We start from the raw sequence: 144,179 nt of genomic DNA, 5'->3' as shown, positions 1-144,179 counted from the left end.
TGTGTTTGTCATCACTCAGCATCCTTTCCATCTGATTGTCCATAAGCCCTGGAACCACAGGATCCTTTCTCTCTCATCTTCCGCTCTGGGTAACTGGAGTGGAATTCAGAGTATTCCATTTCATAGTTTTCCAAAACAAAGCAAGCCAGTGATTGCTACCTCTTGGCCCCTGGCTCTTTCTCCTCTGCAAATGGCTCACTCCTCCCATCAAATTGCTTTCATCCTCTGACTCCCACTGCCTTTAAGGGCCGCACACTTGGTCTGTGGATCCCCTCTGTTCTCCATCAGTTCCAGGAACCATTGGCTTTGATGATTCTCTCAAACCTTAGTTTCATACTTCAGTGCCCTCCAATGACATTGAACTGCAACTTTCTCCAGTGCTCACCCATGTAGTCCACCTACAGCCTCATGACTGCTGGACACTGTTCTGAAGTCTTAGATGCAGAAATTCTTCCTGTATTACAACCCTCTGCTCTCTCACTCACTGGAAGACTCCTCTTTGCTCTGTGTGACCTTGATTGATCCTCAGTCCTCGCCCACACAAGTGCTTGAATCCCTCTTTTGAAAGCCCCAGAAAGACAGGAAGTACAGCAAAGCCATATGTTTTCATGAAGGTGGCCAGCTGCTGGTACAACCCGACAGCAGTGTTTTCTCCCAATCCTGTGTCCTGTGGCTTGGGGGGAGGGCATCTCTCTTGCTACATCACTACAAGAATTTGCCATGTGCAAATGTGGCCATACACAACTTCTGCCTCCCATTGACCTAGTCTCTGAGCATTGAATGATATTCTTCTCTATTGTCCCATCCAGCACAGGAATGGGAGTGGGAGGCAGAAAGCTGTCAACCATGTTTTCCTGACTTCACATCACCTGAACTGTCATCATGATGCTTGTAACCACTTCCTATTCAGAAATCCATATCTTCTGCCTTTCCCAGCCCTGGATTCCACTAGCGTCACTTCTGTGATGAGCCAGAAATTGCATCTTTCTTCAACAAGAAAGCACAGGACATTAAACTCCTTGACTTCCTTCCAGTCTGCCTCAAGAAGACACTCCATTGGGTTCATTCTTTACTTTCTGTTTCAGCATCTGTCTGCTCTTCCCAGGCTGACCAGCCCTCCTCGTACTTTTTTGTTTAAACTTTTTAATGTGCTGAAATATACACAATATCAAAGCAGCCTTTTTAAATATATCTAAGGGTACCATTCGGTGACATAATTCACCGTGTTGGCCAACCATCACCAACTTCCATCTCCAGAGCATTTTCATCTTTGCAAATAGAATCTCTGTTCCAACTTTACTCCCAATGCATCTGTAATATCTTGACTTCCTCTCCCCACTGCTGTATTTTCCTTGGTCTATAAACATTTTGACGTTTTCATTCTGGGTGTGCTTTTCTTCCTTTGCCTTGAAAATTCTAGCTGGGTTTTCTTTTCCACTTATCACATAGAACTCCTCCCTATTCCTCCCCCTCCTCCGGACCGATAGGGCCCAGAGGGTCAGAGCCTGCCTTCTTGTCCTTGGCCCCTCGGGGCTGGGTGTGACATGTGCCACAAGGGAGGCTGTAAATACTTCGCACCTCACCACAGCCCTAGAGTTCTTGCTGACTGCTCGGCTGAGACTAAGACAAAGAACAAAAACCAATCTGGTGTTGCCCATTAAAAAGCTGAGACTTAGGCCCCTCAACCACAGCTAGGAAGGCTACAGGTTGTCCTCTTAGCATACTCACTCCAAAACCCGGCCCCCCTCCGCCCCACCTCTTTTTTCCTTTCTAATTCCCTGCAGTTAATGGTATAAATTAGCCCACTCTCCAATCTCCAAAGACTTTTGCAAGAAAGTCATGGAATCAACCCCTCCCCCCCCACCCCCAGTGCTAGTACTTCATTATTCTTATGTTCACTATTAAATGTAAGAAATATTTGATGTACTTGCTCCTAAACTAATATCAGAAGCAGAACAGCAACACGGAGGTGTGGAGCAGAGGTAGAAGAAAGGAAGCTACCATTTTCTCGCATATGCTACAGGGTAGACATATAGGAGGATCGAGGTCCAAGGCTGGCCCTAGACAAAAAGTGAGACACCTTATCTAAAGAATAAGTAAAGAAAAGAAAAGAGCTGGGGGCCGGCTCAAGTAGAGAACATCTACCTAGAAAATATGTGCACTGTAGGAAAATGTTATATTGTATTGTGCATTGTATTGTATTTGTATTGTGTTGCTGCAATAAATGAAATAGTGCATGTTGTACCTTTTCCTCAAGCATTCACTTGAAATATGTTTGGGATTTATGCTTTTTCTGTAAATAAAATAGAACCTTGATGCTGATCCCCCTCGAACTCTACCAAGGAGGGGTCTCATTCTTTCTGGATCATGTGTTATATGCGAAAAACACACAGTCCTTATAAAATGTTTTTAAAACTTGGGTGAATACCTCTGAGAATTGGCCGCGCTTCTCCGGCATTATGTTTTAAAGGTCTATAAATCTGTCTGTGGTCTACCTTTCCCTTCTCAAGGCTGGTCCATGTGGAGGCTGACTCGTAAATGAGATGCTATGTTTGATTTGAAGAGCACTCAAGACCCAACACCAGCTGTCCTTTGGTTTGTCCCAGGCTGACCCTCGGGGACTAGCTGTGTAATATTAAAAGTATTGCACACTTAAACTAGTGAAGTCAGACAGGCAGAAGCATCGATCCTTTTTTATTAGCCAAAGTAGATTTTAGTGTATCAGATTAGCTGAGATCTGCAAAGGATGATGGTAATTGGTTCCCCAGGTGGAAAGGTGGAAAAGGTATTAAAATGCTTCAGTGTCTCCCCAGAGCTTCAAGAAAAAGCACAACTTCTTAGCAAGGCAGACCCAAGCACTCTGAGATCTGGCTTCTGATTTCCTCTCCAGACTCCTCTGTCTGACTCAGCCACTCTGAGTTGTTTGGAGAGGACGTTTTTCTATTCCCTTTCTCTGGATAGCTCTACACTTTCCTTATTTACCACATTGCCTGTATTTTGAGGAGGATAATTAATGCTAGCTGTGGCAACTGAAAAGCCTTGAAACTCCAAACAGTCTCAGAGAAAGGACCAATTCTTGCTTGTGAGGAACCTAGAGTGGGTCCTCCCCCTCTTTTCTGTTGGTGGTCACATGGCAGAACAAAGGCCTGCACCCAGGTGGCCCTGTAAAGGAAAAATGGGAAGAAGGAGGCAGCAGCCATATCATCCCATCCCTCAGACAACCCATTGGCTGTAAACAGCCACACAATCCACTGGCTGTAAACAGTCCCACCTGCCCATAGTGCTTCAAGGAAGTTTGGGGAAGAACAGGTGGACGCAGGCTAAACGGCCAATGCCTCCTTCTCAGTCCATGCTTTGTGTCAAGGCCATTGGACCTGCTACACTGTATTGTCAACCCCTGGGGCGGGGATCCCTCCTCCAGAGAATGGGGAGTACTAGAAGCTTGGTTCTTCAGTTGTAAAGTTGTACTAAGAGCTTCCAGCAGGTTCCCTGTCACACTGCTGGTGCTCAATAAATACTTGTTAAAATAAAGAAGATGTGGGTGGATTGACCAATGGACAGGGTGCATAGATGGATGGATGGATGGATGGATGGATTATTGAGCCTAGGGTGAGACTTCATTTTACATGGAGATAATTGTTAGTCCTCTTACTTTGAAAAATCGTGCTATGATCTGGAAATCTTCAACCATGCAGACCCTGACTCCAAAACTAGGGAGGAGATGGGGTTTTCTCCAGTCTTTAGGCCACCAGAATGCAGGTAAGCTTCGCACACGCAGCCTGAACACGTGTGGCAACGGGTTCTGCCTCTCTTTGTCAGGGAGGAGGTGACATAAAGCCTCTGCTGAGCTAGCACTCCGAGACTGCTTGAGAGAGACAGCGGTCTCACGACGCAATCACACAGGGGTAAGGACAGTATGGGCTGGAAAGCAGGGAATGGGCATCACTGTGCAAAGGACCGTGGCATGTGGTCTGAGAAATGCTAATAAAAAACATGTGTGTGCTTTTCTATAAAATATTTATTTCCAGTAAAAGTATGAAAAGTACCCAAAGTTTGTTCTCGATTTTCTTTCTTTGTTTCCTTCTTTCTCCGTCTTCCCTCTTTCTCCACCCCATTTTCTCTTTCTTTGTTTCCTTGTCATTATTGTGAGGTGAGCTCAAAGCTCCTTAAATTCTCCTTGGACTTTTTTGTTTGAGGCTAGGGTTTTGCCACTTGAGCCACACCTCTAGTTCCAACTTTTGGGGTGAGGGGGTGCGGTGGGGGGGGTAATTGTATACAACAATCTTTCAGATATGTCTGCTTGAGTTGGCTTCAAACCACAATCTTCAGATCTCAGCCTCCTGAGTAGTTAAGTTTACAGGCAACCCCCCCCCCCCCCCCCCCGCCCAGCACCTGTCTTGTTCTCCTTTTTACAGGAAACTTTTTGTTTATTCCAACCAATGAGCCACACATTGCTGCTGTTAATGAAAACTGCCTTCTCTGCATTCAAATAATGTTTTGAAATGTTTCAATTTAGGCTTTTTTTTCGAGCTGGCTCCTTCAGCAAAGGGAAGATGGCATACCTCAGGGATAATTGACTTTCACCTGCAATTATGCTCCTGTTTACAGAAGCGTAATTGTGGCTGACAGGACTGCTTCTCCGGATTTTCCAGGTACTGAAAAGGCAGACTGGAAATGGAGGGTTGAGCCTGTGTGAAAACCTGAATAACCATCATGGCCCCAGCACAGCTCTTCTTTGAAAACAAGTCCACTTTTCAAGCTGTGGTTGGCATTGCTGCAGATCCTAGAGGCCTGGCAGAAAAGCAGTCCACAGCAGAGTGGCAGGAGGTCTTCTTAGCTCTCCCAGCAACCGAGCTGCCCCGGGAGCTGGGACCCAGTCCTGCTTAGAAGCCTAACTGCTCTTAAACCTCCGCGGTAGAAAGAAGTCTGGGTGTTTTTAGGTTTGCTTCTTTAGGGTGGGGTGTGGGGTTGGAGGCTATGACCCTAGATGGAGTAGGCAGAAAAGATATAATTAAAACTATTCATTTGGAAGAAAAGAAGGGAAAAAAGCCCTGGCCCTATCATGCCCGAGGACCTTGAGCTCTTTGTTACTCTGTTTATGGAAAATTCCCTGGAAATGTCATCTAGGAAGTGCCACTCCAGCCTGCAAAATAACGAGAAAGAACGGAGAGCGAAAGACAATGACAAAATAAAAGCATGCATTAAAAAAAGAATAGTTAATTAGGAGGGTTGTAGTTAGCACTTACTCCATTAAAAAAAAAAAAAACTTTCAGCTGGATTGTCACCAAATTATCTCTCTTAAATGAAGCAATACTTAAAAAATTGCTATGTTTTCCTAAAAGTACATATGATCTTTCTCCTCCACTCGTATGTTAAAAATAAGATTGCAAGATGAATAGAGACGAGAAGGGCGGAGAATATAGTCAAGAATCCAATGTACATCCTACAAAATGAAGATGAGCGAGAGGGGAAGAGGGAGAGAGGCGGGTGGGGAGAGGGAGGGGTGAGCACGTTCACAGGGTGAACACGATGCCTTGTATTCATAAGTTACTTGGTTGAATGGCAGCTCCTCTGAGAAAGGATCTGTCCCAGCCATCTCAGGAGACCACGCGGAGATAGTCAGGGACAGGAGAAGAAGGTTCATACGGAGGTTTATGAGTGGGGCCATATTTCCCATGGGAGAGGGAGCAACATGGCGGCTGCACTTTATCCAGGGGGCAGCTTCTCTCTGGGGCTGAACAGGAAGTAGGTAGGTCTTATTGGTGAGTGGGAGGGGCTCGTTATAGTTCTAGGGCAGGGAGTTTAGGTCTGGGTGGATCTGGGGGCTAATGGGAGGCGCTGAGGACCTGAGGCAGGGGAAATGCTAACACTCTGTACAACTACTTAAAGATAATAATAAGGAAGATCGCATCAGAAGTAGGCTGACTTGTACCTAAAACCGAGATAAAGAATACCAATAAATTAATAATAATAAATATTGGAAATACATGCAGATATGCATCTGCCTGTATTGAAGTAATGAAGGTATAATGAATCCATAGGAAGTAAATTCTGATTTTGTTCTTAGGTAATGGGATGTTTTTCCTTTCCTTTCCTTTCCTTTCCTTTCTGCTGGTCCTAGGGCTTGAACTCTCGATCTGGGTGCTCTCTGAGCCATTCTGTGCTCAAGGCTAGCACTCTACCCCTGGAGCCACAGTGCCACTTCCAGAGCTAAGAGTCTCGTGGACTTTCCTGCCCAGGCTGCCTTTGAACTGTAATCCTCAGATCTCGGCCTCATTAGTAGCTGGATGGCAGGCGTGAGCTACAGGTGCCTGGCTGGAATACACCTTTCATTTAGTTATTTTTATCATAACACTTTCCATTTGATTTTGTTATTCTTTTTTGTCCCATCTTGAATCACCTCCTCTGTGCCCAGAGACATCAAAAGTACAGAAGAAGTTCTAGAGTAGGCCAAGGTAGTCGGACTCCAACCTTGGAGGTAATTTTTAAGGAATTCACACACGGGGCAAAGACATGTTTAAGGTAAATACATAATGATCGGAGCAACATTGCAGCCATCCCACCCTTCGTCCTTAAAAGTTAGATCTACAAATTTCAAGTATTTCAAGAGTATACAAGGAATATTAGCATGTAATCATTTTAAGATTGTGAATTGTTGTTATTCTCTTAAATCATCAATGCCAACCAAAAGCAATTCTGACAACTCAAAATCATCAGTAATGAAGGATAATACAATGAGCTGCTGTCTTTACTCAAACCTGTTAAACAGGGGAACGGGGGGAGTGTAAGGGTGATAATCTTTTTATGAATTTGAAGTTGACTTTGCAGAGTTTCTATGTCTTTTCTACGCTTGTTGAAATATGGATTCAGACTCAGAAGTGAGATAAGTAACATTGTAATTCTCTCACCTTGTTTCTCAATTATAACTATAATTAGATACTAAAATAAATCAAATATCTTACCTAGAGTTCCCCTGTGTCCCACAGAAAAAAATAAAATTTCTTTTTTTTCAAAATAATATGTTGTCACATAACCAATGCCTTTAATAAATGACTAAATTGGAATCATTTCCTTCCCTAATATCAATAAGGTTATTCATCTGATTCTAATAAATATATTAAAGAAAATTTTATTGATCACTAGACCAAAAAAATGAGAAAGATCGCTTTCATGCTGCCAAAAAATAAAAAAAATAGAAATAAATTTGAACACAGCACATTTTAATTTTTGTAAGACTGTTTTGTTATTAGAAAATAGGTAGATTTTTACATTTTTAAATGATGTAAAAATTTTATAGTTGACTCCTGATCTGAAAAGTTTTCAAATATGTTTATAGAATTACTTACCCTGTTTGGGAGTACATGCAACTACGCATGTACACACAGACACAAATGAAATGTATATCTATTTCAACTTGGTTTTATATTCTTAAAATAATTTATCATTTAATTTAAATTATACTTATATATTTGTATTATCTAAGCACCATGTTTATATTTATAATTAAAATTTATTTATAAGTTAATAAAAGTTATTATTGAATTTATTTTTTAAGTTACTTTGCCACTTGCCAGTGGCTCACAACTTTAATCCTAGCTATTGAAAAGGCTGAGATCTGAGGATTTCATACACACGCACACACACATACACACACAGAAAACACACACACACACACACACACACACACACACACACACTAGTTAACATTACATGGCCACATTCTGCAGTAGCTTTTTCAAATACCCTGAAATCTTGAGAAACGTAAAATCTCTTTATATTAACAGACAATATTTTTTAATGTGAGCATGAAGTGTCACACCACTGGTATTAAAATTTTTAAGCAACTATTTTCTGGAATAAGTCAGCATAGTAATTTTTAACTTAGTAAGTAAAATTCAATAAGAAGTGTCAAGAGAGGAATGCCATGTTGTCTGGCCCAAAGACAGTCTTGATGTGTAATCTGAGGGCTTTAGCAAAGCGAAAATCAAGTGGCATAATCCCCGCATTATATTCATAAATGGCTTTTTTGGATGGCAACTCCTTATACAATGACTTATAGATAATAAACACACTTTAGAAAGCTAAAATGGCAGTTCTGAAATTTATTGTAAACCCATGACATCAAAGACTTTCTTTGCAGCATTATTCTTTAGAAAGGAGGCACCAAACACATGTGTAAAAATAAATTTTGCAATGAAGCATCAAAAGATTTCCACCATCAGGCTGTGAATCATTTGACGAGGCAGTGTCTAGAATACTAACTTCATCTCCCATATTCCCAAGATGTGTGCAATTACCTTGGAGAGAAAAGCTGGAATTGGAAGGTCTCAGAGGGCTCAGATAATGACATAAAAGAAATTGCAACGATTACCCGTGTGCTTTTCCAGGGGACAAATTATTTAAAACCTATTGAGGGACTTCAAGAATGAAAGACAGAGGAACGTCCATTTTATGAAATTGCTATTAAAACGTGACCTAACCTTGGAGACAAGGTTAATTATTGGTTTTTAACCAGAGTATCATTCCACTTTAATATCAGTGTCCAGGTCTTAAATATTGAAGCAAGTCCCATTTTTCAGGGACAATTGCCTTTGAATGAAGAATGACAGGGGTCTAGTCTTCGCTGACCCTCATGGCTCCTGCAGAGCGATCCATGGCTACTCCGTTACTAAGACAACCAGGGAGCATGCACAAGAACAGGATAAGACCGTGAAATCTGATGTCATACTTTCATCAGCTATAAATTGCAAATTATTTTCTAAAGTAGATTTGTTAAGTGTGTGATCTAAATTATAAATGAGTTGGAAGTGAATAGGAGCCTTTTTATTAGGACTTGGAGTTCATGTGCTCTGTAAACTTGTTGGTGCCTACTAAGTGTGGTGCATGAAGATGAATAACACATTGTCTCTCCGCCTCTTTTCTTCCCCAATCCTCCCCATGGTTAGTAGAGACTCAGAGGGTTCAGTTGTCTCTCTTGGGGTGGATGGGAGCCCAAAACTAAGTTGGAACTTTGAAATGGCTCCATTAGTTTGGTCATATAAAGTGTAGAAATTAGACAGAGATTTGCCAAATTTCCGGCTATCTTCCACTAACAGAAGTTAGAGTTCCCTTTTTCTTTTCCATCTTGGAAAACTGACTTGGGTATCCTTTCAGGACCACTCACTCTCCTGAAAACCAAGACTCCTACTGGGCTGGTTGTGCATGGTAATACATGTCTGTAATCTCAGCACTCAGGAGGCAGACAGGAGGATTATGAGTTGGAGGCCTGTGAATGCAGAGGTCAGCTGCAGGGTCACAATGGCCCCTGGATCTGGGGGGCTATGTAGCCAAATAAGGTATTCACCAAGCCATCCTGGTCTATTCTGGCTGACATCACAACGTACCATATGCTTGGCACCTTACAGAGAACAGAAGTGGGTTTCTCACTGTTCTGGAGGCTGAGACATCCACCATCACCAGAATGGAAGACGGAAGATGGGGTGCCTGACTACCCTAGCTCTCAGCCAGCTGCGTTCTCACAGGAGTGCACGTCCCGGCCCAGGGAGGGCTCTGGAATGCCACCCTTGGGAGCACAGCGCCCAGTCACCAGGACCTGACCGCCTCCCCCAGCCCCGTGGCAACTCCACCATTGGTGGTAAGGATCACACACAGCGGGCTTGTTTCCCCTCCCCAGGCCTCCGGAGCTTCACACGCTGTTTCCCAAGCCTGGAGCAGCAGACATGGCCTGGGCCAGTTCCTAGACATCGCAGCTGCTTGAAGGGATGCGCTTCCAAAGGAGTTCTGAACGAATGGTGGGCCAGGCAGGAAGGGTCTTGTCCAGGCTGCAGGGAGCCCCACATGAGGCACGCGGCCCACCCTGTGCCTGGAGGGTCTGACAGGTGCTATGCACCCATGTGTCCCTCCTCCTGGGGTGGCGGGCTCCAGGGCCTGCCCTGACTGGGGTGATTGGGGACGGTCAGGAGGCGCAGGGGGGAGCCTCAGCTTTGTCTTTGGAGCATGCTCTGCTTCCATCCCAGGACTGTCCAAGGGTGAACTTCCATCCAAACACCACAGGCCGATGCTACAGAAGCCCTTGGATCCCCATGGGTCCTCGCTGCCCCGAGACCCCAGCACACCCACCCAGCCCTTTGTGCTTCGTTTCCTCAGCTTCTCCATACTCCTGAAAGTTTCCTTTAACACCGCAGGACAGCTAAGAAAAATAACAGAAGGCGAAGGCGCCGACATTCCTTCCAAGTGTAAAACCATTTTATAGTGCCTAATAATTTCAATCGTCATTAGGATTTTCTTTTTTCTTTTTGGAGTTCACTTAGGAAGTGGTGTTGTACCGAAAATTCTGAACTCGGGATAATTAAAGAATAATTAAACACTTTTGCTCAGGGCATCTGAACATCAAGGCGAAGCACACTCTGGGCAAGGTTGAATGGAAGCGCTCATTGACTCGGAGACTGACAGGCTTGTTTTGCAAGGTGTAATCATTTTGTTACCCCAGACTGCAGAACTGAACTCTGCCCTGATGAAACAGCAATTCACGTCCTTCATCGGCTGGGCAATTTCTCTTTCATGCTGGACGGTTGTTAAAACCAAAGTCTGTAATGGCCCAGGAATGTTTAATTCTTCTCCTGTGTGTATTGTTATTTTTACGCTTTTGATTATTTTCTTAATCTGCTTTCCTGGCTTACTTATTTTATCAGCTGAAAAGCTGGAAAATATCCTTGTGACTAAATACCTTGCTGTTTATTATCTTACTTATTTTTTTAGCCAAACCCTAGGATAACATTCTAATTTGATACTGTTCCATTAAACACATTAATAGGAGATGGAAAATGTAACAATGAGGAATAATTTAGTAACTTTTAGTAAAATGCGAACTTCTAGCATAAAAGCATTATGGCAGCTTTTCATTACACCCTGGACAATTACTTTATATATTCATAAGCTATCACTACATCTACATACATATTTTGAGAAGAAAATCTAGCTCCTATACGTCACCTTTGTAATAACAATATTAAAAATTAAAACAAAAAATAACCCTAAAAGAAATATCACTTGAATGCTGCTCTGGAGTAGCATTATGAAAATTAAGACACAATTCTAACATGTTCCTTATGACCAGCAAATTATTAAACTTGCTTTAGTTTCTCCCTAAAAGGAGAAACGGTGACATTAATAATGATGTCTGTGATGGTTATGACTCAGTGTGGTTGTCATCGCGATTGCACTGAGAACCACCTAGATTAGTAAGCACGTCTCTGGGTGTTTCCGTGGGAATGAATCTGCCCTGAATGTGAGTGGCACCATCCCCTGGGCTGGTGGCCCTGACGAAATGCAAGGGAGATAAACCAGAAAGTGGCTCCTACAGGCTCTCTCTGTCTCTGCTTCCTGCCCACCATGATGTGAGCGGCTCTGCTCAGACACCCCTCTTGCCATGACGGACTAAAGCCACCGAAACAATGAGCCAACATGAATCCTTGGCGTTGCATTGTGTCTCTCAGGTACTGGGGCCCAGCAACGAAGCCCGAGGCCACAGTGACTGCACCGATTGCATTATGAAGAACAGCAATGGCTTCCTCTAGGGACCATCCAGTCAGTGCTCAGCTATGCCTCTGATTTCAAATGCATTTCTTCTAAAAACAAAGTTAATTTAAATGTCATGTCATATCCGCGTACCAGTATAAAACTAGCAATCAAATGAGATCTCATTATATACACAGGATATAATAAAGTTCTCCCCCAAGAAAGGGAATATAACTGTCAGGTTGCAGGCTACTGCCCTTCCTAAGGCAATGAAGAAAATAAAGAAATGTGTAAGACTTGTTTGTTCGGGATATGTATCCACTTAGAAAGTTTGCTATGAAGATAGCCATGCTAAGCCATCTTTAACAAGAACTTTAACTTGACCTCCTTTCTAACTGATGAAACTCAAGTTTTAAATGTAATTTCTGGAAGTAGCCACAGAAGCAATGAACATCTGTGTTGCTATCTGAAAACAAATCCTGAGCAAACCCCCCAAACAATAAGCTTAAGCAATGTTTACACGAATCTAACATAACCACAAGGTCAAATGTCTTGAATGAAAGCAGCAAAAGCTTGAAACTAGATTTTCAGATGCTTTAGAAAACTGCACGTTTCTTTGTCTGAGACATCCTTTGCCTAACATGTTTATTCAAAATAATTAGAAAAAGAAGCAAGCCCTTACTGAGCACATATTTCGGTACCTATCTATTCTGAAATCTATGTTTCGTATGGCTGGATCACACTGTTACATTCCGTGACGGAAACTTGCTACGAGCAGAGGTGGACGCACGATGCTCGCTCGGTACAATATCAGATGTGAGGACGTTGTGTGCAAGGGATGTGAACGGACAGTTGGAAACCTGTTTCTCCTTGCCTTTCCAGCTCTCTACGGAATGACTCCGGATACTTCTTTTTCTTAGCGTCAAATAGCTTCAAATACAGCATTTTTGAGTGCTGCTTTCGCATGGACCAAATATCCCTCGCTGGTGGTAAAGCGGAGGCCATTCTCAACCACGGAAGCTCATCACTGGCTTCTCGCTCCACGTGTACACCGTTCTTCAGCTTGTCTTCGTTCTTCTCCACCCTCACTTACGTTTCTAAAAGCGAGTTGAGCGCAGAGGAGCCCAGCAAGGGGGCCATGGCCGGCAGGCACCGAGCCGCTCCTGCGGCTGGGCCCGTGCCCCCGGGTCTCCCTGAGTGTCTTCATCTGGCCCTGTCAGGGGTCATCTCCATCCCCTCACGACGACCATCCATAGCCACCTTGCTTCCAAGCAAGGGCACGTTCACGGCTATCGGAGTCATGACCGGAGCCTACTTTTGTCCAGGACACAGTTCAACGCAGAACAAAGCCTTGTCCTTACTGGAAGAGCCCAAGATCCCAACCGGTCTCTAAACCAGTGAGGTTAGAGTGGTAACACCACAACGCATGCAAACAAGCGAGTGCCTCCAGGATCAGAGCAGCTGCGTACTACAGAGGTCCTCGCTCGGAAAGAGAAGTCAACCTACACATGCGGACTTCACTAACGTCCACAAATTGTATTTCTCCTGTAAGTTTACAAGCTGAGCACTTAAGCTATTCATTCCAGGCAGAATAATGTGATATCCGTTCGTTTAAAACTTTGGAAAGTTAATGGTTTACCACAGCAATGGGAACCTTGGAGTCCAATGACCCGCATTACAGCAGGAAGTTGGGCGGGTATGGCGGGGATACGGCAGACCTATGCATTCTGCCAGAGAGACTACCGTTCTCGCTCTGGTAGTGGAGCTCAGCTTTTGAAGCTAGTGTTAGCCACTGGCACCCAAGCAAAGCTGAGCCCCAGTTCCTCTCACGACAGCCTCACACGCAATGCCTCCACGGGGGCCACACATAGTAGGGCATGTGGACTTGGAGTTGGGGGAGAAGTAAATAGCTAGGAGCTCTTTCCAAGTTGATAAGACTGTGTCTCTGACAGACCTAACCACAAATACCAGTAGTTCCTGAAGTTTTGCTTCATATTGCTTTTATCTGTTTTCAGTGTCCAGTGAGATCCCAGGCCAGTTAATATGTGAAAGAACCATGGTCCTCCCAGATTTCAGCCATGTAGTAATATACAAGTCTACAAGTCTCGAATGGCTACTAGAGGTCCAGATGGCAAAGCCCAAGGCAGAGAGGATGTGAGTGGTCCCTCTGTGGGGTGCCAAACGGGAATGGATTGGCAGGACACATGGCTAGAAGAAGAGACACAGAAGGGTCTCCCCTAGTGTCCTGCAAGGAGGATGTACCTCCTCTCAGGACTCAAGCAGCAGCAAAGAGGAAGACCAGAATGTGGGTTTCGGGTTTGATTTATGGAGGGAGAGCTGCAGAGCTTGGTGATGGACCTAAGTAATATTCATCCCCCAAGAAGTGTCAATTCTGAGAGCAAAGGGGTGCTGTAGCTAAATATCCTGGACCAGTGAACCTGCTGATGAGCCCTGTCAGATCTAGACACTGGGCAGAGGGCAGGATCAGAGGGATGAAGAACTATTCCCTGCTTTGGCTAGACAACTAGTACTGTACTGGAAGAGGAATAGGCTGGGCGTGAGTCTGACCTGGTTGTGAGGCAGCAAGATGGATCAATCAGGACTCTACATAAAACCACACATGTAGAAAGGGGAAATGACCAAGTGACACAGATGAATGGAGAGTTGGATGGATGGACAGATGGACGGATGGATGGATGGATGGATGGTCTGATGGACAGATGGATTGACAGATGAATGGCTGAATAGATGATGGATGGCTAGACAGATAGATGGACAGATGAATGGGGGGGGGGACAAACAGATGAATAGCTAGACAGATAGAAAGGCAGATGATTTATTTCACGGACATGAATCTATAGCCCAGAAAGTTGGAAACTCCGGAAGAGTTCATTCCTGTCCTAAAAATCTTAATTTTTGCTCTTAAGGTTTTCAGTTGATTGAATGAGGCCACCAACAGTATTACAAGTCAGTTTGAAGTCAACTGGTTGCAGGTGTTAACCAAATCAACAGAACATGCAGTAGCAATGCCTACAGAAGCATTTCCTTAACTAGGCACCAGTGGCCTAGCCACACAGATGCATAAACCAACCAAAATGTCCAAAAAAGACATGAGAGAGACGGAAGTGACACAAGGAGCCAGCTCACAGGGAGGTGTTGGGTGAACGTCTGTACACCATCTCTCCTTTTAAGCCAGAGGAGGAAATGGGACCCTGCAGCGAGAGACAGAATAAACAAGGAAGAAGAACCATGATGGAACTATGGTCCTCCTCCACACTTACTGTTCCAGCCGAGATTCACAAGCCAGAAAATAACTATGAAAATTGAAGAAGGGGATGGGTGGATGACTCAGCTGTATAATGCTGTATGGTTGGGTTGGAGAGGAATTACCGTGATCATGATACATTGTACTCATAAATTGATACATTGAATTGAAACCCCTTTGTACAACTATTTAAAGATAGACTGATGGATCGATAGATAGATAAGGAAAATGATACAGTGCTAGCTAGCCTAGCAAGTACAAGTCCTTGGATTCCATTCTCAACAATCAAAAAGAGCAACAATACAGCTGATGTGGACAAAATCCAAGAAGTAGGGCTGGCTGGGTCTAGGGTAGGAGCTGTTTCAAGTAGAATAGACTCGATCCCTTCCTAGGAGGTGCTGGGAATTTACTACCAGGGAGATACAGCATTGATCTTCAGATTTAGCAACGGAGACAACTGAGAATGTTTCAGCAATCACTTGGTTGGTAGGAGGACAAAGAAAACGTGATCATGGGAAGGAAGCTTAAGAGTGGAAAAAGGGGCACCCGTACCCGGTTCTCAGCCAGCAGGTAGGTGGAGGCTTTCTAAACAAGATGATTGTCTTAAAAAAAAAAAAAAAGTAAAATCCAATAGTCCTTCTCAAGACATGCCAAGAGCATGCAGTTTAGCCTCTAGCCAGGGGGGAATCTTAGGAAGAAAATGTGCTGTGGACAGCGGTGATTTTAATTAAATCACCATGGTTACCAGAGGAGCGTGGTTGGGGGGTGGAGTGAGTCTGTTTCATAAGTGGTTAAGACAAGAGGGGAAGACAGCTCAAAGTGCACAGGGTAGAGCCCTATTTTAGGAAGTAAAACTCATGTCTTCTCAAATGTAGGAGTTCAGGAGGAGGGGGGAAAAAAAAACGTTGAATTTTGAGACTGACCAGGAAGAAAGAAGGGGAAATAAAGTCAAGCTAATTGTTTTAAATTTCACTTGACTTTTTGTTGCTGGGTGGGGGGATTTAAATTTCACTTGACTTTTTGTTGCTGGGTGGGGGGTGTGTACTAAGCTGCTGGGATACGGTCTGGCCCTCCGGAGCCGGAGAGGTTGTCTATGGAGCAGCGAGGCGGGAGATGCGTTGGCAAGCTAGACACCGACATCTGAAGCCCTCAGCTTACACGTGCCGCTTGGCATCCTGGGAGTCCATGGCACAGCTCGGAAGAGCCATGTGGTGTCCCTGGAGACCTTCACAGTCTCCCCAGGGAGTTCAGGGTTGTCAAGACTCTGCTGTGCCGAGGGAAGGCTTGGCGAAGGCAGACGCATTTGCCTGTAGACAGGAGAGGGAACGAGAGCGCGGGGAGGGGGGATGATTTGGAGGGGGCCCCCAGGTCTCATTTCGTATTCCTTTCCCCACCAGTGAGCCAGCAAGAAGAGGAAATATCCAGAAAACCTTCTTTTTCCCCTGCTCTAGATTTCTTGCGATGAGCCCTAAGCGACAAGCGGAGGGTGGCCGTAGTAATGTCAAAGCCAAAAAGGTTGAGCGCTGACACGCAGGGGTTGATTCCCCGCTAAGAAAAACGGGTCATCGGGCGATTCACTCCTCGCAGGAATGAGAGCAGCCGAAAGATGGCAAGCACAACTCCAGAGATGGATCCGCCAGACTGCCAAACCTCAGCACGCTGGGCGATGTTGATTTCAAGACATGAGGGACACAGAAGGCCTCGTTCCTATCCTACCTCACCCATCAGGCTACCGGGGAGAGCACCGGGAGGGAGCTTCAGCTCTCCAGCTGGGTTGGGGGAGGCAAGGGTGTTCTCTCGGCCTGAGTCCCAGGATGTTCCTGGAACAAAAGTTGAGGATGTGGTGTCGCTTACCCATTTGTGTAAGTGTGGTAGGTGGAAAAAGGGAATGCAATCATTTGTTCATTTGGCCATGGGCAATATACCTGACAACCCTAGACGTAGGACGCTTCTGTCTCATGGGGGGGGGGGGGTGGTGACCACCATGCAATTTGAGAAAGATATACCGAATGGGGAGATGAGGTAACCCTGGATGTTTACCGGTCCTGACCGTGGGTTGGAGCTAAAGTTTCAAGCCAGGGAAAAGGAGGCCGGTGATCTATTCTGCATAACGGATATGAACAAGTTCATGAATGTCACCCCACTGAGTAGCTAGGTCCACTTTGACAAACTTTAGGAGGAAGAAGCAACACAAGAGGAGAACAACTATCACAGAACCACGTGAACACCTGCAAATATAATGTCTTGCTTTGTATACTGATTTTTTTTTAAATAGGAAAATCCAAAAAGCACCCCCCCAAAAAAATCACTTGTAAGGTTAACTATTATTGAGAATCACAAATGCAAATTTTTTTCCTGCTTTATTTTTTATTCTCAATGTTTTATTGTTAATTTTCTGTTGTTCATGTTTTAATGCTTATTTTTAAAAGAAAAATAATAGAATATCTTTTGAGAAAAAGTGAACCCCTCTTCCGTTTTTCCCTAGTTTTATTTCCTTCTACTCGTAGACAACCATCCTGAGAATCTGCTGAATTCTCTGACAGATTACACACACACACACACACACACACACACACACACACACACACGAAATTCTGCATCGTGTTGTTTTTGAGATCCAGTAGTGTGCTTTTGTTAGGTTTTGGTTGATATTCACCCATCTCAATTACTTTGTATTTGTAAGGTCCACCCCCGGGAAGGCTCCATGCAGATCCACCCCACCCCATTTAAGTCTCTTACCTGCGTTACCTAACTGGCATACCTGGAGGCAGTTACCTCCCCCTTTTCTGAGGCCACATCCTAATCCACCTGACCACACCTCCCCCACGCCTGCCCTAGGTAGGCCATGGTGGGGGGGGGGTTCAGCCCTACCCCCTGTCATCTTGGCAACTAATCTAGGGCAAGGGTGGCGAGGTGTGTCCAAGTGGATTAGGTTGTTACCTCAGAGAAGGGGTAACTGCCTCCAGGTGTGCCAGTTACCTAGGTAATGCAGGCACTGGGTGGAGTTTTCAATGGAAGGCATCTGCCCAGAGCCCTCCCAGGGGTGGACCTTACAATACTCTTTTCAATTTCACTTTATGAGTGAATATCTAGTTCCTGCATTTCGGTTGCTGCGCGACATTCTAGTCTGGGATACGGATTCATGACATTTCTCATCCAGCCATTGTGGCCACCAGTCCGCACCTTTGAGCGCAGGTCCTGTTGCGCTTCAGCCTGAGTTTCTGTAGGATCTCTGCCGAGAATCGCACATCTGGAAAGTCATAATGATCCGTTTCCTCCCTAACTATACTGAGCCAATCTGTAACTCCTAACGAAGTGCATCAATATTTTTGGAAATACCTACCAGAAAGAGAGTTGGTTATGTTTTTGGACAAAAACCTTATGGTCATCTGACAATTTAGACTAGCGATTCTATGAATGAGGAGTCAGCACTAGGGCAGCCTCCCAGAGCACGCAGCAGCGGTAGCTGATCACATTGACTTTCTTGCAGTAACCATCACTGAAGAAAACTTTTAGATCTCATATACTGAGGAAGAATTAACCAAAAGGGAAGTAGAAATTGAAGAGACAATGTATGGCAAGCCATGCCAGTGAGTGATTTTCCAGGAAGAGGACAATTTGGTGCAGGTTTCAGAGTGAAGGCAACCAGGAGCAGATTCAACGCAAAAATAAATAAATAAAATTACAGGAAAAAAAAGAAAAAAATAATAAAATGCAAAACTTTGTTGTTGGACTGCACTTAAATCATGTGCAAATTGGTCCTTAGAGCCTGATCTTGCTTATCCTAATGAAGAGAATGAAGAGAAGCAGCAATGACAGCAGCTGTAGTGGAATTGAGGGAAGGAAATGAGAAACATCTATGTTCACTTAGGAGGAAATGTTTACAGGGGAATGCTGTTGTTTGCTCAAGTTACAGAAATGATACATTGTATCAGTGTTTAACTCCTTGATATAGAAACACTATACAGTCCCAATGCTTAGATTCATCAGATGCGCAGTGAATTGCTTCTGTGATTTCTACAATCACCATATGTAAGAAATAAAAGCAGAAGAACCAACATTCCAAATAAGAAGAAAAATAAATAATGTACAGGCTTGAACAACTTAAAATTCTTTGTCGACAACCTGGGAGTTCTGGTCTCCAAGGATGTTTAATGATCCGAATGTCACAGTGCATTTGTGTCCCTTTCCTTTCCCATTCAAAAACGAAGACGGGGAGGCAGAATCCAGATGGGGGAGGAGGGACGGATTTCCCCAGCTCCTCCTGCCGCAGGGCCAGACACACCCAGCAAGCCGCACAGGAACCAAGGAGGTGCGCATTGGAGTACCCACAAGAGAGAAGCGACTCCAGGAGTTCACCGCGCAGCCTGGGGCCCAACTCCGAGGGTCCCCTACACCTGGGCGGACCTCCTGGGCCTTGAGGACGGGGTCTTATTATGTAGCATTTCATTTACGATCGTTTGCAAAAGAATTGCAAATCCTGGGAACGTTTGAAAGCTGTAGATCCTCACTCTTACATTCACATCTCTGAAGGTTCCGTCCGGAAGCTGAATCCATAAGCAAGGACCTGGGCTGCGGAGTTCACCCACCTGCACGCCCCCCCCCATCTGTCACCCTAATCCTCCCACGCGTGCTTCATTCTCGAACGCCACGTTATTCTTAGTTTTAATTTTTACTGTGAAATGCCCTTCCTTTCTAAAACAATAGAAATAGTCAATGGTAACAGTGGAAGGGTTTTTGTTTATTTGTTCATTTGCTTCTTTTAGGCTAATAGTTGGCGAAATGCACAATGGAAACACGAAAAGCACCAATAAGAAGGACCAGGGTGCGCAGGTTGGAGTTATTTAATACAATATCCTTGTGAGAACATGAGAAATTCGAAACATGGTAAAACGGCTTAGGACATTTGTTCAAAATGTTCTGGTGGTCTACCGGGGATAGAAATAAATTACAAAGAACATGAGAGTGACTATAAGGTGAGCCCCTCTGTGCATCTAAATAGTTTGCCATAAGATTTACTTAATATTGTAGTTATAGTGGTGTATGAAACGAAAAACTGAAAAAATACAAAGCACGGTATTGTCTTTCCAGACTTTAGCACACTTGGGCAAGGTGAATGGAAGCCTGCAGAAAAGTACCTAAAATCCGTGCAAGCTGTGACCCGTAGGTCTGACTACAGCGCACAGACGCGTTTTCTGCCCTACCTTTTGGATCTACATGCTTTCCTAAATTGGAGGGTGAATGCCGTACGTTGGAATGCTTGTGTTTCTGACAACTCGGAGCTCCCTTCCCCGGGAAGGGAAGCCGGCTGATGTTAGCCAATGTTTCCAGGAGAGATGACATGCATGCCTGCCCGGTCCATACCTAGAAATCACCTGCAACCCCTCCAGCCCCTCACTGAGCCCTTCCACAACCCTAGCAGGCCCCGCTCCTCCACAGGTCATGATAAGGATACCCTGAGGCTGAGAGATCCATTAAGACACTACACACACACACACACACACACACACACACACACACACACACACACACACACACACACACTTGCCCCTGGTACCCAGAAAATCAACTATGGTTGCTGAATACCTCCCATGAAAACATTTCGTTTCTCCTCCGTGGTGAAATGTCACCACGGGGCACCCGAGTCCTCGCTCCATTCCTTCCGTCTTCTCTGCTACTGTTCGCCTGGTCTTATCTCTGTTTGGACATGTCCTTGCCACTCCAGGCTGATGCATGGTCGACTACCTCTTGGAGCACGGCCCCGGCTCCTTGCTAGCCTCTGGCTTTCATCACTCCCCTGTCTCTTTGATAAATCAACCTCCCTGCCCGCATCCGATCTTGTCCCCCGGCCCCTGTGACCTGCCTTTGCACGTCGAGCCTCCAGCAGGAACCCCTCAGGCCCAGCCTACCATGCCCACTCTGCAGCTCACCTCCCTTTTTTTTTTTTTTTTTTTACTAGATAGTTGTCTTATGTATCAGTCCACTTTGCCTGCTTCCAACTGGTTCCTGGCTCACCTATTCAGAAGAAATGTACAGATCGATTAAAATGGTTAAATGGTGAAAATCAAAGTATAAAACCAACTCCCGAAGAGAGGGTTAATAACTGCCCCCCCCTACAAAGAAAGGGGGCAGCGAGTAAAAATATAGTCATGCCAATGGTCTGTCTAACAGTTCTAAGCTTCACAGGAACCACGAGAGAAATCACCCCGCTGAGAAGGGCGCATTGATCACAAGTGATTGCAAGTTGGATGACTTCATTTTCCAATCAAAATAGCATCTCTATCCCCTTGGGGGAGGGGGGGTGGAATTCTGCTAATAAATGCTAAGCAAATAGATGAACGAGAATTCCCCCCCCCCCCGCCCCAATAATGAGCTTTTCCTCTGAGGACCCTTCTGTCAAAGGAGAATTCGGGTTCAACATAAAACACGCGCTGTCCCGGTCCCAACCCCGACAACGAGCACTAACGCTGACCGCTCTGTTGTCCTTGACAATCTCTAATTTCACTCACTGCTGCTATCGCTTGCTAACTATAATTACCACTTAGCACCTGAAAATTGATACTTTGAAGGCCAAGAAGAAGAGCCTTCCAAGGGTCCTCCGTGGCGACACTGTTTTTCTTGACAGCCCCATTGTGCGAAATGGACGAGTGGCTGCCGTAGCCCTGGGCATCAGAGGGCTGCGAGGAGCCGCGGCTCTCTCCCTCCCGGCGAGTCGGGGCCTGACAGCTTCCCTCCCAGGTCTGAGAGATTCCATTATCTCCAGCAGCCCCCCTGACCTGCCCTTTGCTTTGGCTGCCATCTCCCCCTCGGCAGGGGGGGCCGCCTTAAGCCCTTCCCATTCAGAAGCCTTTGAAAGTTGTTCTTTTAGAAGTCAGAGAGATGGCCAGCCCACGAGGACTTCTTTCAACTTGCCCCTAAATTATCTAAGTGGACAAACCCCGCCGCCTTCTTCAATAGCACCGCCGGGGGCTGGGCTTCCGTGACCCCGAAAAGCCATTCCAATGGGGTCTCAAGCGCTGGTCCACCTCCGGGGTTTGCAGGAACACCCCCCCCCTTGCCCAGGGGGCGCTGGGGTATTGCATGGCCAGGTTTGGCAAGCGGGGGGGCGGGGGGAGGGCAGCGATGGCTGGTAATGTGTGGGAGACGCAGTTGGCAGCCCGGGGAAGGCAGTGGGCGGTGGCGGGCACCGCGGGCACCCTTCAATCAACGCCCCACAGATCTGGGGGGCCTGCCGGGCGGCACAGGCGCCGCCTCAGCTCTCTGGTGACACTGCCAACTATGTAGAAGCGAGGAACACAAGCACCACGCAGGGACTGGGATTCAGACTGGGGGTGGCGTGGGGGGTTTGGGGGGGGGATGTGGCAGAATCACCTGAGAGATGTCCACACCTGATGCCACCCACGAGGCCCCCACGCGGCCCCCGGACCTTCCCACGGGGTGTGTCCTTCATGTCCTTGGAGTGTGGGACTCCAGACAAGGTGTCTGGCACACACCAGGAGAAAGTGTCCAAAGGCGATGCAACGACCATGGCCGTTCTCCTCTCCCGACTCTCCTCCCTCTGGGCCGTCTGGTTCCCGCTGTCCCTGTCCTGGAGAAGCCGGAGCCCGTGCTCCCTGCTGCCGCCGACCGTGGCTAGAGACACAGCAGTCTCCTGCAGGGGCAGCGGATGCACGGGGCACTGGGATTTGCCCCGGTGGGCACCTGATGCGTGTCAACTCCTTCCCTGAAGTCCGCCCATGGTGACAGGCACAGGATTCCTGACTGACAGGGAATCCCCTTGGGGGCCAAGCCAGCCCCTGGGGAAAACGAGGAGAATCCCACTGTCCCCATGGTGGCACCAAAGAACTTTGGAGACCTGTACCCACGGATCCAGTCTGCCTCAAAGACCCAGGGGCAGAGAGGAAGCCATTGGCTAGTGGCTGGTCCATGAAAGGCGGGGGACAGCAAGCAGATAGTGGAGGTGTCAGTGGCCAGCGTGGGCCCAGCACTGACCACGTCACCCTGGGGCTGCTCGGGTCTTCACTCACTGCTAATGGACGGAAGGAGTCAAAGCTGAAAAACTACAACCCCAGCCATAAGGACTGCAAATTAACCTTGATGTCCTTCCTTGATGTCCCCAGGAAGCCTGGGGTCATCTCTTCACGTTTGGGACATTCGTAATGTGGCCAGATAGTCACACTCCTGGGGGTGATTTTTCACATGACGAAGTAGCGTGTTTGATCGCAGGAAGGACATTAACAAGGAATTGCTTCTTCTGCATAAAACACCAGCCCCTGCCAGGGCCGGCCTAGTCTGTGAGAGGCAAACCACTCTTTCTCTCAAGAATGCATAACAGAAAATGTCTCTTGGTCCCCAACAGAAAATATGGATATTTGGGCAACATATTGAAGTGTGGACCAGACATTACCACAGGCTGCCGGGCGAGGCTCGGAAGCATGCCTTGGGCATTGACAAGGTCTTGGAGTCCAGCTCCGACACCAAAAAAGAACAACCCTCGCCCCCACACTGCCAGCTAACAAATCACAAGCGGATCATGTGGCTTGATGAGTAAAGAGGAAGCCTGGATCTTATTCTAGCACCAAACATCAATATTTTGATAACTGTATGTTAAGACAGTTGGATTCCTTCGATCATGATTCTGACATAGTCGGTTTTGTGGTGTCTTGGTGTATTGAATGGGATGGATTTTAACAGGTTATATTTACAAGGTGTCTGTGGTTACGCGTCCTTCCGCGTCTCTAGAGAGGAGGGCGGGGCGCTCCCGCTGGCCCTGAGCCTTGCGTCGACTTTCCCAGAGGACCACGAATCTGTGGCTCCCTTGCACTGATCCTTGGTCAAGTTGTCCTGACCCTGTCTCTCTCCTTGCCCTCCAGTGTTCCGATATGGCAGAGGAAGCGCCGGAGTGAACTCCCTTCTGCCCAGACAAGGCGACGTGAACCAGGGTGGAATCCCACAAGAAGGCTGCCACATTACATCCACAAGGGGAGGGACCAACCCTCTATGTGCTGAATGAGGACCAGAAAATGGGGGAGCTGTCTTGGTTTTGCTTGCCTTTTCACAGATCCCCTAAATAGCAGTCACAAACCTGGGCGTGCGTCAGTGGATAAAGGTAGGACAACCCTCTGTCCTGGAGCCAAGGAATCCGGTGTGGTAGGGTAGGTCCAGACACGAGAGTAGAGAAGCCACCCCGGAAAAGGTGGACATTGGAGTCTTTGTTGGAGCGCTAGTGGGCTGCAGGGGAATCCAGTCCCAAAGCCCTGAATCCCCTGGCGACATCTAACACAGTTTACACACCCAAACCACACCAGGTGCATGAAATTAATCTTAGCAAAGTAGGAAGCAAATCATATGTGAACACAAAGTAAATTAAAAAAACAAACCAGTGAACAGCACTCAAATGTAACCAAGATGTTAAATAGAGGCCCAAACACATCCACAGGGGACGCAACCAAGAGAAACCAAGAACCGTTCATGGAAGAAGAGTGAGACTTGTCTGGAACTCACCAACTCAAAACACATCTGCACGTCCAAGGACGCCGTCCACCGTCGAGGCCAATTGCCCAGACCCAGTCCCCTGACTTCCGAGGGAGCCAAAGGCACCCTAGATAGATTCCATACAGGACGCACCTGCACCCCCCATTCTAAGGACCCTCTCTTCAGCCCTTCTGTCAGGTAGGGGGTTGTGGCACAGTTGCCAGTGCTCTGCCGACTCCGTGACAAACCACAGGGCTCGTTTCTGTGGCTACAGCCACCCGAGTTGTAGCCAGCTATGGCCGGGGGGGGGGTCCCTAGGACCCCTCCACCCCCCGCACCGAGGGCCGGGCTGGTATGGCGGCCGCCCCACGGTGCTGCCAAGATTCTTCTCATGGGCTTCTTGTAACAATAATCAACTGCGAGGAAGCGTCGGCTGGAGCTTGATCAAGATTATTATTATTAACACAACCCCCACGGGGCTGCTCGTTTGCTTTTATGCATTGCACTTGCCATATTCCAGTGGCTTCCCCGAAGCAGGGAGCGAGAGGAAGCAAGCACGTTCATCCTCACTGAGGGGCGCTGGAACATTCACTCAGTAAAAGTACTGCAGCTAAGTGCCACCACAACCACGGCCGGAGAAAGCTCTGCCAAGTGTCTCATGAACACTGCTGTCCGTGCCTGAACCCACCTACCCCTTCGGGCTTCCCCCCCCCCCCCCCGCCGTGGGATGGTAGCTGTGCGTGTCCACTGTGTGTGTGCGCAGGGAATCGGAGGCGTGACTCACAGGCAAGGTGGTTGCGTTCTGTGTGTCAGTCCTGGGACTTGAACTCAGGGCGTTGGTGCTATCCTTGAGGTTTTTCGCCCAAGGCTGTTGCTCTACCCCTTGCATCACAGCTCTCTACTTCTGGCTTTTTTTTTTTTTTTTGGGTGGTGGTGGTTAATTACAGATAATAATCTCATGGAATTATTTTCCCCAAGCTTCAAACTGCAATCCTCCGATCTCAGCCTCCTAAGCAGCTGGAATTACAGGCCAGAGCCACCAGCGCCTGGCTAGATAGTTTTACTAATGCGAGCTACCAGCTCAAAATGCTTTTGCATAAAACAGAAATTAAGTAAAAAGCCGTGCAAACTATATAATTATAAATTGTATCACGTATGTAGGGATAAATGTTTCATGATTTTGTTTCTAGGTTGCATGTGTCACTGTGTGTGTGTTTGTGTGTGTGTGAGAGAGAGAGAGAAGAGAGAGAGAGAGAGAGAGAGAGAGAGAGAGGGAACCATCTTACTGGTAACTGACTGCAGTCACCAGAACTCTCCTAACACCTCCTACCCCTTCCTTCCCACTGTAGCCTCCGCAGGGCAGCTCTGTGGGTTGGGGTCTTGCTGGGTTAACTAGATCTTCCTCACAATGCAGAACGGATCCCTTGTTCTTATCTCAGCAGAGGGACCTCATCATGTTGCTTCTGGAGCACAATGACAGCTATCTGTCAGTTTCCTGCCTGCTAAGAGCAATCAAAGAGCATTTTCCTAGCATGAGTTAACCACAGACCCAAGAAATGGAGGCATCAAGAAGGACCGGGCAGCCATGCCGCCTGCTCCCCCCGCCCCCCCCCCCCCGCTTTAGTCCTCCAGACCAGCTCTGCACTTGGCACAAGCAGGACAAGCTGGCACTGAGGTGGAGCTGGTGTCCCCTGTCAGAAACCCTCCCCTGCCTCCCTGTGAGTTCGATGAGGGCATCTCCCCGACCTTCTCCTTGCAAGGAAGTCTTTGCTCCTCTTCATCCTGTATCTCTCAAGTTCCTGCCTTAATATCTGGCATGGATGCAGATCACCCCATTTTGTGCATTGCAGTGGCATTGTGTTGGGTGCCTACAAACTTTTTTTGTAAACACAAGTATTGGCTGGGAGGAGTAGAGCACCCTGAAAGAAAACAGGAGGGCTGCAAGTTCAAGACCAGCCTGAGCTACATCTTGAGACTCTGTCTCGAGATAAACCAAACCAAAACCAAACAGGGGTTCAATTTAGTTGTATTTAATTTAAGTCTAGTGATTTCAATTGGGATATATATATATAAAACTCAAGGCTTTCTACTTGACGGCAGGCACTCTGCTCTGAGCCACACTAGAGCTACTTAAACTTAGTTTCCACTGAGGCGTACACACATACAAGTTGGACGGACGGACGGGGCGGTACATACTTATTTGATGCTTTAATACACGTACACATTGCGAAACGTTAACATTAAACGCCTGGCTGATCTTTTGTTTTGTTGTGTTTTTAGCCAGTGTCAGGGTTTGAACTCGGGGCCTCATGGTTGCTTGGCTTGCTTGTTCGCAGCTGGAGCGCTACGCTGCCGTTCGTCTCCCACGTCTGGAGGCCAGAGAGCCAAGGTGGAAGCACTGGGCTTGCCGAGAGCGAGCGAGGCCCCGTCCAGGCGGGCAGCGAGTGCCCTCGGGGCAGCCCGGGCCTCCCTCGGTCCTCCTCCACACGAGCCTGTGGCCCGGGCTTCGCATGGTCTAAGGACACCGGTCATCTTGACTTGCGGTTCCTGCTTCCAGCTCTAGCCCCCTTATCTCCGTAACCTTGGGTAGCCCCATCATTCTGGAGGCCATGCGTCAATTCCTCCAGCCCTGCCGTCCTGCCAAGGCAGAATGCTCACATTGACAGAAAAATCCCTCAAGGATGCACTCTTTGTATATTTTTGTATTGTCAGAGCCACCTGGCATCTTGGTTTATTGTACAATCCAGGGAAACCCAGCTCTTACGAGTCACAAGCTACATCGGTGTGAAATAAAGAAGCTGCATCTGCTTCACGGGTAAGGGCGGAGGGGTGGAGGGCCACCATGCTGTTCTTTCCTCACCCTGAAGGAGAAGTGGTTGCCTTTCATTTAAAGATGTGGGAAGACGCCTTGCGGGCAGTGGTGTATTGTTCATCTTAATGTTTGCATGGCCACGAAAAGAAGTACAGGTAGAAAAATGGCCAGCAAGCACGCGATTGCTTGCGGTGAAGAGCGGGTCTTCACTGAGGTCAGCTGTTTGAAGCACAGCCCCATGAGACAGTCCAGGGCAGGGCTTTGCTGAGTGGCTCCTGAGCCCTCTTGCTCCTGCGGCCTCTCAAGTTGCTTCTCCCTTCCACGGCAGGATGAGCCACGACGTCAAGCCTCCTGCGTGCAGTCCCCGCGGATGACAGGTGTGAACGTCCTCGTCCGACGTTCTGTTGATTTAGACCAGGTCTCGTTGACTGGGTTGGCCTTGATCCGCCATCCGCTTGACCTCAGCCTCCCGAGGAGCCCAGGTGCTAGACGTGACTCGCCAAGCCCCGCGTCCACCCCCTCCTCGTCACTCTGGACGCGATGAACAGCTTCGAAAGCTCACTCCCTCTTGCTCGGGAAACCTATGGTGTCTTTAAGTGGAGCTTTCTAAAGACAATGCCCCCTGATTTTCTTGTTTCTTTTCCCCAGTAAAATATCAGTGCCTAGCAAGTCAATACAGAAATACGGTTTTTTTTTTTCTTTTGGCGACCTATTGCCAAAAACATACCGTAACGTTCGGCGCTGCCTCGGCTGTCCAGATGTCTGCTGGCTCCGGCTGTAGTTCCTGAGAACAGGAAGGCTAAGGCTCGTTCGCTTTCCCTGGCTGCCTTCCTCTTCCCCTCCCCCTGTGAACGCTCACCATCTCCTTTCCTCCCGCAGGCGAATGGCGAAGCGGCCGGGGCTTCGTTTCCTGCCGCAGACACACGGTGGGCGGTGGGCGGTGGCTGGCTCGCGGGCTGCTGTCTTCTTCCGGGCTCTTCCCCGCTCGCTTGCCAGCTTCCCCAGGCGGGGGGAGCTCGGGGGCCTGGGCTCCGGGCATCTGAGCTGGGGCGTTAGCAGAAGTCCCCGTGGTGAGGCCCCGCTGGGCCCTCGGCGTCCTCCGGGGTTGGGAATGCAGAGGTGTGCAGCCTGGCTCCGCCGCCTCTCCCTGTGCCAGGCAGCAAGGGGGGAGCCCCGCTGCACTGACATCTACGCGAGGCAAAGCCACTGCAGCTCGCTCTTCAAGAAAGATGGGGGGCTGGGAATGGGGCCGGGTGGTAGAGCGCTCGCCTCGCATCCATGAAGCCCTGGGTTCGATTCCACAGCACCGCACACATAGAAAAAGCCGGAAGTGGCACTGTGGCTCAAGTGGCAGAGGTTCAAGGACAGCGGCGAGCGGAGGGAAAGCGCCTGGAAGCGTGCATCGTCCCCACCCGATCCGCCCCTTGCACACCATCGCTCACAGGGCCCAGGCTGCCACCGCCCTGGGCAGGGAGGGCAGGGAGAGGGGTTAAGGATTGTGCCTTGAAACCTGGCCAGCAGAACAGAACGGTGTGGGCCGGGGGGAAGGAACAGCAAGGTGGTGAGCACCGTGCAGACGCAGCGTCCTCCACGGAGACGGTGACCAGAGAGCTGCTTCCGCTCAAGGGATGCTTGTTACGAACCCACACGTGACGGTTACACGTCCGTGTGGAGAACCACTCCCCGGGAGCTCTGGGAAGGCGCTGCGTTTTCATCCGGGCACCCGGCCAATGGCGGGGAGGAATAAACTCCTTGAAGTGTGATTAGCAAAGTCATTATTTGATCTGAAGTATTGAAAGAGTTGGCAGCGAAGGAAGCTTGCCCTTCTCCTCCACTTGTGGTGGTGGTGGGGGGGGGGCGATGGGGAGGGAGGGGGGGTGCTGGGTTCGTGCAGGAGGAACCCCGAGCGGCTGGGATGAAAGGCAGGCGAGGGCACACGGAGCTTGCAGGTCACTTTGGCCCCCAGCCCAGATCCTCAGACTTCATTTTTTTCCCTGCTGTTTTTCAGCTCGGTGCTAACTACTGTTAGCAGACAAAAAGCTCTCTGCAATTCCTTCCTCGGAGCTAGCGACCAGAAAACTACCAATTATAGCCAAGAAGTGATCTTTCAAATACACATCCACACTGTAATGTGGGCTGGAAACCAATTGGAAACTTTTTTTTTTTATTTGCCCTTTAAGGCCAGAAGCAGGCACTTAAGTCAAACTCCTAAGACGTTTGGAAGAACAGAACAGTTGTACTAAATTTAGCACCCTAACCAGCCAGTTGGCATATGTGTAATGAAAGATTTAAAAGCAAGCAAACTCAGCCACTGAAACAGGAGACATAGATGGATGAAAGGAGGGCAACTAATAGACAAATGCACTTTTAAAAAGATTTTTCAGGGAATGCAAACAGAGTGGTGATCGGCCTTGTTACTTCCTCCCAGCCCAGCATCTGGGATGACTAATTGGCATGCAGGAAAGGGTTGTGATTGCTGACTGAACTGCAGATTGCCTAAGAGAAGGCATTCTGTCTCTCGTGGTGTAATTGCCAATATTTTGCACACTGTCTAGTGAATAAAAAGGAATAATAGACACATGTTGCATAAGTCAGCAATGTGGGTGTGTGTGTGTGTGTGTGTGTGTGTGTGCGTGCATGCGTGCTCACTCCACAGAAACTTCTAGACTTGTAGATAAGCAGGAGTTGTCCTGAGCGGGGGCTCGTGTCTGGTGTCTTGGGCCAGTAGAGCGCAAGCTTCCTTCAATGATGGCTGCAGCCCGGGCTGACTCTGCATTTGGCCTTGGCCACCGCTGTCCTGCGAGTGTTCTCTGGCGGTGGGCTGGACATGGTGCTTTGGAGTCGTCGTTTTGCAAGTTCCACTTCACCGTTAGATGCACGGAGCGGGCGACAGCTCTGGAGGCCTCGATGAGTACCCAGAGGAGCCCACCTCAGCCATGGTCCGTGGGAGCCGCAGACTCGCTCTGCATCTTACCCTGGGAGGACCCAGGAGCCAGGCGCGTGCGTGGGACTGGGGTATTCCTGCCTCGGCTCTGTTGCATTTTCCTGATTCACACAGGGCTCCCTCAAAGGGCCAGCAAGTCCACTGCTACGCCAAACCAAGAAATTTGGAGCTAGGTTGGCAAACACGTCCTTCACTTCCCTCCTGGCATCTTGAATAGATCAGCGGATCCATCAGTGGATAAAGAAGTTGTAAACGACGGTGCCTCCTCCTTCGGCCCTTGGTGCTTCCATCCCCCACGCGGCGGGTCTGCATCTTCGCGTTCACGTCCACCGCGCTCTGAGGTCCTGCGTGGCCACTGCGTCACTGGAGCCTCCGCTCAAAAAGGTATGTACCTGAAGAAGTTTCTAGGTTTTAAAGACTCCAGTTGATTTGAGGCAATTGTCTTTGAGGACACGTATCTCTTCTACTATTCTTTGACATTTTTTAACTGAAGAAAAGATTAAAACTTAAACGGATGAGAAGTAAGAATCCTGGACACAGAGGCGGAGGGAATGAGAAGAGCACTGGGAAAGGGAGTCCTGAATGGTCTCCCTCTAGCTCACCTGAAACTCGCTTCCTTTTTCCACGACAGACACTGACCATTTGCTGCTTGGACTTTCTAAGAGAAAACGTCCTCATGCCTCTAACGATCACACCCGCACAAATCCTCTAATCTCTTTATTAACAATGAGTGATGCTTACTTAGCAAATAATAAATAGCTCTACGAGCAACCGAAAGATACTTTTCAGGTACCGGGCGTGCTTTGCGGCCGGCTGCAAAATCTAAAGTGTAAATAATAAAAGAACAAAGACACAAGCTGGGTATTAGCATGAAAAGATTTAAACACAGCACAAATCATGTCCCAGCTACAGCACGGTGAAGGACCAAAATGGTTGGTGGAAGAAAAATCACTGCCCTCTCGGTGCACCTGAATCAAAGATAGCTAAGCAGAAGGTCTCACGGGCCAGGTGGAGCTCAGTGGGGGAGAAGTCCCTTGCCATGCATAGGCCTAGGGTTTCTCAGAGGGACCTCAGCATGCTTTTAATTGTCTACTTCACAGTGAAGGGCACGGAGCCCCCGGCACCCTGCTCTCTATCCAGTCAGTGCATCTGACTCATGGGTAGTTCTTCCGTCTTTTCTGAATATGGTGTCTATGCAGATCCAAAGGTGACCTTCAGTATCTTAGATCCCAGCCCTTTGAGTTCTGAGTCAGAATCAACTGGAAGCCAGGTTTCCCCTTTCACTCGTGTTCCATGTACAATGGGCTACAAACTGCTGGTGTTATTTAGTAGGCTGGCTACATTCTGTCACGAATAAACATAGTACTTTAATACAACCCTGCCAGGCCCCTGATGGGCAGCCCCACCTACCGTCGTGAAGAGAGGCGGGAAATGTTCTTTTCTGTTATGGCAATGAACATTTACCTTCAAGTCTACAGTGCAAATATCACACACACACACACACACAGTTTCACACTCACTGAACCTAGGGGAAAACACACATCATCTGTTTGGGTGTCCTTAACATTGTAATGGCAAGTGTGTCTCCTTGAACTCACCAGAAAACTACATAGTACCTCCTCCAAAAGTATCACACCTGCTCTCTGCCCAGATGTTAGAAACGATAGCTTTTTACTCTTCTAGATTTTATTTATTTCAATCGCTGGCTCTTCTCTGGGCTGACACCAGCGGCTGACAGTGAGGTGGTCAGCCATTACTCAACCTGTGCTATTTTACTGGTCATCTTTCCCGACTTTGCATTGTAAACCTTGACCCCAGTGTTTGAATGGACAGCTCTTTTGCCAAAATAGGAGTTGAGCATGGTGAGAGCACATCTGAGTCCCGAAGAGCTTGTCACCCTGGATCCGGGCAGCGGCCCGGAGGAGATTCTCTGGAGATGCTCCTAGAAGATGCTTCGCTAGCTGCGAGTTCTTCTCTCCAGTGGCCAAGAACAACACTGGACCTACCATGTTTCTCTTTCACAGACCTTGGCCCACCCAATATGGAGAATACGGTCTCAAAAGCAAGGGAGAAGCAATGACGCTGTGTTCCGCAAAGGCTTGGAAAGGCAGTACTTCTGCCCACGTGGAAGTGATCCTCGTACCTCGGGTCCGCGTCCCGCTGTCCACTGCGCACTTGAACTTGGACGAGCCACCTAGCGGCAGTGATGGACGGCAGAATAAAATGCTGGAGGGAAAAGCTGCCATCCTAGCAATAACCAACACTGCGCCTCCAGGAGGGCTTTTGACTGTCCCGTGGTTTAGTAGAGAGTATCCGCGCCACCGACGCCCATCGCTGGGGTCGAAACCGGCCTTGCATGGCTCTCTTCTGGGGGAGTCACTGCCAGCGATGGCTGATGGCACTTGCTGGGGCTGTGAGTCTGCACAGGTCAGTCAGGCCTGGAAAGTTCTCTGGCGTGTTCCTGATGTGGGGGCCCACTCCCCGCCCCTCTCCACAGAGGCCGTCATCCCTCGAGGCGGTGTGGGCAGCGGCTGGAGCGGCGCACAGAGGAAGTCCTCTCCGGAAGGGGCAGCTCCCCACTTCCGGGGGTGGTGATGGGGTCACAGTCCCCGAGATCTGCAGGATGCTCCTACCCTTCCTGGTGGCCCCGGTGCCCAGGAGAGCAGCGGACACGTGGCCAACACCCCAGCGGGCTTCAGGTTTGCCTCCACCAATCCAGTCTTGCAAAATGCGTTTTCACAACTGGCAGATTTTTTTCTTTTTAGTACAACACATACTTCATTTTTGTCTTCTTCCTTTAGGATTACCCTTTGGGGGGGCGGGGGGGGGGAGAATGAAGCTGTCTGTTAGCAAACCGCTTTGCCTACATGGAAATAAAATCAGCGGGTCATGCAGTGTACAGGGAGAATCTGTTTCCCTTGTCTCATGGGTAGCTTGGCTCTTCCTGTGCAATGTGGGGGCAACTGGAGACATCTCCCGCTCAGGAAGACCAGGCTGTAAGAAAACTTGATTCACCTCATGTGCACGTCTGGATTCTGAGTGGCGGGTATAGCACCCACTCGTCCATAGAAGTTTCCAGGGAAGTACAGTAAAAGGAGGCAAACCAAAACAAGGGGGCGGGGGGGGGGGGGGGGAAGAAAAGAAAACAGAAGAAAAGGAAAATACTTTAAGGCGTTTTTTCCATAGGAAAAAAATATTTTATTTTTTTAAGAACAAATTCAGTTTGAAACAGACGTGGGATGAGCGTGAGTGACTTCACAGGTCTCATTTTTCTGGGGGCTAACTGTAATGTGGAACTAAAGCAGATTTAAAAACCTATGACAGGCTATTAAAATAAAACAAAGAAAGAAAAAATATTTATAACTCAAGCATAATACTGTGTTACTTACAAATTGGACAACAAAACTTTAAATAAATATTCATGGTACATAATTACGGCACAAATATGCAGCAATTTGGCAACCTTTTATACCATCTTTTTTTTTTTCCTCATTACAGTGCAAAGGGGAATGACACTGCCGTTAAACAAGCTGTAGCTAAATACATTGCAAAATTCAGATTTTATACAAAACATCTTGCTTAGACTTTATAAAAAACCAACATTGCTCTATGTACACAATCTGGGTAAGAAAAGCCATTTCTGTCTTGTTTTCATGTGTATTTTTTTTTTATTAAAAAGGTGAATAAGGCTACTGTAACACCCCGAATCCATAGACAGTAAAATCTGAACCTATTTACAGTATCTTTCACTTAAACATGATGGTAAGTTCCGAAGTCAGGCGACTAGGGACAAGATACAAGCAAGGCATTTACAGTAACTTTCCAAAGCTGAACCAACTCCAAAGAAGGGGACAGTTGGTAGATTGTCATTTTCTGCATCAGACACCAAACAGACGCACAGAACACTTTCCAATTGGTTGCAGGTAACTCTTGTATCATTTCATCTGATTTTTTTTTTCAGTTGAGCATACAGCCAAAAGGTAGCCCACTGATGACATATATTGATTTCATTAAAATCAGACTGGTTTCCACGTCTCCCCTCCTCACCTCTCTCCCCCATCCTACGGGTAACTTCTGATGGCTTACAAAGAGGACCTTGTACGAATGCACAGGAAGGAGAGGTGGGGTGATGGAAAGAATGACATACGTACTGTGGCCAGTCACCTGGGTGACACCCCACAGAACTATGATATAGATATATATAATATATATTGGAGATATATATTATACATATATGTACACACATATACCACACACACACACACACTCACACATACACACACGCACTTTGGACCAACATTATTTTCAGGATCAGGAACTAGGGAATAATAATCATTTCGGTGACAACTCACTTTTGCAGGTACTCAATGGAGGGCTGAGAACCTTTCAAATGCTGTTGCTACATTCCCCACCACCCCTCCCAATTCAGAAAGCACAGCGTTACCATAGTAACAGGAGTCTGTTGAAGATGTCTATTTTGCATAGCACATAAAAAAGTAGGTTTCCTGTTTACTCTTTTTTTTGTCTCTGGTGGGGGGGGGAAGGCGGGGGGAGGAGAGGAAGGAGCCACAGTTAAACTTGCAAGTGAACCAGCCCCCCCCCCCCCCACTCTGTGGGACCTGCCGATTCTACAGAACACTTCAGCCCAGAAGGCAAGGAGAAACCCGACCCAGAAGACGATGCCGGGCACGTTGGCATTGCTCAGCACGGGATCACACGGTCACACGGAGTTCCTGGGGCTTGGGGCAGTGTATTTTCCTAGCGTACAGTTCCGCGAGATGTCTTCGGAGGACCTGGATATTTTTTTGCTATCCTGCTCTCGTTATTGTTATTTTTGGAAGCGATGTTGTATTTCCCAGAAGTACCTCTCCAATTCTGGTTGTTTTTTTTTTTTTTTTTCCCTAAAGCACAGAGCATTGCGATTGCTTTAATTGCCACAAATGAATTTCACATCTTCTGGTGTGTACTGTGTGCAATCTTAAAATATATATTAGTAAAAAAAAAAATCTTTCATTTTATATCCCTTGTGTTCTATACACCTATTATAAATATGTCCTATCTTGCGTCTCCCCCTCAACATCATAATTTACTTCCGTCTCAAGGACTCTAAGAGGTTTGCCATGTGCTTTTTCCTGGATTCCGAGCTCCAGGCTGCTGAGCCCAGTACCTCCCTGTAGCTTGCAGCCGGGCCAGCACCGCCTTAAACCCAAGTGTCGTAAGGCTCAATGGGGGGGAGGGGGGGTTAGGGGAGGGTGGAAGGGGGCTGGGGAAACCTGACCTACCTTTGTTACCTATGAGAATTCTTTCCTAACAGTCAGGGGTGATGGAATTTCAGCCTGCGTGACCTTCGGCTTTCCACCTTCCAGGTCAGATTTGGCTCTCTGCTCTTCTCCTCAACGCTTTCCCTGTGTTTCTCTGTCATAAAATGGGCTAAGTATAGCAGCTGAGTCTGCTGAACACATCGCCGCAGCAGACCGACTCTCCTACAGCTCCAGAGCTGCGTCTTATTGCCAGTACCACGACAGTCCTGCCGGAGTGCGTCCATCCTCCTCTCCTCGCGTGCCTGCCTTCTCCCGGGGGGGGGGCCGGTCCCCCCCCCCAACAAGGCCCCCTTTGTCCCCCGGCAGGAGGGGGGCATCTCTCCCTGCACAGTGCTATCTGCTAAGTGGCTTCCTCCCGCCGGGCCCGCGGCCTACGTGTGTGTCTGTCGGTCTTTCCTGTTTGCCTCTTCAAGTCTCAGGAAAACCAAAGCGCTGTGGCTTGCTGCCCGCCCGTCCGTCCGTCCGTCTGTCCGTCCGTCCCCCCTGCCCTCAGGAGAGACGGCAGCAGCTTGAGCCTCCGCCTCTCCCACCCGCCTGGCCCGGTTCTGGGAAGGGTGTCTGGCTGGATGCGTGCGTCCCTGGACGCAGTGGTGAGGTGAGGTGAAGTGGGGGGGTGTGTGTGTGTCATGGGTGGGTGGGTGGGGGGGGACCCCCACAGAGCCCTGGATGAGGGAGTGGGGCGGTGGGGGGAGGGGGGAGAGTGAGACGGTGAGGACGACACGCTAGAGATCTCTGCAACCTTACTGAGCCCGAGGTCCGGGTGACAAGTCCAGGACGCGCGCGCGATCCGCGGATGGGTGGGAGGCACCGGGCTGGGGGGGGGGGGATGGGGAGGGGGAGCCTGAGCCACGGTGGCCGCGCATGGCTTGGAGGAGGGGCGTGGGGCGCTCCGTCCCAAGCGCATCTCCCAGCAGTGTCCGTCCGGCTTGTGTCCGGGGAGGGTCTGCGATGGCCCGGGGCCGAGACGCCGCCGGCTAGAGAAAGCCGTCCAGCCCCGGGGGCCTTCGAGGGGCGCCGTGTGCCGTCCCGGCTGGCTGTGGCCGCCGCTGCCGGGGGGGGCGGGACGGGGCGAGGGGGAGGCTGTGCCAGTCCAGGCCGAGGCCAGTTCCCTGCGGGAGGCGACGAAATCCGGCCCCGGTTGTGTGTGTGTGGGGGAGGGGGGAGGGCCTCAGACCTTGTAGTAGATGTTGGCGGGGCTCTGCGGGGGCATCTCCTGCACGATGTACACGGGGTGCCCGTAGTCCCCGCTCACCTTCTCGTAGTGCGGGCAGAACACGCTGTCGGCAGTCCTCAGCGGGATGATAATGTCACTGGGCTCCGAGCCGTTGCTGCCGCCGCCGCCGCCCGCGGCCCCGCGCTTCGGGGTGGCCAGCGTGCTGAGCGACAGCGTGGCCGTGTGCTGCGGCGAGTGCTTGCGGTGCCGCCGGCGGTACTTGAGCAGCAGCACCACCAGCGTGATGATGATGACGATGAAGATGATGCACCCCGACGCGATCCCCGCGAATAAGGCCACTTCGGAACCCAGGAGGTTGCTCCCAGAATGCCCGGCGCTGCTGCCGTCGGTGCTCGAACCTGCGGGCGGGGGGGGGGGGGCACAAGAGACGCGGTGACCCGCCTGCTTCTCACCGGGGTGCGCACCCGTGGCCTCCCGAGAAGGAGGAGGAGGACCGAGCCACGTGCTCACCACCCCGGGGCACCGCCTTTCCCTCTCCAATCGTGTTCCCTGCACCTCTTCAAGCGGCCTGCCTGCCTGGCACACACACACACACACACACACACACACACACACAGCCCTGCCCACTGGAGGGGCAGGGATGGGGGCCTGGGGGGAAAACGTGCAGCCCGTAACTCGTTCGTGTTCTCTGATTTCCACTCAACATCTCTTTGGAAGGCGGCAGACACTGGCGCACGGAACAGACTGCCAGCCCAAATGGGAAGAAGCGCTGGGAAAAAAAAAACCGCCCGGCGCCCTGACGCGATCCACTCATCAGTTTGTCACAAGAACGTTGACGCGTCTCGTCGCTGGAAGTCAGAGATAACAACTTCCCCCCCCTTGACGGAGTACGACGGTGGCGGCCACCCCCAAAGACCTAATGCAAACAACAGGCCGCCCCGGCACCTCGGGGGGACAACGCCTCGATTCCCAGTCTGCTCAAATAAAACCCCACAGAAAACCAAACATGTTTAAGAAAGAAGAAAAAAACCCAAGCCAGCTTTATCTAGGATTCAACACTTGGGCTAGCGATCTCGTTAATATTTTATTTGACACGGGAAACGTGCAGCCGTTACCGACAGCCACCTGAAAAGCGCACCCTGATACACTAGTTGAAAATGTTGCCATCTGAAATTCAGAAGAGGATCAAGCGTGGCTCTTTGTGGATTAGACATAATTAGACGAGGGATTACAGCATTAATTATATATACATTAACATCAGCTTAAAGCTGGTGTTGGCAGTGTGCTTGGTACGGCATCAGCCAATGGGAACGGGGCTGAGCGCACGGCACTAATAACTGGCACGTCCGCCTGACACGCCGTTTCGCTTTGGAGGGCTACGCCATCCTGGGAGCGAATCCTTCTGTCTTACGGAGTGTCATCAATAATGGCTCACGGAGAGCAGAGATGGCTGGTGACCCTAACTGCCAGCTCATCCCACTGGGTTTGTAGAAGTCCTTTGCCTCACCACTGGTGTTTGAGGGGTGCTCAGAAGAGTGGTCCACCCAGACCCCCCACATACACACAGAGACTACACGGCTGTACCTGGATTTGGTTTCACAAAGGGACTTGTCGTTGAACTTCTTCCATTTGTACCAGCTTCTAGCTCTGGACGTCTCGTCGGATCATTATTCCTGCTCGATCCAGCAGAACTGGCATCTATATGAAGAACAAACGATGAGTTACAGCACAGACATCCGAGGCGAGCCAGCTTTAAGAGCTGCACATACATCTCAAGAGGCACGAATAGCAAGGAACATAAGATTCTTTATGCAAAGCACTGTGAAATACAAGAATATAATTTCCCTTTTAAAAGAAAAGCAGTTCTTCTAGTTATCTCAGAGGTTTAGATTAAGAAGGCCATCTGTGGCAACTACAGGGCTTCTTGCATTTGGCAGGCAGAGGCCTTGCAGATGACATTTCAATTTAACTGAGCGAGTTGATTGACTACGGTACCAATTTCTAATTAGAAGAATGATTCTCTCTTTCTGCACGGTAGGGTTATCTCTACGGGAAAAGGCACGGTGAACGCAACTCTTCAGTAGTCAAGATTTGGAAACTGAGCAAACTGAAGGAACATAAGCTGACGTTCGGGCTACTCTGACTTTGGATCAAAGAGAAATCTATGTGTCTCGATGGCCACAGATATTCTGCCTGGCTGAGCCTTGCTGAGCCTTCCTGTTGGAGGGATCTCAGGAAGAGAAGCTTGTTGTATGTATTGACTGAAGGAAATCTACCAGGGGCTCAAGGTGCGGAGCACGGCCCGTGCCACCGCAGGACCGAGGGAGGACTGAGTGTCAGCACCCTGGAGCCACGGGAGCGGAGGGACAAGCAGAGCACAAAGCAGCAGGCGGTCTTTACCTTGTCCAACTTTCATGAGGATCTTCATGGCTCTTGTCTGGCATACCCCTCCCTCCTGGTTATCCAGGCCCTCCAAAGACCCATTGGATGTAGCTGATTAAAAATAAAATGGACAAAAACAAAAGAAACAAAGAAAAAATCAGGAAATCAATAAAGCCAAGTTTGCATGAACATGAAATGTCTGAAAACAATTCGGAAAAACAGGAATTCGCCCTCAGGTCACACGTTTTTCTAAAAGTATGAGATGCTGAAAGCCGAAAAAAAAAAAATGAGAAAAACGAAATAAAGAAAAATGGATACTGGGAACGCTGCTGTGTACGTGTTACCGAGTTCCAGATGAATGCGTTCCAGACACATCCCTTTTCCTTCGCACCTGACTGCCTCGGTATCCGTCTACAGATAGGAGGTACGGCACCTTCCAAGATGTACTGGGAACGCAAAGGAGCTGATAGGATAATCTCAAAACGCAGCCATCAACTCACGGCACCTGCTTCCTCCACTACAGATTCCCAGCTTCGAGAACAATTAGCCTGATGCTCCACTTGTCCGGCATCCAAGTTCTGGGAGGCCCAGTAGAGAGCCTTCCCACGCCCCAATTCTTTCTCCAGACTTCACCTGTGCTGCGGAAGTGTATCACATTCCTAACTGGGTGCCGGTGGCTTCACGCCTGTCATCCTAGCTAAGTCAGGAGGCTGAGGTCTGAGGATCCCAGCTCAACAACCAGCCCACACGGAAAACTCTTGCGATATATATATATATATATATATAAATATTTTTTTTTTTTTTTACTTCTAATTTGTTAGCAAAAAGCTGGAAGTAGAGGTATGGCTTAAGTGGTAGAACACAAGCCTTGTGCAAAGAAAGCCAAGCAAGAGTGTGAGGTCCTGAGTTCCTTGAATAAATCAATTCAAGCCTTCAAAGTCCTCCTGTGTTCTGGTTTTCCGGAATGAACTCAAGTTGGCAATTACCAGTATCAACCTGGTCAACCACTTTAACCGAGACGCTTGTTGCAGGGTAGAGTAGACAGAGGGGTCACATACGCACACGTACACACGCACACACACGGACTCCCTGTCTAAGAACTCTCAGCCAGCCCCCTCTGGGCTCCTCTTCTACTCAGGAAACAAAGGGTGGGGGGATAAGGACAGACTCCTCCTACCCCTGGATTATTCTGACTTTTTACAGCAGACTACATTCTATTAAAACTGTTGTCTGCCTTTAGGTCAGTGAGTTCTCTGCAGAGCTTTGTAACGAAAGCTGCAAAGAGACGGGCTGCCAGGCCCTGTAATCAAGAACAGGCTTGCAGTCACAGTTCAAGTTCAGGAGGGCGGCGAAGGTGGAGGGTGCTGGACGCAGGGAGGTCAAAGGGCAAGAGACAGAAGTGTTTCATATACACTGCTGCAACTTCAATCACCTGCGTTGATTACCAAAGCGCGCTGGGCTGCTCGCACAGCACTTGGGAAAGGATCGCAGAAGGGGACAGGTGTTCCGGTAAAAACTCATCTCGGAGGCATTCTTTCAGCCCGGTTGTTTTGCTTTCCAGGTAGTTGGCGAGCACACACAAGTTTTCTTCCCAGCAGAAATACACATTCCGGGGATACCTTCTCTAGTCTCGTGGTTTTCCTTATAAACAAAGGCGGAGCCTTCTGCTTTATGTGATTTCAGTCTCCTAACCACCTCTCTCCTGCTGAGGCTGACTCTAAGAACAGCCCAGGAAACCTAATGATTGCTGCCGTAGTACACTCCCTTTTTTATTAAGGGATTGGTTGTGAGAAGTAGATAGTTTCTACTTGTAGTTGTAGAAGAAAAAAAAAAACACCTAAAATCTATTGTGTTTATGTGAATCTAGAAAGAACCACATAGTCTTACTATTTCCTCAAATTAAGCTGCTATGTATCTTTCCTGTACAGAAAAGTAGAAAACTGATGTAATTGTAAGACGGATTATAATTTAACATCGTAATCGGAGTGACTGAAATTATGATTGAAAACTGATGTGACTTGTAATCTGTGGAAGTTACTGGAAGAAGATGGGGGAAAAAAATCCATTTCCAATGTTAAAACAGCATCTCCCCTCCCCCTTTAAAAAAAAAAAGGCAAAGGCAACGTTAAGAGGGAAAGTTACTCGGTTTGCCCGCTTTCTTTTTCATTCCTTCTCTGGGTGGGTGCTGGTGTGGGCTGGGATCTGAACCCAGAGCCTCCCAGTCTTGCTTAGCCTTTTTTCACTGAGAGCTGGTACTCTACCGCTTGAACCCCATCTCCACTCCCTCCACTTCCTGTTTTTCTCTTCAGCTGTAGGTCTTCCCCGCCCCTGGGGCTCCAATACAGCCCCAGAGTTTAGGGAAAGAGAAAACAAGAACTTTTTAGTTTATTATAGGTTCAATTAAAGAGCTCTTTTGAAATATTAAAAACAAAGAGCTGCATGCCCAAGGCCTTAAATAATGACCCAAACCATCACTGAAAACCCTGCTTCTAGCAGACACCTTCTCCCCCCAACACCCCGAGATTTCTGAAGCTACTCTTTGCAAGTACCACAAAACTCACGATGATTCCCATTTTGCATTTGATCATTTTATTTACTTTTTTTTTTTTTTTTTTTTTTTTTTTGCCAGTCCTGGGGCTGGAACTCAGAGGCCTGGGCACTGTCCCTGGCTTCTTTCTGCGAAAGGCTAGCACTCAACCATAGCTCCACTTCTGACTTTTTCTGTGTATGTGTTACTGAGGAATCGAACCCAGGGATTCGTGCGTGCTAGGCAAGCACTGTACCACTAAGCCACTTTTCCCAGCCCCACAAATACAACTTTCTGTAGTGAAAAGCAACTTTCTTCTTCCTTCCTTTCCGCACAGGAAGTGTGTTCTCATTCACTGGGCCCGGTCTTGCCGGGAGCTAATGGCCAAATGTCCTGCCCCGAGGGTCTCTCCTTTCCTGGAAGTGAGCTCTGAAATACAACCGCAAAATTCTGATTTCTCCCCCCAGCAACCAGGCACCTAGAGCTCTAAGAAGCTTTACAGACGATTTTGAAAAAAAAAAATAATAAGAAAATTGCTAATGCTTGGGAATAAAATCTATTTCCATTTCAGGAGACAATTTTGCAATTACTTTTTATTGTTCATTTGAATGTCCTGGGAATTTTTAACCTACAGAAAGCGTAAAAATAAATAGTTACCTCATTATACTTCGCTTTTTCCTTTGTATCTCCCCATCAGCATTATCTAATGGAGCCACAATCATTGTATTACTAAGTGGATAAGATTGCATTTAATCACCGAGAGACAGGAAAAATAGCATTGTTATACTTGAGCTCTTCGTGCCCAGACATTACCCCCTCCCCCACTGCGTGGCCCAGGAGGGGAAAAAAAATAGATGGTATAAAATTAAAAATTACTCGAAAAGTTTTCTCCATCTGGTAGGAAGATAGGCTTAATAAAGATGAACAAGCATTTTACAGCCTGTGCTTAAAAGCTTTCCTTCAAGGGTCTAATTGCATGCCGTGAGGATACAGAAATCTGATATTGTTCACCCCCCCACCCCTGGCTTCACACCTGTGACCCCCACCTGTGACCCCGGGACCTGGGAATCCTAGGCAGGAGTCAGCCACACAAAGACTGTGTTTTCAAAACAAAAATTGGAGTAAAAATAAAAGCAAAAGATAAAGCCAAACCCAAACAAAAAAAAAAAGCACCCTAAATAGGCATGCCCCCAACATCTTTATGCCCCGGGCTTAGTCACAAGAGTCATCTGAGAAGCAACAAAGGAGAAGAGAAGAGAACAGGAGGGAGGTGGGGAAGGAGCTGGGAGGGGAGAGGAGGGGAAAACAGGCAGTAGTGAGACCTCAGCAGTAGGGCTATTCCTGTCTTTCCAATATCCCCATGCAGAAGAAATGATAGCTGCACGCTAACACGTCCTCATTTCCAGCCACGCCACAGCTGTGGGTGCTGGCGGCAGCGTTGTGTTCACCAAGACAGCAAGAGTGCTCGGCACAGGGAGAATTCCTCTTCCCTCTTTGGACCCATGGATTGATCTTATCCACAAGGGGAATGGGACTGAAGGTAGCAAAAAAGAAATAGCCTATACCATAGAGGCGTCGCTCTCAAGGATGCTTTCTGAAGCTGAGGAGGCCAGGTAAGACCGTCTTAATAGTTTATTGGTTGGGCCATAACAAGGATGTTGGTTAGATGGGCAGCTTTATGGGAGTAAATGTTTCTATCAACCAATCAAAGAAGCCCACCAAAGAGAACGAGATAATAAGCATAGAGAGTCAGAAAGATGGAGAGTGGTGAAAATAAAATCCTTCTCGTTCCATAAAGCTGTACATGACAGAGTACACTCGTCTTATCCTCAAACTGCTGTTTTCTAGAACGTTCCACCAATTCCACACTCTGCCTTCGTCTCATGTTGGCCAGAATTCCTCTGTACCGTCGCCCCACGCTCTGCACAGACTTCTGAAGAACCAGCAAGGAACCCCCATTGGCCAGCGACCGCAGAGCTAGCCAAAAGCGCAATCCAGTGAGAATCACAGAAAGCAAAGCTGATCATTTAAAATATGCAAAAAGCACGGGGGCTGACAAAAACAGTTCATTATTAAATGCCACTAGACAGCCCAGGAGGCTGAGACCTACCTACTACTTAGCCTGGCATCGATTCGGATTCGAAAATAGTGGATGCCAATCCAGATTGTATACGATAGAATCGGGATTCTGTCTGTGAAACTCAAATTAACGTGTTTTCCTACCTCAAATATCATGGAGTCCTTTAAGGATACAAACTCAGAAGGAGAAAATCCCCATCTTGGAAACATGTACCAAATCCACACCAAACGCCTGTTCTGAAAAGTTTTAGGAGAAAGGAGGGCACTCTTAGGAGAGGGATACAAAGGCACAATGCTTATAGTGCGCCTGGTCATGTAAAAAAATAGTTACCAAAACAAACTCCAGGACATAGAAATAACAGCTTTTTTCCTTTGTTAAAAAAAAAAATGAAGAAGGAAAAACAATCACTTTTCCTTTTTCTATGTTTGCCACTGTGGCTCTGCTGTGGATGGCCGTGTGTGTGTGTGTGTGTGTGTGTGTGTGTGTGTGTGTGTGTGTGTGTGTGTGTCATGTATGAGCAAGTAGGAGGGGGGACAGAGTCTGCCTACATGGGGGGAGACATCAACATGACTTTGTGAGGGGCTGGGAATGTGGCCTAGTGGCAAAAGTGCTTGCCTTGTATACATGAAGCCCTGGGTTCGATTCCTCAGCACCCCATATATAGAAAACGGCCAGAAGTGGCGCTGTGGCTCAAGTGGCAGAGTGCTAGCCTTGAGCAAAAGGAAGCCAGGGACAGTGCTCAGGCCCTGAGTCCAAGACCCAGGACTGGCATAAAAACAAAACAAAACATGACTTTGTGAAAGGTTTGTTGTCAGGTTTGGTGCTATCATCAAGTCTCAGCACTGCAAACCCCACTTTCAAATTTGTCTGATCTTACAGCAAAAATGTAACAAATTCTCTTAATGCCATCTTTCTTGAAGAAAGAACAATACAAAGAAAAATATCACCAAATTTAACCTATCAAAAGAGGCCCTTCTGCTCCTTGATGCAAGTAGGAAACTGTTTACAACGAAAACACTATACAAACCATCTGTGGACAGGATGTGTGCATTTCTCACCCAAACAAACACTGCTGCAGTCTGATAGGAAGAATCACCTGAATTAACACCACATTACTATAGATGTACTTTGTTGCCAGGGCTGGCCTAACACCACCATACTTCTGATCTCCGCCTCCAAGTAGCTGGGACTACAGGCGTGAATCATTAGGCCTGTTGACTGTTTTGAAATGCCTTAAGCATCAGGAATAAAAAGGTAGCAGCTGGCATAGTTTCCGTGATTTCTACACAATACAATGAATTGTTTTCTCCATTAGGCATTAAGAAATGACAGAAGAGGCCACATAACAAGTACAACAATAGTTCTTGGGGGAAAATGGTTTACTTCCTCAGTTTTGAATGTTCTTTGTGAACAATAATAGCCTAGTCAATCAACAGTTTTTAAAAATGCAATGACACTAGGCCCCAGTGGCTCACACCTATAATCCCGGCTACTCAGGAGGCTGAGATCTGAGGATTGTGGTTAAAAGCCAGCCCAGCCAGGAAAGTCTGTGAGACTCATATCCAATTAAGCACCCAAAAGAAAACAAAGAAAGAAAAAGCCAGAAGTAGAGCTTTGACTCAAATAGTAGAGCACTAGCCTTGAGCAAAGGAGTCCAGGAACAGTGGCCGGGTTCTGAGTTTCAAGCCCCTGGACTGGCACACACAAGTATAATGACTGTGAAACTCATTTATACATGGACAGATTGTAATGACATTGGTTACTTGTCCACTGCTACCTGGGAGGAAAGAGACAGGACCTAAGGACACTACCTGGGCAGGGGGCAGGGGGCCAGAGAGTCGTAAATCACATGCGTGCTGCCTAAACTCTATCACAGCTCACCCGCAAATGCTTTTAGCCATTAAGCACGACACAAAGACGACACTTTCGGCAACCCGTGAGGATGGTCATTTGACTATACAGCCCTGAAGTGACTGCACACATACTGGGAGTAAGGCAGACACCTTCTCTGTCTCCTTCCCTCCCTCCCTTTCTCTTTCCCTTTGTGTGTTTCCTTGGTGTGTGTGGAAGTAGGAGGGCCTTTTGTGCATGTAGGCACGGATGTGTTTATAAAGAGAGCAAATCCTGCTTGAAATGCTTGGGACCAGGAGAGTCTCAAGACTTTGGAGTTGTTCGAAAGTCTAGAACAATGGATCGGAGTTGCCATTGCTGGCAGTTAGTTTTCAGAGCATTTGGGCTTTCAACTCCCCAGATCACAGATTCTCAACCTGCCACCCTCCAGTCTCAATCCAGTACTCTGACACTTCGTTGCGAGAGCCCAAACCTTGCTGGACTAAAGCCGTCCTGGTCCTTGTTTTTTGTTTGAGAAGGGCTTAGGCGCATGAGGTTATTTATGGAGTGGTTTACTTTCCAAATATTGCTTGCAACAACTTGGTGTCTTGCCTTTTAATGAAATCTGTAGAAGGGAAATGTATTGCTTTCTAGGTCTCAGAGTTTTATTGCTAAAGTTACAATGATTTATGCAGGTAGAATTTCTCATTAGTTAAAAAGAAAATCTAACATGGTTCCATTTTTTTTTTAAAAGAAAGCTTTCCTTCTCATACACACTGAGGGGGTTTTCTCACTGTCACTGTTATTCAACGATCATATAGGGAGAGCCTTTCCATCGACACTAAAACAATAATGAACTTTATGTAGGGCAGTCCACCTTGATATAGGCTACAAGATACTAAAAAAAGGGGAATCGTGTTTAAAAACAAGTCGTCAGATGACTATTTCAATAGCAATGACTAAACACATTTAAAAAAAAAAGAATGAAGTCATAGTTCTAAAAATAAAACAGAATTCCCTATTGTCTCTGTTTGCATCCAGATTCTCAGAATTCAAACTTGCTGGACAAAAAATTCGGTGATTGGGGCTGGGAATATGGCCTAGTGGCAAGAGTGCTTGCCTCCTACACATGAAGCCCTAGGTTCAATTCCCCAGCACCACACATATGGAAAACGGCCAGAAGGGGCGCTGTGGCTCAGGTGGCAGAGTGCTAGCCTTGAGCGGGAAGAAGCCAGGGACAGTGCTCAGGCCCTGAGTCCAAGGCCCAGGACAGGCCAAAAATCGGCGATGACACCTAAGTAAAACGCTCCGGGCCACAGGGCAGCCGTGTGTGAGGAAGTCCATCTCCCTCTCCAGTTGTTCACAGCTGGGATCCCTCTCTGCAGAGCTCCTGAGGGCTCAGAGGACCAGGTTCCTGGGCAGTGTGCGTGCACACTGGCTTCTTCACCTGTCACTCATCCCACGCAATGATATTAATGACCCCGGCCGGCTCAAGACCAGCAGCCCTGAAGTGGAAATCGTACGATGACTAGGGTAACGTCTGCCGACGGGTGGGAATACGAGTGCAGACGAGGAAACGTGTCCCTCTCACGCGCGACCGTTCGGACGGACGTGATGTTCTTTGCTTTGACCCTGAAGAGGCCAGTAGCGATCTCAATTAAAGCGGGCCTGTCCACGTTCGGCTGACCCGCGCGCCTCGTTCTATGCACGGGTTGCATGCTCTGTGCTCTCAGAGTCCGGGGTGATTTCCCACACGTTTCGCTTCATGAGAGGAAACCTTCGGCTTCTGGTTTAACACTGGGAATGACAAACCTGGGCTACTTCAACTAATGCAAAAAAGCCACCAGAGCCGTCTTTTTAACAAAACACAGCCCGGGTACCTCCCTAACAGGATTAATTACGCTCCTATCCGATGATAAACTGATCCCATCAAGCCCTCCGTTCAACCATCCAGCAGAACAGTAGCACTTGCACCTGCCTAAGAAAATCTGGTCTCTTATTGTGCTGCTTGTATGTCTGACAGACTTTTATTTGAATAATTTGACTCGTAACGAATTTCTGTTGCTTATGTTACAAAACACAGATATTACAGTTATTGGAGAAATGGAATTAATAGTTCTGGAAAGAACAAGGAAATTCAGAATATCTATCAAATTGTTAGTATAACTCCCATTTCTAACTATGCTGCAGGCTTTGCTCTGCTGCCAGGCTAGTGTTAACTTTGGGAACTCAAGTGATTCTTCTGTCTCTGTCTCCTGTGTAAGCTGGTACTGGGGGTATAGGTCCCTGAAGCCAGCTTACCCTGTAGGGTTTTCTTAGTTTTTGTACTGCAATAACACCAGCTCTATCATTGGTGTTTCTGGTCTTCAAAGTGAGATGAAAACTTGTGAAGGCCACAACACTTCCCTATGTGACCAAAATGCCCAGACTGAGATTTCAGAATTTTAGGAACAAACATGTCACTCTTAGGAGCTATATAAACCGGTCTTCTCAAAGCAATCTGATTTTTTATGTCTGTCTAGGCTTCTTGGCTGTTTTTATAAGTGTTTCACTTTGTTTTAAATTTTTTATCTTCATGATGAATATTTAAAAGCTGTTAAGAAAGAAAATTGTCCTCTTTTATGCTTGTACTAGGTCTCCAGAATAGTTCAATTATTTATAAATCGATGTGAACCTCTGAGAAGCTAAAAATACGGGGCTAGGGATATTAAGACGCATTTTATGAATAAAGGCAACTTTATTCTGAGCAACTCCTAAATAACTTTTTCCCCCCTAGAGAAACGTCCTTCATTTCTCATCTGTTCTTCCATCTCTTTTGGACACATGGCTCTTGGTCTTCCTCTCTTAGACCCCAATGATGCTAACCCACTGTGGGACTCACAGTCACCTTTTCATGATCTCGTGGACACCAGGAATGTTTCCTGCAGGACTGAGTCGGCCAGGTAAGCCATCACCGAGGCCTCGTTGATGCCACCAAATGCAAATAACGCCTCCATTCACACAATAGCCTCGCCTATCCATCCCGTGAGTGACTCGGACAAACATCTCAGTGGTCATGACTCCGTCAGACCCCAGACATACCCCAGTGACGCAAAACTGCACTGCTATTCCTAAAGCGTAAGTAGTGAAGAGAGATAAGGTGACGCTGACATATTTGTTCCCCTGAAGAACGTTTTATACTGCATGAGGTTGCTGATCAAATTGTCAATAAAAATGCAGCCCTTTCCTGTGTTCCTAGGGGAGGAACGGAGAAGAGCACTGAGAGGCAACGGATGGAAAGTGTGAGCCATAGTATGTTTCTTCTCAATCTGACATAGTGCCAGCCAGCAAAGATTAGGCAGCATGCAAAGGCTTGCTTCTTGATAAAGGAAGCCATGGACAAAAGAACTTCAATGACACTCGAAGATGACCTTATGTTTCCGAAACTTGTCAAACCCTCTGCAGCTTCATTTTATGGACAGATATCAAATGAAGGATTCTCCAGCTCCCGTACAGCCCCAGCTGGCCTTCAGCCTTCAACTTCTACTCTAAAACAAGCCTGTCCTAGGTCGGTGTCAGACACAGAAACAAGCACGTAAAGTATCTCACCAAGCAGACTCACCTCCACCCTGTGAGCAAGGGTTATCATTAGCCCCATTTCTCAGAGGAAGAGACGGAGGTGTAATTATACGTTGAGTTTCTTGGGAATTGAGCCTCAGGAGAGGGTCCTGGGCGGTAGACCTGAGCTCACAGGTCCTATCTTACTGTATCTCTAAGCGGTGTGATGTCACTCTCTGAGGATGCTATGTGTACTATCCTATTAGTAGACATCTGCATAGTATTTGGCAAAATTCTGATGATCATTCCATTCCAAAAACAATGCAAAGGGAGAAAAAAAAAGTGTGCCAAAATGCTTGAGGTCAGAAATGATGCGCAAGGTATCAGGCGTAAATCCTTGCCCCAAGTCAGGAGAGATGAAGGTGTGATGTTGCCATGTCATTGGAGTGTATCTATTTAACTAGGGATTGTGGCACTGACATTTATCACACAGAAATAATTCATCAGTAAAGTACATAAAACTTCATGGATGACATGCAATCTTAAAAGCCACCTACAAAGCCCGGCGATGGTGGCTCCCATCTATAATCCCAGCTACTCAGGAGGCTGAGATCTGAGGACTGCAGTTTGAAGACAGCCTAGGCAGGAAAGTCTAGGAGACTCTTATCTCCAAAAAACTACCAAAAGGCCAGAAGTGGTCAAGTGGTAGAACACTCGCCCTGAGCAGGCCTGGAGTTCGAGCCCTGAGGCCAGAACATACACACATATGCGCACCTATGTCTCTGTGTGTGTCAAAGATGAGTTGAAAGCTTCTAGACTCACTCTCCTAGGGAAAGAATTTGTAGAACACACTATGTTATTACAGCTTGGCATACCTACCGCACAGAAATAAGTAAATTAAAAACAGGAAAGAAGAAAAAATATATACATATGCCGCCCAACCAAAATAAGGAATAACCTCAATTGTTCTATTTTGGTTCCTTCAGTAAATTACTTCATTACTTTAGTAAAAGTATTTTTATTTCGTGATTTTGAAAAAAACAAACAGCAGAGCTACCTACGGAACCTTCCAGTTTCACATGATGTTGTCAATAAATAAATAAATAATGCACGGGGTAACCACAGCAATGAGGTGCCTATTGTATGCTGGCTCCTCTAGACTGAAGGTTCAAGAAGGCAGACTGCACATTGTAATTACACCTCCAGAGGGACATTGTGAATACCTCAGTGTGTGTGTGTGTGTGTGTGTGTGTGTGTGTGTCCCCAAATTTTTAGTCAAGAAGTCTTGAGAAATGATGAATCTTCAGCTATGCCACAACCCAGCCGATACTTGGCCACGGATTTAGGGTGAAGTAATACCAAATCTACACAAAACTCAATTGGAAGGTGCCCTAGGTAGGCTTTTCCCACATACAGCTCTGCTGTCGCCACCGTGACACCGACTTCTCATCCTCCCAGGCTTCCATACTTGCTCTCTGTGGGCTGGGGAAGGTCTCGGGCTCAGGTTGGATAAGAGGCCACAGCACATTCGTCAGGGGGCTGAAACCAAGGCCGTACGCCGCATGGGTGTGCTGACTCCTTCAGCTCCAACTTCTCACCTTCGAGGTGAGATGATAAACCCAGCCCGGACAGTGCCACAGAGACCACTGCAGATGTCAGCCGGTCTCACTAGCTCCTTTCAAAGCCTTGTGACATCAGAGCATATGGCTATTCTAGAAACTGTTCAACGATCTTCAAGACATGAGATAAAAATAACTACAGGTTAGATGAAATAAAGACTACCATTTTTAAGGCAATTAAGGATGTGCATGTAATAAAGATCGGGCCAAATAGTCGTAACCTTCCCATCTTTGGATCACTTAATGATTAGGAGATTTTATTATGCAAATTAAGCCCAAGGCTAATTACTGAAATAGGTCACTGGGAAAAAGTCAATTCCAAACACGAAGAAGCCCCCTATATATCATTGTGCCACATGTCAAAGCAAATCATCATCTACGAGGAGAATTAATGAGGGTGTATATCATTTTGTCATGTCATTTCTTAAGGGGATTCACTAGGTATGCAGGAGGCTTAAAAAAATACAGCTCCAATTAAGTATTACTATTTATATTAAGCCCCAAACTGTGATGAGTGTATCTGAAAGAGGGCATCTACAAGGGAAGTAGAAAGCTGTGCAGAATGCAGAGCAGATCCTGTCTGCTCTAAGAAGAAGCACCCAGCAAGAGGGCCAACCAGAACATGGCTCGGACCCAGAGGAGAGCTACATCATTAGTCTGAGGAACATCAACGATGGAAGTATTTTCTAGAGGAGGAAATTAAAGTGACTTTCTCATTAAGCTGGGCAGCAGCAGCAGCAATGAGACCAAGAGGACTCTGGGCTCCTGGCCTAATTCTCCACAACACTGATCATCTGGGGCACTGCCCACCACCGGAGCCAGGCACGTGGACCATCCACAAAGGCGAAGTGGGGTGGCGGGGGAAAGTATCCTCTACGTAGACTCTCCCCATGGGGGTGAGAGTCAAGCAATACTCCTAACAACTCTTCCTGTAATCCTAGCCTGTGATCCGAGCTCCTCACAAGGCTGAGATCTGAGGATCATGGCTCGAAGCCAGCCAGAGGGAAAAAAAAAAGACCCAAAGGCTCTTCAAAGCTGGGAGCGGAGGTGCGGCCCCAGTGGTAGAGCACTAGCCTTAAAGTAGAAATAGCCAATCGAGAGTAGGAGGCCATGAGTTCAAGCCACAGTCCCTGGCAATACAAGCACAACAAAAACCCCAAACTTAAGTGTGCAACACACGTAGTCTACTCCCTGGAAACGGAAATACCCATATTACGTACTGCCTCAACAATCAATGCTTTGAACTGTTAACACTCAGCCTGCTGATCGGAGTATTTCCCATCATGCCACCTAGGCACTATGTTATGAATGTTCTGATATAAAAATTACTGCCTTCAAATACTTGTCTCTCCTTCTGAAATGCACGGGGTGGAGTGTGCCCGTGCTCACGTATTTAGTTAACAGGGAAAAGTGACTTTTAAAAATCCCTTGTAGCTGGTGGCTCATACTTGCAATCCTAGCTACTCAGGATGCTAAGATCTAAGGATCATGGTTCAAAGCCAGCCCAGGCAGACAAGTCCCTGTGAGAGAGCCTCTTATCTCCAACAAACCACTCAAAAACCGCAAGTAGCACTGTGGCTCAAGTGTAGAGTGCTTGCCTTGAGCACAAAGAGGGCTCAGGGACGGTGTGCCCAGGCCCTGAGTTCAAGTGCCACAAACCACAAAAACAAAAATAAAATAATCCCTTGTTTGGGTACTTTGGGATGCTTGGAAAAGCCACGCAAAGTCAACATTAATTTTTAAATGCATTTACATTTTTTTTTCCCTGTTCCCTTCTCATTTCCTTTCAAAGGAAACCTACATCTCAATGAGCTCTGCTGTAGGGCAGGTGAGAAACTGGCTTGTACCACTTCCGATGTGTCTTTAGTGTCCTCTCTGCCCTGCACAGGGAAGCCTTTCAACTCTATGCAGCGGTCACTGGGCTTCAGTAAAGTTCTAGGTCCTAGGCCATGTCTAGACCTGGGTAGACGCTCAACAGGTACCATTTGAACAGTGTCTCACTGTTTCAAAATGGAAACACTATATTTTAAGACTATATATTATTTTTTGGGACAAGATCTTACCATGTAGCCCAAGCTAGTCCAGACTTTGTAATCCTCTTGCCTCACCCTCTCAAGTGCAGGGCTTACCGCTCTAATTAACATTCCTTCTTCCCAGGTCACCCCACATTTCCGCACTGTAAGTAGGGACTCTCCAAGGAGAGTTTTGGAGGCCCAGAACAGCCTCCCTACCAACAATGAACCTGTTAATGCGGCCTACTGTTTGCACAGGAGATACAGGACGTCATCATTCTGTAGATCAGTATGATAATTTTAAATCCTACTCTACTCGCAAGCACAGTTCTCTCACGAATGATAGGAAGTAGTGATTAAAGGCTCTCCGCACTGAGCAAAGCACTGTCAGTAAGTCACTGATGTATGTATTTGCTCTTCCTGAATTTTATTTCAGATGAAAGGTTTGACTTTCAGTCTTTAGGGAAATGCACTTATGCTCAGTGGAGTTTTAGAAATTACGGATTTTGGGGCTGGGGATATAGCCTAGTGGCAAGAGTGCCTGCCTCGGATACACGAGGCCCTAGGTTCGATTCCCCAGCACCACATATACAGAAAACGGCCAGAAGCGGCGCTGTGGCTCAAGCGGCAGAGTGCTAGCCTTGAGCGGGAAGAAGCCAGGGACAGTGCTCAGGCCCTGAGTCCAAGGCCCAGGACTGACCAAAAAAAAAAAAAAAGAAATTACGGATTTTTCTTTTAGGATTTACAAGGCCGGCTTTATGAGGTCAGCCTCTGAAGTAGGAGGAAGACTGGTCGGGTCTGCTGGCTCTGTGAGGATCTCCGTGCGGGAGAGGAGTCTGTGGACATGAGTTCAGGGATGGTGTGTGACTGTACAGGGGCAGTAGCCTTCACAATAAATCTGTCACAGCTGAGTTCTAATTCCCTGCAATGCTGGACTAGCCATGAGCTTCCACTGAAAGCGTCTTTAGGAGATACTGTTAGGCTATCCTAAGGTTAACATTTCCGCTCATGTTACCTTGTAAGTTCTTCGCAGTTTTAGGGCTTCCCTTATTGTTTTTTTATACTTCACCCTCCCATCTGCTTTGTTTCATCTCAGAATGCTTGTTTTCATTTTATGATCATCATTCCATTAAATACTTAATGTGCCACTTTTTCCTTTCCTTCGTTGTTCTTGGATAGCTTACTCTCTCTGTATCAAGTTAGCTTTAAAAATATGTTCCCTGTCTCTGTGGCATTTCACAGCCTCAGACAAGATAATTGCATGTCTACGACCTTTGTTTTAATTACTAACGTGGTAGAAATACATATTATGGAGCACAGGGTAAGTGTTTACTGAGTTACTGGGAAGTTTAGTGATGGAGAAGCCCCACTAAGGGCGGGCTGGTCCCTCATGATAAAGTCTATGCAAGGAAGTGGAGAACGCAACCCTAGGAAAGAGTACATCTTTAAAACAAAAAATGAACATACGAGATCTATCTGACTGCTTGAATCACGCCAACAGCTACTTTGGTTTCCAAGACGTTGCTATAACAAAACCCAGTTGAGAACAATTCTGGCCGGGCCACCACAGGTGATGTGCACCCAGTAGGCATGGTTAGGACGTGCATACACAAAGCTGGACCCCCTCTCATCTTGCTTGCACTTCAGGTAAGACCCAAAGGCATCTATAGACATAGGGCAACATCTGTCCCAAACTTCTAAATCTGGATTGAACAGGACTACGTAGAAGGGGCTTCGTCTGTAACGCCTCGCCTCCCAAGGTAAGCTCCATCTGTCAGGATGAAAACCTTTAGGAGCAAAGTGTATTGTGCCACGTGCCTCACTGCTCGATCCCCTAGCCCTGATGCTCAGTCCCTGGCCACAAAACAAACTCTAAATGACAGAGTGAATGGATGAACAGATGAAGAGAAACGGCATTGCGCAGATTTACCTGTCAATGGTTTTTCTTTGCAGAGACACTGAGTATATATCCAAATAACCATTTATTTCCATACTGTAAGAACCCTACGAGTTTTTCCCCTTTGTTCATATCCCATTAAAGTGTTCTTGAAAATAACTTTATCACGATAATTTTAAGGAGACAAGAATTGATACAAACCTAGTTAGCTTACTCTAATTGCTACAAAACCAAGGAACAGAATGGTACTTACATATGATGTAGTAATCTTTGTTCTTCTGAAATTCTAGACCCCAGAGGTTTGGGCTGAATTCTTGAAACTTGATGGTGAATTTCACATCCTGGTCTGGTCTGGCACAGTTCAGCAGGGGGGTGTTTTCCTTCTTAACAGTGCATCTGTCTGCTTGGTCTTTATCAACCATATAAACTTTGTAATATTCATACTGGCCAACAGTTTTAGAGTCCACTTTGGGGCAAATAATATCCAATTTGTCTCCTATCTGTGGGTAGAGTACCAGTCCTTGTCCAGGTAGAAATCTAGAAGCACAAAAGAAAATCCAGTGAGTTGATAAAACTTTTAACATCCGCAATGAGAGTTATCCAAAAGCCAATCATCTCACACCACAACTTTTCTCTTTTCCATCGGCCACTGTATTTACCAAAACCTCTTTGCGGAGATAATCACGGGACCAATGAACTTAGGAATTAAGACTTAACAAGCAACAAACCCAAACCAGGCCAAGCAGTGGTCTGGCCTCCCCCTTCTCTGAGCACCAGGATCAGATGGCCTGCAGACATGGCTGCCACCTGCTGCTGGGTAAGATCCCAGCACTCTTTGTGTAACTTTACAGTCCGCTCTCCTCCACCTTGACAGGTGAGTCAGACCTTCCCACCTGTTTACTTCTCAACCATTGGCAGCGCTGGTTTATGGAGCATGCCATAAAGAGGATTTCATCGATTCCAGGGAACACGGCAGGCACTAACACTGTTGTTCTGTTACTTTCCTTTTGCTGTTGATGTTAATTAACAGACAAGTTTCATCAGGACTGCTTCAAATTACTTATCATAATTAGTCAGTCGCTGATCAAACAATGGGTTTTTTTTTATTACACTGAACAAAAGAAATGTCTCACGAACCCATAAAAGATAACTAGAAATAATTAGTCCACAGTATTGATTCAGCTGCAGACCAGAGTCCCCCCCACCCCCCGCAAGGACAACAACTTCCATCTCTGCTCCACAAATCTCACCGCCCCCCCCCAAACGCTTGAGATGTATTTGCTCCAATTAATTCATAGCAGCAAGTCTTTAGAACTAAGACTATTGATACACTGTCCCCTGAATGCTTATAGCTCAAAGCTTCCCTCCTTCCTCTTCTTTCTTGCTAGCCATGCTTGCTGAAAGGTTTTCCTCTGCAAAACTGAAACAAGAACTTCCTAATGAACATCCTTCTCCCAGTGTTAATGCTAACAACACCCTCAGAAATCCCAGGTCTAGAAAGCAGCCAAGACGGCGGGCTCATTAAAATATTAAAGCCTAAGAAGGAACAAAGTCTTGCCTCTGAATCCCTCCATTCCAAGCTGTATTTAGCCAAGGAAGCCCACCAGCCAGGACGACCAGGGAGCTGGGATACAGTAATGGAGATAAAGCAAGGACGGAGGGCACCCCAAGTTTCAACTCTGCACGGGGGTAACATAATTAATGCTAATCAATGGCATTTAACTTCTGAAAATTTCCTGAAAAGTGGTTACGCAGATGAAGAAGCACAAAACCCAATGTAGTTGTAGATTCATCATTTAAAAAATATATATAGTCTATGGCAGGATGTACTGTAAATGTTTGTTTTCATCAAGCCATCTTCTTAGGAACGTGTTACTAGACAACCCCAAAGACAGAATTGGTCTCCATCCCGTTTAAAAAAAAAAAATCGCCACTGCAATAGGATGACATGCCATTCCAAAAAAAGTGGTAAACAGGAGTCACCTAGGATTAAAAACCTTCCTGGGAGCAGAACTCAAAATGAGTTATTTTCCCAACAACGAGGTTTAAACATCCATGTATGCACTGAAGAATTCTCTAGAACATCTGACAAAAGGAGATGGAGAGTGAGAGAGAGTCTCCCCGTAACCTTTCTTGCATTTCCGCAGTCCAGCCCTGGGCCAAAGGCTAACCCCCCCCGCCCCCCCCCCCCCCCCCGCATACCAATGACTTCTCTCCAGGTTTCTCTTCTTTGTGGCTAAAACTCCACAGTCTCTAGTGAATGACTGAATGAGAATGATTACAGATAAGGCCTTTCAATGTTAGTCCCTCCCTCTTCCCCCAGGATTCCGAGGTGCTCTGTGGGTTCATAACCACAGGGAGCCTGCCTGGTAGCGGGGTACAAATGAAATCCCACCAGCACTAAAATGTTCAACCTTCTTGCCACTTTGCACTTCCCATTGCTATCCTTGAGGTTCTTAAGAAATGTTCCACTGCTTGCCAAACCCAGGGCCCGCTCCTGTCTGGGATGTCTCACTCCGCCCCAAACATTTTCTATCCTAAATCAGCAATTTCCACAGCTGGCCACGAGGGTTCCTCCGAGTTTGCCTAATGTACAACTCTCACCACCCCCTGCCTCTGGCTGTGGGGTCAGGCCAACCAATTTCCTCTGCCAACTTCCCTGAGGGTTTTGCAGGCCTCGGAGATCTTCCTAAAGCCAAGCGCACCATCATCCATCCTCTGGTCCCTCCATCCGGGGGGATAGCTCCTGCCCACACCGAGCGCCTGCAACAGCTCTGCGGACTCCTCCTCCCATCCCACCTGCGATCCGACACCCTAAGCGCTTGCTTCATTGCAAATGCTCCTGAGGAAGGCCTCCTCTGCAGGTGTCCGCCCGCCCAGACAAGTCATCCCAGAGGCCTACTGCTCTCGCGCCAGGTGTGCAGCAGGTCACGGCTCCCGCGGGTGCTGAGCAAGGGAGGTCACGAATCCACGGCACCTGCTGGGCCCCCCTGGCTCCCAGGACCTTGCCTTTTAGACAGTGCTTTCCGAAGGATACACCACACCCTAGCAAGCCTCTCAAGGTGGTTGGCATAGGAACCATCCTTCCTTGAAGTCAGGGTGTGCATTCCCGCTTGGCGAAGGCTTGTTAGGGCCGGTGATGGGCAAGCGTGGGGACCCGGGGGACGGACGGCTGGTCAGAATAGAAGCAGGCAGGGAGGGAATCTCACATGGGAACCCAGAAATTCCAACTCATCTTTTAGAATACACTGTGACCAAAATGTGAGAGAAGAATGTGCTTTTTGGCCCTCAAATAAAAACCAAAAAAAAAAACAACACACACATTACTTCAAGAGTTCCTTTGGGGGGGAATAAAAAAATTCACATCTTCCTTGGAATCCACACAAAGAAGTCATTGTAGAAGTGGAGTCCCCGCTTCGTGTGCATGTAGAAGGGACAGGCGCACCAGTCCTTTCGGTGGCTGAGATCGTGGCTTCTCCACAGACAAGAGTCAGCTGAGCTGAGAACCACCCCGGTCTCCGAGAACTGTTCCGTGTTCAGACAGCAGCAGTGGCCAGCTTGGCTAAGCCACAGGGCAGCAAGCAGGGGTGAGGCAGGTGCGGCGGCCCGGGCCACTTCCTTGGGCTCTGGTGTTGCGAGTGACCGGAAGGAAGATGGCCCGGGTCGTCAGGAATCTCCGGTCTAGCTCCCATGAGGAAGGCAGCTCCCCAAAGCGTGTTGGATTCAATACAGAGAACCCAAGGGATGGCGTGATGATCGTGGCTCAAGAGATACGCGTTTGTTTTAAAAAGAAAGAACACGGAATAGAATGGAAACTAACATTCACACACAACAAGCCAAATTGAGTGTCACCAGCTGTACGTATAGCAGGTCACAGGTGGGATCCGACACACCGCTTCAGGTGAAAGGAGAACACGAGAGAGTGGGACCCGCCTTCCATAGGACCTCAGTAGGCACAGCTGTTGATCCTCTAACTCGGGAAGAATCTGGAAGTATACTCGGCCATCCACAGCCCCTCCCTAGTTAGATGAGGGAAGCAGTTGGCACTAGAGTGACTGATGATAAGAACCTCACAGATAGGGGCTGGGAATATGGCCTAGTGGCAAGAGTGTTTGCCTCCTACACATGAAGCTCTCGGTTCGATTCCCCAGCACCACATATATGGAAAACGGCCAGAAGTGGCGCTGTGGCTCAGGTGGCAGAGTGCTAGCCTTGAGCAAAAAAGAAGCCAGGGACAGTGCTCAGGCCCTGAGTCCCAAGGCCCAGGACTGGCAAAAAAGACCCTCACAGATAGACTCTGAGCTCTTGTTGGTAGCTGATGCTCTCACGGGGCCCACACGCACCTCCCGTCCCGTGGTCTGTCTCCACTGGAGCACCGTCCATACCCCGCTCGCAGGCCAGGTGAGGCTGCTGGCGCCCCGAGAACATGACAGCAAAACCCCTTTCCCAGCACAGCGCAGTCTCCCACCGCACTGGCTTCACAGTCCGAAGCTAGCTCCGTGGATCCGTGGGTCAGCTCTCCCTCCCTCTCTTCATCCAGCCATCTGGAATCTGTGCCTTTTGTGCCAGGAGGCCAAGAACTCAAAGGTGCGGGAGGAACAAGCTAACCACCGGGAGTTGTGTTTCACATGCAGTGTGACAGACTAACTTGAGACAGTATGTACTCAGAGCAGAATATGCATCAACAGCAAATGAGGTCATTCTTTGTACCATTTTTTTTTAAAGAGCACATAATGAATCCTAAAGATTATGGTTGAGTCAGTTCCATATTTGAAGGGGTGGGTGTGTGTGTGTGTGTGTGTGTGTGTGTGTGTGTGTTTGTATTTGAACTTCATTATTTGGAGATTGTTTAGAAACCTAATATCCAAGGCCTAGAATTGTGTGTAGTAAGCTGTTGAACACACGTCACATCTCTGTCTTGGATATACTGTGATAGTCAAGAATACATTCATCATGAACTGACTTTCAAATGTGGCAAATATATATATACATATATATGTATGTATATATATGGGTGAGGATAACTGGCTAATTTTAAATCATTATCTGATTATTCATGGTAGCTGTCCAATATGCATTTGTTGTTTTATTATGTTGAGATAGGATTTTATCTTTTAAACCAAAATAGCACAGTGGAAAAGCCCCATTGTTACAACCCAGCTATACACAGAAGGGAGTTCATGTTAACCCTGCAATAAAAGGGGTGCCATCTCACAGTCTGCTAACTGTTAATCTCACACAAAAGACCAAGACACCAAGGGTATCACCCAGGTAGGTGAGGGAATGAGAATGGGGCTAAGGTCTCTGCCCCTTTGGGGTGGGGTGGGGGCCTTTTCCAAGTCACCCCTGTGCCCTGCGATCTTCCCATAAGGGCACAGTACACCTGGGGTCCCACCATCAGAGCTTCCTGAGCTCAGCATGCTTTCCTACTTGGGGGGACCCTACTTGGGGAGGAGTGAGGAGTGCTCAGCAGAAAAAGGGAACTCCTCCGGTTTTTCCCAGTGAAATCATTCCCCAGGCAAGACAATGGTGGACGCCATGCTTCTGAACCAGATACACAGACAATGGAACGCAGAAAGAAAAAGGCGAACCCCGATGTAGTAGAGTTTTTCAAGACCTGCAGGCAGGAAGCAAACTTATTTGATCCTGGGATCCATTTTTCGTTTGGGATTACCTATCAAACTGAGCTCAAGTTTCAAAGAGTCCTTTGCCACGCTAGAGTCTAATATTTCCACAAGCAACACCCTGGATAACTTTAATAATCTAAATCAGACATTAATATTTAGTAATCTAAATTAGATCTCTAACCACTTAAATTCGGACATTTTCAACTTCATATTCCTGATTGTAAAAACGTTTATTGCCATCATGCGACATGATATTCCTTAATGTTAAGGACTAGAATGTGGCTGAATGAATAAGGCACAGAGCAAACTCCACCCCCCCCCCCATGTGAACCCCAGGTTGGATTGAAACACTGTCACCGTGCTCAGAAAGAGGAACCTAGCAGCCTGCCTGACGGAGGCCTCCACGGGCAACTTTCCCGGGCCGAACTGCCCGCTGTGAGTGGTGATGCCAAGTCTAGGTGCTTCTGCTGACAGTCTTGGGTGTCTGGGGCCGAACCGGGGCAGCAAGCAACCCGGTTCTTTCCAAACGTGTCCCAAGGCGACATGAACTCCCGGGAGGAGCGTGGACACGAGATCCCGAGGGACAGCTGGGCAGCCCATCCCCCATCGCGCTCCGGGCCCCTCTCCATCAGGGAAAACACCGCTGTCCCAGTGCCTCTCCTCCTTGACCAGACCCCCCCCACCCCAGACTCCCCAGCACAGACATCCCGGGGCTCCACACGTTGTTGCTTCAAGTGGCCAAAACACCTGGACCGACTCAGAAGAAGACCCCGATTGCCGAGAGGCCACTGGTGTTGACACAGTCTGAAAAGAAGACCAAGAAGGGACCCCCTGGTGGTCCTCCCAGTGCAAGTCAATACACCCGATGGTTGAAGGACACTCCAGAGGCACTCGGACAAGGGCAAGTCAACACGGCCCCACGTGAATGGACAAATATCAAGCTGACACCGAACAAAGAGATGAGAACAAAAAGATACAGACAGGAACGACCAGTTTCCGTGTCCCAGAACTGTGTCAGGCAAAGAAAGCCCCTCCAGACATTGCTGGCGGTGCTTCTTGGAAACGCTGTGAGCGCTACTAGTTACAGGGGCGTCAGCTCAGACTCAGGGCTGGAGATACCTAACCCCGTCCACACACAGGGGAAACATCCATTTACATAAAATATCCCAGGTGGCTGCCTTATTAGGGCAGACATCAGGCGATTGAGAAATAGGGTCAGAGAACCCGGCGTGTGGCAAGACAATGCAAATCCTGTCGCAGCTGCGGTTGCGTATGAAATTGAAATACGAGCAGGCTGGGGCGGAGGTAGGAATTATGAGGGAAAGGTAGTGGAGCCATGGCTCAAGAGGTGGAGTTAGGCTAGCCTTGGGTAAATACAGCACCCAGGCCCTGAGTTCAAGCCCCAGGATGGGTGTGCACACGTGCACACATAAACACACATACAAAAAAATCATTATAGTTGGTTAACAGCAGACCGTATATAAGCTGTATATGGCCTAGCGACGCCATAGCCACCTCAGTTTACATAGGTGTTGTTTCCATAGCATGTACGGCCCCAGTCATTAGGCAAGGCGCGAGGGTATGTGATTACTCTATGTAGACGGCTTATTTCAGCTGGAGACAGACACAGACAAGCCTAGGCCCTGTTGGCTCACACCTGTAATTCTACTGCTTCTGAAAGGTATGAGATCTAAGGATCCAATTTCACAGTCAGCGTAGGCAGAGAAGACTGTGAGGCTCTTAGATCCAATTCGCTAGCAAAAAGCCAGAAGCAGAAATATGGATCAAGTGGTAGAGCACTAGCCTTGACAGAAAAAGCCAAGAAATAAGTCCTGAGTTCAAGTGCCAGTCCCAGAACAAAGAAGGAAGAGGGGTAGGAGAGAAGAAGGGAGGGAAGAGAAAGCAAGGAAAGAAATGAGACACAGACATCAAATTTGTGATAAGCCATTCTGATTACCTTGCTGACCAAAAAGAAACCAACACCCCAATTTAGGCTACTAGAGGGAGCTTACTGTGGTGTTCAAAGTTTCTGAAGGATTCAGTGACTTTGTCCACTGAGTAGACTGGAATGTTACTTTTAATATAACTTCAAAAGTGTATACCATCTTCATCAACTAGCAATCACAACTCTAATTTTTTTTTTTTTTTTTTTTTTGGCCAGTCCTGGGCCTTGGACTCAGGGCCTGAGCACTGTCCCTGGCTTCTTCCCGCTCAAGGCTAGCACTCTGCCACTTGAGCCACAGTGCCGCTTCTGGCCGTTTTCTGTATATGTGGTACTGGGGAATCGAACCTAGGGCCTCGTGTATCCGAGGCAGGCACTCTTGCCACTAGGCTATATCCCCAGCCCACAACTCTAATTTTTAAAATAGGTTTTCAAAACAAAGCTTATAGGACTTCTTAACTTTTGGGTTTAATTTCTCAGAAAGAAAATAAATAAAATTATTAGTCTCAACTGTGGCCTAGGTAATAAATCTGTTTCCCAGTCCACAAAAGTTGAACTACCATGCAAGCTGTTTATTTAAAGACATGAAAAATAAAGGATAGATACAACTTGTGTTCAGTCATTGAACTGCACACATCTGGAAGATGGTTGATAGTTTGAGAAGCCTGCATCCCAATTTTAGAAATAGGTTCACCCTGAGCCAGACCCAAAGAAACACGGACTCTATGGTCTCCCTCATAGGGAATAATTAGCACAGGTTTAGACTAGTCACAGCAGAGGATCACAAGAGCCCAATAGCTATACCCTTATGAACACAAAAATGATGCTAAGTGAAATGAACTCCATGTTATGGAAACGACTGTTATATCACTGTTATAATTACTTTCAACATGCAATGTGAAACCGTAGCTTCTATTGTTGATGAGCCTCTTGTATCCCCTTCCTGTGGTTGTACCTGCACTATCTCTGTATCCTATCTGAGTACATTGCAAACCGTGTATACTGGTATTAGAACTAGGAAACTGAAAGGGAATACCAAAATCGAGAGACACAGGGTAAAAAAGACAAACGACTACAAAAGCAATACTTGCAAAACTGGTGTAAACCAACTGAACAACTCATGGGGGGGGGGGAAGGGAAAGGGGGAGGGGGGGAATGAAGGAGGAGGTAACAAACAGTACAAGAAATGTATCCAATGCCTTGCCTAACTTATGAAACTGTAACCGCCCTGTATATCAGTTTGACAATAAAAAATAAATAAAAATAAAATAAAATAAAAAAGGTTCACCCTAACAGAAACCAAAAATCATCTAATAGGTTTATTCACAAGTCACGTGCTTTATGTTAAGTACACTTTGAGTTTATCATGTTTTAGAACGCCCACTTTTTCCATTAAATGCTCCTATTTAGCCAGGCACGGGTGGCGATTCTCATCTGTAATCTTAGCTACTCAGGAGGCTGAGATCTGAGAATCCAGAGTCAGGGTCGGCCTGGTTAAACAGATCCAAGAAATGCATATCTCCAAACAACCAGCCAATAGCCAGAAGTAGAAGCGTGGCTCACGTGATAGAGCACCCTCTGGGAACAGGACAGACGCCGGGCTCCAGCCCCAGTGTTGCGGGGAGGAGGTAAGGAGACCTGGGAGGCAGGGAGCTCGTATTCTATTTTGATTATTATAACTCAATGGCAAAGGTAGAGAGAAAAAGAGAAACCAGTGCCTGTGTTAGTGAATTGGGAATGAATTGGGAACACAGCCTCTGCCATTTGGCTGTGTTGGTGGGTCCTTCAACTTATCCTTCATTTTGGCTTCAGGGTTCTCTAAATGAGCTAACCCTTGACCCAACTCTGCCACGCGCTTCTGGTCTATGTGGAGTCCGAAGAGCCTTTAATAAACAGCAGATCAGGAAGCGGAGGTGTGGCTCAAGTGGTAGAACACCAGCCTTAAGCAAAATAAGCAAGTGAGTTCTTGAGGACCTCAGTTCAATCCCTATAGTACCAGCACAAACAAACAAACAGAAGGCCGATACCTGTTTCTAGAACACTCTGTGCATGGAAGACAATCTTCGGAATGACTGTACAATGAGTATACGAGCTGTGTGGCACACTGTATAAACAAGCAGGATTTTCAGACTTGGACTGCTTTCATTTAATGCTACCGTGTGGCTACCGCATAAGAAAATACTCAAGAAATGGACCAAACAGAAGAATTTGTTATAAAATGAATAAGTAAAAGCAGCCGAAGAACAACTCTGTCAGGATCTTCCTGCTCTAAGAAATGCTTGGGAAACAATTTCCTCCTGGTGGATAGCACTTTACTGCCCCCTCTTGCAGTCTAACATCAGAGCAAGTTTCCAGGCCGACTTGCTCTGAAACCAGAGAAACAGAGGGGTACAGATATAGGGTGTCAGGTTCATACAGAACTAGGTTACCAGAAACCACCGTCAGAGTCACAAGTAATTACCTTGAAACTTCCAGTGAGTGGACCACTATCTTCTTGCTGGCTTCAAACCTCCAAGAAATCAAGTAGTAATTGGAGGCTTTAATTGACACTTTCTGCTTTAATTCCAATGTGTATGTGTGTTGGAACAATCGCTGTTTTCGCAGGTGCTCCTCTTTCACAGCTTTCTAAAACAAATACCATCTGCAACTTGAACCCCATTTATTCAAGGAGAAGAATGGGGGCCTAAAAGCAGGCTTCCACAATTGGGGACCATTAAAGTGTTATAAATGCAAGAGCGAGGAGGGGAGGTGTACATTTCAGACTTCACACCAACCACCAGCAAAACCTTTCAAGCACAGAAAGATGAGAAGCTCAGACATTCAGATGCCGGCTGAACCCACAGGCTCACAAACCAGCTCAACAACTCTCCCAGGTGAGAACTTGGGGCACACTTGCAAAGAGAAGAACAAAAAGAACTATAACTTGTAGTCTAAACCAGAATTTTATTTACCAAATTACATTTTTCAGTGTCAGAGCTAGAAGACCCCACGAGCGGGCCCCAGTGACCTCAACGTACGTGTCACAGAATGTGTGCCAAGGTGGGTACTTCCACTGAGTCTCACCCATTTCCCTCTGTCATTCTACAATTACCAAGGAGTCAAGGCAATATTACATTTCACAGCTTACAGTACCGCACAATTGAATGAAAGCTGACACCTTTTGATGTTAATCTTGTTTTTCTGTGATACAATGCTCAAAAACACTGGTGGCTAAAGTACAATTTTATTTTAAAACCCTCAAAGTTAATAGTCTCATAGTTTAAACATTTTTACAGGAAACTATCACAAGAACTGATTTTTTTTTTAACCTATGCTAGAACTTTCTCATCATGAGAGAACCCATTGAGAAGGGCATACCTGCCACAACTGAAGTATGAAAATTCATCTTCTTCTACTCGTCGGTTCCACAAGTACAAGTCAGACTGCAAGTCTGTGGTATACAGATATCACGATTGTCATTTCACAAATTAACAGAGACTAATTAAGTCTCCGCAGTGAAGTGAGAAACCAAAATCAACATCCAACCTCAAAACAAAAATACAGGCCTTTGTTTACAAAGTTGATCTAGCACCCCCCCTCCCCCAACACACACACACACACACACACACACACACACACACACACACACACACACAACCTACCCCAGCCCAACATCATTGACAAATTCTGGGGCTACCAAGGAAAAACTGGGGGTGGAAAAGTGAAGCTGGGCCCTCAGTGGGAACACAGAAAGGGGAATACTCTCAAATGCCAAGCTGTCACGCTGGCTCCATGACCACACTGGCTTCCGTGAATAGATAGAAACCAGGATTTCATAATCCTCAGAGACAAGAGACATTGCAGCTTCTTTCCCAACCGTAATTTGTTTGCACCTGTACAGTCTTGTTCCCAACTGTGCTTTTAGCAAGAGTCTATAAAGGAAGGTGGAACTCGTGTTATTTATAGGTAAGGCACTGGGAGAGAGAGATGGCTCTCACAGAGAAAGGAATTCAAAGGCCACTTCCAGAAGGCTCTCTGTTGTTTTAGATAGAAGTGTTCAGATCCATTTGCTCATTTCCCTGAGTGATAAAGTCACAGACATGAAAGCCAGCCTGGCATTCTGAAACACCCAGAGAAGACAGCGGAGGGTCCAGAGGCAGAACCGGGCACATCTGGTTGTCGGTACTTTCCCAGAAGTCCTCTCTCCCTTCCATTTCCATCACGGTGCATATTTTGTTGTTGTTGTTGTTTTTAAATTTCAAACAATTCTGTCTGTTTCTTCAAGCAGCCATGCGTGTCTTACGAAGACGGAGCTACTCCCTGCGGTGGGGAAATGGGCAGCGAGCAGACTTCTGCCTCCTGCAGGCCTGGGTCCTCAGCCCACAGAAGGGCACTCAACATGTGCTTCTGCAATTAATGCATGAATCGGTGAGCACATCAGACAGGAGAGCAGCTAAGACTCTTTCCGTGCTGCCTCCATGTGAGCTGGGATTCTCCTTGCCAACCAAGTAGAATAAGCCTACTAACACAGTTTACAAGGCCGTGGGCAAACGCCTTCCAGGTCCCTCAGTGGCTGTCTCCCAGGCACTTCCTCCTTCCTGGGCTCGGGAGGAGAGCTCAGGCACAGGCCTGAGTGGGCGTGGGACAGGAGACATCTTCCTGCGCCGCTCACGACTTTGCGGCAGCTGGTGGTAGAGCTGGGAAGAGAGAGGAAGAACCAAGCGGGCTACAAAACTGCTACCACGCGTGGAGAAAAACCAGACTGGGCCACTGACTTCAAAGAGATCCCAGGGACTCTTGTAAAAAATGTGAATGGACAGCACTCCATTGTCACTGGGCCCAAACACCCCCAAGCAGCCTGGAGCCACCTTAATCACAGTACAGAAACACACCTGAAGCTCAGGCCTGTGCGTACATTCCAACAGGCAGCTACTAAGTATGTGGGCTTATGAGCAAAAGCTCGGAGGCTGTGCTGGGGCCCCGGAGTTCTGAAGGAAAGAAAGAGTTGGAGGCCACAGACCCCCTGCCCCCCCCCCCGGTCAGCAGCTTGGTCTGCAAGTGAGCACAGGCGAAACACGAGGTACCAGAGTGAAGTGAAGAGAGACCCCAGGCCCAATAGTCACTGCCCAGCTTCCTTAAACAAACCGCTCCAATCTCGCAGAACATCAAAAGCCAGATGGGCTGTACTGAAAGACCACAGGCAACAAGCCAGACTCCCCGTTTGCTGTAGAAATAGGCCTGGACTTGATTTGAGTCTTCTCAGCTCTGACAAGCTGGAAGCTGGCACAGATCCCAAAATCCAAAATAAAATGGCATTTAATTGTGACTAGACTCTAAAAAAGATGTCATACTATCTCCTCAGCTTGACACACTCAGCATTTCACCCAATGCAACTCGCTTCAAAGAACCTGACCTTTTCACCCCGCCCAGACAGTATCAATCAACTATTTATAATTTTTAAAGAAAAAAAAAACATTAATAGTTGGGGGCATCACGTTCAATCAATGCATCATGTTGCAAAATCTCCCAAGTCATCTGGTCATTGGGCTGATCATTCGGTTTCCAGTGGTGTGACCTCATTGTCTCAGAGACCCACGGGGTCCATTTGGAACTGCCAGGCAGGTATGAGAAACTGACTCTAAGTTGAAAAGGAAGAGCCATGCCCAGCTTTCTTTTTATCCATGCGTACGTTTTGCTTTGAGCAACCAGCAAGTTACCCAATCACCAATTCTTCTCCCTAACAACCAAAAAGGAGAGCAGCGAGTTCAAGAAGATTAGAGCATGGCACCAGAGTTCCTGGGTCCACATCTACTCTTAGCTGCCTAGGACACTGAGTAAGTTCATTAGCCAAGAGTCCCCTCAGTTTCTCCCATTGTGCCGAGGGCACAAGAGTTTTCCCCTGGTGTGGCTGCTACCAAGCTTTACGAGTATTTGTCCAGCAGTTAGAACAGCAGCTGGCACTCCTGTGACATAAAATCGGGTACACCAGGACAGGAGGTTCCTAAATCAGAAATACTGAGTCATACAAATGCTAACATCGACACACCGCCCAACCCTACAGGTGGAATTCATGTAATCACTCAACAATCCAATCTCTAATTGACCCTTGACTAAAACACACAAAATAGATTCAGACAAAGGCTGTACTCTTGGTAAACAGTTGAATGCCGAACAAGAGTGTCAAAGGTTACAAGTGTTCTCTAAGTGTGCAAAGGGGTAGTAGGCAGGCAGGATGCAAGTGTCTAACTTGGGAGTAGACAAGAAGCAGAAAGTGCTTTCTTTATACAGCAAAAGTTCGGAAGGTATGCAAGATAAAATATGAACAACATCAGCATTATAAGCTGAATCTTTATTCACAAAGTCTTTTCATTTCTTCCTTTGTACATGGACAGCAAATTGTACCCTAGCCTGGCCCACAGAAAATATTCAATTAATTTTTATTAACAGTAGCTGACATTTATAGGTTTGTTTTTCCACGCAGAGAGCTAGGTAGGCTCTTTAACTTAATCTCAACTACCATTTTATTACTCTTTTATTCCACCTTATTTTAGTTTTTGTCCCTATTTAAGAGGCGGGACAAGTGGGGAATTCTTGTCCCTAAACCACACAGGTAATGAAAGAGCTCATCGGGAACCGGTTCCCAGGCAAATTTCAAAGCAGGAGCTGGTGCCCACACGGCCACTACCTCTGCCACCCCGTGGTCCTCGCCAAATGGAATTGCCCAACCTACTCGTTATCACACTCACATTGAAAAGCATGCATGCAGGTAATCCCCACACTGACAAGCAAGCTGACGGATGGGTTAGCTGTTCCACGGGGCCTATTTGTGCCATTTGTGGGAGCTGTATTGGTGCCAAGTCCGACGTGCAAAATAAAGAAGAACATTTACAGGTAGCAGCCACTTTGGAGGCAGACTGCCCTGGGCTGATAGCATTCCTATGGCCCGATGACTATGTTCTTCATCCAGCTGTGATTCTGCTCAGACATGCCACTGTCCTTCAAGGGTCAAAGTTGCTCATGCCTGGACAACTTCCTTGAACTCTGCCCACCGGGGTGACCCCCTGCCCTGATTCCTGTGTCTCTACCTACTACACAGTGCCAGCCTTGTCACTTGAATCTCAAGGACAGAAATCATTCTATCTTGGCTACTCAAGGCCTCCTAACAGAGAGTTGGTAAGTATTTATGGACGTTGTTGATTTATACCCTTCGTGCCCCCTAAAGCAAAATGGGGCCAGAGTGGGGAAACCCATTTCTTCCAGAGCTCCTCTAACAGCCTTTCAAAGCAGCGTGAGCCAGTGCCGAGTTGTTTTCCTAAAAAGGCCAGTTCAGGGCAATGGATTTCCAAGTTGGGTCTTGTAACAGAAGCCGGAGCGACGGCAGCACCTGGGAGCTCGCTAGAAATATAAACTTTCGAAGAACTCAGGAGTCAGAAATGCCTTTCACAAGCCCTGAAGGTGATTTGGGTGTCCTAAAGTCCAGGAGCCACATCAGAGGGTGGATCTCGAGTCGTAGATAATAGGTTAAGAGCCAGCACCCACCAACCTAAATGTGGGTGGTGCTCTCATTCCGGGGACTCCTTACTGGATGAGAGCACTGTTGAGAAGGGCAGTGTCAGTCCTAACTTTCAGATGGCGGTGGGGGGGCCACCACGGGTCTGTATTTGGTTCTCTCTACCTGAGGACTTAACCAGAAAGTGCGCCTTACTGCAAAGGAAAGATTGGTTACAGTGCTTTATAAGAATAATCTATTTTCCCACAGGAAGAGGGGCTTCCAGCTTGTTTGATTCTCAAAGGCACTTGAGATACAATTGTGGTAATTAAGTCAAAACGAATACTTTTATCTTCTTTTGCAGTTGGCTGTATTTGAAGGGGGGAATGATTTGCTGTGCCCCATGCACTCATTAGACAATTCTGACTCAAAGCAAATATTTTGGAGAGACGCAGTAGGCCAGTTTTAGTGATGGAAAGAACCAGACTGACATAGAGAGCATGTTTTCAGGAGGCAGGACCATGCTGTGCATGAGGACCGTCAGGTGTAACAAGAGCATCTGGAAGAGGTCATCTCAGAGACGCTGCTGGCTTTGAAGGTCAGGAATCGATGCAATGCATGTAGGTGAGGGAACAAGTCAGCAGCCAGTCCGAAGCAAGCTGCCCCGCACACGCACACCAGCAAGCCTTAGGCCCGTCTGAGGCCCACTCCCTTCTCTCCAACACAAGCACTGTTTCCAAAAGTCTGCACAGCGGGCTGGGGATATGGCCTAGTGCCAAGAGAGCCTGCCTCGTATACATGAGGCCCTGGGTTCGATTCCCCAGCACCACATATACAGAAAACGGCCGGAAGTGGCGCTGTGGCTCAAGTGGCAGAGTGCTGAGCAAAAGGAAGCCAGGGACAGTGCTCAGGCCCTGAGTCCAAGGCCCAGGACTAGCCAAAACAAAACAAAACAAAACAAAAAACAAAAGTCTGCACAGCTCTCCGTTTTGCTAGCGAGTATTGCAAGAGTGATACAAACACTATCATTAGAACTGGATGCAACTGAGTCTCAACGGAGAAAACAAAGTGGATTGTTAATCACTCTACACAGAATTTATTTATATTCTGAAGATGCTATGCAAGTGTGGCCCACACCAACAGCTCGTTCACACCACCGTGCTGAGTTGTTTGACCATTTGCTTACACAATGCCTGGAGAGCAGAGGGGCAGTGCACATCATTTGTACCAACTTGTTCTTTGTATTTTGTTTAGAGAATTAATCAGGGCAGACACAACTTTCTTTAATGGAGCTTTTTTCCTACATTTTTTAGAAGTTTGAAATCAGCCAGTGTGTATCCACCAGAACAAAATGCTCTGGACTAGGGTTACACATTTGAATTTATACATGGAGACTATTTTAATACGTCAGAGCCTCTGCAGAGTCCCTGCTGGAACCACAGAATCAAACCCTGCTGCACTTGGTGTTCATGGAAACCCTTCCTTCCGCAGGGATTAAGCACTCTTTACCCCCACGGTCCACACGCATCATACTTCTGAGCCAGGTAGGATGCAAAGCTAACCCTGGATGGGTTTCATGAACAAATAGCGGGGCTTTCTAAGCACCATTTCTTTAATCACTTTAACCCCATTCCTAATAGAAAGCTGGAGGCCAGGGCAATTCAGCTTCTTCTTTTGTCATTGCCTGCCATAAATATGCACCAGTCTGCCTCTGAAAAGCTGAAGGAGGCAGCAAGCTTGCTGGACATTTATCATGCTCTGTTCCCCGTTAACAAGCAAATACTTTAGTTGAATGGGCCATTAGCAATCATTGTCAAATGGAGAATGCAAGGTGCTAGGATGTGACCAGCTTGTCAATTAGGGGGTGTCCCTTCTTTGATGAAGCTAGACAAACACATTGGATCTTTTGATAGAGATTTACTGAAATGAGAAAGGAAGGTAATGGCTAGTACTGGATGGGGAGGTCTATGAGCAATATTTTTAAATGCTTCTAGTCTGTAAAAGCTACTTAGTAATGACTATAGTAATTCTCATAGAGATGAGAAAATGAAGAGACAAGTGCACTGTATTTACAGCCCCCAAAGTACGGTCAATGCAGCTGAGAAATGGGTCTAAAGACGAAGCTTTAAGATGGAGTGATGATCCACCCCAGCCCCTGATGGAAACAGAAGCTTTCAAAGACCTTTCATTACAGAAAGAGAGTGGGGTCCTGGGGTCCCTCCAGTAGAACACCTCTGGGATCCGCTCCATAAGAAAGACACTTGGGGTTTCTGCAGCCTCCAGGATTTCCAGTATCTCAGAATTCCTGAAGAAATGCTGAGACTCTTCTGCAATGCCAAGCTGGAGACAATGAAGTCAATCTTTCCTTCCTGGTGGCTTGACCCAGTTGTGGATGTCACTCTGCCTGGAACCCGACCACAGACCCAATGGCTGGTTTTGTTTCATGAGAAAAGCAGAGAGAGGGGAAAGCAAATACACAAGGTCCAGCTTACTGACGGAGCTGCTCAGGACAGGGCAATGGGAGCCAACAGCACCAACATTTCTGCTTGTTTTCAATTCCAGTGCTGGGCCATACTATTGTTTTTTGTTTTTATTTTGTAATCTACCATTTGGACCAGGCCGCCCAATTTATTGCAACTCACATTTTGGATTAAAATGATCATCCAGACGAGAGTTTGTTGGGTTGTTTTTTTTTCTTTCTTTTTGATATATTGGATGAATGTGCTCGAATTTAAACTATATTTTTCCCTTCCCCTTTTCAATTCCTCCAGGGTGGGAAAGACAAGTAGACAACAAGCCACCTTTACCCTGGGCGTCTCCCATCCTGCGGGAGATGCAGAGAGAGACCCTCCCCCCCCCCCCCCCCCGGAAGAATCAAAAGGCCCCTGTGTTCTTTTCAGAGTCCCCAGCCCTACCTATCCCTGCTAGGCTCCGGGGACTGCCCAGCAGGCCTCTCTGCCTAGAGTCCAAGTGCAGTTAATCCTACAGCATGGTGGCTGCTTGGTCAGGCCAGGAGTTAAGCAGGAAAAGCTTCAGGCCGAATGAGGGCCCGTGGAAGACGGCAGTGATCTGAAGCTTTCATCAGCCCCAATCTCCAATCTATAAAAAAGGGGCCGTCAATGAAACCTACCTAGGCCATATTATCTTCCACCAATGAGCAAGAACTGAGCAGCTTTTCTTTGCTGCTTCAGCCACCCCAGACCACAAGTGGCGCTTTCATACTTCCTAATCCCAGTTTCCAAGTCTGTGTGGTTCTCACATAATACCCCACGGCCTGGAGCAAGGGCTTCGCGGGCAGCCCTTTCAGAGACGTGTCATTTCCAACATCAAGCTAATCTATATGTTGCCATGGCTCCCCCCTTTATCTGCCTTTACATCTTATGAACTGCATGGATTTACCACATTATTTTTATCTGAAAGACAGAAAAATGGTGGTTTTATTGCCATACAATCAGATTACTGCTGCTAGTTTCTCTATGCCTTTTTACTATACTTCAATCAAAAGGGATCAGTTTCTTTATGCGCTGCCCTTGATTTACATTACATCTGTAAAGACCTAGTCTGGATTGTAATCCCCTTATTAACTATGGCCAGGGTTGATTTGCCTAAAAATAAAAGCAAATTGTGTCAGACCCTTTCACTTTGTTTTTGATTCGGAACTACAAAATGGATTACTAAAGAAATCTTCAGAGTTCACACGGCCAGTGTAGTGCTGAATTTGAAATGAGAGTTAAACAAGTTAAACAGGGGGGGCATGTCAGTGCTTTACATTTTCCATCACCAGAGAAGGGCTGAATGGCTTTCGTCTTTGTAGTCTTTGGCTTTAGAGAGACAATGGAGCCACAGGAGTTTTTCCAAGCTGTTCGGAGCATGTCCTATTTGCTCTCTTTCCTTCTTTGCTATTCTTATTCCTTCCCCAGCCCCCATCCTAATTCTCCTCTAGAAAAAGAGGGGTAGCTCCTTCCTTAAAGAGCTAATTCCTCACTAGGAGCTTGTAGCTCTCTCTGGGCTCTGCATATTTTAATCAAAATATTTTAAACAGTTGAACACTCCTCTTTAAAAGAGGCTCCACAAAGGGTGAGCTCATAAGCCAATCTATGTAGGCATATAAGTGACCTGAAAAACAGGTTCTTTACGTCAGCCGCAAAGGAAGGCAGACTAAGCAGACTGCTAGAGGCTCTCTCCATCCTCTTTTGGAAGAAAAGTGCTTATTTCTGTCCAATTTGTGTGGAAATCTTTAATCGGACAATAAAGTTTATATAGAATGTCAAGGAAACACTTCTCCTAAAACAATCTCTCCCCCCCCACACAGGGTTTACAACCTGTATTTATTTCCCTTCTCCCTGGCCGCCCCTCCCATTCCTGTGACGCAAGGCTGTAGTCACAATGAGGTCTCCAATACGTTTCCACGAGCTGAGCACGCGGAGTGAGACTCCCATCACTGCAAGTCAGGTGTCACACAGGAAACTCCAGCCACCAACCTGAGTATTTCAAAGGAAGACGGGACAGCCAAGACTTAGTTGCTTCAAGCAGCCATGTTGGTTTGCAGGCAGCTATCATGCAGATCCATCAGTCAGAGGACTCACCCCACTTCAGTGTGCAGAGCAGGGGTTTTTAGGATAATTGATATAAATAAACAGTTGTTCTTCAGCCGGCTCTACCGGAAGCCATCCCACCATGCAGTGTTTCAGTGGGGTCTGGGCAGGTTCACCCGCCCCTCCTCCTTTAGCTGGCTTGGGAGAAGCAGTTAGGATCCTCAGAGTCATTTGCATCTTTTCTCATCAGCAGGACCAATGTCAACAGCTAGGCTTTGTGATAGATTAGAAGCAAGTGCTTAACAAATCATCTTAACCTCCAGCTCTTGTGGCTGACGCTCCCGGCTGCAGTTGTTGAGGTTAAGAAGTACAGTCCCGAGACGCATGATTCCCAAATACATTCTCATCTCACAAGAAGGCTAGCAGGCGCGCTGGGAGCTATCCCTTCAGCCCGTCTTTGTGCTGCCTCTGCCTGGCTCCGTTGTCCCAGGGAACGGCGACAGTCCATTACCTACAGTTTATCAGCCTGACAAAATGTGCTGCGGAATGTGGATGCAAAAGCAGGAACAATTCCACCCCTGGTGCTTTGTGATTTCTTTTTCTCTATATTAAAACCGACAAGATTAACCCAAACGCAAACTGTGAGCACAGTTCAAGGGCTATTCAATCAGTGCTGAATGTGCATTTGTTTACCTACAAAAATAAGAATTTCAGACACAATGGAAGGCAGGCTGGTATATATATGGTATTGAATGGGCTGTTTAAACAGCCCTACCCATGGTAGTTTATTTTATCAATCTGACAGGCCAGCCTTTGTCCTGTGCCTGACTGGGGAGAAGTCTAAGTATTAGAGGTTATCTGGATATTATCCCCTCATTCTTTTGTATCAAGTCAATCAATATCAGGAATTCAGTATTATGTAGGGAAAAAACTAACAGAAAAAAAGCAGAATGCTTTGTTAAGTAACTAGAATGTGATGCACAGAATAGAAGCCCCAGGCCCTGGTTGGAAAAAGACAAAAATCCACAAGGTCAGCTAAATCTACTCTAGAACGCTATCTAGGTACAGATGTTCTCACATTCACGTGTAAAGATTATTTTTTTAAAATCAACTATTTTATTTTGGCAAACCAGCATACTGTGGGGCTAAAAAGTTTTATTGAAGTGCTCATTAAAAATAGACGCTATGCTTGGCTGCTGTGTTCGGAAACCACCTTTTTGGTACCAGAACCTATCTATCTATGGATACAAATAACCTAACAGGACAGCCAGTAATCTTCCAGTGCACGAGACTTGATTATTATATAAACTCCCAAGGATGAGCCTACGGACAATTTGATTAATGTAGTTATGGAGATGTCGAGTTTACAAAGGTCTTTTTTCTGGTCCCTGCAAGCACACAGCTGCTGCTTGCTCCTGTGTGGACCACCTGCTCAAAGAGCTGACCCTCCAATGACACAAATCTAATTACTGGTGGTCGCTTTGTAACAAACGAATTGTTCCACGGTTCCTACAAAGTGATGGGGAAATGTCAATGCATTCGATCACTTTCTGCCACATCGACTGCAACTTTTGCCTGGACATAAGTGTGCAACTTTCCCCAAGTAAAACAACCAACAGGCTCCAGGCCAGCGAATCCACACTCAAATTCAGGGAGGGGAAATTGTTTAAAAGGCTCTTCTGTATCCTCCCCTAGGGCAGAGATCTCCTCTCAAATAGACCTGTCCCTGTGACTAGGTCTCCACTTAGCACCGGCAAACCACCGTGAGGATTTAGAAGGCATTTCACCGCTGGGGACCGGGAACAGCCTTCTTCCCACCCAGTACAGGCCCTTCCTACGCAGGGCTCCAAACCTGTGGCCACAGCTCAGAAAAGCAGTGGAATCCGACTGTGGGAATCACTCTCTCCCATGCCTCTCCTCTAACACATTACAACGCGAAAATATCACTGCCTGAGCCTTAGATGGAAATACTGTTCTCCTTTTTTGTTGTTGTTGCTGTTTGTTTGTTTTTTTTTTTAAGTCCAAGTAGATATTTCTAATCCTCCTCCCAAAGGCACACAAAGATGTAAGGGGGCAAAGACGGATGGAGGGAGCTCAACAATGCGAGCGATGATTCGTGGGAATTTCTTCCCAACTTGATTTAAACATAAGCATCAAATCCCGCAAGGAAATAAAAAAGGATGCAGCCTCCAGGAGGGAAAGCGCGGGGAGAAAGTGAGCAGTGGGCGAGCGGGCGGGCGGGCGGCCGGGGGAGGGGCGCGGCCACCGTGCCGCGCGCGCCTTGCCTTGCATTGCCTGGCATTGCATTGCATTGCGCAGGGAAGGGTGACCTCTGTAGGCACTGCGCGCTCGCGCAGCCGCCGGGCCGAGCCGGGCCGGGCCGAGCCGGGCCGGGCCGAGCCGAGCCGGGCAGGGCCGGGCCGAGCCGGGGAGGACTCCGCGCCGCGGCTCCTCCGGCGAGGGCGCACGGGTCCCCAAGTCAGGCGCCTTCCCGCCGCTCCACCTGATGATGCCTCCTCCCTCGCTCTTGGGCATCCCCGTACAGAAAATGCAATCGTTTCTATTACAACCTCTGTGCTGAGATCAGAGTGTGCGCGAGGAGGCAGCCTTAAGGAACTTTCAAACACACGGCCAGTGGTTTGCAAGGGCCATCCAGCCGCGCAAAACAACCCCGGCTCCAACCAGACGACCGAGCACGCCGGAACGCTGGGGCCCTTTCCACCCGGCCGCGTTCGGTGAACAGGCCGGGAGAAGGTCCAACTCACGACTTGTAGGAGAGTCGGCCTCATTCTTCGATTAAGACGTGCTTTCTACATCAATCCCCTGTCTTTTAAGATACTTCTCTAAACCCACGCGCCACAGACCCGGCCCCCTACTAGGCCACTGGTCTCGCTTCGGATTCCCACCGTTGACTCCAGAAACGGCCAGGGTCTCCATACTTCCCCCCCCCCCCAAGTTCCTCCAGGTTCCAATTCCAAGATCTTGTGAGGCGCTTTTTTTGGGGGGGGAGGGGGAGGGGAGAGAGGGAGCTGTGGTTCTAAAAAGTAGCCCCAAGAATGAGATACCACCAGGCAGCCCCCGAGTGCGCAGATGAGGGCGAAGGGCCGAATGGAGGAAGGCAGGGATGGATTGGAGGTGCTAAATTCGCCATGGAGTTCCAAGTCACCCTCCTGAGGCCTAGCCGTCTCCCGCCTGCACTCGGGGTGGGGGTGCAGCGCCAGTCTACCCCACGATCGGATCCTCCCCTGCCCGAGAGAGAGCCCTGGAGGGAAGGAAGGAGGCTTCGGGGGCCTCGCGGGGCTGGGCCCTGAGCTTCTGCAGGAGGCGTTCTGGAAATTAACCCCGACTCCAGGAGCGCGCAGAGTTGGGGGGTGGGGGGACTGGTTTTAATTTTTCATTTTAAAGGGAAGAAGCCACGGGCAGAGAGGGCCTTCGTGGGTGAGTGGGGGGAACCCACGGCCTATCTCGGGGGATGGGGTGGGGGGGGTGGGAGACGAAGGCTGGCCGCCCGAGTTCTCTCCTGCGGAGCAAGCGGGCTCCCAGCGCCCGCTTGTCCGGGGATGGCCGCCGCCAGGCGCCCAGGCGCCCAGGCTCCGGAGCGGGCGGGCGGGCGGCGCGTCGAGCGCTCCGAGCTCTCGGCGATCGATCGCGGGCAGCATCCCCGCCAGCCTCCCTCCCGCAGACGGCCCCGGCGGCTGCGCGTCGCTCAGCTCCGTTTTTGTGCCCCCCCCCCCCCCACCAAACGTTCGTCCACCGATACCAGCCGAGGGTCCGGGGGTGGGGGGGAGGGAGAAGGACGCCACCGGGGCACCTCCTCCTCCGATCGGGAGTGGGGTGAGGGGGGGTCCCCGGGGCGCTCGCAGGATGCCGGGGGGAGAGAGCCTCCTTGGGAGTGGGTAAACCGAGGCTGATGAGCTCCATCCACTGAGAGGAGGCGGCGGGAGCGCAGCGAGGAGGATGGGGGGGGGGGGGAGACCGGAGCCCCGGGGTTGCAACCACCGCGGGGCCGACCCGTCCTCCACCACCCCCACCGACGGCGGCGGGCGCACCCCGCGGCGGGACGGAGGTGGAGAGGGGGGGGGTGAGTGGGGTGGGGGGTGTGGGGCGGGAATCGCGGACGCCACTTACTTGGAGTTCGAGGAATTCCAATAGATGGGCTCTAGAACTATCGACCTGGAAATGGCAGTCCTGCACAAAACCACCAGAACTCCCCAGCAGTACTTCCACAGCGAGTCCCTCCTCCTCACGGCCATGGCCGGGCCGCTCCCCGCCGCGCGCTCTCCGGGAGGCCGGAGGGACCGGACGCGGCGGGCCGGGGCGGTGAGAGGCTCCCCAGTCCTCCGGGGTGGGGAGCTGGGCCGGGAGTCCGGAGCGGGCGGAGGGGTGCGCGCGGGGCGGCTCCAGCGGTGGCTCGGCCCCCAGGTGCGTTGGTCCTCCGGGTGGTGGTGGTGGTGGGGGGGGGGAGCCCCCCTTTCCTTCAGGGCGCGGGGTGGGGTCGGGCGCGCGGGCGCGGCGGACTCGGGGCTCCTCCGGGGCGCCGCGCCGGACGCAGTGGGGACGGACGGCTCCCGTGCGGCTCCAGGGTGCCGAGCCAGCCGCGGCGGGCCGGCCGGCGGACGGACGGACGGACGGGCGGACGGACGGGCGGACGGGCGCAGGGAGGCGGGGAGGACGCGGGGCCGGGACAAAGGCCCGAAGCGGAGACGCCTCGGCGCGGGGCGGCGGGCGCAGCGCCCGGAGGAGCCGCCGCGGACTATAGATCCCGGGGAGCCGGCGGCGGCCTCGAGGCGCGGGCGCCGCGTCGGCGCGGTTCCATGTCCCGGAGCGCGGAGCGGAAAAAGGGTGGGGGGGGGCGCCGCCTCGGGCTCCTCTGTGGTCCGCGAGGAGCAAGTAGGCGGGGGCTCGGCCCCCCGCGGGCGCCGGACGCGCGCGGGCCTTTGTGTGCGGGGAGGGCTCGGGACCCGCGGCGCGCGGCGGCTCCTCGTTCCGGCCGTGGGCACCGCCGTCCCCGCCGAGGAGAGTCAGCGCGGCCGGCGCGCTGTCAGGGCGCTATAAACGCGGGGCCCCGCCCCGCCGCGCGCCGCCCATTGGCCCGCCGCCACCCAGCCGCGCGCCGATTGGGCGCGCGGCCCGTCCGTTCGCCGCCCCGCCCCCTCGGGGGGCGTGGCCAGGCTGGGCGCCCGTGACAGGTGAGCCCCGCCTCCCGCCCCGAGCGCCGCGCCGCGCCGCCGGCTGCCGGCGAGGAGGAGGGCAGCGGCGGGGAACCCGGCGGGGACCCCGGCGGGGACCCGGCCGGGCGCGGACGCGGGGGGGGCCGGGCCGGCCGGGTGCGCACCGCGGCCGCGAACGAGCCGCCGGTGTCCACGCCTGGCCGCCAGCCCGCCGCGCCCCCGGCCGGGCGCCGTCGCTGCCTGACGGGCGTCCCGACTCGCAGATGAGCGATGGGCGCCGCGCCCCGGTGCCCGGCGTCCACGGCAGGTGAAAGGAGGGTTGCCGTGTGCGGGGCCACGCGCGCCGGCCCCCTCCGTCACACACCCGCACCCCGCCCCTTCAAGCCCGCACCCCGCCCCGCACCCCGCCCCGCCCTGACACGCCCCGCCCTGACACAGTCTGCACCCCAACTCATGCACACCCCGCACCCCACTCCTACGAGCCCGCACGCCACTCCGCATCCCGCCCTGCACCCCAACGCATGCACACCCCGCACCCCGCCCCGCACCCCAACTCATGCACACCCCGCATCCCACTCCTACAAGCCCGCACCCCGCCCCGCCCTGACACGCCTCGCACCCCACCCCTACAAGCCCGCACCCCGCCCCGCCCTGACACGCCTCGCACCCCACCCCTACAAGCCCCGCACCCCGCCCCGCCCTGACACAGTCTGCACCCCAATTCATGCACACCCCGCACCCCACTTCTACGAGCCCGCAACCCGCCCCGCACCCCGCCCCGCCCCACCCTGACACAGTTTGCACCCCAACTCATGCACACCCGCACCCCACTCCTACGAGCCCGCACCCCGCCCCGCACCCCACCCCTACAAGCCCGCACCCCGCCCCTACAAGGCGGCACCCCGCCCCACCCTGACACACCCCGCACCCCAACTCATGCACACCCGCACCCCACTCCTACAGGCCCGCACCCCGCACCCCGCCCCGCCCCACCCTGCACCCCAGCTCGTGCACACCCTGCACGCTACCCCGACCCACCCCACACCCCAACCTCTACACACCGCACCCCAGACCCCTACATATCCCTGCACCTTACCCCGGCCCACCCCGCCCCACCTTGCACCCCACCTTACACACCCCGCATCCCTCCCCGACCCCCACCCCGCTCCCACCCAGCACCCCCCCCTCCCCACCCCGCACCCCTCCCGAGCCCCACCTTTGCACCCCCCGCCCCCGCACAGCCCGTTCCCGCGCAGCAGCCCCCCGCGGGTCCCGCGCAGCCTCCCCGGGAAGGGAAGGGAAGGGAAGGGAAGGGAAGGGAAGGGAAGGGAAGGGAAGGGAAGGGAAGGGAAGGGAAGGAGCTCGTCCTTGGTTGGGGACCCCAGGGTCAGCGCAGCGGGCTCGACCCGGCCAGCGGGGCCCAGAACCCTCCGGGAACGACGGGTGGGCGCTGGGCGGGGCAAGGACGCCCCCTCCGGCCCGGCCGGGCCCCGCGCCCCCACCCCCCCGGCCCCGGCCCCGGCCCGCACCCCGCGGAGGCCCCGGCGGCGGAGCCACAGCTCGGGGCCGGCGAGCGCCCGGGCCTCCCCGCCTGCCTCCCCGCCCGCCCGCGGCTTCCGCGGGCCCACAGCGCCCACTAGCGGCCGCGGCCTCCGCGTCCCCGGAAGCCGGCCGTCCACCTGCGGCGAGCGACCCACGTGTGCGCTCCGGAGCCCGGGGGAGGACCTCGGGCTTTGCGCCCCGGGGCGCACGGAGACCTCAGACCCCCCCCTCCGGGGAGGGGGACCCACGCGAGGCCGCGCGATCACACGCACGCACACGCGCGGCCAGCAAAGCACCGACCAACCCGACTCCTCTTCCTCCCGGCGGATGGAGGTTTCGTCCCGAGCAGCGTGATTTCCAGCAGCTTCCATGCCCGCACCCGGCCCGCCGGGTGAGGCAAGGAGGCCCCGTGTTCGACTCCAGGAGCTGCATGCAGCACGGGTGGACTGGACGGGATGTGTAGGGAGTTAGGAGTTCCCTCCCTCGGGTTGCACACTTAGCAAACGCATGGTGGAGCTCCCGCAGGCGGTGACCCCCGGGCCCCTGCATCCGCTCCAAACCGACGCGAGCAAAGGCAGGAAATTTGCATTGTCTGAAAATAGCCCGGCTTCCAAAAATACCGTGTTCAGTAAATCAGATATTCTGACATCCAGAAGGTTTTTTGTTGTTTTTTTTTACCTTGGGGGGGAGGGGGATGTGGCTATACATTTTTTTTAAAAAGCGTGCATTAACCAAAAAAACCTCACACGAATTCCTGTTAATTTTTTGTTTTTGGAAGTGTGTGGACATCACTTTCAGTAGTTAGGTTTGCTGTGAACACCAAGTGGGAAGAAGCATCAGCAATCGTAAGCGAGATGCACAAAGTCCACTCCTGTTCACGCACCAACTCGAGCACGGGAAGGCTAAATGAACCACCACCGGTCGGTCCAGCTCTGCATCTGCACCTCACTTTACAACCGCATTCTTGTTCATGCTTGACAATCTGTAGTTTTTACCAGGACTGAGCCTCGTTTCACTGCAGGTGAGGAACAATTTTAAGTAACAAGAGAAATTTTTCAAAGGAAGATATCCTTAACGTTGAGATGAATTTATAAGCCAACAAGGCTAATTGTTAAGGGGGATTTAAGTCAAACAAAACTCACTTAGCAACCATGTTTATTCCTCTGAATCCCCCCCCCAAAAAAACATGTTTTGATCCTTAGAGGTTTCTTATAAATTCCTAGTACATACTCCTCTATCAGTTCTTCCACCTACTTCAAAACATTTAGCATTATCTCAGTAAAAACAGCTCACCTAAATTTAACTCAGCCAAAAAAATCTATGTTGATGGTTAAGCTATGTATTTGTCTGTAAGCTTCTGAAATTATGTTTCCTGACAGTTTTAGAATCCTTCCTTGAAAGCCCTCCCCATTCACGTTTCTAAAATCCACAATTCTATATACTGAAGCATCTTACTTTCAGAATCTATTGTATCTGACAGGAAAAGTACTGCATTACTCTCACTCTACGTTGGGTCACTTTTCCCTCTAGTACTAAAACATCTTACAGAACACTCTTTTTGGAAGAAAACCCTATATTCCACTGACTGTCATCTCAATCTCTAGATGCAGCCCACTGAAAATAAATAGCATTATTAATAAGAGAAAAAAACAATAGCATACCTGAAAGAATACAGGAATGGTTCCAACTAGCTTGGGTAACTGGGGAAAAACCATTTTATTTGCAAACTGAGGTTTGAAAGGCCAGCCAAACCTAATGCTGGAGATAACAGGTAACAGCTGGCTCTGCAAGTTTCTATCATTTCTAATACTTCAATTTCTCTATTCAGGATTCTCCCTTTATGGACTGACTTGACTGGCAATCTGAAAAGTATATACAAGGTAAGTCACTGTGGACAGCCCTAAGTGGCAATGAGACCCGATTTTATCCTTGAAGCCTTTACAACCCCTTTCGTCCCCAACACTTCGGACCAGTAAAGTTACCTACTCCTTCAGTTCTGTCATTAGCAAACACCTAAGAACTACCCAAATGTATACAATGAAAAAATGCACTTAATCCTACTGATGTCTGGTAACCAACACACTTATGCTGTGATCACTTTACTAATTTCAAATGGAGGGAGGGGGGAACAACCTGTTACCACAACTGATCCACCACTAGTTTAACACTATTATTTAAAAATGTAATGCCCAAGTTTGAGAATTCAACTCCAATTAACCCTCAAAAAGCCTGGCTAGAAGCATGGCCAAGCACCAGCCCTGAATAAGCAAGCTGGTGAGCTTCAGGCCTTGAATTCAAACCCTTGTACGGTCACATAAATACAATACATGGTAGAAGGGAAGTGTTAGGAAGAGTTGATCATTTGATTCATCTGTGAAGAAAAAACTTTAAGGGAAGAAATTTTCAAATTATTCTTAAGGTAGCAGTTCTTAAATGTTTGGTCTTAGGAACTCTTTACACTTAGAAAGTATGAAATTCAAAATGCTTTTTGTTTATGTGAAATATATCTGTTGGTATATACCACAATAGAAAGCAAAGGCCAGAACTACTGACTAACTCATTCAAAGTAAGAATAAGCCTATCAGATGTTAACAATATATTTTTATGAAAATATATTTATCAAAATAAAATTAGTGGAATGGTAAAAAAAAAAATGTAATGCCCAATAAAGTGCACTGTACCTATATCAAATGACGATTTAGGGACAAAAGGACCTAACAGTGATTCACAGGGCACTGTTACCTGGGTAAAAACCATTCTTATTTGTCAAAGTTTAAAGGCAATATTGGGGGGGGGGCGGGGAATGATGATGCAGGTACCCTAAATTTATACTTCTCTGTACCTCTTCCTTTCTGGCATTTCCTAGCTCCATTTACTCATGTAAATTATATATAAATCATTATAGATCAGGTAATACAACCTAATCATCAAACAGTGCAACCAATTACATAACAGAGGGTATAGTATGTTATTATCAACTGTGACTATTGTACGTTACTCAATTGTCACTTCATGGACAACTGAATTTCCAAATAGAACTATACAAAAACAATCACAAAATAACAAAAGGACTCAAGTAACAACTCGTGGCACAAGTGTTAAAAATACAAGTAAATAGAACAACGCTAGCCAGGATTCTATGCTTCTTTGCATGTACTCTGGGAAAATGCATCAAAAACAATTAAGGCAGTGCTCCTCTGGAACTATGAAACGGGAGGATATGAACTAACAAACTGCCCAGAGCGCTGCCCAAGAGCACAAACACATGTCCGGGTCACCACGGGGGAGACCCAGGCCGGTTGGCTACATCTCGGGGAAAGTGAGCCAGTTCAACTATTAAGCCCCTTCCCCTACTTGAAGCATTAAAGAGTCCTGACACCATGCTAATTGAAAGGTTTAGTTTATACAATGGATAATTCTACAAATTCAACAATAGAAATGGCAACCAACTACATATCTTAAATAGATCATAAAAATAAACAGTCATTAGTTATTAATTCTATGCCGCATCAAGAATACCCTAAGGAAACAAATTGCAAATGAAAGCGTATTTATAAGTTAGGGAACATGTGAACTACCGTCAGGAACAGTTTTAGCTTTTTATAGTTATGTACAAAGGCAGTGGGCACAAACGAAGGGGACAACCTACTACCTCGTTGCAGCCCAGGGAAGACTGTGAGTGCGCTAACGATCCCATCCATCCCTGGAGCCTAACAGAGAAGCCTGAGGGCCCCTAGGATCTCCACGGCGTCTCCCAGCGGTAAGCAGACACGGCGTCCAAGGACTCACCACGACTTGACACGTGTGGCGGGTCAATCTTAAAGCCTTTTAAGTCCAGGCTATGCCCTTTAGGTACAAGGTTTAGAACACTGGCGTAGCAAAATCAAGTTTTAAATAAATATGGGTACACAACTTAGGAACAATTAATCTGCATCCCCCAGAAAGTTACATTAAAAAACTCTAAGAACTATGAATACTTATAGCTAATCAATATATGATTCATAGCCAATCTTAATTCTCCAGAGAAATAAGTTTGATTAGAGTAAGAGGTATCTTTAGTTACTAGAAGGTTCTCACTACAGGTTCATGCCTACGTAAAATTCTATCTTTAAAGATACTGAAACTGATTTCATTGTTCCGTACCACCCCATTGAAGAGCTCAAAACCAAAATAGTTACGTTCTCTTGGCATGCACACACAAAATAATCGACCATTTAGTCATCTCATTAACTTAGGTTTCCAGTCTTAAAGATTTCAGCCCTCCTGGGGAACATTTATTTTCTCTACTGTGACATGTTTATGTACCACAGGTAACATTTTCATAACTATCATTTTCTTAAACATTTTAATGGCAGCAGACTTATAAGGATGAGGCAGATCTTAGTGTATAAGATGGTAAGGTCATCCGTAAGATTTCACATGCATAAAAGGATATGATTTTTAAATGTTTTTGTCCCCCCAAATAAACATGCAAGGACAAGTTGACTGGTTTAGCCTTTGAGAATATATTAAAAGCTAATTTCTTTCTGATGGCCCCTTTGAAAAGTGATCTAATACTCCATAATCTTTAAGTGAATTTTTCAGTCTTTGTATTACAGTATAATTTGTGGTGATATCTTATTCCTAAAACAGAGGCACAAGCTTAAGGTGTCTTAAAGGAAACACTTGATGTGATTATTCTATCTTCATAAATTTGTTAAAATAGCCATGAGGTATTAATTCATAAGTATATTTAGTGTACATACTGACCCTAAGTTAAATGTACAAACAAGAATATAGTTTAATTCTAAGGCTTCTAATTGACCATCAAAAAGGAAACCACCCACGTTTTAAGACTTGAACAGAACTTAAAAAAAATTGCTTAAACATATGAATTTAAGACTTTACTTTATTCAGCAAAATCATTTATTTACACAATGGGGAATGCTGGTTTGATTTTGTCAGTGACGTAAACACAAGCTGAACAGAGACAATACTGAGTGTCCACATGTATTCTGGTTACCAGAGCTGTCCAACTGTTTCCTTACCTGCGTCGGGAACGTCAAGGGCGCCAGCATCACAAAGACACTGGCTAACAACACACTGCACAGGTCCACTTACACACTAGCATTTCCAATGCAATCGCCGACTTTTCCTTTTTTTATAAGTGTATAAAAAAACAAAAAGTCAGCAAAACCAGCATTATTGATGGAGTAAACAGAGTATAACTCTGAAGTCAGTGGCCAGTAAAAACCTTATCAGACCATTTTATAGTTCACAAAGTGATCTGCTTTTTTTCAGACCACCAATGCAGAACCCAAACAAGTGAAAAATATAGCACTGTTTACAAGACGGCAATGATCTGATAAGGATTTGACTCTTAAAGTTCAGGGTGAAGGGGGGAGGGGATAAAAGGGATTGCAGAGCATAGCCCCTATTAGAACAAGCTAACTTTTCAGATTTTCCAAATTAAAAAAAAAAAAAAAAGAAAAGAAAAAAAAAACACTTCAACATGAAGCTACAATACAAAGTTTTTCCATTTTTCTTTGTAAAAAGTTCAGTCTGTCATTCAGTCCTGGGTTTTTAACGAGAAGGACAGTTTTGGCCTGGACTTCCCCTTGCCCAGGATAATTTTTTGTTCTTCTTTTTGTTGTCGTTGCCGTTCTTGTTCTAGTTTCATCCTTTCCTCATGAATCTTTCTTTGTTCTTCAACAATTCTTAATTGTTCTTCAGCCTGCAAGTTAAAAGAAATATTTGTAAATTTCTATCATTTTCTTACCTTCACTTATTATATACTAAAACTAAATTATGTAAAATGTCAATTGATAACCAGTACAATGCATATAGCAGATTTCTGAAGTTTACCTAAACTTACCTAGTTTGCATAGACAGTAAATAGTAATGGAACAAGAATTAAATGAGAAAAGAACTGTACTTTTGTACTTTTTCTTTTTTTTTCTTTTTTTTTGCCAGTCCTGGGGCTTGGACTCAGGGCCTGAGCACTGTCCCTGGCTTCTTTTTGCTCAAGGCTAGCACTCTGCCACTTGAGTCACAGCACCACTTCTGGCCATTTTCTGTATATGTGGTGCTGGGGAATCGAACCCAGGGCCTCATGTATATGAGGCAGGCACTCTTGCCACTAGGCCATATCCCCAGCCCCTCTTTTTTCTTGCTGGTCCTGGGGCTTGAACTCGGGGCCTGGGTGCTATCCCAGAAGCCTCTTTGTGCTCAAGGTTAGGTAGGTAGGGCCTTACCACTTGAGCCTTGGTACCATTTCCCAGCTTTTTCTCAGTAGTAGCTAGAATAGCTAGAATTCTAAGTGTGAACCATCAGCGCACAGCTCTGCATTTCCTTTTCTATGGAAGAATTAGTTCCTTTTAAATTCCTTCAACCTCAAGCAACCAACTGCCTTCTTGTGTTCTCCAGATTTCCTCACTTTACCAAGAGATTCATTCAAGCCATTTTGTTCTCATAGTGATTTATCCACCCATCCAGCAATCACTCAGCCCTCCCAAAAGGCATAGAGATTGTTCTAGATGTCACATCTGGAGACAGTGAGAGAGGAGAGGACAGGTACAGTGCAGAGCTCTCAGAACAAAAACTGAACCCCAAATGTGAGTGGTGCTAATACTAAGAAAGCACAATGTAACCTGGAAATGTTCAGAGTTATCTATCCTCAATCTAGAACATTCACTCCCATCTTCTGAGCTGTTTTCCTATTCCTAGCCTAAGTAAATGCTTATTAATATTTTTTAGGGTCCTGCTAAGGTAGTCCAGGCTGACCTGAACCACAATTTTCCTACCTAAGCTTCCTAAGTGCTGGTTATAAGCACAGTACACCATGCCTGTCCATTGCTTCCACTTCCATTATTCTACTGGAACTACTAAACCCACCTGTCTTCCTTAGCTTTTCACTGATATTTAAAACAGAGACTGATCTGAGCGTGGCCTGGTGGTGCTTGTAATCTTGGCACTTGGGTGAAATCAAAGAAAGATGACAAATCTGAGGTCAGCTACAAAGAGTTCAAGACAAGCCTGAACTAAACCCTAAGACTCTCTTGAAAGAAACATAAAACTGGAAGAAAAAAAAAAACAAAACACTCTGCTCTCATTATCTCTACATCATCTACTTTACACTTTTAGTAAGTCATCACACCTATAGGGTTAAGAGCTTAAGTGTGCATACTGAGTTATGGTCTGTAAAGGTCTTTTTGCACACATATTAAGGATGGGGCACACGAAAACCCTGAGGCTTGAAGGTAAAAGGACTACCTCAACCTGGAGAGGCCTATGCTACAGACTCCCGTCTGGACCCTGTCACACTGACAGACATGTGACAACACCTGCTATCTTAATAAGTAACATTTTGACCCTATTAAAATTTTGTGTACAGTGTTTTTATTGGACAAATTTAGGGTCTGGAATTTCTCTTAATAAATGCTTGTACACAAGAGAATCCATGTTTCTAAGACAGGTGCCAGTGGCTCATGCCTGCAATCTTAGGATCAATGTTGAAAGCCAGCCCAGGCAGACAAATCTGGAGATTCTTGTCTCCCCAATCAACCACCAGAAAGCTGGAAGTGGAGGTATGGAGGTAAGGGAACGAGCCAGCTAGTACTGGAATGCACGTGCACGCACTCACACCTCTACATTCAGGAATTGTAAAAAGACCAAAACATGTAAAAACCAACACTGCACAACTTTTTTTCTTTAAAGGAAGCAATCAGGGGTGAGGAAAGCCTTCCTGTTCTGAAAGGAAGGCTCTAAAATATGTCAACTGAAATGGCATAGTAGTAAACAGCAAAGTAGAGTGCATTATGTTTTTGCAACCACGAGAATAAAACGATTGCAAGCTTAGATCACCCTGAAGATACATTCCAGAAATTCTGGGAAAATACAAATAGGGCAGAATATACCTTTTAGAGGTGGGGATGGGGAGTATATGAGAAAAGGCTCAGAGGCCTTTACCTTCTTAATAAAAATTGAACCATGTCACATAACAAATAAGTTAACATTTTGGCCAGCTGCCCAAGGCTCAGGCCTGTAATCCTAGCTACTTAGGTGTCGGAGGCCTGAGAATCTCAGTTAAAAGCCAACTCAGGCAGAAAAGTATGTTAAGACTTTCATTTCCAATGAACCACCAAAAAAAAAGGAAGAAAAAGAAAAAGCCAGAAAAGGAGGTGTGGGCTTAAGTGGTACACCACTAGCCTTGAGCACTTTTTAAAATTTATTATCCAAGTGATATACTTGAACACTTTTTTTAAAGCTCAGGAACAGCCACACTCACCCAGAAACAGGCTTAAATTTTAAAGGACATCAAACTTAATAAACTGAAAATAGTAATTACCGCATTGAGATTAGATAGTAGACAATCAAATTTCATTTTATGTCACTAAGAGGAATGGTTTAAGTTCACTAGAATTGTACAGCAACAGGGCTATTAATCTGCATTGTCAAAAATATAGTGATGATTAGAAGTACTTAATAATGCAACCATTTGAACTAAACTGAACAAATAACCTGCCTTTCACAAACTGTATTTCATCTGCTTTCTATCCACTTATAAAATTGGTTCAACACAAAACAAAGTCCTTTTTCATTTTAATGATCCTCTAGTAATGAAAAAACATGGTTTCCTGTCCCTCCATCTGGGAGTCTGGAATAATTCTATACCTCCTTGCTAAGTACTAGCTCCTAATTGACTTCATCCATCCTGATTGACACTATTTGCCAAAAAATACCCACTGCTTCACATTCATAAACAAAGCAATAGTCACACGACAGTTAGGGAACACTAAGCTCACTCACAGGATTTTACCATGACACTGTAGAGGCCAAAGAGAAAGATACCACCGGCAAAAACACTAGACCCAGTGCATTAGGACAGATCTTTTGTCTGCTTTCCCCAGGACTCTTTACCCCATATCTAGTATTGACTGGTGAGAAAGACTATGCAAAAGCAAATGTGCTACACTGTTATAGTTGAAGGGCCTCCTTGACCCTCCCAGTTTCCTGTCCTACCTCCTTTACCCAGAGTTTACTGATAGCTCTATTCCCTTCATCTCAATTCCTATTTCCTCTTCAGTTATCTTTATAACCCCCCATCATTTTCTAACTTCAACCTTAGACAATTTTATCTCCTGAGATTCCACGTTCCCTAAAGTGAGTCAGGTTTGGGATATTTTAAGTAAAAATCACTCAGAACTCCAGACATGGCTGTATTACTGTCATTTTCATATTTCATACAGTTTGTCTTGTAAAATCTCACATAAAAGAAACTGTACTACTATCCAGATGCAGCACTTTCAATTTTCTATACCCTAATTGCTCTCTTCCTCGGAGTCCTTGTTTTTTGGTCTTGGTCGTTCACTCCTTTTTGCCTGCTGAAGTTGTCCCTCGCAGCCTGTGAATCAGTGCTCCTGATTAATCTTCTCCTACTACAAGAGCTTCCCTCATGGCTTCCTCCGTATGTATACTCCTCTCAGCACTTACCAAGTTTATTCATTCTCTACTTTGTGACAACTGTGTAACAACGCTCTCTTCTGATTCTTTTTGCCAACTTTTGGTCTCTACACCATTCTATACAATGTCAGTATGCTCCCCAATGTCAAAAAACTACTTGTTAAGTTGTTGCCTCCACTGTATTAGCATAAGGCTGAAAAATAAGGATTGTTTTGGTGTTTTTTTTTTAACATTCATGGAACAGGTCTTTCACACGTACCTGATGCTTCTCTATCATTTAAGGCTAAATTAAAATATTTGACCTTTACATTTGGTGTAAAGAGGTCCTCAAGGTTGCGAGGCAGGCACTCCGCCACTTGAGCCGCACATGCAGCCCCATTACCAACCTTTTCACCTGCTTGTGTACCTGTATTGCAGACTGAACTCAAGGGCCTCGAGCTTGGGCGTGCGTGTGCCTGCCTGTGTGTTTGCTCAAGGTTGCAATCTAAACTCCTGTGCCTCTAACTTTCTACTGTTTACTGAAGTCTCATACTTTTATAACCAGGCTCGCTTCAAGTAGTGATCCTCAGAGATCGCAGCGTGAGTAGCTAAAAGGCTTGAGCCACAAGCACCCAGTTTCAATTTACCATCTTTTAAATTAGACATTTTTGTCTCAACCAATTAGTATACAATGCTTCACATAGCACAATGAGCTTAGCCAGGATAAGGGAAAAATACTTCAACAACCTGTAAATGCGCAATTTATAAATTTGTATGCATTTTACCACTTTAAACGTCTATTTAGTCAAAATCTGTCCTTGCATGTCTGTCTACTTATATGTTAAGCGTTCACATAATGAGTTTCATCCTTTCCTGTTTTACTACTACCTTCCCAAGTGGCTTCTTTCTTTTTTTTTTTTTTTTTTTGGCCAGTCCTGGGCCTTGGACTCAGGGCCTGAGCACTGTCCCTGGCTTCTTCCCGCTCAAGGCTAGCACTCTGCCACTTGAGCCACAGCGCCACTTCTGGCCGTTTTCTGTATATGTGGTGCTGGGGAATCGAACCTAGGGCCTCATGTATCCGAGGCAGGCACTCTTGCCACTAGGCTATATCCCCAGCCCAAGTGGCTTCTTTCTGACACAATCTCAGGAAAAGTTCACTTTGCACCAACATCTATCACATTTTTTAAAAGTCCAATTTCCTGCTCTAAGACAGTACAATTCACATGCATTTCAGAAACCTAGAATTCAGGGATATTGTTAATAAAGTTGGAGACTTCAGAAAATCTTAGGTGCTACTTGAAATAAATTCACATTATCCATCTTCAAGTTATCTGAAGATTGCTGTGTTTTGCCAATACAAACTCACAAACTAGAAACCACCCTGCCAAAATGCCAAATCAAGCCGAGCCTCAACTTGAACTTTTATCTGATTTAATAGGATCAAGTTGTGGATTTATTACGTAGTTTTGACCACGCATGACTAAAAAAAAAAATTCTGAAAGAAAAACCAAGGAATTCCCAGTTCCTCACGCATCGAGCTGTTTAAATTGCTTTGTGATCTGCTCAATGCTTCTCTGCCCTGCATCTGGTAGACAGGTGACTTCCAAACAGCAAATGGTACCCCAAAGGAAAGCAAAAGTCCTCAATTGAAGAGATACAGTAAAAAGTTCACATTTGTTCAAACCCAGTGTGTTGTTAGAAGAAGCTGGGCAGTGTTCAGAGAAAAATAAACCAAGCACCTGCAGTATGCTTCAACTCTATGCACCCAGAGGGTTCATTTTTCCTCCTCAATGACACAGCTGGGAATACCAAACTGAGGGGTTCTACTGTGTGTACCACTGAGTATTTTCTGTCTTTTTTTTCCTTTTGGTAGTACTAAAGGTTTGGATTCAGGGCAGAGATATTTAACCAAGAGTTCTCTGTAATATACTAAGTTGTCCATGTTATCTCTCCAGTATTATCTTTTATGAATAGCACAGTATGGTTTTTTTTGTAAGAAAACCACCTAGAACCAACTCTCCTCCTACTTTTACCGGGATCCATTGATTAGAACTGAAACCTCTTTATGCCTGTGTATTTTTCATTGCCATTAAAACAAGTAAAAACATAAAAAAATAAACCTTGCTCTCCCTTCCCTGCCTAACAATGTGACATAGCAAGGAACGTCTTTCTGTCAGCACATTCTACTCTACTTATGACCAACTTTACAGATGTCTCTTTCAAACCAAGGTCCTGTGTCTTTAGTTCTTGGCCCTAAGTACCAGTAAACAACCACACCACATATGTCCTTTACTTCCATCTCAGATTTATACTATTTTGTACAAAAATGTTTTCCCTTGTGCCTACTTCCTTCTGGTTTTGAAACATTTCTTTACAGTCTATTCTTACACTGCCTTCTTTATTGAAATTTTAGGTGTTCTATATCCTTTATATCTCTTTAAGAGTATGACCATGGCATGACACTCACTACTCGATAAACTTGTTCAAGTGTGTGAAAAGTTTAATCTGTCGGGTAACTGTTAACTAGGCAACCAGTACAAAACCAGTACTGTTTTAATTAATCCCAACGTTTTGTTGTTGCAGTTGCCAATAAATGTTTAGGCACTGATGAAATAGGAGTGACATTAGGATAGACACAATTGGAGACAGGTGATTCAACTTCCCTAGGAAATGTGTTTTAAAACCGCTGCAAACATTAGAATTCTCCCCAGATCGGAGGTGAAAATCTAGTCAACTCTTCCCACCTGTTTCAAACTGAAAGCCTGTAGTAGAGAGGGAGTCCTCGAAAATAAAGTAAGTCCCAAAATAAGTAACTGATAAGAGCACAAAACCATTCCAAAAATACGGAAGAAAAACAGAGCAAATGCAAAAACTCATCATTCACTCACCAGTTTGGCTTGTGCTTCTGCAATTTTTCGGTTATTCTCTTCAAGTATTCGTTCTAGCTCCTCACGCTTTGCCCGTTCTTCCTCCTAAAGGGGAGGACATGTTAACATGTTAGAAAAACAAAATGTTTATTTTATTGATAAATATTTACTAATCTTCCTCTGAACTTTTGATCTGACTTACAGGGTAGCTTTATAGCTACCTTCCATCTGACAAACTGATAAACTGCGTAGTCACTAAAATTGGTTTCTAGCACTAAATTTAAATCATCCCTCCCAGTCCAAACAGCAACCGACTAAACCCTCCCTAATGATAAGTTTCCTGGCCATTATTACTAATACTTTAATATCACACAAATCAACAAGGACAACTACAAAACTGGATAGTATTTACCAAATTAAAAAAATAATATATAAAATATAAATAAAGTGAATATTTGTCTCACCAATTATGTATACCTACGTATTCTTTACCTATACTCCTTTAATCAGCATTAAAAGTTGAATATTTACTGTCTTGTCCAGTGTCCTGCAGAGTGTGCTCCTCGGCTGCCATACGCGCCAGCTTCCTCTTTAAAATGATTTGTACTGTTAGCTTGGCATACCTGCATCAGCAGCTCAACCATTTATAAAGAAACAACATACAAGGAAGGCTGAGCTGAGGAATGCAGATGTTTATGGTAAGAAGGAACAAAAAATGTAATTCATCATTCCTAAGGCAAACAATTAATAAGAAAAATACATTTACTGTTAGTGAAAAATACAAATGGTAATCCATACTTCATGGAACTAAGGGCTTCTTCCATGGGGCAAATGGACTTAACATTCAGATGGTGACAATTTCTAAAGGCAGCTTATATTGTCATCTACAGTCTGAACTGAAATTCAGGAATCCAGGGGATGCACAGTCAGGAAATAAAATTCTGTCATCTTTTCTTTTTTCTTGGAGAATTTAATGAAATTTTATAATGCAAACTATATGAAGATTGCTTGATGGCTTTGGGCAGTGTTCGGATCACAGCATACATAGTCAAATGATTTTAATACTTGGGAAGACTGTCAAGAGGATTGTGTCCGTGTAAAAAACAAAAATGTTAATATGAAACAAAAAGTAAATGAAGAGAAAAAAATCTTACTATGATTAATAACTCGCTACAAGATAGCACAGTTACTCCAAAAATATCTTCAGTACTGATACAAAAGTCATATATATATATTCAACTTTATAGTGTCTGAAATCAACTACAAATATAGGCATGTCTACCTAAATTCAGGACAAGGGAAGATGTATTTCACAAGCAAAGTTTACTAGACAGCAGAGATTTAGTACAATGTCAGCTTGTCCACAGTAATGTCAGGATGAGAAGTAACAATTAGCCATGTGCTGCTGCTTCAAGTCAAACATTTTAGATAAGAGAAACAGAACTGCAGGACTTTCTATAGCCACACCAATGGTAATCACATTCATAATGCAAACTATGTTGATGGGCACTTAGTGCGGTCAAGTAATCTGCCTTGAGTGTTTCAGTAACTTTCACCAAGTGATAGGATCCTGGAGTAATCAGTGCAAACAAGCCATAAAGCTTCAGTAGCAAATTACTGTCTCACAGAAAGACATTTTCAACTTCTGCTCCAGCTGCTGATAAAACAAATCATGTGTTTAGCTCGACTCCAGACAAGGACAACCTGTTCCTTCATAACTCTCTAGAGAAAAAAAGGAGTTGTTAGTAGACACTAAAAAAGTGGATGAATAATCTGGACATTTTTTCCTAAAAAAAGATTCTTTGAAACACATTAGGAAAATGGAGGGCCTTATATGATCAGATTGCTAGAATTAGTCCACTGTGTGGAAGGATTTAGGATTTAGGGAGGGGGTGAGAGATAAAAGGAGGAAAAAGAAGAGTGAGAAAACCTATTTATCAAAGGCAGGTACTGTCACCCAATGTTTGGCCCTGCACTTTTCCATCTGACTGCAGGCAAAAAGCCTCTCACAGTCTAGGTAAGAGTGACAAACAGAAAAGAATCATAGGCATAGGTGGATTCGTTTGTAAACCTTTCCCCTTTACCACTCCCTGTCTCCCCCCACTCTCCCAAAAAAGAATGTAAGTCCTGCAGCCATGGCAAAAGTTTCAAACACTTCTCAAAAATGTAGGCCAGTTCCATTGAACTCAAAGAGTTTCCTTAAGTTTTTTTATAAGAAGTAACTTTTATGTATCAGTCAGCACTACTGAATAGGCTAAGAAATTAACCTTCTTTGCAGCAATGTAAGTTTAGATGAGAAAGGAATTGGATAGTCTGTATTCCATCTCTTTCTGAACTGAGCAAGAGGCACACCCAACACTGAAAGTTTTGCCATGGACTGTCTCTACTGTCCCAACGACCGAGCGTTACCTCTCTGGCTCTCTGTGCTGCTAGTTCAGCTTGTCTCTGTCGCTCGAGCTCTTCGAGCAACTGCTTTTCCATGATGCGCTTGGCTTCCTCCACCCTCCGGAGGACTTCTCGCTCAATCTCATCTTTCCGTTTTTCCAATTCTTCCTCTACCCTTTTCGCCACCAATTCTTCCACTCTTCTAGCTGTTTCTTCCTCGATGAGTTTTTCTTCTATTTCCTGCTGCCGGCTAGGAAATAAAAGTAGAAACAACTTAGATATATATATATATATATATATATATATTTTTTTTTTTTTTTTTTTGGCCAGTCCTGGGGCTTGGACTCAGGGCCTGAGCACTGTCCCTGGCTTTTTTTTTTTTTTGCTCAAGGCTAGCACTCTGCCAACTTGAGCCACAGTGCCGCCTCTGGCCATTTTCTGTATATGTGGTGCTGGGGAATCGAACCCAGGGCCTCATGTATATGAGGCAGGCACTCTTGCCACTAGGCCATATCCCCAGCCCCAACTTAGATATCTTTAAAAACCTAAGAATGAAAACAAAACTAATTTTAAGCCTACCAAACCACTGAGCTGGATTTTATGTATTCACCTTAGAATTCATGTCAAGTTTAAAGAAACCACTTATCAATGTGTTAATAAAGACATTCAAATAAATAAAAAAATCTTTCCCTCTACCATATTCTAAATATTGAAAAACTGGTATACATTAAGAACCTAGTTAATTTTCACTTAGAAACAATCTAAAAAAAAATCTACTTTTGTTATAAAGCTTATAATGAAGATAGCTTTCTACCAAACTTGCTTATTTGCCCATCAACTCAGTCTATGGGTTTAGCTACAGAAAAGTCAGTCCATCTATTACGTCTTGGCAATTCAAATAGGCTGAATTCATTTACCCTTTCTTAAGTAAAGATAATAAATACAGACATGAAGAGATTCAGAAGGCTTATAAAATAGAACTGTGCAGCTGTCACTGAAAATAGACAATTTATGGTTCAAACTTTGTATCTCCTACTGGGCCTTTTCTTGCTAATTTTAACTAAAGGTTCTCTACAGATAAAGCAGAATAGTGAAAATACATTTTATTATTAAAAAGTTCAATGAAGCATATGATTACTGACTTATTTACACTAACTTATTTGCTGAAAATAAATTTTTGTACTCAAAATACTGGTATTTATCAAGGTATTGTCATGGAAATCTTGCAGGTTTTGTATCAGTGATACCCACTAGTCACAGGTGTCTAGTTTGAGTTGAAGATTCACATGGAAACAGGTATCTCATAAAAATGTTCACTTCATTAGGTGTTGATGGATAGTATTTTGCATAAGCTGAGACTACATTAAAATTAATTCCATTCTTTTCTTTAACTCAGCCACAGGAAATTCTAAATTGCATACATTATTCACACTGTATTTCTTGTGGATAGCATGCTGAGACAGTCATTTGTGCTGAATATATGAACTCAGAGGCTCTTAGCAAGTACCTAACTCCAAAGATACCCATTTATTAATACTTAAACATTCTCACAGCCCAACAAATGAAATAAAACCTGTAACTTTTATCTTCTGCCAACTCATATTACATACATATGAATGAGATAGGCAATTTCTATGTGACCTTTCAACTCTTCAGCTCATTTCCACTCAATTCTATTCTTGGCATGAATTCCCACACTTTTACCCTCCTGTTCATACTACTAGATCAGTATCTAAATTTATTTTGGTTTCTACATCTTTCTTCCAAGCAGTAGGTACTAAAGTTGATTTTTTTTTTCTCAAGGTCCTAGACATTCGGAACCATTGTGGGGACTCTTTGTTTCTTTAACATCTCCCTCCAAGAACTAGCTATTTTCTTTTTTCAAAGGTGTACAAAAGACTTACTACTGTCCTTTCCCTTTTTAACCTCCAATCACATACAGAATTCTGATTTCTGTAAGCCTTATTTTTTACCCCAGCAGTTTCGTGAAAGAGGACATATCCTCTACAATAAATAATAATTATCAGGGGCTGGGGATATAGCCTAGTGGCAAGAGTGCCTGCCTGGGATACACGAGGCCCTAGGTTCGATTCCCCAGCACCACATATACAGAAAACGGCCAGAAGCGGCGCTGTGGCTCAAGTGGCAGAGTGCTAGGCGGGAAGAAGCCAGGGACAGTGCTCAGGCCCTGAGTCCAAGGCCCAGGACTGGCCAAAAAAAAAAATAATAATAATAATAATTATCAGGAGCATCTGCGGAAAAATTCAACCAATTTCTATGGGGCTCAAGGACTGACAACTTTGGAATGTGGATGGATATTTGAGTAAAAATAATCCACTACAAGTCAGCTGATTCTTATGAATATATGTAGTGAAGCCTAAAAACCTTAATAGTACAATGTAACCCTCAATTAGGTGGAAAAGCATACTTAGTATCCCTAATAAATACTGTGGAATAATTCCAAATGAAATGTTCCACACAATGTGGGCAGGAGGAATAGGATAAGGTCCTAAGTTTGACATCAGGAGAAAAGTTCTCAACTTAATGGAGGAATCTGGAAAAAGCCAGAGACCTGATACTCATTCAAGGTTTTGTCAGGCAGTCAAGCTATTCCTAAATCAACAGCACAATGGCCGCTGTTTCCAAAGATTTAGTCCAAAAGGAGAAAATAAGCCAGGTAAATTCAGCCTACTACAGCTAACGCCAAATCAGCATGGTCAATGGTCAGCAGCCTGTCCTCTCTATTCCTAAAAGGACCACCCCAAACCATAGGGGCAGGAAGACAGGCAGTGTCCAGGCAAAGGCAAGGAGGGAAGAACCGTGCTCAACTGGGAGGGCGAGAAGCAGCGGTCTGCAGAACTTTTTCCTAGAGGAACCAGCACATCCCACCATGACTGCACTCCCCGTGAATTCAGGCAGGCAAAGAGGAAGCCCAAGTATCACCAAGAATTTAATTTGTTGTTATTGGTACTAAGATAAACAAAACAATGTTACTTCAAACCTGAGAGAAAAGCACTTTAATTTCTAGGCCCAGAAAAGGCTACAGCTCAGTATCATCTATCCTCCCCTCCCTTTCTATACACTTAACTCAGAAAAACAATACACACAAGCAAGAAGCATGAAATTGAATGGCAAATTAATTATACCATCATCAGAAACACTGTTAAGGTACTTCTCACTGGAAGCCTTCAACTTTAAGAGGGAACTGAACCACTTTTAGACAAAGGCTAACACCCATTATTTAGAGAATGTGCTCGGGAGCTGTCTCTCTGGGATGTCTGTCCTCCCTCCAGTGTGCCTCACACTTCTCTGCCTTGCAAGGTAGCACGATGCTGATAGAGGGTTAAATAAAAATCTCAAGTTTTTAATTGGGAATCATGTAAGGCAAAAGTTCCCATCTTTCCAGTTTTAGGGATTTCTAAAAGTCATAACAAACTTTAATGATCTTAACTAAGCATTTCTATTACCTTACCTAGTGCAAAAACAAAGTGTGAGAGGCCAAGATAGGCACCACATTAGTAGTAAAGAATTCATAAAGGTCTCATCATCTGCGCTGTTGTCTCCAAGTACTAGAGTATATTTGTTCATAAAACACTTTTCCTTGCCTCAAAATGCTGTCAGAGATTGTGATGCATGTTTGTAATCCCAACTATTCAGGAGACTGGAGGATCAACAGTGGGAGGCCAAGCTCCACAAGGCTAGAACCTACTTCACCAGCAAACGTGGGATTCTTTAAACTCTTTGAACCAACGACTTTCCTCCCTTCACATTTTCTCCATCTACAATAGGAAATGGGTTTATTCCACCCACTCCTGACTCCTGTGAAGCCCCTCTTCTCGGGCCCAGTACCCTATAACCTTGTCCTCAGTATATCCCACGCAGCACCCACAGTGGAAGGGCCAACAATGCTTTTTGCTGACTCTCCTCCCTTGACCACTGTAACAAACATTTGGTGGATGAGTGCTAATAATCAATCATTCTGCTATAAACATGAGGGCCGTTAACTCTTTTTCTTACATCCCACATTCAACTTTATGTCTCCTAAATGTCTTGAGTTCCTCTTTTCTCTTGTAACAACTGCCCCTACTCTCTTGACTCAACTTACTATTTTAAGTTTCCACCCTGTACAAACCCATTTAAATGTCATGACGTTTATGTCCTCAAAATCTTTCCTGTTTTTACAATAAGATCAAATCTTCAGGAAGCATCTAAAAACCACCACCCCACCCCACACAATTCCCAGCCTCTATTTCCCTCTCCAGTTATCTTCTCTACCATTCTTAAGAACTACAAGCTGCGGTCCACATCACCTTTATTCAACTTTACAATCATTTCCTTTCTGGATCTTTATTGGGCGATGGGGCCCACACACATTTTTATACCCAGCCCGGTAGTCCTATCTTCTAATATCCCCATTCCTTAAGGTAACCAAGTATTTACCCACCTGTGATGCTTCCTTTATACAACCCTAATACTTGCAACTGAATTTACTACCCGTTATTATTAGGTATTGCCCGTATTTTAGACAGATCAAGGTCTTAGAAGGGGCCAACCATCTTTATGTTAATAGGACCTAGCACAATGCCTAGCACTTATTAAATGATAAATACTAGCTCAACAAAGAAACTAACCAAGAGAAATTTGTAAACCTACAAAAGTCCTTCCTCCAGCCCTCTATTCCAATGCCCAAGTATGTTCAGTATTCTCTTTGCAGTATTTCCAAGGCATCATGATGATTTTACAAAGCAAAGTACAGGAGTTTATTAGCCTTGCCTTTCGGCTTCTCAAACACTAATGCTGTTTCTGTTAATCCCAAGTGGTGTATACCTGTTCTAGCTCACTAGACCTCTTCTCTTCTGTTCATATGTAACTTGCTGAAAACTTGTGAGTTATTCTTTTTTCTTTTCCTACAAGTCTTTAACTTTCTAGTGAAAGGGGAGTAATATTCCTGGTAGAACTCTGGGTTTACCAGAGCACAGGTTACCTCAGGGATGTCTTGGAGCTCTGTCTGTATTAGTTCTGATAGTTATTTGAGAACTACAGCTTTACAGGTAGGAATCTTGTTCAAGGCCCAAACACTGACGTCTATATATAAAGACTTATGAAAGAAACAATTGGTTCATCTTTGTTTTCGTGTACATAGTCACCAAAACTGACAGTTCCCAACAAGGCAAAACTGAAAGACCAGAATGTTTCAAGGGTAACTTGAGGGCAAAACAGCTGCAACCACCTCTGTCATCGGTTATGACGCAGCTCCCTGCCAAATCCCTTTCAGGAAGCCTACACATCCCATTCATGCTCAGGCCAAAGTGACTGTTAAAGGTGGGGCTAGCACACTCTTTCGCATGGCTTTGTGGGAGTTCAAGATCCAAAGCAGCAAAGTAACACAATTTTCAAGTACAAAATCAAAGCAAAATCCGACATAGTAAAGTCAAGTTCGTTTAGCTGGGTTGTCCATATCTACTACAAGACCCAATAGCCCGTGAGGTGACTCAAATCGTGTGATTTGCTCCAAACAGTGAGTGAGTACCATTACTGTAATCTGGCTTTCCCCTACATAAAACACTGCGTGTGCGTGCAGAGTACCCAGGGGCTGGTGACAGGAAGTAACCCTAGCTAGCTACGAAGGAGGCTGAAATCGGAGGACTGCACTTTGAAGCCGGCCTAGGCACAGAAAAGTCCCTGGGGCCTCTCATCTCCAGTTAACCAATGAAAAGCAGGAAATGGAGCTGTGGCACCCACATGGTAGAGCATTAGTTTTGGGAAGAAGAAGAAAAGAAGAAGAAAAAAAAAATCCCTGCATACCAGCAAGGCCAAAGCAACTATTCTCACACTTCCTAAATAACAGGTACATCTGCAAACGGAGATGACCAGATTTCACCGGCTCGGGGGAGGATCATGAGGCCAAGGGTGGGTAGAAAGAAAGGAGGATACACCCCCCCCCCCAGTGAACTCACGGGTTAAACACACACACACACACACACACACACACACACACACACACACAGTCGATCGCAGCCCTTTCCACCATCTCACACGTCACGAGTCCGCTGTACATAAAAGTTGCAGCCACTCGGTTGCATCCGTAGTCACGGTAGCCACGCAAGGAGGCCAGGAAGGTACGGATGCTGGTGGACCGACGGACCGGAGTCCCGCCACGTGAGATGCACGTCGGCGGCCGGCTGCGGGTTCGAGTCCTCCCGGTGTCTTCCCGGGGACCCGCAGGGAGTGTCGTCGTCGTCCCCCCCACCCACCCACCCACCCACCCCCTCGCCCACGCGGCTCCCGACTCCACCCCCTACTTCCGGGACCCTCCCGTCCTCGCGCCAAAAATCGCTTCCGCCCTCTTCCCGGTCCATCTTGAACCCCACACCCCATCCCTCCCCCCACTCCCCCCCGACCCGCGCCCGCCCCGCCCGCCCGCGTGGCTGCTTCCCGCCCGGCGCGGCCCATCCCGTCCCCCCTCCCACCCCCCCACCCCCCCCGGGCGCTCACATCTTCCGCTGCCGCTCGAACTCGGCCTTCTTCTCCTCCTCCTCGCGCTTCTGCTTCTCGTCCAGGCTGCTGCGCTTGCTCACCGTGCGCCCGAAGATGTCGATGCGGTCGGGCGGGGACGAGGCGCGCTCCCGCTCGCGCTCCCGCTCCCGCTCGCGCTCGCGCTCCCGCCGGGACGCGGCCGTGGTGGCCGAGCGCGAGCGCGACCGCGACTCCCGCCGCCGGGTGCGCTTGCTCTCCCGGGACTTGGAGCGCTTCCGCACGCGCTCCTTGTCCCGCGACCGCGAGCGCGAGCGGCTGCGCTTCTTGTTGTGCTTGCTGCTCTTGGCGTGCTTGGAGCGCGACGAGCTCCGGCTCCGCGACCGGCCCATCGCTCGGCCCCTCCCGGGTGGTGGTCGGCGGCGGCGGCCGCCCCCCTCGCCTCAACCGCCGGCCTGGCCCCGCGCGCCGCCGCCGCTCGCCGCCCGCCGCTCGCCGCCGCCGCCGCGGACCACGGGGCCCCGCCGCCCGCTCGAGGCCGGAGGAGGAAGGAAGGAAGGAAAAAGGCCGCCCCGCCCGGATGCCCGGACGCCCGCCGACCGGCCGCCGCTCCTTCGGCCGCCGCCGCCGCCGCGAAAACCGCCCTCGACGGGAAGGCCGCGACGCGAGGAATGCTTAAGATGGCAGCCGAGGCAGCACCGGCCGCCCTTCCCACAAGGCCCTGCGCGGAGCGTGCCGACGCGCGGCCCCGCCCCTCCCTCCCCCCCGGAGAACGTGGCCCCGCCTCCCGACGCGGCACCCGAGCGCGCTCGGCCCCCTTCCGCCTCGGCACCCGAGCGCGCTCGGCCCCTTCCGCCTCGGCACCCGAGCGCGCTCGGCCCCCTTCCGCCGCTCCCGGATCCCAGCGGCCCAGCTCGGCTCCTCCCGCCGCTCCGGGCGGAAGGAAGCCGGCGGGGACTTTTGTTTCCTGGTTAAAAAAAGAAAAAAAAAAAAAAAAGAAAGAAATACCAGAACTAGATACAATGAATCCATCGCATCTCTGGGTGGGGGAGGCTTGAACCCGGCCCGGGGCCTGGGCCTGGAGGGGCTCCCGGGTGGGTCAGGCTCGGGCAACCCCACCCTCCGCGGAGCCGAGGCGCGGAGGGAGGATGCACGCGAGTCACCTATGGGGTTGAGGGGAGCGGGTTCCCCCGGTGCTTGCCTGGTGTGCACCGTGCAGGAGATGAACGATGCAGCCCGTGTTGTTGTTGTTGTTGTTGTTGTTTTAATTTGATTGGTGCATGTTAATGCTTAATTTGTTGCCTGCCCTGGGGGCTTGAACTCGGGGCCTGGCTGCCATCCGTCCCTTAGCCTCTTCGCTTTAAAGGCTAGCCTTCTACCACAGCTCCACTTCTGCCTGGTTGCGATCCTACGACCTCAGCCTCCTGAGTCCCCAGGATTACAAGTTGTGAGCCTCCAATGCCCAGTTTATCCCCCGGTTATTAAGTGATATAGTTTCCCGGAGTTAAGTACAACCGTTGTAGAGAACATCGGGGGTTCAGGGGAGGGTGAGGGGAGTCACTCAGCTAGTGTGTGTGTGCAGAGCTGAACATGTCCCTAGGTAGAGGATGCCCAAACCCTTGCCCAGAACCAACAGCCCCTGCAGAGTCCAGGCCGAGCAAAGATGTATTCCTTTGTAAAAAGCAACAACTAGGTCACTATGAAAAAGTCCAGCCAAAGAGGCAACATTGTTATTTGCTTGAATATCCCGTGCCTCCACATTGTTTCAGTTCGCTTGGATTAATTAGGTAAGCAGAAGAGAGAGAAAAAAAAAATGAGGAACTCCTTTGAACAAGCCATACAGATGTCCGGGATAAACCTTATCAGGTTACAAAAACCTTTTCTTAAACTTGTATTAACAGATTAATCCTATACTTTGTCACTGTGATATTTGCATACATGCAGGTGATGTACTTTAATCGGATTCACTCGATTACTCTTTCTTAAAACTCTTCTTCCCCCTCCCAGCCTTGGAATAAGGTTTTTCGTGTGGGGGCTTCTTAAATCTTTTCAAAGCTTATCTTCAAGTAGGTTGTACAGAGTTGTTCAGTGGAACGCATCCGTTTATGAGTACAGTGCTGCATGAGGGAGCCCACCTCCTCCCTCAGTCTCCTCCATCTCTCCCAGCCAACGCCATGCCCTTCAATGTTCTCAGTTTCATTTTCATATATAGGCATTGGCTGTTATGGCTGCGTTTCCCCCACCATTCCTCTCCTGAATAGGTTTTTGTTTGTTTTTTTTAATTGGTTTCATGATGCTGTTTCCAAACATACCTACTACATAGACCATGTTCCTCCTCCACCATTACTGCCTTTCCTCTTTTCCCTCCTGCAGCTGGCTGGCTTCTTCCACCCAGAGTCACCCTTTTACAATTGTGGCATATTTTTTTTTTATCACCATGGCATTCTTTTGTTATCATAGTTGTTGTTACTATGTAGGTCTAGAATCTACATATACGTGAAAACCTGTCATATTTGTCTTTCTGAGCTTGCTAATCGTGCTCACCGGGACAATCTCTAGTCCCATCTATTGTCCTGCAAATGACCTAAGTCATCTTACAGATGAATTTGGGATGGAAGACAGAATATCTCTGGAGTAAGTGGAAAACACGGTTGGATTTTCTCAGGGGAGTAGTGGTTAAGAAGATATGCCATTTCTCCCCAAGGCAAAGGACAAAATTAGTACAGTTCCCAGCAGAGACACAAATTGTCTTTCGGTTGTATATATTAGGACTACTTACATAATTGTGAGTTTTATGTGGAAGGCCTCCTAACTGTGAGCCATCAAGAAGAGGTGAAAAAGAAGAGTAATGTCATAGTCATGGTGTAAGAGCTTTTCAAGTAGACAACCGATGCTGGAGAGCTGCATGCCATATTCGGGCTTTATTCAGGTGAACTGCTGACCTGCAGCTAAATCCAAGGCACGGTGTGCAGGCTCCAGAGTCACCCCTGGGCAAAGCCTTGTCTAGGGCAGGGGTAAGAGGTGTGTCCAGGTGGATTAGTGTGTGACCTCAAAGGAGGGGGGGGGTATAACTGCCTCCAGGTGTGCCAGTGACCCAAGTAACTGGACTGAGACTTAAACAGAATTATACAAAGTCCATTTGGCCTGCTCAAAGGAAATACCCCAAAATGGGTTTGTTACAAATTGCAGGAAATTATTTCTCACAGTTGTGCAGGCAGAGAAGTCAAGTTTAAGTTTCCAGAAGACACATCTGAGCTTCCAGGCCTTAGGGAAGAACACAGTGAGATATCTCTGGGAGAGACATGGGCAAAGAGCAGGACAGCCATTAGGGTGTTCCCGGCTCCACCTTTGGTAACTCGCCCAGTTCCCCTAGCAGAGCATTGTTAATCACTTCTCACTTTGGCTATTAGACTCCATCACAGGGATCCTGAATGGAGGAACGTACACATGTAAACTTGGAAACTGTGGTGGTTCATACCCAGTTTATTCAGGCGGCTGAGATCCCAGAATCAAGATTTGAAACCAACCCATGAGACTCTTGTCTCCAGTTACTGCCAGAAAACCAGAAGTGTCTGGAAGTGGTGGAGCACTAGCCTGGAGCCGAAAATCTCAGGGACAATGCCCACACCCTGAGTTCAAGCCTCACAACCGAAGAGAGAGAGAGAGAGAGAGATCAAAAGGGAGCTTGTCGGGCTGGGGATATAGCCTAGTGGCAAGAGTGCCTGCCTCGGATACACGAGGCCCTAGGTTCGATTCCCCAGCACCACATATACAGAAAACGGCCAGAAGCGGCGCTGTGGCTCAAGTGGCAGAGTGCTAGCCTTGAGCGGGAAGAAGCCAGGGACGGTGCTCGGGCCCTGAGTCCGAGGCGCAGGACTGGCCAAAAAAAAAAAAGGGAGCTTGTCTTCCCCTTCTACCATGTGAGAACCGAAGAGAAGGCACGGTCTATGAAGAAGAAAGCAGCCCTCACCGGACACGGCTTTTCTGCTGAGCTTTAGTCTTGGACTTGGAGTTTTCAGACCCTGTCTACAGTATTTTGTTACAGCTACCTGCAAGGACTAAGGCCGGGATCCCATTCACTCAAGTTCTCCTTCCACAACCTCCTCACCTGCCCTCCAACACAGTGTTGGTTAGGTGTGAACACATGCATTGAGGAGGCAGGTACATTTAGAGCATAGCAGGTAGTAAAGACGGGCTCTGTAATAACCTAAAGTGAACAGGATCCACTAGCACAGACATCATTAAATAGTGAGGACAGAAGGCTAGATAGTTGTTGTTTTTCAGAAACGTTCAACTAAAATAACATCGAATGCAAAATGTATCAAATTACCTTCAAAATTATAGAATAAGTTCTGTTAATTAAGCATCAGTCTGTATATTTCTACATATCAATATATACCTGTACACCTGTAGTTGCACATACATGTGTATGCATATGCATATACATATATGAATAAACATACACACACATATATATGGTGCAGTATGAGTCCTTATATCCATCCATGTATATATCTGAAATTACTTTCTATCTTATAGACAGCTATTTCTAACTTGTAATGTATAGAGAGTTATCTGTAACTCGTGACGTGCTAGTTTCTTTCTTTTTTTTTTTTTTTTTGGCCAGTCCTGGGCCTTGGACTCAGGGCCTGAGCACTGTCCCTGGCTTCTTTTTGCTCAAGGCTAGCACTCTGCCACTTGAGCCACAGCGCCACTTCTGGCCATTTTCTGTATATGTGGTGCTGGGGAATTGAACCCAGGGCCTCATGTATATGAGGCAAGCACTCTTGCCACTAGGCCATATCCCCAGCCCACGTGCTAGTTTCTTAAAACTTAAATTACCACATGCCCATTAGATAGGAACAGTTCTGGAGACACAAACCTCATAATCTGGGGGTTCTTTGAGAGTCGGAAACATCCATCTCTCCATTTCCAGGGACTGCGGGTAGTATAGCATTCGCCGTCACTGTCTCTTCTTCCTGTGATATTCAGTGTATCTCATAGTTTTTCTTTTTCTATTGTTGTGATTGGCCCTGGGGCTTGAACTCAGGGCCTGGACACTGTCCGTGAGCTCTTTTGTGCAAGTATACCACTCTACCACTTTGAGCCATGGCACCACTTCCAGTTTTCTGGTGGTTAATTGGAGACAGGAGTCCCACAGACTTTCCTGCCGGGGCTGGCTTTGAACCGTGACCCTCAAAGCTCAGCCTCCTGAGTAGCTAAGACTCCATGTGTGAGCCACCATAGTCCAGCTGTTTTGTTTTGTTTTTCTTCTTCTTTTATGCAATGCCAGGCAGGGCTAGAACTCAAGCACAGTGGGGAGAACTCCAAACTGAGCCTCTGTCTATCTTTGTAATAGCACGAGAGGGGAGGGTTGCGTTTAGACACCCCCCCCCCACCTCCATGCTCCGGCATGAGTGCCTTGTAATAACATTTGCAAAGGCTCCTGTTCCAAGGAAGATCAAAGCTAAGTTTTCAGGTAGGCAGAAATTTGGGGAGGAGAGGCTATTTGAGACCCCATTCATACCTCTTTCCTTCTACTCCACCTGACTCGTATTCCCTTGGCAGGTTAGATCCTTGACAGCACTTTTCATATTTGTGATTTAAGAAATGTGAGTTGCTTATTTAATAACCCTTTCTCTTGCTAACAACTGGGGTCCTGGGGGGATGGGCCCCTGAATTATTTCCTGACCCGCACGTGGCCACATGAGAGGCTTAAAAGAATACAACATTCAGAATGAGGTAATAACACAGAATGGGTTGTCTGGCTTCCCCTAACGACCTGAAAAAGACAAATCCTCTTTAAGTTTCTCTAGACAGAATTGAGAAATACAGACTGGGACATATTTTGATACGGGGACTTGGGACACCTCATGACTGAGAGCAAAGTTGCGGATGCTGATAAGGAATCACTTCGTGGCCCCTGACATCAGCAGAACAACTCCTGAGTCCTACCGGGGTCTTGCTGACCCTCGGCCCCCACAGCCCGTCAAAGTGACATCCAGACCTGGCTGAGGCCAAGTATCCCGCCCCAGCCATTGACATGTGCGAGGAATGGGCGGTGTATTAGCCCAGTCTCTGGATGTCAAGGACACATTAACCCAATTTTCCAGCACTGAGTACCCTGGTCCTATCTGAGTACCCTGGTCCTCAATAAAAGTTTTTTTGTGTGTGTGTTTTCTTCGGAATTCTGGGCATGCTTGGATCATTCCTACTTTACACGGTTCTGATAGTTCTGATCGGGTCTGATCAATACACTAAATTTGTGTCATTGTGACCTAGATGCTTTCTTGGAGCATCTCTTTAAACAAAGGAGGGGCTCGACCAGACGTTCCTGCCCAGAGAGTTGTCCTGTCTTAAGATAAAATATATTTTCCGAGAACTTTGTGATCCAATGAGTCATTTTGACAGCTGTCTTATTCCCAGTAGCCTTTTGGGTACTCTGGCAAGGCCAGGGAGAGAACGCTGCTCTGGTGCTCTGGGCTCTGGGCTGTAGCCCAGTGAGAGGCTGAAGCTGAACACAGAGCGCACAGTGGCTTCTGAACTCCTGCTTCCTGTTCCTGCCCAGCTGTGCTTCTCTGGCTCAGCCCTGCTTCACTTTGGTTGTTTTTCTTAGAAGCCTCCTTTCTCTGCTGACATCCTTGCTATGATAATTCCAAAAATCTCGGCCAAAACCTGAGTCTGGTTGAGACATGCTTATTTTCTTCAGATGTTTCGATTTTGATTTTCTGGCCTTCTGACGTGGCTTCTAGTTTCTTGCTAAAAGCCAGACATTATAAGGCCAAAGGAGCAGAGGCAGACAGGCAGACAGGTAGGCAGTGTTGTGGTTATCAGTCTGGAAGTTGGCTGTGTTGATGAGTGCATGCAGTTGTCAGGTGCTCTGAGGTCCCCTTACACTCTCCTTGTTTTTGTCTCTCTAAAGGTTCCCTAGAAACTCCTCCCGATACAGAGTCTGGCCTTACACATCTCCTGTCTCTAGTCCCATCAGTATACTGGACTGTTGACTTGCTAGGGTTTGGGTTTTGATTTAAGGACTCGTTGTTACAGTCTTTTTTGTTTTATTGCTGGTCCTGGCTCGGGGGCTTTTGTACTCAAGGCTAGCATTCTACCATGTGATTCTCAGCTTCACGTCTTCCTGAGCAGCTGGGATTACAGGTGTGAGCCAGCAGTGCCTGGCTCAGCTTTAGAATATTATAATCAGATCTCAATGTTCCTGTGAACCCAGACCCCTGGGCCCCTCTTCTTAGCGTTTCTTAGATGCTTTTCTAGCCTCAACTAAGACGGGCAACTTTCTGGAGCTGGGTAATTTCCTTTCCCTTCAATGGGAAAAGGTCCGGTAGTCTTCCTCTCTTGCAGGTTTATTGTGGAGAATGTGCTGTGTACATTTTGGGGTGGGTCACTTTCCCATCTCCCGATGGAGGCTTTTTCCACCTGTCTTCACCATGAGAGTCTGGAGGTCAAAATGGAGCAAACGGGGGCCCTTAAACCGGGCCCCCCGTAGTTCTGCTCACAAATTAGTCTTCCCTCAGCTTCCAGCCATTCCTCCAGATGAATGCTAAATTACTAATATGCAATGGTTTTAAGTATGTACTGTTTTGAAGCCATTCAAATCATGTTTAAATTATTGTCCATTTATGAGCTTTCATTTAAACGAGACAAGACTTACACGTTATTAGTCTTTCAACTCGCCTGTTTCCGTCAGCTCACTTCTTTCTAGAAGAAGTTATGTGTGAATTATCTGCTCCACTCGCTCTCCTGTGGATTTCTCTTCCCAGAGCCATCCCGCCTTAAATACAAGGAAAGCTGAGATATTTAAAAGAGCAGTAAACACTCCTGTCTTCCTACCAGCCTGTGGCTGCTTAGCCTAGTCCTGTTCGGAAGAGGACATCTGATCACAAGTGGCCCGTTTCCCCTCCGGTGTTGCTTTCACTGGTAGGTATTAAATTAAGCATAAACGTAACTGTTCTGCTTATGTCCCTGGTGTTTATGAGTCGAGGGGATTAGCATTTATTGGCAAGTCAGCTGCGCTTTCTGCCCCTCCACCCTGACTGTGCACCACATTATCAAGTGATTTCGAGAGAGGTTATCTGTGCTCGGCTGGTCCAGGCTTAAGCATCTCGGTGTGGACGATGCCGCGGAGTCCACGGCGCTGGTGGGGCCTGAGACAGGGGAGCGGCCGACTCCCTCCGCAGCACAGCCGGCGCTAGACTTTCCCTTCTGAAACTAGCATTATGTATATGAGCTGAGGTGTATCGAGCAAAGGGGCTTTATGGTGACATTAAACTGTACTTTGATCAGTGCCATTCCTTCTATTGCTCTCTCTGAGTCCCTCCCTCCTTATCACCCTTCCTTTTAGTCGTCTCCCTCTTTTTAATAGTCTTTAGTGCCTTATATCCTAGCACTTTCACTTGTCACTATGTAAACGCAGGCTTTTCACAGCCCCCAAGGAAGGGCAGAGCAATGACCAGGAATGAGTTTTCTCTCCCAAAAATGTATGTGTGGAACTCATAACCTCTGGGGCCCGTGAATGTGACTTTATAGGGAAATAAATCCTTTTGAAAACGACCAAGTCATAGCCTGAGGAAAGGTGTTCTTCCCCAGCATGGAAGGCACGGAGAGGACCTGGGGCAAGAAATGTCATGCCAAGACGGAGGCAGAAACAGGGACCATGTAGATACTACTATAGACAGTGTCTCTGTTGAGCCTGCAAGTTTGGTGCTATAGCAGCCCTAGGAAGTCACTCAGCATCCAGTTCTGAGTTGTCATGGTTCAGAACGTGGCTGTGTGCCAGGCCTGGGGTTACCCCTAGGCCAATTCAGTTGCAGTGGAGAGCACCTCTTTTTTTTTTTTTTTGCCAGTCCTGGGGCTTGAACTCAAGGCCTGAGCACTGTCCCTGGCTTCTTTTTGCTCAAAGCTAGCACTCTACCACTTGAGCCTCAGCGCCACTTCTGGCTTTTTCTATATATGTGGTGCTGAGGAATCGAACCCAGGGCTTCATGTATAGGAGGCAAGCACTCTACCTCTAGGTCATATTCCCAGCCGGAGAGTACCTCTTATCACTGCAGACCCTAATCTCACCGGGCTGTGGGTTGGGCTTTTGAACCATTAGAAAACAAAAACAAAACAGTAATGATGTTTACTGTGCTAATCAGCTTTCCATTACTATAGCAAACAACTGTGGGGACCCACGTGCAGAGAGAGGTTCCTGGGTCAGCTGGCTGTCTCCATTTGTCTAGGAAAGGCAGTGGGAAACAAGTGGCAAAACAACAACTTTACACCTTGTAGCCAGTCAGTGAAAGAGAGTAAGAGGCTGGAGTCCTTCAGTCCCTTTTGAGGGCATACCCCCAGTAACCCGAAGACCGCCTCCTAGGCCCTGCTTCCTGAAGGAAGTACCGCCTCCTAGGCCCTGCCTCCCTGTGGCATCCAGCTGGGATCCCAGACTTTAGCATCTGGGCTTTTGTGGAGTGGAGTGTTGTGGTGGAGGCACTTGCCTAGGTTATGCAAGGGCTGGGGATTTTCCCTAGCACTTTAAAAAGAAAACTTAAGCTGGGCACTAGTGGTTCACTCATGTAATCGTAGCTCCTCAGGAGGCTGAGATCTGAGGATTGCAACTCAAAGCCAGATGAGGCTGAAAAGTCCTTGAGACTCTTCTGTGATTTTTCTGTAGGTTGTGGGGCTTGAACTGTGGACCTGGGCACTGTCCTTGAGCTCCTCAGTTCAAGGTTAGCGCTCTACCACTTGAGCCACTTCTGATTTTCTGGTGATTAATTGGAGATGAGAGTCTCACAGACTTTCCCACTGGGTTGGCTTTGAACCACGATCATCAGATCTCAGCCTCTTGAGTAGTTAGGATTACCGGCGTGAGCCACTGGCATCCAGCTCCTGAGACTCTTATCTCCAATAAACTATTCAGAAAATAGGAAGTGGTACTGTGTGGCTCAAGAGGTGGAGCGCTAGCCTTGAGCAAAAGAAGCTCGGGGATAGCACCAGGCCCTGAGTTCAAGGCTCAGGATTGGAGTAGCCATGTAGTGAATACATTTCTTTGGGGACAGTGTCCCCCCTTCCTTCTCTTTCCCCCAGCTTCCCCTTCCCATCCCTGCCCACAAGTTACAGAGGTCACCCTTCCTCCCTCCATTTCTGTCCCCTCCCTTAGCTCTCCCTAAAAATACAAAAATAACGCTCCAAGTAAAAACAAACACCACCATCAACAACAACAATAACAACAGAAAATCTGTGTTTCCATTTCCTAGAATTCCCTTCAACACATAGTATTTTAAATGTTCACAGGAGTTACACCTTTGGATACTTCCCCTAAAGGTATCCTCCTTTAGTCTGACTGTGTGTGAATTCCTAGAGTCCTGGATTGGTTATGGTGTGCAGGTATATTTAGATCTAGCTTCCATAGATGAGTGAAAACATGCACCATTTGTCTCTCTGAACTTGGCTTATCTCACTTAGCATGATTTGTTCTAGGTCCCTCCATTTCCCTACAAATTACACAATCTTATTTTTAGTAATGGATGAGTAAAATTCCATTGTGTGTGTGTGTGTGTGTGTGTGTGTGTGTGTGTGTATCACATTTTGTTGATCCACTCATTTGTTGTAGGACGTCCTGGCTGTTTCCATAACTTGGCTAGTGTGAATAGTGCAGCCATGAACATGGATGTGTAAATGTCCTTACTATACCCTAACTTGCAATGCTTGATGCTCAAGAATGGCATGGCTAGGTCCTAGAGATGTTCTATGTTTAGATTTTGAGGAAACTCCAAGCCGTGTTCCAGAGTGGTTGTGCTAGTTTACAGTCCCACCAACAGTGCAATCAGGTTCCCTTTCCCACATCCCACTTGTAGTTATGCCAGTTCTATCTAGGCCAATCTAACTAGAGTGAGATGGAATCTCAAAGTTATTTTGATTTGCATTTCTTTGATGTCCAAGGATGTCAAGCATTTCCTGATGTGTCAAGTTTACCACTCTTACTTTTTCTTTGGAGAAGTCTCTGTTAAGCTCCTTTGCCCATTTATTAATTGGTTTATTAGTTTGCAGGCTCTTCATTTTTTTTTTAAAACTCCTTGTATAGTTTGGATATTAGGCCTTTGTCAGATGTACTGCTGTTGACATTGAGAAATCTGATGTTATTCTAATCTTTCCATTGGGATAGAGTTCCTTCATTGTTCTTGATGCTTTTAACATTAATTCCTTTTTTCTCAAGTCCAGAGTTTTCACTATGATATGTCTAGAAGTGTTTCTTCTCCTGTCTCATTTGCTTAGGTATTCTGTACGCCTCTGTCAGTGGGTGAGATTCTTTTTCTTGAGGTTAGAGAAGTTTTCTGTTACTATTTTATTAAACAAAATATTCAGTGCACTTAGTTTCTAATTCTTCTCCCTCACCTATCCCAAATATGTGTAGATATTATCTTTTGGGTGAATCTGTTGAGTCTTGAATGTCCCTTTGGCATGTTCTGGGTGTTTTTTCCATGCCTTTGACTTTTTGTTCTAACTCTTCATCTTGAACTCCATATACATTGTTTTCAACTTCATTTGTTTTAGTTCTTTTACTTTCATCTTTGCTTTGTAATAGGGAGACAGAACCTTTCATGTTTTCAAGCTCTTTGTTAATGTCACTCCATGTCCTTCAATGGAATTTTCATGATGTCTCTTTCTTTGTTAATTTTGGCATTCATTTCCTTCCTTAAGGTATATAAAGTTCCTTACTGATGTCATGTTGGATGTTAGGTATTTTCTTCATCTCTTCCCTGAATTCAAGCTGTTCGTGGATCTGCTTTTTTTTTTTTTTATTTCCTTGGCCAATTCTCTCACCATTTCTGTAATGATTCTTTTGTTCATCCTTACTTTTTTCCTTCACTCTTGGGAGAGTCCTTCCCTGAGTTGTTGGTTTTGAGAGTGGCACTGTTGTCTTGGTTGTCTATGAATGTTGTGATCTTTCGGTGTGATGTATGCACACACTGGGTTGGGGTGTGTGGAGGCCATTATGATTAGGTATTAGATTGGGTAGGTTGTGGTTTCCTGGGTTCCAGTGTGGGCCACTGTGCCAGTGGTGCCCGGCACAATCACGCACAGACAGGGCTTTGGGTCCGGCTGGGTGCTGTCTCTGGCATTGTGTCCCAAGTTGTCTCACGCAGTGATGGACGCCTGCGTGGGCTGCACACACATTGTGTGGGGGTAGCTAGTGGGCATTTCACGCAGGGATGCATGGGTGGGATATTTTTCATGCTACCCATCCTGGCAGTGTTGCATGCAGGAGGGGAGGGGCGAGCAGCTTGGTGGGGGTGGGGAGCGCTTTGGGGCCGGAATCTTCTCGCATCCCTCTGCGTCCTGGAGCAACCTCGTGGTAGAGACACTTTGCCCCTCCTGCCGGTGCGGAGGTTTTGGTAGGAAGCTCACAGCTCTGGCATCAGAGGCCCTATAGCCGCCCTGTCACCCTCCCTGGGACCCCCCCCCCCCCCCCCCCGCCACACACACACACTTCCCAAGTCTGGCCAAGCTCTGCAGCGACCTCGTGGAGTTGCTGTGTCTTTGGAAATGGCGTTCCCGGGCGCGTGCTGCCAAGGCTGGCTTCCCGGTTCCAAGGCCCAGCTTCCTGGATCGCAGGTTTGTGGTGGCTGTCTGCTGGTCAGGCAGGGTCGCTGGTGGGTGGCTGGGTAACGAGAGGGGAAAAAAGGAAGAGGAAAGGAGACGAGAACAAATCAGGAAGGCTTTCCAATTGGAGCCCGTGGCCACACTGCTGCCTGGCTTTGGGAGTCAATTACTTTGGTTTCTCTGTGATTTCCCACACCCCCTCCCCGCTTTGTTGATGCTTTAATAGGAATCGTCGTGGTTGTTTCTGGTTTGTGTGTGGATCTCTCTGGAAATGGGAGCTCCATACTCCCAGAGGCTCTGTCCCTAGATTTGATCAGGTGCTTTTCTTAACCCCTGTCACTACTCCACCACCTCCATTCTTCTCCCTAATATTTGTCCTTTTGACCAGAAAAGGATTGCAGACTGTGTGTGATTAATGACCTAAGTATTTACTTGAAAAATGCACTGCTAAGTAAGGGTTTATCATCATCACATCATCGTAGGACATTTAACAGTGAAAAACTTCTTGGGACTGCTCTAAACTTGCTCCTCAAAAGAATCTGTGCTCTTGGCTGGGAATATGGCCTAGTGGTAGAGTGCTTGTCTCATATACATGAAGCCCTGGGTTCGATTCCCTAGCACCATATATCTAGAAAACGGCCAGAGATGGTGCTGTGGCTCAAGTGGTAGAGTGCTAGCCATGAGCAAAAAGAAACCAGGGACAGTGCTCAGGCCCTGAGTCCAAGCCCCAGGACTGGCAAAAAAAAAGAAACTGTGCTCTAGAAATGTAAATTCAGAACCACACTTCTTTCTTTTTCCAAATTTGATAACAGTATTTTGGCTTCAGTGGTTCTTCAGTGAAGACAAAAATAGACAATGACTATACTTTTTCTTCAATCTTCATGTGGAAGTCTGTAGTAGAAGGAAAACATAATCAGTTCTGTTCCTATTGCCACATAACAAACATCCCAAAACATCGTGACATACAAGAATCGTTTTATGATGCTTGAAAGTTCTGTGGGTTAAGAACTGAAGGCAATCCCTAGTGGGAATGGCTCCTTTGATGAGGGTTCTCAGGATTCAGGTGTGACGACCCAAAGGTTAAAAGCAAAAAAACTCAGCGCGATCCAGTAGCCAGTAGCTGTTTCACCGTTTCACCGCGGTCTCTCACTGTCTACCATTTGATGGGGGCTGCTGCCTCAAACCCAGGCTATGTCTGACAATGAATTGATCACACAGTCAGCCTCTGCCTGTGGCCTCAGCCTCTGTGTGTGCCCGCTTAGAACTCTGTCAGACAGATTCCAGAGCTTTCTCCAAAGACTCTAGGTTTGTACCCTAGTCCCCTCTGACAACTTTTTTTTATACTTTATTTATTAATTAAACAAAAATTTTTGACAAGGTGTTATGCACGGGGGTACAGTTACCTAGTAGGGCAGTGTGTACATTTCTTGTGATATCTTATGTCCTGTTTTTCTTTCCCTTCCCTAGGTCAGGTAGACATATATATATAATACACAGTGTACCTAGAACATATACAGTAGCCACGTGGCCTACGCCGAAGAAAATTCGCCTAGGGCTTTAAATGTAATGTCGACAGTAGACAATATGTCAACAATAGTCTTATAGGAACGTACATACATAGCTTTTGAGCTATTATAGTCCACTGAGAGGTCTATTTTTGACCTTTATATGTTGAGTAGTTGTTTGGTTTTGCATACATAATGTAGGGTCGCTGACCTACACCTGTGGGAAATACCATTTGACAAGAAGTTTTTGGTTTTGCAGACCTGGTCTCTACTGTCTCCCCCTTCCCCCTCCTTAACAGTCATATATCAGGGAGATCATGCCCCTTTGTTTTCTGTGTTCTAGGCTTGTCTCGCTCAACATTATTTGTTCAAGTTCTGACCATTTCCCTGCGAATACCAATATTTCACCATTTCTAATCGCTATGTAGTATTCCATTGTGTACAGATACCATATTTTTGGATCCATTCATCTGTGGAGGGGCATCTGGGTTGTTTCCATATTTTGGCTATTGTGAATTGTGCAGCGATAAACATGGAAGTGCAAATGTCTTTTTGATATCTTGGGACCTGTTGTTCAGGATAGATGCCTAAGAGTTGTAGGGCTGGGTCATAGGGTAGGTCTATGTTGACCTTTTTGAGAAACCTCCATACTGTTCTCCAAAGTGGTTGTACTAATTTTCACTCCCACCAACAATGGAGAAGGGTTCCTCTTTCCTCGCACCCCCTCCAGCATTTGTTGTTGCCTGAGTTCAGAGTATAGGCCATTCTAACTGGAGTGAGGTGGTATCTCAGGGTTGTTTTTATTTGCATTTCCTTTACTGCCAGGGATGTTGAGCATTTCCTCATATGTTTCTTTGCCATTTTTATCTCTTCTCTTGTGAAGTCTCTCTTTAGCTCCTTTGCCCATTTCTTAATTGGTTTACTGGGCTTGGAGGGGCTTAGTTTTTTGAGTTCTCTGTAGATGACAGATATTAGGCCTTTGTTGCTGTGCTGGTAAAGATCCTTTCCCATATGGTTGGCTGTCTTTCTATGTTGGTGGCTATGTCCTTAGCTGTGAAGAAACTTTTTAATTTGTAGTAGTCCCATTTGTTGAGTCTTTCCCCTATTTGTTGTGCCCCTGGGACTCTTTTCAGGAAGTTCCTTCCTGTGCCTATAAGCTCTAGCGTCTTTCCTACTCTGTCCTTCAGTAGTTTCAAGGATTCAGGTCTGATGTTGAGGTCCTTGATCCATTTTGAGTTGATCTTGGTGCATGGTGATAGGCTAGGGTCCACCTTGAGTTTTCTGCATATGGCTGCCCAGTTTTCCCAGCACCAGTAGTTGAAGAGGCTCTGTTTATTCCATTGTAAGTCTTTAGCTCCTTTGCTCTGACAACTTTTTGTCTTGGTAGTCATATCAACTTTGCTGTTGATGCCTAAGACCTTCAGGTCTTGGGTGTCCTAATTTTGTTATTGGATTATGTGGAGGCTAGAGTTTTGTTTTGTTTTGCTTTTTTTTTTTTTTTTTAAAGTCAGGGTCTTATTCTATAGGCCGTGCAGGCTTCAAATTCACATTCCTCTTGCCTCAGACTCCCACATGCTGGCATTATAGGTATGGGATAGCCCACCTGGCTGTCAGGTATTTTAAAGAGGACTGAGGCAAGATGAGAAAGATGAATCCATGCAGCCTCTTATTTGAAAAAAAAAAATGTCCTAGGCTAGTATTCTGAGTGTGAAGGAAAAATGTGACCCAAAAATAGCACCTGCCCCATTCACTTGGCAATAAAGAGTAGAAACACCTGCTAATAATAATAACAGATTGGTAGAACTGAAGAGTCAAGGTTACATGTGTGATCTAGCCAGCTGTATGTGGCCCCCAAATTTCCTCTCAGGTAAATGTTGGTTGCAAAATTCAGTCTCGAATCTCTAACGTTTTAATTGGCACAACTGAAGGAGGAGAGTAAAATCATAGCTCTGTAAAGGACCTGTGGGGCCTACCCAGGGCAGCCTTGGGGTTTGGAGTTGAGAAAATGAAGGGCTACTGAGGTGCAACATCTTATCCAAAATCAAACAGAGGCCGGTGTAGAGGCACACACCTGTAATTCTAGCCCTCAGGTGGTTAAGAGAAGATTATAAATTTGAGGCCAGTCTGTTGAATATAGCCAGACCCTCTCTCAAGAACAAAAATCCAGCAGAAACTTCTACCTAGAAGTCAACACTGTTTTCTTTTTTTAAATCATAACTTTTATGTATTTATCTTAATAATAATTACTTATTCATTGTCAAAGTGAAGTACACAGGGGTTACAGTGTCATATGTAAGACCATGGGTACATTTCTTGTACTATTTGTTACCTCCTCCCTCATTCCCCCTCCCCCTCCCCCTTTCCCTCTCCCCGCCATGAGTTGTTCAGTCGGTTTACACCAAATGGTTTTGCAAGTATTGCTTTTGGAGTCGTTTGTCTTGTTATCCTTTGCGTCTCGATTCTGACATTCCCTTTCCCTTCCCTAGTTCTAATACACAAATATACAAGTATCCAGGGTACTCGGATGAGATACAGAGATAGCACGGGGACAACCACAGGAAGGGGATACAAGAGGATCATCGACAATAGAAGCTACGGTCTTTTCCCCCATGCATTCAGTGATGTGCATTTGTAAACGGTAGTTCGTGCGCGGGCAGCCTGGTCCCCGCCTGCAGCACTCCTGAGAGCTGGGAAAGCCTTCAGGAGGTTGGGTCTACCAGGAGGAAGCGAGACCCTAGGAGGCAAGTCCTGGAAAGGGATATCGGGCCTCTCGTGCCGCCTCCTACGGTATTTGGCATCCTAGTAATAAGGTGACAAACAGTTCCATGGGAATTTATAAGGCTCGTGAGGACAGGCCTTCACCCATGGCTTCCCTCCACACTGCCCTGCGGAAGACTACCGTTCAGGTATCAGGATGCTAAGTGGTGGTTTTTGTTCCTCTCCTTATCCCCAGTGGAGTAAATACTGATGGACTCAAGACTATCATTGTTGCTGTGCTTTCCTGCTGCTGCTGATGGGCTTAGGAATGGACATGTAATGCAATTCTGACCAAATAGATGCCAGGGAAATCATTCTAGAAGTTTCACTGCAGAGACAAGACCCAGGAAGGAGTGTTTCCAGTTGTTTGTTTGTTTGTTTTTTAACTCTGAAATGAAGATGCTTGAACCTACTGCAGTTTGGTCACAAGGGCTGTAGGATGAGCTTTAGGCTAAATCTCAAGCTGCAGACGGGAGAAAGCCGATGGCTTGTGACTTCCATGTCTTCAGTGAGTCACGGACTTAACTATTGCCTTCCTAGAGTAGAATGGCCTTACCTCCTGATCTCTTGTGTGGGATGACTGATACTTACACATATGTGTACCAGATGTGAAGAATTTTTATTTAGGACTCCGGTTATTTGAAGCCATAATTTGCTGGACACCAACTGCTTAACAGCATGTGAAAAACACGAGAAGTGAATGAAGTTTCCAAGGTGGTGGAAATTGACTCCGAGGGGTCACAATCAAGGCCAAACATGTTCCTGACTAATCTTAAAGTGTGAGTAAAAAAAAAAAATATCTGTAAAGAGCATTTTGGGGACAACTGGGGACCCTTGAAAAGGGACTGGCTGGAAGTTGAGGAATTTTTGTTAATTTTATGTTTGTCTGTGGTAGTTATGAGTGTATAAGAAAATGGGGCAAGATTTTAATGGTGGAATTTGAGATGTTTAGGGGTAACGTTTCTTGATATGTGTAATTACAGATATAATGACACAGATGTGAGAAGCATGCATGGTATAAAGATTACCAGTAACTACTACCTGGCAATGGGTACATTTACCGTTACTGAACCAGTCTTGCTTTCCCTCCACAAGGTGTGCCAATCCCTGAAGATCTTTGACCTTCAAAGATCAATACATCGCACTGATTACCTGTGTGGGCCCAGGCATTGTCAGGGATTTTGACAAAAGCAGTCCTCCAAGGTCACCTAGGCAACTGTAATCAAAACCCACATGGCACCAGTATGATGGCTGGCCAAACTAATGGGACTAATGATGTATTCCCAGCTGCCTGATCTCCAAAATGGCTGACTTCAAAAGCTAACTAAAAACAGGTCACTAGAAGCCAACAAAAGTGGGGGGTAAAGTAGGGGGTGGGGTGGGCAGAGGTTGTTATTCAGTTTTGCCCTCAGCTCCAACCTCACTCTCTTCGCCGACTGACTCATCCAAATGTCACCTAATTAGAAAGAAGAGAAAGTCCATGGATTGTACATCTGGTCTAAATTAATATGCTTTCAAGAAGCCCAGCTCTCGTGGAAAACCCTCCCGGGGCCTCTACCTTCTAGGGACAGGGTCGTCTGTCCTTCCAGGTTTCCAGGGTTCTCCCTGAAACAAAGCATTTCTGGGAAACACATGAACACCGAGCTTCGCCCAGGCGATTGGCTGTGCATTGGCCAAAGGCAGCATTTCCTGTCTGAGGTAGGAGCCTCAGCCACTGGGGAATGCCGCATCAACAAACAATCTCCACACAGGTCAGCCAGGGCGGCCACCGGTGAGGGGTGACCGCCACGCACGCAGGGCGCCCTCAAATTCACGGCAGAGAGGTAGGACTGGCATCAGGAGGTCTTTGCATCCCTCCCGAATGTGGCGGTACCGTTGCGACTCTGCCGAGCTCGGTCTGGGAGCAGTGGTTCCCGCGTAATCTTGGCTCCACAAAGGGAAAGTCGAGAGCTCAGGTAGAAACAGCGTACATTTTAAGAGCGCGAGCCAAGTCTGAAGCGGTCCTGAAAAGTCACATCGGATGGGTGAGAAGACCCACGTGGGTTGGTGGAAGGAACAGAAAAACACCTGATCTTAGCGCCGGGTGACTCTGGAGGCTGAGGCAGGAGGATCGCAAGTTGGAGGCCAATTTAGAGTCGGTATGGGAACTCCATCTCAAGAAACAAAGAAGACACAGGAAAACAAAAGGGAGAACCCAGCTTTGTAAGGATGTGTGTGTGGATATACGTGCGAGTGCGTGTGTGATGCGTGTACCGGCCCACACTCACGCTCGCTGATAGACTTGCTTTCCTTTCAGCAGGTCTCTCCTCTGAGCTCCTTTCTCGAACGTGACTTCCCTTGGGGCTCTGATGCGTTTTCCTGCACTGCCTACGTTGGGCAAGAAATTCTGGCGTGTGAGTTTAGCTGGTGACCCCGCCCTGGCCATCTGCAGATTCCCCATCCTTAACCAATGCCGAAGTCTGATGGTGCTGGCTGCCTTCACTAACAATCCAGTTAGGTGAGTTCACCCTCAGCCTCTGGAGTCTCCTCTTCGTCATTGTCTCTCCGTTCAGCTCCTGTCAGTTCCTGGGCTCTGCAGCTGCACTTGCCTTTTTGCATTTCTTTTTTCCTTTCAAAAAAACAACAACAACAACAACAAAAACTACCAATAGAATGATTTTATCGCTACCAGTTCTGGGGGTCCAAGGTCTTGGCAGACTGAGTATCTAGTGAGAACTTCAAAAATGATGTTTTCTGGTTAGCAAAGGGGAGAACGAGTTCAAACCTTTTATTTTTCTTTGGTGCATAATCATTTTTTTTTCAAACTGTGGTGTTTTAAATATGCATAGTGCATACACTGGCCATACTCATGCCCGCCCTTCTCTGCAATCCCCATCCTCTCCAATAGTTCCCTTCTATCCATTTTCTCCCTCCCCTGCTGTCGAACCGCATGGCAGTGGTAAGCGAGGTCCTCACGGGGCCTGCCTCGCTGCGCCTTCACCAGTGAACGCTGGGTTCATCTTCTGAAAGCAAGGACTCGTCACAGGTTAAAACAACACTCAGGAGACAGCCTTTGTGTCAGGGCTGAGTGTGCTTCCCATCACACCCAGAGAGACGTGTGGGGAACACGTTCACAAACCACCACCCCAGCCACAGACACTACGACTCCTTCCTCCACACCGGATTAAAACCAAAACCAAACACGACAGAATCCAACCTGCTCGGCCTGGCTTTGGGGAAGCCGTGGGAAAGCGCCTGGCAGGTCTTCACACCGAAAGACGCTCAGCGAACCCGCCATTGCCCCTTCCTCCTGGTTCCTCATGGCTTCGAGAGCGGATATCCATGGTCAGGGCGATAACACCTGCTGGCCAAGAGGGACTCCAGGAAAGAGAGAGCACTGCCTTGTGCACGGGCCTCAACACACGTGGGGGATATCTAGACATTTTGCACAGTAGCATGCTTTAAAAATCATGACTGCTAGGTCGTTGCCCAGTGGGGCCACAATTCTCTAAGTCAGGTTACGTGTGCAATGCTTCTTAGTTAATGTCACCTCTTCCGCCTTTCTCTCCCATCTCCCCCTCCCTTCCCTGCCCTTAAGCTACATCGCTCTTTTGTGTTTAACATAATTCACGTTGAATACAAGTAATATTTTAAAAAGATAACACAGTTGCTGAACGATGAGATCCTCAAGTTACTTTGTTCAGGAGTTCCTTTTGTTCTGCAACTTCTTGGCCATGCTAGTCATTTATATACGGATAGCGTTGCCAGATAAAACAGGTCACCAGTCTGTCAGGATGTCAGGTGAATAGTAATTTAGTTATTTACCTTAGGAGAAGTGTGTCACACCTATTACACCGGGGCGTATTCCCACATGGAACATGAAGACTGCTGGAAAGGAGCGGGCGGGAGGCGCCTGGGAATGGAAATGAGGGAGCAAGTTTGTTCTCAGTTCACTATACTCGTCCCGTTTATTACGAATATATGCGAATCCCAAAACAAAAACCCCAGCTTCTTTCCTGAAATTCAATGCTAATTGGATCAACTGTAGTTGTTAGATTTCACAGCAGTAACTGCACAGTCATGGTTTCCTTTTATGCAAGTTCTCCCCGTGTCTCTGTGTCTATGAACTGTGGGAGCTGAGGATTCTATGTATCAAAGCACCTGGAGAACCACGCAGAAGGGCTCCTCTCTCCCCACCCCCCACTTCACCCCCCTTCCTCTCCCCTCTCCTGTGCTCCCCTCCCCAAGGCAGTGTGCCAAAGCCGGCCTGCTCAGCAGGTTACCCCACGTGGGGACTTCGGCTAAACTGATTGGTGACACGTGGTGCATCTTAGCACAGTTTTAGGAACTGTTTTTCTTGTGATGGGTGAGGCTGAGCCGTTTTTACCGTGTTTTAAGGGCTACAGGCACTGGTTATTCTATAACAGTTTGTAACCTCTGCTGTTCTTTTTTTTTGTTTTTGTTTTTGTTAGTCCTGGACCTTGGACTCAGGGCCTGAGCACTGTCCCTGGCTACTTTTTGCTCAAGGCTAGCACTCTGCCACTTGAGCCACAGCGCCACTTCTGGCCGTTTTCTATATATGTGGTGCTGGGGAATCGAAACCAGGGCTTTCATGTATACGAGACAAGTGCTCTTGCCACTAGGCCATATTCCCAGCCCCCTTTTTTTTTTTTTTTTTGGCCAGTCCTGGGCCTTGGTTGGACTCAGGGCCTGAGCACTGTCCCTGGCTTCTTCCCGCTCAAGGCTAGCACTCTGCCACTTAAGCCACAGCGCCGCTTCTGGCCGTTTTCTGTATATGTGGTGCTGGGGAATCGAACCTAGGGCCTCATGTATCCGAGGCAGGCACTCTTGCCACTAGGCTATATCCCCAGCCCTTTTTTTTTTTTTTTTTTTTTAAATTAAATCTTGTTACTTTCAGTTGCTCTGAGCTCTTTTCGTGTGTGTGTCACCATGCCTGAGTGCTGGGATTACACGTATGTACCATGCCTCATGGAAGGAGCTTTTTCATGTAGGGAAAAATCAGCTCTTTGCCATGGTCTATTTCTGTTGCTGTGTCTTTTGAGAGTTGACATAAATGCTGTGGATTTGTCATGTGCATAGGGATGAATTCAGCCTGTCCCCGGCCTGTGTTATTTTGTGTTCCCTGAGCTCCCTGTGACTTCTGGTGTCCCAGAGTTCTTCGTGAGGTCAGACACCCTTCCTGTCACAATTAGTGGTTTGGACCCAGAATTTTACTTGGTTTCATCTTAATATCAGGACCCACAGCTTCCTTTCGTTCTCAATTTACACGTATTCTGCACACCTTGTTTATGTATTTATCTATATCTATTGGTTTATTTTTGGTGCCAGTACTGGAAATTGAACTCAGGGCCGGGGCCCTGTCCCCTTAACCTATTTCATTCAAGGCTATCACTCTATCACTTGAGTCACAACTCCATTTCCAGTTTTTTGGTGGTTAGTTGGAGACAAATTCATGGACTTCCCTGCCCGGTCTGACTTTGAATCTCAGTCCTCAGATCTCAGCCTTCTGACTAGCTCGGATTATCTCTGTGAGCCATTGGTTCTCAGCCCTGGACACCTTTCAATTGCCCATCCTGAGAAGTCTCTTCATTGGGGCACAGCTCTTGGACATACTCTCCAGATGGGTTTTTCTGGATGATCAGATCTGAAGATCTCTTTCTTTCAAGAAGCGTTGCAACCTGATCTTCCTTTCACACTTTACGTATAAGCTGTCATATTTTTTTTTCCGTTGCATACTATTTTTAGAGATTAAGAAGTGTTCTATTATAGACTGCTTTCTTTGTTGTGCAGAGTTTCATATGCTCAAAGTGCATCTCTTTCCTCTATTGACTTTTATCAACATGGGAGTGGATTTGATTTATGCTGGAGATGGCAGTGGTGACCTTAGATTTCTTGCTCACCCTCCCGCTCGGCCGTATTTGAATGGACAGTGCTCTAGTTTTCACTGTTTACCCCTCACAGTGTAATCGGCGGCGCCTCTCCGACTTAGGTGTCAGCCTGAAACACCCAGTCCCACAGCCAGCAGTGGTGGGGTGACTTCCGTCCTCTCCTTCCTCCTCTCCGCATTGGTGGGATGAGCTCTCCCTCCCTCTTCCGCTGGACCCTAGCCAGCACCTTCTCTTTATCCTTCATCGCAGTCGGGACTTACGCTCTGGTCTTGGCTGGCTGAAGTCATGTTGTCAGAGCCCCTCAAGAACACATGACGGGAGCGGGCTTCAAGTTCCTGCAGGTTCGGAACACTCTGGAACCTCTGTGCTTGACTGCTTGGTTGGGTCTTGAGGTTTTCTGTTGCTGCTATCTGCAGCGACGCTCCTTTGTCTTCTGAGGATATGGAGACAGAACCAGGATGATCTTGCTCGCGACTGGACGCGCAAAGGAGGCTTTGGTAACTGTACAGTGAGAGCTTGGCTAGGATACACGGGGGTGCTGATGATCTGATCAATGTCGCAGACATAGTAGGTGCTTTCTCGCCTAAGTTATTATGTGTTGCTTTTATGTCAGTGCCTTGGTCTGTGTTGAGCTGTTTAACACAGTATCTGAGCCTGACCTATTCGTCAGGAGCAGATTTATCCTTTCTATGAAGTCTACGATGGGGACTGGGTCAGAGAGAAAGACACGGCGACACAAAGAGGCCCATCTCATTCTTGTACTGAGACACACAGTTAGGAGGCACAGCATTAGTCCACTCATGTCCGCAGAGGCCTCAAGCGCTGTCATGTCATGGAAGTCTGACTTCTGAACATTCCTCTGACTGAGCACTTCAGGGGGTGAAAGCCATGTCATCAAAGGACTTTTTTTTTTTCATTTTTATAGTGCAGTGGACTTTTTTTTTTTATCTCTTAGGCCATGAATTCATAGGGACTAGGTTCCAAAAGCTCAGGCCCCTTTCCCGTGGTCTTCACAAAGTGTGCTGCTCTGGGTGGAGCAGGCTGGCACTTCAATTGGACCCAGGTCCCTTTCTCTTCGGCGTCCTTCTTTTCTGGTCATTTTCCTTCACTCGTTTCCGGAAGCTACCTCGGCTCTTAGAGTGCTTAATATGCTCAATACGCACATTAACCCTCCTGGTGAGGATCTTATCCAACGCGTGCATGTTCCCAACAATGCCCACACATGCTGGGTAACATTGTAGACCCATCCAGTTTTGCCATGGTAGCATTTGTGGGGCATTCCTTTCTGAACAGTACCCATTCTGTTGATGATGTCTATAATATCACCCTTCTTGTAGATTCTCGTGTATCTAGCCAAAGGAACAACTCCATGTTTCCTGAAGGGAATAGACAACACGTATCGGCTACCTCTCCTCGTTCCCTCTGTGTTCATCATTTTGGCAAATTACTGGGAGATGGTGGTTCTGGTCAAAAAAGGCCAAAGGAATTAAAAAAGTTCTGCATTTGAATATCTGTTCTATTTACTTGCCATCATTAATATTAAGACTATAGTTGGAGCATTTTTCCATGTGTGTCTTGTCTGCCTTTATAGTCTTTGATTTCCACATTCTTTGATTCTACCTTCGTTGCTCAGATTATGTTCTCGACAGTATCTCATTTCCCTTCTCCTGATTTGTCTTCATTTCTGTCTGAAACTCCCCCTGGATTTTTCTGTGTTTGGTTGTGGCTTGCCATTTCTCACTTAGGTTCCTGGGTTTCCCTTATTTGGCCATTCCTCATAGAGGCTTTTTTTTTTTTCTTATTAGATTCCAAATAAAAGAACACTCCTAAATCGAGACAAATGAATATCCCAGTAGATGAGCGATGTGAAGAGAAATTTCATCAAGAAGTAAAGATAAAAATGTATTTTCAACTATAATGGCATCGCGACATATTTACAAGCATAAGCTTTTGTAAAACAAAGATTTTTCTCCGATAGTCAAGTTGGTCTGTGTCACACTAAGCCAGCAGTACTGAAACCAGAACCAGGCAGGGGCTCCCTCGGCTTCCTACTACCCATGGGCCTAGATAACTAGGCGAGAAGCTGGGAGCTGGACTTGAGCCCCAGCATCCCAGAGGCTCCGCAGTCTGGGAACCCACGGTTCACCTGTGTGTGGGAAGCCTGGCCTGTGGAGGGAATGTTCCTCTAGGAGAATCACCTGCGCGCTGTCTGGCGCCAGGACATTCAGGTGTATGATTTCCTCATTTGTTTAGATGAGTTGAGATTCTAGCACATTAAAACTCAATCTCTCTTGCATTGTTTCTCTCATAAAAGGGGGGTCCCGGCACATGTTGACAGGACAGAGAGGTGCAGACTCACGTACCCTGAGTTCCTTTACATCTGCAAGGCAAGTTGGGATGGGCCTCCACAGGCCGCCTCGCTGGCAGGGGGGGCACTCCTGCCAAGACTCCCAGGCCATTTCGTTCATGTCGAGCTCCTTGGTTGGTCTCTGCGGTGTTGCGGGGGTGGGCTTGGAAGAGACTTGAACGTGGTCAAGGTTGATCCACGCGCTTGTATGCATTTATCTCGAGGAACTTCGAGGTTGAATTAAAAGGAAAACCTCTTCTCAGGTGAGGGAGAACAAGGTTTCATTATTACCCGTATCCAGATCCCTTTCTCGTTCTTCCACAACGAAGACTTATTACAGGGACTTTCATTTAAACAGGGAGGGCTTGCACCTGTAAAGAACAGTTTCCATGCCCTCCCAGAGCCCCAGTGGAATGACCGGAAGCAATTTGAACAGAAAGGTGTACATAATAGACAACAACAAAAGGGATAGGACAAGGATCATGGCAGATAGATTCAGAGCAGTATTAGAAGCTGGAAAACGGAAGCAGAATGGGAACTAGTTTGAGTTAGGAATGGGGGTGGGGGTGGGGATTTGGGATCCAAGTATTTCTAGAAAGAGTTAAGAACTGAATCAATTGCAGCACCAGGAACGGGAGCTGGCAGCTGGATGGGCAGAGCATCCTCTTTCTAATGTTTTTTTTTTTTTTTTTTTTTTTTTCCTAGTCCTTAGCTTGGACTCAGGGCCTGAGCACTGTCCCCGGCTTCTTTTCGTTCAAGGCTCGCACTCTACCACTTGAGCCACAGCACCACTTCTGGCCTTTTCTGTTTATGTGGTGCTGAGGAATCGAACCCAGGGCTTCATGAATGCCAGGCAAGCACTCTACCACTAGGCCACATTCCCAGACTCTTTCTAATATTTTTGCCTTCAAGAGTCCAGCCCTCCAGATATTCCCTGGGGCAAGACCTGATGCTGAATAGACAGAGGGAAGAAACATATGGAATCAATATTATGAGGCAAATATAGGAATCAAGTTATATTCATACACATTGGTGTAAATTCATAGACCTAATTTTTTTTTTTTTGGTCAGTTGTATGGCTCGAACTCTCTAAGCCTGGGCACTGTCCCTGAGCTCTTCAGCTCAAGCTTAAACCACTTTACCACTAGAGCCACAGTGCCACTTCTGGTTTTCTGGTGACTACTTGGAGATAAGAGTCTCATGGACTTTCCTGCCCAGGTTGGCTTTGAACAGTGATCCTCAGATCTCAGCCTCCTGAGTAGCTAGGATTATAGGTGTGAGTCACCTGTGCCCGGCCAGTATATCCCAATTTTTCCCCCTGTATATTTTGGACCAAGGCATTAGGTATTTGTTCCCGTTTTGTGTACATGGTATGGTTTGTGCCCTGTCTGGGGTGTGTAAATTGCATGTGTTATACTTGGGTTGTGCTGTACAAAAGATAGGCATGGCCCCTGTGTATAACGTGTGTATTTTGCACAGGGTGTGTGCTCATTGTGTGCAGAGCTAGGGTGTGGAAGAGATAGGTGTGCTGGTATTCATCCCAGAATATCTACAAGAGTTGTTACATGGAACCAGCCCAGAGTCATTGATAGATGACCAGATAAAGGATATGTATCTTGTATATGTATAATTTCCACAAACATAATAGTAGACAATGGAATGCTTTCAGCCTGAAAAACAAAAGAAAGCAATCTTGTCCACTGTGACGACATGGATGAACACGAATGCCTTATGTTAGATGAAACAAGCCAGACACAGAAAGACAAACACTGCGTGATCTCACTTTCATTCAGACAAACTAATTCTGGCTCACAGAAGGAAGTTGAATGGTGGCATCCGAACACTGAGATACTGGAAAGTGGGAGGATGTTAGTTAAAGAGAATGAACTTTCTAGACGAATAAGTTCTGCAGATCTAATGTGCAGCTTGGTGAGTGTCGTTCATACCGTATTGCATACTTGAAATAGTTACGAAAGTATATTACTTGGCATTTTCCGGTACAACACCTGCTGTTGGAGTTACTATTTGTTATGTTTGACTGAGTCAGGCCTAGGCTGTTCTCATCCCCTTGTATCTGGCTTTTACAGGTTCCAAACTGGCAAGTTAAATGAAACATGATAGCGCCCGCTGACCAACTCCACAGCCTCTAGGTATGTCAGGGTGACACCAATCTAAGCCATTCCTGCAAGGGTGTGACATCTTTTATTGTCATGGGAAGGGGACTCGTGTAGAGTCTTTCACGTGCTTTCTGCAATGTGACAGGAACCAAAGTGGGTGTTCTGCTGATTTCCAATACTTCCATCCCATTTTATGTTTTGGACATAGGGAAATGATCAGTGCAGGGACTCATGGGTAAGTTGCTCACTGTAGTCCAGGCCCAGGGCCAGACATTCTCTGATGACGACCTCTCTGCAGCACCTCACTGCAGTAGGGCAGCTCTGCTCAGCGCTGAGTTCTCATCATGAATGGCAACTTAGACCCTTTGCCCAGCATTTCTCCAAAAGTTTGAGTATTCTCCTTTCCCAGTGTGTGATTGCTTAGATAAATAACAATGGGTCCTTTTGATTGGGACTGATGGCCTAAGTGCTATGCTTATTTGCCATCATTACTGTGTTCACTGAAGACTGTCTTTTAATTAGTGAGTTCTTCTAGGTTAAAAACTTGGTTCAGACAATAGGATTTATTTTATCTCTTCTTTCGTCACCGATTACACCAGTTCTGGTATTTCATCTTTACTTAGTGTAGGTTGTAATTTTCTCATAGTTCTAGGAGCCTTCTAAAACCATCTAAAACCCCAGCTCCTTGCCAGGGTGGAAAATCATCTAGTACATCTGGGTGCTCTCCTATGAACAAGGCCACCCTTACCCAACTTTGTATTTTGCTCCTTAGGTCCATAGCCCTCTAGATCCAGTCCCATAAACAGCCATGGCTTGGCTGGTACACTTGGCTGAGTTCCTTAGAAGAATGGTCTTTCTTCTCCCCATAGAACCCACGCTTCCCTGAAGTGGTTTTACTCGTCTGACTCTGCAGAGCACACTGGTTGGAGTGGGAAGTGGTGTAGGCCTTGTGCTGTCTTGTGCCACGTTGAGAGTTGAACATCTGGCTCCCACAGTGGAAGTGCGGTGGGAACACAGCACAGTGGGGAAGCGCCACATGGGGTCCTTCATTCTGATGTCCTGTCCCCAACCAAGTTTGTGGAACCCCACTCGCCTCAAGTAGGCCTCTGTTGTCTCAGTGGATTTGCAGTGGATTTGTTGACCTATTTCTTTGCAGGGCTGTTGTCTCTATCACTAAGCCTTGAACCTTCCCCTCAGCTCCAGCAGCCCTGATTTAGGAGATAAGAGTCTCTTTAGCTACCTTTCTAACTCTCCACACTTGGCTTTCAATGGATGATTCATAGCTAGAGCTTCCCATTGTCTTTCTCTAATGCATCAATGATTCAGCGAGAGCCATCAAGTTCCATTGTTCTCCTAATTGGTACCTTTTCTGAAGGCTGTTTCCTCCACCTCGCTGCGCTCCCTCCCATCCTCGCCCAGCTCATCTCCAGGGAAACTTTGAACACCTGGCTTCCGTGGGGCCTAGAGGTCTCCCCGAGGGCGAGCAGCCCAGCCCTCCCATTTAGAAACCGTGTCTTCCTCCGCTGACTCCAGGCCTCCTCCTCTGGGAGGTGGAAATTCACATGGCGAAGTTTTCCGACAGTGTCTCGGGCATTCATTCCCACAAAGGACTACAGGATGCCGAGGGAGAAGCAGCATGGGGAAGAAGTGCGGGCATTTGGTGCAGCCAGTCTCCCCGGAAGCCTGCCTTGGTGTGGGCTCTCAGAGGTCGCCTTCCTCCAGGCAAGGCCCAGGGCTTCTAAACCAGGAAAGGGGGGGGGATGGGCAGGAGAAAGGGAGAGAGAGACTGGGACAGGGAGGGGGAGAGGTGAGAGGAGGAGTCAAGGGGAGGTGGGAAGGGGGAAGGGAAAGGAGCCTGGGAGGGAGGGAGAGGGCAGGAAGACGGAATCCTGGCTCCTCCCACAGTGCAGTTATCTACTGTTTGCCTCGGTGTCCAGTTGGCTGTTTACAACCTGCCCTGTCTCCGAGTCCACACCCGCACTGAAGCCTGCGGAAACCTTCCATCAGATGGCAGGGGTTGAAACGTCCCATCCCGATTATTTTATCGATAGCCACACAGTGATAAAGAATGCGGATGAAATCCTTGCTCTTGTGGAACGAAGATTTGAGTGGGGAAGTCAAGCAATGAACACAAACACGTGAACCCAGGAAAATACCAGATTGTGATAAAGGTTATCTCAAGAATCCTTTGTCTGATTAAATGCTATCAAAGGATTCCCATTGTCTTCAGGTTAAAGTTCCGGCCGGCTTGGTAGGAAAGGCTCCACAGACTCAGCGTTCCAGGCCCTGGATCAGGACGGAGGACGGAATGGGAATGCCTCCCGACCTCCTGGATCTGGTACCTTGTGTGGTTAGCTCTCGTCGTCACCTTCTTCCAGCTCAGCTTCTGTCCCTCTCCACAGCACCCGTGGGCTGCGACAATGCTACCCCCAGAGACAAGGTGACAAAGCCCCGCTGGCCCCCCGGCAGGTTCCTTCTTCCTGGTGTCTGAGACAACGAAGAACGGGACCTGCCCTGCGAGGCTGGGCCGGGCTGAGGAGCTGCTGCAGGCGTGGTTTTGCTCGTGGTCGGTCTGGCCCCATTCCAGCCCAGAGGTGCCCCTCCCCACCCCCAGGCTCAGAGAGGCGAGGGAAGGCAATTTTATCCTATAGGAAAGCAGAACACAAACAATTATCGACGCCGAGCAGCTCTGACCCACTCGTGTCCCCTCTGAGATCGCTGCTGCTGAGAACTGAGGAGGAAGGGAGGGGAAAGGCCTCTCGTCTCTGGTAGCCACCGATCCGTCAGACCTTGTAGTCATCGGCCTGAAGAAACTGATGACAGATTCTAAGCAGCCTCCATCTCCAGGAAATCTCCCTGTCCTTCCTCGTGCTACCTTTCGCTCCCCCTAGCGGCAATCAGGGAAATCAGCCTTCGGCGTGTGGGTGATTTTCCAACAGTTAACTCTCATTGTAACAAAGACCGAGAAGATAGGATTACAAAGAGAGATGGCAAAGATTGAGTCCTCAGAGGAGGCTTAAGATCTTGTCTAGCCCACTACAAAGAGGGCCGCCAGAAATCGCAAGACATTCATCTTTTTTTTTTTAAAACCACAACATATATAGAAAAAGTTACCAGCATATAAAATCAGACCACATAACTTGTACAACAGAACCTTTATTTTTCTATTACTCTGCATAGAAACAAAGTTGATGGAAGAGAATGATTCTTATTGTATTTAAAATCTGATGTAAAGGAAGATCAATATTTGTCACATTGTCACATTGCCCTTTTGAGTGAAATCAATGCATCTCCCCCCCCCCCCCAAAGAGCAGTATTAGGGTGGTGCTTGTGTTTCTGAGGTGGTAATTACCTAAGGAAGGACGTGGCAGGGCGCTCCGATATGGAAAGGGCGGGGGAGGTCCACTGGCAGGTGGGATTTTTACTCTGTTACGTGGTTGTGGGCTGCCGTCAGATACCCACAGTAGCCGGCTGTTCTTTCTTCTTTTCCTGGTGAAAGCCCTGCAAGCTTCAGACGGAGCCCCTGGGCAAGAGCTTGGAGACAGTGCTGCACGGGGCTTGGTCAATTTTTATGACACAGGGAAATTACAGGGCAGAATGAGAATTGAGGCTGAAGAGAGGGAGGTTTTTCTGGGGAGGAGGGAAAAGAATGCGGATGAGCTCATGGCTTTCACTCCAGCTATTCTCCGACCAGGCTCTTTGAAAGCTTCCTGGGAGCATTCTTCTGGGGAGAATGGAGAAAGACTGTGCGCGCAGGTCTGAGGCTGAAAGGCAGGTGTTCAGTCCTTCTTCACAGAAGTTCTCCCAACAACACCATGAGGTGATTTAGGCCGTGCTCTCTGTACAGATAAATGGAGACAGACAAGAGTCACTGACCAAGCAGACAGCTTCTACCCGGGGCCGAGGGCCTGGCAAACATGTGAGTTTGGACACCAGAGTGCATGGGGCATGCTCCCTGCTGATCTTCCAGCCAAAGGGGTCGAAGCTTTGAGGCGCGGTGCCCCGTCTCTTCTGCATGTAGGGCACCCTGCCTGCCCACTCCATGGGTTTCATTGCAAATGGTCAGTTAGGCACTGCTGTTGGATTGTCAGCTTACCTGAGCTGCAGAACTCCGTCTTGCCCTTCAGAATCCTAAGCATTTTCTGCATCCGTGACTTGCATGCAGGGGGCCCGAGTCATGGTCATCGTGGGTTTACACAGTAGAGATGAGAACCTTATTCTCTTAACGGGTGTGGATTTTACTAATTCCCGACGAGCAGACGAGAAGGTTCCTTAATAACCGGGGAAGAGACAGGGTCAACGGGAAGGGAGTCGATGGGTGAAGAGAGGAATGGTGGGAAAATGCATTCATCGCATTCAAAGCCTATAGGTGAAAACAGAACTAGGCAGATGGAAGGGACAGGTGGGGTTGGGAGGAATGGGCGAGAGTCATGCAAGGGGTGACATTAATCAAGACGCCTTGTCTCCTTAAACTGATCTGTTGAACTGTAAACCCGTTTGTACAACTACTTAAAGATATATATATATATATATATATATATATATATATATATATATATATATATATATATATATATATATATTTTGGCCAGTCCTGGGCCTTGGACTCAGGGCCTGAGCACTGTCCCTGGCTTCTTTTTGCTCAAGGCTAGCACTCTGCCGCTTGAGCCACAGCGCCCCCTCTGGCTGTTTTCTGTATATGTGGTGCTGGGGAATTGAACCCAGGGCCTCATGTATACGAGGCAAGCACTCTTACCACTAGGCCTTATTCCCAGCCTGATAATATGGTTTTGGTTTTGATAAGAAAGAAAGAAGGAACATCTTTCCATGTAGTATCAATGCTTTGAAAACAACCACTTTAAGATTTTCACAGTGGTAGCAGCAAGGAGTCATTGAGTAGCCGTGATTATACTACGCAGAGATCCCCGCATCGTACTTCATGGAAGCCCAAGGAAGAGAGCTCAGGAAACAACCGATCAGCTCCATGACTAAAACTCAAACTCACGTTGTCCATGGCAGGCGTTGAGTTGCTTTAGAGCAACCAAAGAGATAGCAAACTTCCTTCTAGTTAGAGAGACTTACTCTTAGTTTTCAAGCTGTGATGGTATCTCATCTCTCAGCCCAAGCCTCTGTGTTTGGGCCATTATGAGGAGCAGAAGATAGATGCAACAAAAGTCAGGCTGTTTTAATGACTGACATCTGCAATAGCTGACTAAGACCGGGACTACTTCCTTTATGTAGAGTTCCCACCTATAGTTTTGAAAATGTGCTTCCTTGTCACACAGTTTAAAAAAATATAGTGGGTGGATTCACAGGAATGATGGTAGTCTTCAAAAAAAAAAATAGTGATTACAATTCCTGTTAACATATCGAGCGCGATCCCAAGCCTTTCGTAACTCTCGTGATTCGTCCCTCTCACACTGCACCCACGTGGAATGCACGAGGAGATACCCTCTGAGAGAGTCTAAGTCCCGATGAAGGGCGGCTCAGCTGTACGCTTCCCCACAGATAAAAGCTTCCGCTCACAGAGCCAGATGAGACCTAGTGCCCTACGTAGAGCTGGCGGCTGGTTCTGGGAGAGCTTGCTGGACCCACCGACACAGACGGTTGCTCAGGAAAGGAGTGTGCGCGCTGCAGGACTGGAGGTGCCCTCCTGGTCCCTAAGCCACCCGTCTTCAGGAGCAGGTGACGGAAAAGCGTGGCTGGAAGAGCAAGTCTCCGCCGGAACATCGTGGCTCGTGCCTGTGATCCTGGCAACGGGGAAGGACCACCTGGGAACCGAAACGAGTCCACACGATTCCATCTCAGTCGAAGAAGCTGAGCATAGTGGGGTGTGCCATCTATCCCAGCAGCAGGTGGATGCCCCCAAAACGGGTGGATTGTGGTCCAGGGGAGCCCCGGGGGAGGAATGGAGACCCTACCTCAAAACTGAGCAGGAGGCTGTGCGTGGCTCAGGGGTGGGGCCCTCCCTGGCAGTTTAAATCTCAGTCCCAAATGTGCATGCATGCACACACGCATAATAAAGCCCGAAATCACGAAACGAGCACCGTCTTCCTGTACACGTGTGGGTTTGGGAGTACGTTCACTGTGGATATTTCGGTAGGATTAAATCCTCTCACACAACGTGTGTGCTAACATACATTTGCTAAATACCCAAAGGTATTATTTCTGTCCATTTATAACAAAGACCAGCTTAGGTTTGTGTGGCAAAGAGAACCTGAACGGAACGGCTCTGTTGTTGTGACAAATTCAGAATAAGCTGGGTGTCAGCGGCACAGGCAGCCCTGCGATCCCAGCAGTTGCGGAACTGGAGGACGGTGGTTCCGAACCACCCTTGCCAGAGAACTCCATGAGATCCCGTCTTCCAATTAACTAGCACAAAAGCTCCAGTGGTGGCAAAAAAAAAAGAAAAAAAGAGAGAACATGATGTTTAAGAATGAGCCAGTGTAAAAATCAGCATTTCACATGATGTGTCATGAGCAGAGATTTGTGGGGATAAGCAATTCTTTCCCCAGAAGTAATTAGGGACTCATGTAACCCGGTTACTTGTGAACCCTTCTTTGCATCAAAGAGGGCCCTGTGCGGAACCACACATGGGGAGACAGTAAATCAGTGGGCTCCTTCCACACTACGTTATGTACGATCATACTTATAGTTCACAATATTTTATCTGTTTCATTCTGTGCTCATATTTTTGGTGGTTTATGAAGTAACAGTCTCTCCATTTCATTCCAAATGGAAAGTTGGCCTCAAAACTCCCTGTCCAATTATTCTGGTACACATTTGGAAACAAATCATTTTGGCCCTTTTTTTTTTTTTTTGAACATTTTACAGGAGGTGATAAAAATAGGAAATTTCAGGTTTCAGATGTTTTATTGCATTCTTGTAGCATAATAACGGCTTCATTAAAAATAATTCCACAATACAATGTGAACTTTGTGAGATGTTAAAACCATTTGTACTGGCTTTCTTTTCCAGAGTTTTGTGTGCAAGAAAGTGGTGCCATTTCCTAGCTTATGTTTCATTCTCCTTCGCTCAGCTTTTGTGAGGTATTGAATTTCCACTCGGGGACCCGGAGTCCTGGGGCTGGAGGGGGGCTGCCCAGTGCTAGACACAGGACCTTGGTCATGCCCTTCCCGTGTCCTGATCCACACAGACCTCTCCCTCTATCCTGTCCCCCGGCAGCCAGTGCCCTGTCACACGGTGGCATGCGTGTGTTCCGGGTCTCGTCATCCTCCCAAGCCCTCATTCTGATATTCTCGGGGTCCTCCTCCTCCTCCTCCCCCAGTTGGGGCCGGGATCGGCGGTGGCTGGGATGAAGGGGGTGCAGGGACCCCCCATCCCGAGGCTGGGCGGTTCCAGTTAACCGTGTTGCACAGGAGTGCGGCTCAGACTCTAGCAGCGAGTGGAGGGAAGAGTGACGTTACTGCACAGGGCAGGGGACCGGCGGAGATGCTTCTGTGTGCGGAGCAAGGGTCACGGGAGGGAACTGGCTCACGATGCCAGGCTGAGATGCCAGATGAGGCAAGGTCTCCCCCCCCCCCCAGGCAGTCAGCACCAAGGGGCAACTTCCACCTTCTTCTGCCCTTGGCTTCCTTCAGGCCCCCTGAGGACTAGGGGCTGCTGCTTCTGTCTCAGGGAGGCGTCCTCTCACCCACCTTCTCACGGAAACGCCTCAGAGACAGTCAGGACGGAGTTCATTCTGGACGCCTCAGGGCCCGGCAAGTTGGTCCATCAGAGTAACGATCACAGTTATTTCTGACGTAAGTGCACCACGAGCACAACTGCACAAGCACACACACACACACACACACACACACACACACACACACACACAACAGCAACGACACAGAAGTAAAATCCAGGTGTGGTTGCTGGTCAGCCTGAGCTCAGGGCGCCGTTGGCATTGACTTGCTCCGTCCTCGGAGAGCAGAGGACCCCCGAGGTGACTGACAGCACTCCTGTCTCTCTGTGGCCACCACCAAATACCACGAGTGAAGCCCGGAGGGACAGACAGGAACTTTGAAAGGAAGCCCGTCTTCAGACAGGCCACAGCTGCCCAGCTGCTCTGTGTCCTGGAGGCCACGTGCAGAAGCATCATCCATTAGCTGCTGCTTTCTCTGCATCTCAAGATAGCGCCGGTTCCCAATCCCAAAGGGGCAGCTCAGAAGAAACACAACAGCCTTTCTTTTATCCCGACTCCCACAATTACAATATCCGCGGAGTCTGTTCACCACATCGCTCTTGGTGGAGTTTTTCAGATCACTGGAGAAACATTAAAATTTTAAAATACAATAGAATCTCAGTCTATGGTTAAACATTTAATAATGTATACAAGGCAAGTTGAACATTACACAGGGACAGATATGCCAGTGGCTAATGTTTCATATAAAAGAAGACTAAAGCAATAAGCTTGGGACATTAGCCCAGGAAAGCCAGTGTGGAGGCCATCCAGCTTATAATAAAATCCCCCTCTCTTCATGCTGTTTCTTTTCCAGGTTATATTAAAACAGGAATAATAATAGATTTTGCCTACAGGTGCCAGGCCCTGGCCTGTTCCTTCTTAGACACTTAAAAAAAAAGATTATGTTTGGGAATAAATATCGAGCGGCAGCAGGAGGAAGAAAGTGCCAGGGAGAAACGGGAGGGAAGACACCATTGCTCAAGACTTTCCATGGCTCCAGGCAACTCCTGGGAGCTTCTCCCTTTGCTTCAGGTGGGACCTTGGCTGTTTCTCCCTGTCATGTAGCTCTCTTCTTGGAAAGTGGACCAGAGCCCTGGAAAGGACCAAATATCTTCCATTAGAATGGCAAAGGCCCTATTTGCAGAGGTGTGAGTGGGCTTTGGGCTCCCCCCAACCCCACCCCAGGACACAAGCCCAGCACCCCCAAATCAGAACTTTACCACCCCTTCACCCAAAAGGAACCAGGGGACGGCTTGTTGCTGGGACCTAGAAAAATCTTGTAGCAAAGTCTACCTTTAGAGGACCAGCACCTCCATATGAATGGTCCAGAAGATTCCAAGCTCTGCCCTCCCCCACCCCCACCCCTATATTTCTTTCAAGGCTTTCAAGGGCCCAACAGCAGGGGTTCTGGGGACAAGAGGGCCTCTGGTTCCCTAAACCTAATAGAGCTGCATGCTGCAGGCCGGGAAGCCTTCTTAGCAGGAGGCAACAGGAAGGCGGAGGGCAGGTGGATTGGGGCGTCAGGAATGACCTGGCACCACCTTGATGAATCTGTGAATATTCAGGTGGATAAAAGCAGGTGCTTCATGCTGTGCTGATCAGCGTCCTGCTGAGTGGGGTGAATCACGGTCCTTATCAGGACTGTGTCCTTACCAAATCATACGCAGTGATTTCCCACCTCGAATCAGGGCTTGAAGTGCTCTATGCCTGGGAATTATTGCTCATTCTTGAGTGAGAGAGAGAGTGAGAGAGTGTGTGTGTGTGTGTGAGAGAGAGAGAGAGAGAGAGAGAGAAAAGGAGGGAGAGAGAGTGTGTTCAGGGAGGAAGAGGGGAAGGGAGAGGAAGAAAAGGGAGAGGGAAAAAGGAGAGAAGGAGAGAGCTTTTGTCTAAGATTTTGCATGATAAACTGGAAGCTGGATTGGTGTGAGGGCAAGCCGACCTGATGTCTCCTTGGCTTTCATGTGAGAGAGGAGAAGAAATCTGTTTTAGCAGAGATTCTGGAACTGAGCTGGTGGATTCTCGCACATGGTAGAGCTTAGAACTGCAGGAGGCAGACCTTGGTGTTGCTCTGTGAGCTGTCGACATTGTCTGGCCTGGGAATTTTGAGTTAGAGCCTAGACGAGCATTGGGAATGGGATCCACTTGGGGGAGATAGCCATGGCCTCTCTCGGTGAGGGGGCCTGGGACTGAGGACTGAAATCGCCCTCCTTCTGGGGCTGGGCAATGCTGAAGCTGGATTTGGAAGGTCCAAGTGAATGGGATTCCCATGGAGGGAGATGGCCTGGGTTTCTTTCCGGGGCACCCTGGGCAGAGGCAGCTGGGCAGGGTATAGAAGCCCAGTTACAAACCCTGGATCTGGAAGTGCCAGACACGGGACCTGGTGGTACCCAGTGCTGACTTCCTGCTGCCCTGTGCTATCCACGCATGCTTGATGCTTTGTGAAAACCACCGTGGATGTGATCTGCCCTGGGCTGGGAGGAGAACGAGGAAGGCAAGATTACCCTTTAAGGAGAGTGTAGACTGTCAGGGGCGTTCATCTCCAGAAGGCACTGCTGTATCCAGACGCGCAGAGGTGACGGCACAGCTCTAAACAGCAGTGTGGAGGGGGATCTGTGGAAGATGTGATCAGGTAGGGAGACAACGATTCCATCGTTTCTCCTGAAGGCAGCTACACAAGCCAAATAGATACTCCACAAAATACCATCTCTCCTTGGGTCTTACGTATTTTCCTATTCTTACCTGCTCCTCACTGTTAGCTTCGTGTAGATGATACTTTGGGAGACGGGCCTTCTTACTGCTGGGAAGCCATTGATAGGGGGCCAGGCTGGCATCGGCCAGGCCCAGATATCATGGGAGGGTTGCAGGGTCGGGGGAAATAGGGCAGGGCCCATGGCCTTAGTCTCCATCATTGACACACGGGCGGGCCCCATAGTGGCCGGTGGGGCCGGTGCGTTTATAACCAGATGGCAAAGAACGATGGAGGCCGCTGGTAACACAAGCAAAATCCTTGGCCTGCATGGTGATTACGATAGGCCTAGAGAATAGAGGTCTTTAACATTGGCTCCCACAGTCTTTGGTGTCTGGTGGGTGGGGCCATGGCAGGAGGTGAACATGTCTGAACTCGGGCAGAGACGGAAGGAAGAAGTGTGTGCCTAGGCCTACTGGAATACCTCACTCTTGGTTGGGATTGCTCACGGTTCCTTGAGTATTTGAGGGTTCAACCATATTGAACTGGGGATTAGAATTCGGCGGAAGACCTGTTTCACCACTGTTCTGGAGGGAACAGTCTGGCTTCCAGGGAGACTGAATGAATATTGAAGTTAAGCACGGGGAATCTTCTGTATTTTGTGATGGGAAGGGGTGAAACATGGAAGATCTGTAGAGGTTTGGAAAGCGTTTGCATTTTTGGTGGGGCAGGGCCATGCTGGCAAGGGCTTAAAACTCCCAATTTAATTTAAGTACTCAAAGAAACTCCACACAGTGCCATACCACATGGCTGTAATTCCCTCCTACATATGCTTTCTGGCAAAGCATCCAGGCTTCATTGTTTACAAATGCCGTACTTTGTTTGTAGGGCTGGGTCTCAGAGTTCAGATCTCAGACCCTTTACTTGTATTAACTGATTCCAGGAAAGGGAACCAGGGGAAAGACATGCAAAAAGCCGAGAATGAAAACCCACGTTTTCTCATCGTTTAATCATGGAGCTCAGTGTGGAGGAGTCTGTGCTTTGATGTGTTTCCCCCCCCCACCCCACAAGATTTATTCACTGATTTGTTCAAGAAATGTTCTTTGAATGTCCTCTGTGTCAGGGCCACACTCCAGGCTGCAGATAACACAGAGGCAAAACAGGAACAGTACCCAGCTCTGGCATTCTGGCTCCTCCAGATGTTCACTGGGAAACAGGGAGATTGATGAAACTGACTAGAATGAAAAATCATAGCCAGGCAATGGCGGCTCACACCTGTATTCCTAGCTGCTCACGATGCTGAAGGCTGAGAGCATCACGGTTCAAAGCCAGGCCAGGCAGGAAAGTGTCGGAGACTTATATCTCCATTTAATCAACAGGCAACTGGAAGAGGAGCTGTGGCTCAAGGTGGTCGAGCACCAGCTTTGAGCGGAAAAAGCTCAAGGACAGCATCCAGGCTCCGAGTTCAAGCCCCGTGACTGAAAAATCATGGAATGAGCTAACAACCGGAGGTTTCCATCAGGAAGAGAGTGGGGAAGAAGAGATTCTTCACTGGGGAAGTCGGGGGGCGGGGTAGGACTGAGGCCCTACTACATGTGATACTGAGCTAGTGTGGAAGGAAGCGAGAACTGGACCTGGTGAAGGAGCTCGAGGGGTACACCACAGGCAGCATTCCCTACAGGACTGAAGAGAACTAACAGGACCTAAAGAACAAAGCCCTTTATGGGATGTCAAAAACCACGAGGCCCAAACATCCCAATGTCTGTCTCTGAAGCATGGGAGAGACTTTCCCCATTAGGAGAGGGCTGTACACTTCCCCTCCATCTCAAACAAACAAACAAAAATCTACATTTTACTCTGGTACAACAGAAAACATTGGTTCTTTAAGTCACAGATGCCACACTGGCATGGATACATTGCTAAACGGAGAGGGAAAATAGTATGGATGTATCTTGTTTAATGATGGTTCATAGATTTGTGTCTTTTCTAACAGGTAAACGTATTTGCAAATATTTAGTAATGGTAGAGAGAAATGTCAGTTGAAAATCTGAATTAAAGCGTTTCTTGCACCTTCAAGCCTATTTATTGCATACCTTAATAAAACTGTCTGTGGAGACCGAATTTATTAATAGCAAAATACAAACTCTACATTTCCCATTGTGCTGCTTTAAGTAGATGACCTAGTTCATTCCCAAAGAGAAGAGAGAGCCTGGATGGATAAAAGAGACCATATTGTTGAGTATTTCAGATTCATTGTTAAGTCCTATTTTAAGCAGGTGATTAGCAGATGGATGCAAAATTCAGAGTATTTTGTAATTTGGCATTTTCTCAGAATGGTACTTAAAACACATACTAAGAGGAAAAGGCAATTTATCATTTTATTCTAAAGTGATAACACAGACCGACAATTTCAAATCGATTGCTGGTGATCAAATAAACGCTACGGAAACGGGTCACTCACATGGCTATAAAACCAAGCGACTTCTTAGCACAGACTTTGTCTTTGAGCTCCAATTAGCCTCCCCCCACCCCTCCCACTTCTTCCTCTCCTTCCTTCTCAGAGTCAATGAGTCACCAACCACATTCTGTCCTCGGAGGTTGCTGGGACCCAGGCTCGCACTGATTTGGCAGGGGCTTCCTTTCAGCTTCCTGGAGGAGGAATTGCTTCCCTGGCCTCTGTGCCTCACAGTTAGCCAGAATCTGTTACAGCGGCTTTCAAATCAGTTCCTCTACCAATAATAACCCCTGAAAACCAGTTAGAAATCCACCAAGACTGTCTCCTGGGAAAGCCAAACAGGCCCTGGGCTTTCCGTGGACTTGCCCATTTCTTCTGAAACCGCCATGATGCAGGAAGTAATTTATTTTGCTCCTCAGAAGAGGAACCAGGCTCTCAGAAGTTGGGATCCTTGTGCAAGTTACACGGCTAAGTGTCTGATTGCCGCAGCCCATACTCCCATCTACTAAAGCCATTCCAGGTCTGGAGTTCCTCAGTGGCTCTGGTCTGCAGGGAATGGAGCCCAGCGGCAGTGGAGGCATGGGTTAGAGTCCAGGACTTCTGGTGGAGAAGAACAATCCTTCTTCTCATCCATTCATGCATTTTCCATTCCTAGGAGCCAGTACAATGGAGTTGCTATTAATTTATGTTCCCACAGTACGGATATGTTGAAATCTTGACCTCCAGGACTCCGTAATGAGATCATAGGGCCAACTTTGATGAATATGACTGGTATCCTTATGAAAAGGGGAAGTTGGGACACAAATAAGCTCGGAGGAAGAAACTGGAGGAGATGTCTGCCTGCGAGGGCCAGTGGCCAAGGACAGATCCTTCTCTCACAGCCCTGAGATAGAAAGGACCCTGCCAACACTGCCATTTCCAACTTCCAATTTCCAAAACTTTGGGAACATGCTTTTCTGCCTTTCAAACCCTCCAGTCTACGATATTGTTACCATAGACCTAGAAAAGTTAGGTGACACATCTGAAAATGTGTGGTAGGTAAAGGAGTAAACCCCCCCCCCCAAGTGTTGGCGAATGCTATGCAGAATTTGCAATCACAGTGGCTTGCTTCTCCCTCGGGGGTTTGGATGGGGTCTAAGGGAACCAAGGGTTCACTGTAGTTCAAGGCTTGGCTCCTTTGGAGGAAGATCCTTGCCTCTAAGGCTCTAACAAAAGGTCCTTCGGTCACCAGGACGAACCTCGGGAAGCTCATCTTCATGCTACTTCTTGGTCATTGTCAGAACGTTGCCACAAATGTCTGAGCTCGGCTCCACCCACTCTTTGTCTTTCACAGTGTCTATGCCTCCTCTTCCGACTTGTGGACCAGCATTTGTCATTGATTTGGAGCTCACTCAGTCACTGCAGGATACCCTCATCTCAAAGGTCTTGATTACGTCTGCGAAGGGCAAATTTTCCACAAAGGCCCTGCTGCCTTACAGGTTCCATGGGTTGAGAAGTTGACCTATCTTTTGGAGGGCCACCACCGAAGCCAGTGTGATAAATATTTTACACAAAGTGTCTAATACAGTCTTGATAACATTCACTTTCTGGATAAGGCTACTTAGAAAAAGGAGTGGACTGTGGTCCTTACCCCCAGGGTGGTGGTAGAGCTGGAATCAGAATGTTACTATTCATGACCTACAAGACACCGGCCAGCCCGCCCCATGCTTTGTATTATATAAACGCTTTAAAGCCTTCAAAGAGCAACATGTCATTTTAAGCCCTGGGCATCGCAACACAAGGCTTACAGATGAGGATGAGGAAAGGAATTGGGCTCGTGCTTTCTTAGTCAGATCCCAGCTGCACGAGAAATACAATCTTCTTTGAACCGGACAGCTTCATGATTTTGTACAATGCTTGTGTTCACAATGAGGTCATGCACTGCTAATGGTGAGCCTACAGCTGGTAGGAAAAACTCTTTGAACCAGTTTCAAGGTTGGTGCCACGTATTTCGAGATTCAAAGGTAGGAATAATAGTGTCTTTTTTTTCCTCTGCAGAATTGTTTCTTTTGCAGTGTTATCTCATTTGAACAAAATTAAATTGTGCACACGTGTATGGTTTCTGGAAAGTTCATCCATCATATTAAAGAAACCAGCTCGTGTACACGATACTTAGTTTGAGTCTCTTGATCGTTCATGGCATGTACCTACGGATTGGTTTTTATCTAGATGTCAGAAATTCTGCCCTTTTTGTCTTTATTGGGGAATTGTGAAAGAGAAAAAGAAAACACTGGCGTTTGGAGCCTGATTCTTCCACATATTAGCTGGATGTCTTGGGCAAA

The 144,179-nt window shown here is 47.3% G+C and overlaps 2 protein-coding genes across 2 annotated transcripts; both read right to left on the bottom strand.

Moving 5' to 3' along the window:
• Positions 1-36,200: 36,200 nt before the first annotated feature.
• Efnb2 (ephrin B2) lies at positions 36,201-78,321 on the bottom strand. The gene is made up of 5 exons (XM_048341105.1): positions 78,092-78,321; positions 54,645-54,928; positions 38,908-39,000; positions 38,092-38,205; positions 36,201-36,905 (listed from the first exon to the last, which is right to left on the bottom strand). The coding sequence occupies exons 1-5, from the start codon at positions 78,214-78,216 to the stop codon at positions 36,502-36,504; spliced, it is 1,020 nt and encodes a 339-aa protein (XP_048197062.1). The 5' UTR covers positions 78,217-78,321; the 3' UTR covers positions 36,201-36,501.
• A 7,225-nt stretch (positions 78,322-85,546) lies between these two features.
• On the bottom strand, positions 85,547-102,261 carry Arglu1 (arginine and glutamate rich 1). Its single transcript, XM_048341104.1, has 4 exons — positions 101,844-102,261; positions 95,373-95,598; positions 92,985-93,068; positions 85,547-86,389 (listed from the first exon to the last, which is right to left on the bottom strand). Exons 1-4 carry the CDS (start codon positions 102,212-102,214, stop codon positions 86,225-86,227), a joined length of 846 nt encoding a protein of 281 aa, XP_048197061.1. The 5' UTR covers positions 102,215-102,261; the 3' UTR covers positions 85,547-86,224.
• Between the last annotated feature and the right edge of the window lie 41,918 nt (positions 102,262-144,179).

The sequence above is a fragment of the Perognathus longimembris genome, chromosome 3, assembly GCF_023159225.1.
Source record: "Perognathus longimembris pacificus isolate PPM17 chromosome 3, ASM2315922v1, whole genome shotgun sequence".
NCBI lineage: Eukaryota > Metazoa > Chordata > Mammalia > Rodentia > Heteromyidae > Perognathus > Perognathus longimembris.
This window is presented reverse-complemented; position numbering and strand designations above follow the sequence as displayed.

Excerpts from the sequence above, each read along its gene's own strand:
- Efnb2 (XM_048341105.1), bottom strand. The coding sequence starts at position 78,216 with ATGGCCGTGAGGAGGAGGGACTCGCTGTGGAAGTACTGCTGGGGAGTT. Across the intron at positions 54,929-78,091 it reads TGGAATTCCTCGAACTCCAA|ATTTCTACCTGGACAAGGAC; the intron begins GTAAGTGGCGTC and ends TTGTGCTTCTAG. Across the intron at positions 38,206-38,907 it reads CCTCATGAAAGTTGGACAAG|ATGCCAGTTCTGCTGGATCG; the intron begins GTAAAGACCGCC and ends TTCTTCATATAG.
- Arglu1 (XM_048341104.1), bottom strand. The coding sequence starts at position 102,214 with ATGGGCCGGTCGCGGAGCCGGAGCTCGTCGCGCTCCAAGCACGCCAAG. Across the intron at positions 95,599-101,843 it reads TTCGAGCGGCAGCGGAAGAT|CCGGCAGCAGGAAATAGAAG; the intron begins GTGAGCGCCCGG and ends TTTATTTCCTAG. Across the intron at positions 86,390-92,984 it reads CAGAAGCACAAGCCAAACTG|GCTGAAGAACAATTAAGAAT; the intron begins GTGAGTGAATGA and ends TTTAACTTGCAG.